General features: G+C 43.5%; 2 protein-coding genes and 1 long non-coding RNA gene across 6 annotated transcripts; 1 reads left to right on the plus strand and 2 right to left on the minus strand.

Moving 5' to 3' along the window:
- Window positions 1-19,371: 19,371 nt before the first annotated feature.
- On the minus strand, window positions 19,372-22,390 carry LOC115541367 (uncharacterized). 3 transcript variants are annotated; one of them, XM_030353051.1, is made up of 5 exons: window positions 21,880-22,390; window positions 21,719-21,772; window positions 21,517-21,591; window positions 21,021-21,368; window positions 19,372-20,921 (listed from the first exon to the last, which is right to left on the minus strand). In XM_030353051.1, the coding sequence occupies exons 1-5, from the start codon at window positions 21,890-21,892 to the stop codon at window positions 20,155-20,157; spliced, it is 1,257 nt and encodes a 418-aa protein (XP_030208911.1). In that variant the 5' UTR covers window positions 21,893-22,390; the 3' UTR covers window positions 19,372-20,154. The 3 variants fall into 3 exon arrangements, 2 of the variants coding, with proteins under 2 accessions (XP_030208911.1, XP_030208910.1); XM_030353050.1 differs by having other exon boundaries at window positions 21,517-21,594; XR_003976342.1 differs by lacking the exon at window positions 19,372-20,921 and having other exon boundaries at window positions 21,308-21,368; window positions 21,517-21,594; window positions 21,719-21,783; window positions 21,880-22,389.
- A 7,111-nt stretch (window positions 22,391-29,501) lies between these two features.
- LOC115541940 (activin receptor type-2A) lies at window positions 29,502-110,445 on the minus strand. 2 transcript variants are annotated; one of them, XM_030353891.1, is made up of 12 exons: window positions 109,197-110,445; window positions 91,852-92,059; window positions 89,743-89,882; window positions 88,516-88,670; window positions 75,699-75,722; window positions 72,494-72,637; window positions 71,844-71,987; window positions 70,025-70,170; window positions 69,470-69,584; window positions 67,831-67,969; window positions 32,409-32,539; window positions 29,502-31,867 (listed from the first exon to the last, which is right to left on the minus strand). In XM_030353891.1, the coding sequence occupies exons 1-12, from the start codon at window positions 109,249-109,251 to the stop codon at window positions 31,673-31,675; spliced, it is 1,596 nt and encodes a 531-aa protein (XP_030209751.1). In that variant the 5' UTR covers window positions 109,252-110,445; the 3' UTR covers window positions 29,502-31,672. The 2 variants fall into 2 exon arrangements, with proteins under 2 accessions (XP_030209751.1, XP_030209753.1); XM_030353893.1 differs by lacking the exon at window positions 75,699-75,722 and having other exon boundaries at window positions 109,197-110,444.
- On the plus strand, window positions 52,685-55,429 carry LOC115541941 (uncharacterized). Its single transcript, XR_003976436.1, has 4 exons — window positions 52,685-52,938; window positions 53,739-53,797; window positions 54,001-54,072; window positions 54,372-55,429. It is a non-coding gene; the product is annotated as an uncharacterized LOC115541941 (long non-coding RNA).
- Window positions 110,446-144,179: the final 33,734 nt, after the last annotated feature.

The following is a 144,179-nucleotide window of genomic DNA, read 5'->3' on the forward strand; positions in this document are numbered from 1 at the left end:
TTATTTTTCTCAAGTTGATTGAAGCACTGAGTAACTCTTATTTATATGAGTATTCTAAGGTTTATGTTACTCTATTAAGTCTGCTTTGTGTTACTCTATTGTATTTAAATAATTTTAATTTATGTGCTGGGAGCTCAGCGTTCATGTGAGAGGTCACCTATTCCGAAATAATTGCAACGGTCCTGTGTCCTGAATGTTCAAGGACAAAGTTTTGCACTACCCTCCTAAGTTTTTGCACTGTTGTTCACATAATTAAATGTGCCATTTGAAGTGAGTTGAGCAGTCTTTTTTTCATCTTTTTTTGTAATGTCTTTGAATAATATGGGGAACATGAATCGCAATATATCGCAGAATTGAATCGCAATACTTGCTGTATCGCAATATATTGAGAATCGCAATAATATTGAATCGTGGCCCAAATATCGCAATAATATCGAATCGTCAAATTTTTGCCAATTCCCACCCCTACCTCGTATGTCTCGTCGCCTGGTTGTTTACACACCAGACACAACTTCTCGGACGGCAGAGTTGTCCGCCCATTCAATATTTAACCGTTAACCTTCGTTCAAACGTTTAACTAATCTTCAACGCAATCTTCAAGCGGGTTGGTTTCTGACACACGTCAGACCTGTGTTGATGGTAAAACAATAAGTGTTTTTAATTTTTTAATATCATTACCAAGAACACACGTTTGACCCGCTTGAAGATTGCCTTAAAATAAGGGGATTTTTAGACGTGAATGGACCTCTGCCCCGGTTGGTTAGCACGCGGCAAGATGGCAGCGGCATTGCCGCATACGTGCCACTGAACAGCGCAGCTCAGGTGATATCTAGTCAGTGTATATATATAGCTATGGTCGCTAAACGTTTATTTCTTGTTACACTTGCGGCAAAATAATTAATCGAGTGGAAATATGATTGTTATATATAGCAGGCGTTTCTCTGTGGGGACCCCCGTTTATATGGCTTGGAGGCTAGGTGCTTGCTACATCCGGGTGTACTTGGTAGAAGCTAAATGCTGAAAGCAATGCTTGCCTGTCCAATAGTAAGGGGCGAGGGAGGGCCTTTAGACCTGTCATGTAGGCCCCATCCATTTTTTGGGTGAAAACAGATAAGGCTTGATGCGCGCGCGCAGGCTTGATGAGCGCGCGCAGTGTGTGTGTTAAAAGTTATTAATTCAATTAGGTCTTGTTCAGGTGTTTATTGTGCTCACCTGTAGTCTTTTACAGGTTGTTTTTTTATATTCATTGGCTGCTGTTCAGGGCTTCTGGGTGCTACTGTGTTTCATTTTTATGTAAAAATATTAAAATGTACAAATATTCATACTGTTTTGTGTAAATAGGAAAATATGAAATGGTTATTTAACTACCAATTTTTATTTTGTAAATTGCTATGTGGAAAATATAAAATGCTTATTGAAGTTGCATATCTGTCCTAATTCTCTTTTCTTTCTTTTTCCAGGTCTACATGCTTGAAATGGTAGAATGCAAACATAAATGAGTTGGCTTTGTAAGTATTGTACCTACTTCTCAGAAAATCGTAGAAGAATAATTGAACATTATCGAGCTGTCCATGGACATTTTTGGAAGAAACTGTCCATTGCCCTGTATCTACAGTGACTGTCATCTAGTTTTCCGATCACAGCAATCCCTGAAAAACCACTTAACACAACATGGAGTTTCACAGCATGAAACTACTGGACATTTAAACTTTAAAATTAACTGTCAGTTATACGATTTCAATGAATCAGTGAATATAAAACAGCATTTCTCTCATCTTGGGAAACATTTTAAAAGTAAAGAGACTGTTACTTGCCCCTTTAATCATTGTTCTTTCAAATCAAGTGTTTACTCTACCTTTACTTCACACAAAAGTCGATTTCATAACAATGTCACACTGCAAGAAATCTGAGCTTGTTCTTCAAACAAATGTAAATGAGGAGCACCTGGTTGATCAAGTGCAGTCAGATATCAGTGATGCTGAATTTTCTGGGGTTGAGATTGAGAATATAACCGAGCATGAAGTAAACACTGATACAGTTCATGCTAGACTTGCATCTTTACTTCTGCGATTGCAAACAGTTTTGCATGTCTCAAAGACAGCAGTTCAGCAAATAGTTACAGAATTTAGGGATATTGGTGTTTTAGTTGGTGAGCTAAACAAAAATACTCTTGATAAAGTATTGAGGCAGCATGGTTGTTCCATTGATGAAAGCACTTTAAATATAGTTAAAGATACTTTGTGCCAGACTAATCATTTTAGCTGTCTTTCAGAAGGTGGGTCTTTGGGAACTGACAAAAGAAGGTTATAATTTTTCAAAGAGAACTTCAGTGTTATTAACCCAGTTGAATTTGTTTTAGATTTGTCATCAAAACGAACATTGGTTTATGTGTCAATCTTGGGTGTTCTTCAAGTATTGTTGAATAGGGGTGATGTACTTGTCAGAGTTTTAGAAGAAAGACAAAAATTTTAATCTGGCCATTATGCATATTTTTCTGATGCATCATACTGCAAGGAAAATCCACTTATTTCTGGTGAAGATCTAAGTATTTCTCTGGGCTTGTACATTGATGATTTTGAAGTCTGTAATCCTTTCGGGACCTCAAGGAAAAACATAAATTGTGTGCCATCCATTGGGTAATTGCTAATTGACCTGTAAGAGACCGATCATCCTTATGTACTATATATCTGGCTGCCCTATGCAAAAGTCAAGATGTTAAAACATTTGGTTACAGTCCAATTCTTCAACCATTGCTGAGAGACCTAAAATTGCTTGAAAATCAAGGAATTTACATGAACAGATCAGGCACTAGTGTGAGAGGCACAGTAATATACATTTCATCAGATAATTTGGGGGCACATTCTTTTGCTGGCTTTGAAGAATCATTTAATGTGGACAAGTTTTGCAGATTTTGCCTTGCAGGTCGAAAAGATATTCAAACTGCTGTTGCTGCTATGACACCTGAATTTCCCCATGGGTATAAATAAAGGTTAATATTTTTTGATATATTTGTCCACTTTGTGTAGGTCACAGATGCAGAGGAGGACTGGACAAGGGGGATGGCAGTCGGTATCCTTATGGTGGAACAGAATGATCGGGTCGGTTTCGCAGTGGTCCTCGAGGAAGAAATCATCTTTCCAAGCATCAGTGATTTTCCAACTGCTGTGGCACTGCTAATGGGTCTGCTCTTTGCTCTCAACATAGACTACCCCAGAGGCCTTAGGTACACTTTTGAGGTAATTCAGAAGGTGCTTATGGACATTGGTGGAGGGCAATGCTCTGCATTGGTTCATGGGTTAAAAAACCGACTCTTGAGGAAGAAAAACTAAGCTTAAAAGCTGCTTTTTACATTGTTGTTAGTTTTGATGCATTTTTTCTAAATGCACATTGTTGCGTTTACGTTTTGTTACACTATTTGTAACTTTAGCTAGCATTCAACAATTTACAAGTTTTAAAATGTTACTGCTTTTTGAGAAGATTTCATAGAGAGAGAGAGGTAGCGAGAGATGTAGGTAGCTGGAGAGAGGTAGGTAGGTAGCTGGAGAGAGGTAGGTAGAGAGAGAGAGGTAGGTAGCTGGAGAGAGAGGTAGGAGGGGTGGTAGCTGGAGAGAGAGAGAGGTAGGTAGGTAGCTGGAGAGAGGTAGGTAGGTAGGTAAGGAGAGAGAGGTAGGTAGCTGGAGAGAGAGGTAGGTAGAGAGAGAGGCTGTGTCCCAATTCAGGGGACGCATCCTTCGAAGGCTGCATTCGAAGGATGCGTCGACGCCGATTGCGTCACAGCGACGCGCCAAGTGCTGTCCTAATTCCAAGGGTCCTTCAAATGCGGCCTACGAATGCAGCCTTCTTTTCCCGGATTTGAAGGATGCATCGGCTGTATCCTTCGCGGCCCAACGTATCCCAAGATCCTTCACGGCCCAACGTATCCCTCCCAAGATTCATTGCGCATTCAATCCAAAAAATAAAACAACAATGGCGGAGAATGTGGATTTGACTTTTTCATTTAAATGTAAGTATTTGGTTTCCAGTCACTCGAGTATTTAACGATACAAATGTTAAAATACTAATTTGTATCGTTAAAAACACAAATAAGTTATCCTTAAAACTTATTTCATTAAAGTAATAGGCAATATAAGTAAGGTAACGTTACAGTTAGTGAAGCTGTAACGGTAACTAAGAACACCCGTTAAGCCCTATAATTTTAAATTTAAGCGGTCAAAATGGTTTTATTTACCGAAATTGGGGCGATTATATAGATAATTTGCTATTCTGTAACGTTAGATAAATGGACCAACGCGAACACAGGTTGTGGACCCTGGTTTTCAGACCGTAACGTTACAGACGTTGGGATTGATTACACAGCTAACTTGGTTATTTTGCTATTTAAGCTGCTTTTGTTTGTTAGTGTAAAGTAAAACGAATTCTAACATTTGGTTTTGCTTTAGGGAGCAAGGAGCATACTGCTCAATTGATCAAACTCAGGGGGGAGAACGACGAGCTCTTCACCGGGGTGAAACATTCGGCGAGTGTGGCTTGGGGGTAAGGAAACAATCGTTTATTTATATCGTAAGTTAGTTTATAAAAATTATTATAGGCCATTTGTATATCTACATTTGACCATCTTGTAAAGGTTAGTTAAATTAGCCCTCATTGAAAAGCAGGACAGATACAACATCCACAGAAATCGTTAACTACGATGTCCTATTTTGGGTTATTAAAGAAAGACAAAAAAAAGTCACAGCTCGCATCAGTACTAGACAGCACTCGAAAAACACACAAAGAAAAAGGGTGTTTTGACTTCTACTGGTTGTCTTATTATTATGGGCTTCATATAGGATGAGGGCTAATTTAAATGTAACCTTTACAAGATGGTCAAATGTATATATTATAAATGGCCTATTGTTAACATGGGCTATTAACATGATTGATAAATGTGTCTCTTGTTTTCTCTGATTAATAATCTCTCTGTGTTTAGGACAATTCTGGAGAAAATAGGCCTGCAGGGGAATGTGACTCCCCTGCAGGCAAAGAAAAAATGGGATAATTTAAAAAAAATATATAAAGTATGTAGAGGTCATTTTAAATATACATTATTTGTTTTAACCATGCAAGTTAATAAACACTTTTGCTGAACTTTGTTTTGATACTGCTGTTGTTGTTAACTGCCATGATTGATTTCCTCTGCCTTAGGATTGCAAGTATCCAGGGTCAGGAGAGGGGGTAGGTGGGAAACCCACTGCTGCCACTTGGCCCTGGTTTGTCCTCATGGATGAGGTATTGGGACAGAGGCATTCCACCAACCCCCCTGTCCTAATTGCCTCCATCCCTGAGGACACACCAGGGCCAAGTACGGCAGTGGTGGATTTGGAGGTGGAGGAGAAGGATGAGGAGGAGAGCAGGTCCAGGAGGAAGTCCAGAAAGAGGGACAGAGAGGGCGAAATGTTCGAATTGATTAAAGAGGACATGAGGCTGAACAGGGAGGCAGAGGAGAGAAGAGCCCAGGAGAGCAACTCCTGGGCTCTAACTTTTTTATTAAATATTTATTATTAACTAATTTATTTGTATAAAACTTATAAAACATGTATAAAACAATAAAACTATTTACAACAAAACATTCATGTGACTATTTACAACAATTATTATAAAACTACTATATAAACTTATATATATATATACTATATACTTGGAAAACTACTATATACAAAAACATAATGATTCAGCAGAGCAGGGAGCCCCTGGTGGTGCTGCTGGACCCGGATGGGCTGCCACATTAAAGACTCTGGTGTCTCTCCTGTCAGTGGGACATCCAGGGGTGGTCTCCAGAGTGTGCTGGATATGCCTCTCTCCACTGTCCACCGCACCGAATGGGTTTGCAGGGCCGACTCAATCGACGGCTGCCATGTCACTAAAATATATTTGGAAAAGGGCAAGAATAAGAGTGCATACTAAATACTACACTAAACCTTATTTTGACAAAAGAAATCTTGCCACAAATTATTTGAACGGGTAAAACTATTCTACAAAACATTTTAAATAAATAGAAATAGCTTTTCAATTATATTACTTGCCTGTATATATTGGTGGTCAGGGGGGGCCTCCTCCAGGGCAGACACCTCTGCAGACAGCTGGTCCCGCCAGGGAGCACCACTGACTGCCTCCAAACCATCGCCCCCCTCATCCTCCTCTACATCGTCCTCAGGCTCATCCTCCTCCTCTGGGGCCATGATGTCATCGGCCCCAAGGCAGATGTTGTGGAGGATGGCACATGCTGTTATGACCTGAAATGGTAAAGAAAAGAAATGAAAAAATGATATATACCTCCTGAGAAAATAATAAATGTTTTTTTGATAGTATTCTAAAAAATCCTGTTGAGTGATTACTTACGTGAGGTACGAAGGTGTGGTGCACCTCCAGCGCTTGCAGGAAGATGGCCCTGAACCTGGTCTTCATCATTCCAAAAGCACGCTCTATAATGGAGCGTGCCCTGGAATGATGCCAGTTGAAGCGCTGGGCTCCCACACCTCGCACTGGCCTCTTGTAGGGAGTGATGAGGGGTAGTGGGTGTTGGAGGCAAGGGTACCCGCCGTCTGCAAGGATGAAGTGCCCTGGAGGAGGGTAGAGTGACCTATACAGTGGGCTGTGGCGGAGGACTCTGGAGTCATGGACTGACCCAGGCCAGCCCACGTACGTATCAAGGAAGCGGCCCTGATGGTCACAAACAGCCTGCAGAATTATGGAGGAAAACAGTTTCCTGTTCCTGTAGCAGTGACCATCAGGGCCGCTCGGTGGCTTGATACGGACATGGCAGCCGTCGATTGCTCCCGCTGCTTTCCCAAAAGCGCGGTGTCTTGCCAGCCCTGCAAACCCATTGGTCACTGCCACCAGGTCTTCAGGGGTCTTCGGGAGGTGGATGACCTTAAGATAGGATAGGATAAGATCAACTTTATTATCCCACACAGGACATTTACTTGTTACAGCAACTCAAGAGTCAAAGATAGAGGAAATTAGTGATAAAATAAATATAAATATACTTTGTGGCGAATGGCCACCACCTCCTCAATGACCCTGTGGACGATGCGGTGGACAGTGGAACGAGGCATCCCGAACACTCTGGAGACCACCCTGTATGATGTCCCACTAGCCAGCCAGAATAGAAACACCAGGGACTCAATGGTGGCACCCCATCCATGTCTCCGCTCCTGGCCGAGAAGGTCCAGCAGCACTGCCAGGGCCTCCCTGCCCAATCGGAAATCCGTTTTGGTGTCCTGGCCATTAAAATAATGGTCCAGGACAGGAACCGTCGGATTGATCCTGCAGTACATGGGTCTGGGCTGTTTAGTGAAAGAAACAGAAGTAAAACTGTTGAACAATAGCTGGATATTAAGTGTGGAGAGTTTAGATAGATAATGCTTAAATATATATCTATCTATCGTTATCTATCTATGCAATAGTTAGACTATTTTAAACATATTTAAAATAGTCTCAACCTTACATTAATATAAAAAAATGTTTCTGTCATTAATCAGCTAAATAAAGGTTGAGTAACTTAGATTGATATATAACTATTAACTATATTATATATATATATATATACATATATATATATATATATATATATATATTTATATATAATATAGTATATATAAATATATATATATATATATATATATATATTTATATATTTATATATAATATAGTTAATAGTTATATATCAATCTAAGTTACTCAACCTTTATTTAGCTGATTAATGACAGAAACATTTTTTTATATTAATGTAAGGTTGAGACTATTTTAAATATGTAGTTATATTGTCAAAGTTCAATGACATTTACATTTACGCTAGCCATATAACACGATAATGTTAACAATGCTGCTGGTTAAAAGTAAGGTAACACAGCTTTACCAATCTGTGGTCGTCTCTTGCTCGGAGCCGAAGATATATCCCCCGTCGGCTCCGGCGGTGAGTATTCCCCAACTCCTCCAATAAAAGATAAAAGTTTCTGGCTCCATTTTTGTTGGTTTCTTTGTAGGTTTATTGGGTTTCTTTGTGTTTTGTTTTTTCGCCCTGTCCGGTATAACTTCTGTTAACTAACAGGTCAGGTCAGCTGTCCGGAAATGCTCCGAAAGCTAGACCGTCCCATTTCTTCGGCCTTCGGAGTGTCCTTCGCGGTCTACGTAGACCGCATCCTTCGAAGGACGCGGTCTACGAAGGATGCGTCCTATGAATTGGGACACAGCCAGAGAGAGGTAGCTGGAGAGAGAGGTAGGTAGGTAGGTAGCTGGAGAGAGAGGTAGGTAGGTAGCTGGAGAGAGAGAGGTAGGCAGGTAGATAGAGAGAGAGAGAGGTAGCTGGAGAGAGAGGTAGGTAGGTAGGTAGGTAGCTGGAGAGAGGTAGGTAGGTAGCTGGAGAGAGAGAGAGAGAGAGGTAGGTAGAGAGAGAGAGGTAGCTGGAGAGAGAGGTAGGTAGGTAGCTGGAGAGAGAAGGGTAGGTAGGTAGGTAGCGGGAGGTAGGTAGGTAGGTAGCGAGAGGGAGGTAGGTAGAGAGAGGTAGCTCTTCTGGAAGAAAAAATAAGCTTAAAAAGCAGTTTACGCTGCTTTTTACATTGTTGATGTTAGTTTTGATGCGTTTACGTTTTGTCACACGATTTGTAACTTTAGCTAGCATTCAACAATTTACAAGTTTTAACATTTTACTGCTTTTTGAGAAGATTCCATAGAGAGAGAGAGGTAGCGAGAGATGTAGGTAGCTGGAGAGAGGTAGGTAGGTAGCTGGAGAGAGGTAGGTAGAGAGAGAGAGAGGTAGGTAGCTGGAGAGAGAGAGGTAGGAGGGGTGGTAGCTGGAGAGAGAGAGAGGTAGGTAGGTAGCTGGAGAGAGGTAGGTAGGTAGGTAAGGAGAGAGAGGTAGGTAGGTAGCTGGAGAGAGAGGTAGGTAGCTGGAGAGAGAGGTAGGTAGAGAGAGAGAGAGAGGTAGCTGGAGAGAGAGGTAGGTAGGTAGGTAGGTAGGTAGCTGAAGAGAGAGAGGTAGGCAGGTAGGTAGAGAGAGAGAGAGGTAGCTGGAGAGAGAGGTAGGTAGGTAGGTAGCTGGAGAGAGGTAGGTAGGTAGCTGGAGAGAGAGAGGTAGGTAGAGAGAGAGAGGTAGCTGGAGAGAGAGGTAGGTAGGTAGCTGGAGAGAGAGGTAGGTAGGTAGAGGGAGAGAGAGAGGTAGGTAGGTAGCTGGAGAGAAAAGGGTAGGTAGGTAGGTAGCGGGAGGTAGGTAGGTAGGTAGCGAGAGAGAGGTAGGTAGAGAGAGGTAGCTCTTGAGGAAGAAAAACTATGCTTAAAAAGCAGTTTACGCTGCTTTTTACATTGTTGATGTTAGTTTTGATGCATTTTTTGTAAATGCACATTGTTGCGTTTTGTTGCGTTTACGTTTTGTTACACTATTTGTAACTTTAGCTAGCATTCAACAATTTAGAAGTTTTAACATTTGACTGTTTTTTGAGAAGATTTTATAGAGAGGAGTAGTTAATACTTACCACCACTTGGGCATGTTTATGAAAATATAAACTTCCGGTTGGGGGGAGGGGGGGTGGTGGGGTGTTTATGACAGCACTTCCGGTTGGTGTTGTTATGTCATGTATAATGTCTGCGTTGCGCCTGTAGGGGTCGCAGGGTGCAGGGATCTGTAAGGTCATTGGGTGTGCGCTTAGGGGGCTTGTGAGCTTGTATTGTGGGTGTGTACCTCAAATAGTTTAAAAAGGGGTGAGACGCCTGCTGTAGGGTCATAGCATTCAACAGATTGTCGTCAGTGTTCTTTTCGTTCAAACATGGACTGCTCATCAGAAGATACCCAAGGATCAAACAGCGCTAACTGGATGTATAGGGACCCACGCACCCTGTCGCCCCTGTCTTCCACCGCCAAGGACTACTCTGCATCGAGCATTGTGGACGGTGAAAGCCAGTTGTCTGAGGGTATGTCCGGCTTTAGTACGCCTGTGTCTAACTATGTCAATAGGTGTGGAGATGAGGCACTGCTAAATGCTCCGCTCAAAAAGACGAGGCCTGTTCCAGGCTTGAGAGACCGGACTGCTGGGGATTCATTCACACACGTTGGCGTATATGGCCTGGAGTACGTAATATCACGGGTCGATGGATGGATCATTTTGAGAGTTAAAGATTGTGCTACAGAGTGGCGGTTGAACTTTTTCTTTGAGATTTTATGCCCCATGCTAGACGGTGTCAGGGGCACTTGGCATGTAGGAACCCATGTATTCCAATGGACTTTTCAGCATGAATCGAGGCTTCATCGCATGGATGCAAACCATCATACGATGAGACCCCAGGAGTTCATTTTTTTCAGACGCAGTGTTGATACAGACGAGCTACCACAGTGCTATGATATGCATTGCATCGGTAGCTCTCCTCTACGCAACAGTGGTTTAAAAACTGCTGATTATTTTGATAATGTCTTTTTCATACAGTGGGCTGATTTGTCATCGCTACGTGGAATTTTTGCAGAGATTGATTCATTGGTTAAGACGAATGAAGAGCCAGGGCGCACATCTGATGAATACAGAATGCGCCTGTCTGAGCCGACTGGTGATGATGAGGGGGTATATGGTGTGTTTGAGTATGTTTAGGGCTATGTTAGCATTAGAAAATGTCATAGAGGCATAAGAAAGTGGGCTACATGCTAGTATTACTAAGTGTGTTTTTGATTGTTGTGTATAATATGCTCGTTGTGTGTTTTGTTTTTGTTCATATTCTAATGGTATATTCTGATACACTATGCAGCACAGGACAATGATGAACATGTACAAAGTGGGGGCGTGGCTATGGAGACTGGTGATTTAAAGGCCGTACAACCCGTACAACACTGGCGTCAGGAGTATGCCGTCTATCTGGCCGGATTGAAGCTGTCCTTCCTACACATCGGAGAGGACAGTGAGCTGGAGGTGGACACTGCTATGAGAGATGACGGATGGCCTGTATCAACACAGATCCGTTTAAACCCTGCGGTGCGTGGTGTTCTGCGATTTACCACTGGTATCTGCGTGGTAGCCATCATCAGACATCAGAAGCAAGCAGACTGCTGGGGGTGCCAAAGTGAATGCCCAAGTCAACGACGCCATTACTGCCTGCATGGATCGACACATCATCACTACAAATCCCATTACGATACCATACGTGATGTATTGGATAGACCCCCATTCCTGCTACTTCTAGAAACTGTTTTAAAGAAGACTATAGGGTTGACTGTGTCCCCAGGAATAATCAATGGTGTGGTTGATTGTTTTCTATGTGATTTATTGGGCGACACCTATGATACCGAAAAACTGGACGAAATAACCAGCGAAGGTGTGTCCGATACACATCTGTATTTGATATATGAAGCCACACGAATGTGGCGTACAACATTGTCATTCGGTAATACAAGGCCTGGTGTCAAGCGTCGTTTATAATGGGGGTGTTGTTTTCTTATGCATATGATGCGGATAGCAAGTATGTATCAGATAGACTAGCCGTTTTGATGTATGCTGCCATAGAAAATGATACGTTTGTCCATCATAATGCTTATATCAAATGTATGTATAAGGGTTGGAAAGATTTGGTCATGAAATTCTTGTATGATAACCCTACTGATCAAATGTTAGCTGAAATATTTACCCATTTCCCCAATGGGGACTGTTTTACCGTCGGACATGTCATGTGTATATGTGCTTTTGTATCGGATGTCTTGAAGTTGAATAATCCCTCAAACGCAGAGGGTATTAGAACTGCTCGCATGATGTTGTGTAAAATGGTGCAGAAAAATAAAACTGCCTGTAAACTGTTCCGCAGCCTCTTTAGAATGGCTATTCCGTTATTTAGGCGAGGGGTTAGCATAGCAAAGCCTCATCTGAAGACTGCTGCTAAACATATTATAGGCGACGTTATGACCAACATAGCCCATGCTGCATCTACGCCCAAACAGCAGGGGACAGGCATGAGGGTATATGCCAGAAGAGCAACAAAGTATCCTCCTATAGGGGCTGGGCGTACCCGTGCACCGGCACGACGTCGTAAATAGAATAAAAGATCGGCACCTATCAAAAAGAGAGCCAAACCTAAAAGGATCAGGAAGGTGTCAAACCGTCGTTTTAGAGGGGCGGCTAACGATATATTCATCTAGTATAGCAGGGGGCTGAATAACAATGGCGTTGCTACATAACATGTCAGACGAATGCATTAAGAGCGAACTGGATCTCTTCTCCCTGCCGATGACGCAGACTTCGATAGAAAAAAGTACATATATTGAAATACCCCCGCTATCGGCGCTAACAGATGGTGGCCCCATAGAGTTCTTTGTATCGGCCAGTAGCGAAGACTATATAGACCTAAACAATACATATTTACACCTGAGGATCAAGATTACTAATCCTGATGGAACAGACTTGGCTCCGGCGGCACCCGTGGGACTGATTAACTATCCAGGATGCACGTTATTCTCCCAAGTAGACATTACTCTGGGTGATAGGCTTATCACCCAGTCGTCAAACACCTATCCGTACAGAGGCATTATAGAATGCTTGCTAAACAATGGAAACGGGACATTAGACACCCAATTTGGATGTGGTCTATTCCAGAAAGACACTCACGGTCATATGGACGATATTCTTCCTGGAGGCCTCAATCTAGGCTTAACGACTAGGAGCGAATATACGGGTCGAAGTCGTATCGTCGAACTGATATCCCCTATACACGTCGATATGTTTTTTCAGGAGAAACTGTTGATTAACGGACGCTACGCATGAGATTCATTAGAGCAAAAAATAATTTCTGTCTGATGTCTGATGGTGCTGTGGAATACCGTGTATCTATAGTGTCTGCAAATGTTTTCATTAAAAAGGTAGCGATAGCACCAGGCATCAAGCTGGCCCATGCCAGGGCGTTAAACCAAGCTAACGTCAAATACCCCGTTGATAGGGTGTGTCTAAAGAATGTATCCATCGCTGCTGGCAGCAGAATATGCACCCAGGATAATCTATTTCTAGGACAAATACCCAAGATGGTTATTATAGGTTTTGTGAATAACGAAGCATTCACAGGGAGTTATGCTAGGAATCCTTTCAGTTTCCAGCATTTCGGCATTGAGTTTTTATCCCTATACTGCGACGGTCAGGCCTATCCTGCTAAACCCTTTCAGCCTGACTTTAGAAATGGCCTCTATACCCGAGAATATTTTCAACTCATTCAGGCTACAGGTCGTCAGCTCAAAGATAGAGAAATAGCTATTAATCATAAGGAATTCGGAGATGGGTATGCATTATTTTGTTTCAACCTTGAGGCGGACGAGGGTTGTGGACAACATGTATCGCTAGTCCGAACAGGGAATGTGAGGCTAGAAGCACGATTCAGAGCAGCGCTGGCTACAACGGTCAATTTGATATGTTATGCAGTTTATGATTCTGTTATAGAGATATCAAATAGACGGCAGGTGTTGTTGGACTATTACTGAAAAGACGTTGCGATATGAATACTATAGAGCTGACAGCAGTGTGTCAGAAAATGGCACACAACGCTTATTTTCTTGGTGCGTTGCCGTGTAATCATCTACCCCGGGAAATTCGTCAGAGGCCTGCAATGCTGGTGATCAACACCGAACCTTCATACATGGCCGGGGCCCATTGGCTAGCTATATATATTACGGCTGAGAGCCAGGGATACTTTTTCGACTCCTACGGCAACCCTCCCTCATACTCTGAGTTTCCTGAGACCATACAGCGTTTTCTCGATCAGCACTGTATAGATGTAGTTCATTCTACACAACAGGTCCAAGATCCATCAAGTACCGCATGTGGGCAACATTGTGTTTTTTTCTTGTTTAATATGCAAAAAGGTGTATCCTATCAAAAGTTTTTGAAAATGTACGGAGATAATCTACCCCGTAATGATGAAAAGGTTTATGACTTTGTGGGCCGTGTACAACCTAGTGTCTGTAATGAACATGATATGTCATGTGTGCAGTCATGTATATGCGGATGTAACATGTAACATGTGTTGTGTTTGGTATGATAATAAAAAATAAAACAATGATTTGATTACATTTCCAGTCGTACTGTTTTTCTTTTATTTTTACGGCTATAACATATACATAAAGATACATAAGAAAATCAAAATGGTATCCACTCGGCCATAGGCATTCCAGGGGAGGTAATAGACGGCAATGTCTGATTACGTTTCCTCCTTTTACCAGATGAGACAGGCATAGCTGCCGCCGCATAGTCATCCTTAGTTGAGGGCGTATACTTATACATGTCTACAGTTTGTCTGAGCTGTTTATTAGGGATAGCCGATAGCGGTATATTATTACTGGCTAAAAATTTCAGAAATACATTCCATCCCTGTGGTCTGACAGATTCGACAACATGGTATGGGGCGGTAACATTCTTTAACAGATCAAACATATGGGACCCCTTAATAGTTTCGCCTTGTAAAACGAGCTCCCCCTTGTCCGTCCATGAGACATTTTTAGATTTCTTTAAAGAGTCCAGGATATGTCTGGTGTTGCTCTTGCTTCTGACGGGTATATGTTTCATTATATCCTTATAAATATGATCGCCGATGCCATCATCGTCATCAACACCATGCTGTGCCGCCACAGGTGTATGAACTGGGCCCCCATCCGCAAGTGACAGAGTTAATTCTCCATGCTCACGCTGTCCTTGTTTCACCATGGATAGATAACATTGCAGGACCGCTCCGTACCTGGCAGCTTTTTCATATAGGTCTGTATCGGGAGTGTTCAACACCATCGCAATGGCCTTATCCAGCTCATTTTCAGCAGTCTGTCTAACAGAATCCCTGGGTTGGGTATGCTTTAAGGCATCGAGTTGATGTTGAGGAACTAGATACATCTTGTGCGTATGATCCATTATAATCACCCTCCTCTTGAGAACAGGCTTGTAAACAACGGTACGGCCACAGACAGCAGGGGTAGAAGAAATCCACCAGTCTGATTAATTAGTCTTTTCTTTCTAGATATTAGCACATTTTTATTGGCGAGTATTCTGAGGTCCTTCTTTTGTCTACGCAATTTCGTATGCTGACGGGGGGTTAGTGGTATTTTGCCTTGTAAAATGTTCAAGGCTATTTCACACAGTGAGTTGATAAAGTCGGTGTTGGCTGTCCTGAGGATAGCTTTACGCTGTGCTGGAGGTGCTTTATATAGTTGCTTAAGACGTTCACGATTTCTGCTTATACGTGAGGACATGGTCTTTTGGGGCTAATCACTTTGCTCTCTGAGTGTATACAACATGCCGGTCCGACAATATATCTGTTCTAAGTCTCATGTTGTCTGGGGTCATGGCTTTAAAGTCTACAAGCAGATACCCATAAGGCATGTCGGTAGCATCGTTAAAGGCTTCTAGAAAATATTTTGTCTTACACGGAAACATCTGTTTGGCTATCAGCATAATCTGATATTTGTCACGTGGGTTCTTAAACAAAACCATGTAATTGGTATTTAGACTAATTGTACGGCTGGTACGGCTACCCTGCATGAATAAATTCTGGACCAGATACATACAACTGAGATTACGATGGTGTACATATTTGGTAAAAACGTACTGAACCTCTAAATTATTGCATGCGTCGTTCATCAAGTCGTCAATAATGAGCAGATTTCTAGTATGGACTGGTAAGACTGTATCATCGCATAGAGATTTGGGGATCCCTTCTATAAAGTGAATGTTCCTTATTTTAAGCAGATCATCGTATATGGGCTGCCAGCATGAATAAATATATACTATATTTTCAATCTTTTCTGAGAATAACCGATCCATATTTTCAATGACTGTTTTGACAAAGTAGGTTTTGCCGCTGTTTGACGGTCCCGATACTACCATGCTGAACGGGTGCTGGAGCCTAGGATCAAACGTAGCGTGTGCAACAGCCATCTCTGCGGTCTGTGTGCATCCCCTCTGACGGACGGCTGCCTTGTGACCATAGAACCGTGAAACATGTGACGGTTAACATTCTTTATTAACACTTGCATGATTATTAACACAGTTGTTCATCATTAATGCATGACGCATATAAAAGTATATACAGATACATTATGATACATATACATTTTAACATGTGAATCCTGTATATATACCCCCTAAAATACAGAATGATTCAAATAAAAAGATTAAAAGGAGAAGAACACATGGATCAATTTGAAAACAATAAATCAATACAAAATAGTTGATAACATGATTATAGTATAGTATGAATTGATTTTCTTAACACAATATGCATACCACATCAAAATACAAAATGAATAATAAAAAAGACATAAAAAAAAAAAATATGTGGAAGAAGAAGAAGAAAAACAGGGATCATTTGGCCACTATAAAACAAAATGGTTAATAGCCGTAAGGAAGCGTGGTGTAGTCGGGAAAAACCCTGCGTTTGTTGTAAACCACCCTAAGTCGTTTAACCACAGTAGCGTTTTTAAGCAGAAGCTTATTCTTATAAGCTTCTGTGACTACTGGCATGGGCCGTAGTCACAGCCCCCACAATCACGTTAACATCCCGAGCCCTTTCGAGACGGGCATCTTTGTGTTTCCATTGTACAAGGGCCACCTCATCAGAAACAAAACAAAAGTGGCTAATGTGATAGCTGTTGCTGAACATGAGCTGGGTGAACCTTTCAGGTGCAGCAATTAGCTCACAAGTGGGTAGGTCTGGGCGTAGCGAAAAGCGACCCCACAGGCTGTTGAGAATCAACTTGTTGCAATTACGCATGGCTTTGTTAACGCTCATGTTGTCGTGATCCAGCTGTATGCCTTCCTTAACCAGATAGTTTTGCACATACGCCTGCTGTTTCTCCACAGTATCCACTGTGCTGGGGTATCCTGAAGCCTCCTGTTTACGCTTGAGAAACGTTTTGACATACCCTTTAAACAGAGACTTTGACCACTTGGGGTAGTGCCATACTTCATGCATCTGTATTATCACGTACCCCTTTTCTACGGCCTTTTCTACCTCTAAAGTCACCCATGTACCTGTCAGAGCCCTTTCATCATCGCCGTGATGACATGCGTCTGTCTGATTGAGCTCAGTGGCGCATGTACCACAGAGGGGAAACATCAGCTTCCCATGACACCTGTAAGGGAGCACAGGATGGTAAAGACCTCTGGGGGGCAACACAGTGCATTTGACGATGCCGAAATACCCATCCAAAGGACCAAAATTCCTGAAAATGATCTTGGGGTGTCCTATAGGATATGGACAGCGGGCCTGTACTGTGGGGTAGAGAGAGGTAAAGTCATAGTAGCGTATTTTTTCACCGGGCTCGGCCTTGTGGTACATTTTGATGGCATTGGTGCGACCTCCATAGAGAGAGTCGCGAGGATCAATCCTGGGTTGTATCTTCAGAGTAGCCAAGAATGCCTGCACTGCAGCATCTGTCTTTTTCAGTCTGTGCCACTCACACTCCCACATGACTACAACTCTTAAACCATGATCTCTTTTGAGGGCCGTGACTTTGAGGTGAAACTGCAACCATAATTCACCATAGGTCTTTTTGACGACAGGATTCTTATGACCAGCGTTGTAGCACCGTTGCCCGTGTGTTAAATTTATGAGGAAAATGACCTTTCGCCATATCTTCAAAATCCAACGCCTCCGGTGCTTTAGCCAACCGCATGGGCAAAAAGCTAAATGAGTCGACCCATCTCTGGCTGTAGGCATCATCGCGCATCATAACGACTCTGCTACCCTTCATGACTATAAAGGGTATAATACCCTGCTTGGTCATGTATTCCAGAACGAGATAGCTGTCGAAGACCGATGCGTTGTGTGCAATGAATGTAAACAACCTATAAGCCCCTGTTCTGTAGCGTCTCACAAACTCTCCCACGCAATCTGTACCGCTAGCATACCATTCCTCGCCTTCAGAAGTCTTAGCAGCCACAAAGTTTGCTTCGTGTCGACCCTCATGCACGCGCGTTTCGAAATCATAAAATATGTAATCATCAGATAAACGGCTATTATCAGCATCATCATCATCTACAGGTGCAGCCGTCGTATAACGGTTCCCCCGACCTTTGCATCGACCCTTGCGCTTGCGTTTCTTAAGGCGGTCGTACGGCTGAATAAAACATTCATGCAGTGTCGCTGAGTATCGGTTCACCGCAGTGATGACACTTTGACACGCTGCATACATGCCCCTTATAGGCCTTCTCCTCCTCCTCCTCCTCCCCTCCTCCTCCCCCTCCTCCTCCTCCTCCTCCCCCCTCTTCTTTTTCTTCTGCGGTATGATATACTGTCTACAACACTGATTACAGTATTTGATCTTTTCACATGGTATCATTTTATGTACGGCAGAACGTTGCTTATGTATGGCGTAGCAGACCTGCGAGCGGCATATACGACTACAGTCTGTGCACTTTATAGTACGACCTGCCAGGCTATCGCACACTGTCAGACACACATTGCAATGGACCGGGCATTTGTGGAATAGAATGGCCTCGTGGGCTTTGTAGCAATATTCACACACATATCGCATACCAAAGAAAGCCGTGCGGTTCACTATACAATGATAATGGTTATCATGCAGGTACAACAATATTGTTTTAGGATGTTGGCCCATATGCGTCTGGAACATCTCCAACTTCTTGAATGCATCATTATGATGAAACATCAAGATTTTAACATCTAGATGTCTCTCAAATTTGAAAACATCCGAGAAACCCACAGAGTGATCTGGACCGTACACCAGCTCCCTATGTAATGTGCGAGCCGCCTCCAAATTAGTCTCGTCGGGCACTGTACTGCCTCCGGTTACCCCCTCCTGCAGAAAATGTATCATGCATAGTGAGAAACACAAATTGTTATGTGTGTTACTTGGTGTGTAGAGATTTAATTTCTTCTTGTTTATGATCTCATCATAGGGAATTGTTTTTAACTTCAAACGCCCACCACCCCGTTTGTTATGGACCCCTGTGACCACCAGCTCTAACACATCATCCGTCAGACCTGTGTCGTTACTCTGTATGACTTGGCTAATATGATCCATAAACAAATCCGCATTGTAATCATCACCTGCCACGAGCACAGCCTGCACATCAGCTGCCAATGAAGGCCCTCTCAAAACAACGTTTAAGACGCTACCGTCGGCTGTACTTTGTGAGCAGTTTGTTATAACCCCCGACAGTCTCTCCCTGATCAAATCAGGGACTTCTTGTAAATTTACTAGGGATATACTTCTCAGATCAATGGTCTGTCTAACCTCAAAACCGTTAAAGCGGGGAAATAATCTAGTATGCAACTCGTCATCATCATCACCCGTCGCCATAGGCGCAGGTGTACCATCAACGTCAACAACACCGCCACCACCACCACCACCACCACCGCCACCGTCCTGTATATTCGGCTCTATAGAGTCACCAGTCCTACCCCCTGCAGCCGCCAGGGGTTCCTGAAAACCCTCACCATCCCCTTCGTCACGTTGCGACACATGCAATACATCTATCGGTGATGTTATGTCTATCTGCTCGGCTATGTCGAGCCTCTCTTGTACACTAGCCAGCCACCCATCGACAGTGTTAAGTACATCTCTGGTGTACGCCGCCGCATACAACACATCCCGTGTGTCTAAATCCCCGGGGACATCTAACCCCACACACACCTCCCCTCCATCTGCACACGGATCGTTCGAAACATTTATCATAGCAGCCCTGTCTAGTGCAGCCGTCATTCTATTACCCCCTACATTAGCATCAATTAACACACGTCTAGTTCTAGCTATGTCAGCACGTATTTCCCGCATGTCTAAACCACCTTCAGCACACATGCCCCCACCCCCCACACGGCCTACAGACGTATCGCCGGTTGTATCATACCTCATAGCCATCTCTTCAAGATCTACATCCATAATGCTACCCCCGCTATCAGATCTACGCCGTCTCTTGGGATTACCGTCTACAGATTTGAATTTCCTTTTTCTGGGGCTAATAGCTTTATGCATTGTGTTCAGCTATAGTTTTTATGCCAATAGATAAAAAAAAAAAAAGTTAATTAGTCAGATATTAAAAGAAAAAAGTTTTATTACGTTCAGTTTAAAACAAAAAAACCCTCTCCACTGAATAAACGAAAAAGATAACAAACAAAAAAAAATAAAAAGAACACCCCAAAACCACAAATCAAATACTAACGATTCATCGTAAGCATATCCAGAGCATCATTCATGATAGTCATCCGGGCAGACATGGCCTTGTAGGCCCTGATGTTATCCTGCGCCGTAGTTTCAATTAGCCAAATTTTCCGCGCCATATTAGATATCAGAAGCCCCCTATCCAAAGCCAGAGTGTTAACACGCACTGCTGCCTCGACAACCAAAATCTGCTGCTGTATTGATTCTATAGCCAGACCGTAACGCACTAGCTCGTCCTTGATTTCCCCGATGGTCTCGAGTGACTGCTCCGTTTGCTCTTCGATAGTCTGAAATCTGCTGTCAATACGTTTCACAGACAATGCACCCAGTTTACACTGACGACCAATGGTTAAGGAGTTTACATCAACTGCTGTAGTTACCAAGGTTAATTTACCAACACAATCCTTACAACAGTTGGTACATGGACCACCCGCAATGTATTCAGCAGCAGCCGCTGAGCCGTCGGGTAGCAGCGTAGCCACTGCTCCGATGGCGGTGGGACGACTCACAGTGCCTGGTGGATTGTGGATAGAGGCCTGGATGAGGATGGGTCGTGATCCAGAGGCGGGGGCTGCAGGCTGATGGTTTACAGGCTCTGCCCTGGTGGTACCCACTACGGAAGTAGCTGGAGGGTCTATCCAATGAGCGGGAGTGAAGTCGAGCTGTTCCAACAGCGCTGAGGGCCACAACGGAACGTCGGTAAGACCCTCGAGATCCTCATCGGTCAGTTCTGGTAGTGGTGCATCCTGAGGGTCTCCAAGGACTGTTTGTAATAGAAAAAAGAAATCGACATAATCAATATCACACCCCATCATGTTCATCCCCCCATCTGTAGCATATACATTTTTCTTTAATTTCCTACCATGCTGAATGCCTCCATCCGGCTGTACAGTAACGGTCTCTGCAGCCGGCTCAGACACAGGTACAACCGATGTCTCAATCAACGGCTGTTTGGACTCAGACCATCCACCCCCGTGGTGGGCGATTTCAGGGTTTATGACAGCATGGAGAACCAAGTTAAAATTCTCTGGAGTTAAAACACTATGTGCGGTGTCCTTGCGTCCCTTTTTATACGGGATCTGCTGTTGCACCACTGCTAGCGGAGAGCTGGGTAGAGGTAGAGCCGGTCCTAGATTGGGTCTTTTGTTATTTTTCTTGGTTAGACGGTTTGATCCAGGGGTCCACTGTTTCACACCATCCACGATAGGTACTATACGTAAACCATTAAAAAACAGAAAATACAAAATTATACAGGGGTTAGGGTTGGCTGGTCTTTATTTTTTTTTTATTCATTATTAAATGCCCAATAAAATAGATGTAATACATGTATGATAATAGCGTGTGTACTAATAACTCACCATAACTACTGCTGGCCCCCACATTGGTCCGATCACCGAGTATCGATCTTTGATTATTCAACCGAATATCAGCACCTGCTACACGACAGAAACATACGATTTAGCGGTTATTCTATGTGCATATATTTATAGCCGATAATAATAATAATGATAGAGAGTGTGAGGGATCTATATATTATACGTTGCTATAAAATCATCTTACGTGCGCGTGGAACCTGATGCCTTTTCACGCTCTCATAGCCGACGTCAGAAATCACTACGGAAAAACTATGTATCAATCAGATATGGGCCGCGTATACACATGGTCATAGTCATGATATAATAATAATAATAATAACATATTACACTCATATGAATACTTACAGTCAGTAGGCATAGTTGTGCAGGTTGTAGTAGCTGTTTTTCTTTCTTCTCCTTTCTTCTGCAGCCGCTATGACGAGTCTACTAGCTTAGCCTAGCGCTCAGACGTTTGGAGGATCAGGGTGTTTGGAGGATCAGGGTGTTTGGAGGATCAGGGGTATCTTCATTCTGCACTGGTTCGATATATATCCCCTATAGGTGATCCACAGAATACCCGACACACCTACCCCCCAGTGTTATGACCTCCTGACCAATAGACACGCCGTTAGTGCGCATGCCTAGATACCATTGGCCTACGCCTACTCATTCACACAATAGACTATCTACTAATGATACGTAGGTTAATACATATATCTTATAATAAACGCAATTAATAGAACATCCTTTAATAGTATCATGATAACTCCTAATATGTTGTCTACGTGATCCACAAACGGACCCTCATATGGTGAACACCTCTTTTTAACCCTGATATGCTTTATTTATATGTATATATATATAGCATATTACTATACAGGAGATTATGGGGTTGTTTACCGTATTCCCATCCCTATAATACGACGACCACTATATATATATATATATATATATATATATATATATATATATATATATATATATATATATATATATATATATATGTGTATTAAGAGGTTACATATAATAATATTCAACGCTTTATTATATCAAAAAACACACCCACACCCACACACACACACACACACACACACACACACACACACACACACACACACACACAAATTCACTTAGGATGGCTTATGGTTGTCTACCAGATGTAAACATGTAACCCTCCGGCTATTGGCGACGCTAGCCAGAGGGGCATAGAACAACACCATACACATAAACATTGCCTGAAACACTAAACACTAACACTAACACTAACACACTAAAAGAGAGGAAGAGGCATGCCATTAAAACGCTTCACACTACACCTAGCAGGCTCGCACTCTAGCCGACCCATAAGGAGAGGAGAACGTAGACCCCTATATTAAAATACACAGCATAGCAATAAGTCATTGATATAACAACACCAACCGGAAGTGCTGTCATAAACACCCCACCACCCCCCCTCCCCCCAACCGGAAGTTGATATTTTCATAAACATGCCCAAGTGGTGGTAAGTATTAACTACTGAGAGGTAGCGAGAGATGTAGGTAGCTGGAGAGAGGTAGGTAGGTAGATGGAGAGAGGTAAGTAGAGAGACTGAGGTGGGTAGGTAGAGAGAGGGAGAGAGGTAGGTAGGTAGAGGGAGAGAGGTAGGTAGGTAGAGAGAGAGAGGTAGGTAGGTAGAGAGAGAGGTAGGTAGGTAGAGAGAGAGAGGTAGGTAGCTGGAGAAAGAGGTAGGTAGCTGGAGAGAGAGGTAGGTAGGTGGAGAGAGAGAGGTAGGTATGTAGAGGGAGAGAGGTAGGTAGGTAGCTAGAGAGAGGTAGGTAGGTAGAGAGAGGTAGGTAGGTAGAGAGAGGTAGGTAGCTAGAGAGGTAGGTAGCTAGAGAGGTAGGTAGCTAGAGAGGTAGGTAGAGAGAGAGGTAGGTAGAGAGAGGTAGGTAGCTAGAGAGGTAGGTAGCTAGAGAGGTAGGTAGCTAGAGAGGTAGGTAGCTAGAGAGGTAGGTAGAGAGAGGTAGGTAGAGAGGTAGGTAGCTAGAGAGGTAGGTAGCTAGAGAGGTAGGTAGAGAGAGAGGTAGGTAGAGAGAGGTAGGTAGGTAGAGAGAGGTAGGTAGCTAGAGAGGTAGGTAGCTAGAGAGGTAGGTAGCTAGAGAGGTAGGTAGAGAGAGAGGTAGGTAGAGAGAGAGGTAGGTAGAGAGCGGTAGGTAGAGAGAGAGGTAGGTAGAGAGAGGTAGGTAGAGAGAGAGGTAGGTAGGTAGAGAGAGGTAGGTAGAGAGCGGTAGGTAGAGAGAGAGGTAGGTAGAGAGGGGTAGGTAGAGAGAGAGGTAGGTAGGTAGAGAGAGGTAGGTAGCTAGAGAGAGGTAGGTAGGTAGAGGTAGGTAGGTAGAGAGAGAGAGAGAGAGAGAGAGAGAGAGAGAGAGGTAGGTAGCTGGAGAGAGAGGTAGGTAGGGAGAGAGAGGTAGGTAGGGAGAGAGGTAGGTAGGTAGCGAGAGAGAGAGAGAGAGAGAGAGAGAGAGAGAGAGAGAGAGAGGTAGGTAGAGAGAGGTAGGTAGGTAGAGAGAGGTAGGTAGGTAGGTAGAGAGAGGTAGGTAGGTAGCTAAAGAGAGAGGTAGCAGGAGAGAGAGAGAAGGATAGAGGTAGCAGGAGATGGAGATAGGAGAGCGAAAGAGAGAGATTTCTAAACTATTTGTATTCAGTGGGCGTCCATCAACCTTATCTTTGTTTACGGTACATTTTGAAAACGGCGCATGACATTTCTTTTGAGAGGTGAAGGCCCAATCTCATTCCTTTGCTACATAGAAAATCTCAACCCTAACCCTCGCTGTTGCGCGTTCACGCGCCGTGGAGCAACGTCCCAATACCACTTTAAGGTAGCTTGAGGGGTAAGGGGGAGGGCTAACATCCCCTCAAAATTGAGATTTTCCATGGGCACCCTCAAAGCGCTTCAGTTCTGACTTGCTCCCACAATACCTTGCGAGAAAACGGAAAATCAAGAAATATCCTAGACAAGATGGAGGGCGAAAAGATGCGACAGGACAAGTGTTTTCTCTGTAATTAACTAGTAATTATTTTATTAATTATACTCTGCAGCCCGGCCGCGGGCTTCGAAGCCCGGCCGTGGACTCTCGGAAGATCGCGAAAGTCCGCGGCCGACTTTCGCGGAAGATCGCGAGGCCGACTTTCGCGGGCCGCCCGACCCCGGTTCTCGGCCGGCCGTCGACCGGGCTCTGCAGCCCGGCCATCGACCGGGCTGCAGACCGGGCTGCATATCATGTCGTATGATATCCAGATCTTCCATGTTCTAGTGACTCCAGGTTAAAAATAAGATTTATACTAATATATTATATTATATTAAGTCCGCGGCCGACTTTCGCAGAAGATCGCGAGGCCGACTTCCGCGGGCCGCCCGACCCCGGTTCTCGGCCGGCAGCCCGGCCGTCGACCGGGCTCTGCAGCCCGGCCGTCGACCGGGCTCTGCAGACCGGGCTGCATATCATGTCGTATGATATCCAGATCTTCCATGTTCTAGTGACTCCAGGTTAAAAATAAGATTTATACTAATATATTATATTATATTAGTAATATTATATAAGTAATATTATATATACTAATATATTATATTAGTAATATTCTATAAGTATTATTATATATACTAATATATTATATTATCTTAGTAATATTACATGGTTAATCAATGTATTTTTTGGCAGTACTATATTGTGTACATAGCTATTATATATTGTACATAACATATGGCCATATCAACCAGTTCTGGCATATAATTCCTAATTCCTTCTTATTCGTTTTCTTTCAGGACTTCGTTGAGTCCACTGCCACCAGCCCCCCCCCCACCTCTCCCTCATGCTCCTCCACCCCAGGCACCTCTTCCACCACCCCAGACACCCCTTCCAAGAGGAGAGTGCCAGGGAGCAGGCGAGGCATGAGGAGAGCGAGGCAAAGTTGGCGGAATGGTTGAGAAGATGTGATTCTCCACCATTCTCTCAAAAGCTGAGAGAGAGAGTGTGTGTGTGTGTGTGTATTTTTAGGTGTGCGTGTGTGTGTATTTTTAGATGCGTGTGTGTGTATTTTTAGATGTGTGGTTCAGTGTTTCTTATTTAAATAAAGTGTTTCTTCTAAAGTGTTCTTGTTCATAACCGATTATTATCTAAGGGTGCACTACGCATTATCTAAGGGTGCGCTACGGTACATATGCTAATGAGCCGACACGCGGTCACGCACGGCTACGCAACCTGAGCTGGATGACGTATAGTCAATGCGACGACCACGGACATAATAAAGGCGACGAGCCTTCTTTCCCATTGAACGGTAAACATCGCGTCAAGCAGTTCAACTGTTGGTGTGTTCTCTGTGTTGTTGTCCATTGTTGTTAAAACTCTGGCGGCAGACTTTATTATGGTCCATGCAGCGGACGCTTGGTGATGACGTGTTACGACGTGATGACGTATGTACAAGAGCCTTCCGTGGCCAGGCCACAGCTGCGACAGCCAACGGCCACGGCCAGATGGCCTAGTGTGAGTGCAGGCCAGAGAACAATGGGGCCATTTGAGCACGGTTAGGTGTGAAAACGGCCAACGGCCACGGCCAGATGGCCTAGTGTGAGTGCACCCTAATACCACCTTTAACATGTAGCTAAGTGACATTCAAAATAAAGGTATATTACGAGGGACAAATAGCATTAATTATTTTTATTTTTTTTAATACTTTATTTAAACATGCCAATTACAAAATATAAATACCATTTCAGGTTAAACATCTTTACAATGGGTCTTGCTCGTTGCCCGAGACAATGGCAGACAGTCTGTCTCTGTCTCTGTAACATTACCAGGGGTCTGGTTATCTGCTAGGGGGCACGGGGAGGCCATGATCACGTCACAGGGTAGGGTTGTCCCATTTGGTAGGGGATCGGTTAGGGGTAGCAATGAGGGGTAGCAATGAGGGGTAGCAATGAGGGTTAGGGTTGAGACAGTGAGCAAAGAAACGGGATTGGGCCGAAGTATCCACTTCAGGTGTGAAGTTGAAACTTTGTTCGATTTTCACTTGATTCAGATGTGAAGTTCATACTTTGTCACATTTTCACTTGTTTTGAGGTGAAGTTGAGCTAATTACTGAGTGTGTTCCTTAAAGTGTCAGTTTGTGTGGGATAATCGCCCATAAATATCCCTCTTTGTTGCGTTTTGTTGCAAAAAAATAATACAATGAAACTTTTGGTCAGTGACTGCCAAAATCTCTGGTGTAAAGGATGGTCATTCTTTTGAGAAAAATCCTGAGCAAGGATTCATCATTCAAATCAACTTATACATTAAGTAATCTTGATTGGGCTTTATTTTCAATCGGTTAATAAATGTAAGTACAACTCACTAGTATATCAGTTAAATCAACTTGTACATATAAGTAATCTTGATTGGGCTTTATTTTCAATCAGTTAATAAATGTAAGTACAACTCACTAGTATATCAGTTAAATCAACTTGTACATATAAGTAATCTTGATTGGGCTTTATTTTCAATCAGTTAATAAATGTAAGTACAACTCAATAGTATATCAGTTAAATCAACTTATACATTTAAGTAATCTTGATTGCGGTTTACATTCAATCAGTTCATAAAAGTACAACTCACTAGTTTTGTAGTTACATCAACAAAAAAATGTATGTTACTTATAATGCTATTTAAGTTTAATCAACTATTGAATTGATGTAGTATGGACTCAAGGTTAAGTTATGTCACCTAACGGTTTCAAGGAATATGGACTGAAGATGGAGTTGAGTCAAATAGCAATATCTATTTATGTAAACTTATTGTCTTAGTTGTCTTGACATACAATTTCAAGGCAGTAAGTTGAACCAACAAGTTCGGGTTTACAGTGTGTATCACCTTCATTACGCCGTAAAAAACGCCGTCAAAAGTAGAAAAACTGTATGGCAAGCCATTCCCGCCAGAAAACGGCATCATTTAGTCGCGTATCACCTTCATTACGCCGTAAAATGTAGAAAAACAGCGTATTTTGCCGTCATGCGCAAAAAAACGCCGCTTTTTACGCCTGAATTAAGCCTTTCTAGAGCGCGCATAAAAAGCGCAGTTTTGAACATCAAACCGCGAAAAGAATATGCCGCGTTTGTGCACATCACAATGGCGTAAAATACGGCGGCTCTCTAGTATGCTAATAATCTCCGCCCATCTTTTCTCTCAGCCAATGCATTTGAAGTGTTTGCGCCCAATCGCTGAACAAGACAAGCAGACCAAATCAGTTCAGCACAGATCTCCTCTCATTTGGCATTCGTTGTAGCGTCATATAGATATATATATATGAGATGTCAAGCGATTAAAATATTTAATCGTGATTAATCGCATTAATGTCATAGTTAACTCTAATTAATCGCGATTAATCGCAAATTATTTTTCTATGCTAAATATCCCTTGATTTTTTTGTCCCATAATTCTTCTCATTTTAATTCTCTTATCAACATGGTGAAGTGCATGGGCTTGCCTTGTGCAAATGATTTTTTATTGATAACAACATTGGCATATACACTGATCAAAACAGGACGATACAAAAAAAGAGCCTATAGTGCAATTAAACGACTGCTTTGAACAAATGTCATTTGAACATAGCAGTCAGGCTACTGCTTCTTTGTTTTGAGCCAAAAAAAAAAGAAAAAAAAAAAGTTTTTATAAAATAATTGCGTTAATCGCGCGATAAAAAATTTAACGCCCTTAAATTTGGTTCGCGTTAACGCCGTTAATAACGCGTTTAACTGACAGCTCTAATATATATATTAGTAAATGCAGTTACAACGTTGTGATAACCGTGGTCTAATCGATAGAGACGCTTGCTCTGTAGGCAAGAGGTTGTCGGATCAAATCCATTTATTGTCAGATTTGTGCATTTGTCAAATGGTCACGCTTTTATGATCACGATGCTTTTTAGTCCGCAAGCCAGACCTCCTGTGTTATAAGTTCCAAATTCAGTGCCTTTTTAGTCAGCCAGCCAGATCAAGGGGCCTCATCCTTTACGAAAAGAAAGGAGATAATGCCGTCCCACAATTCCTCAAGGCAGCTAATGAGGGTTTGGGTTAGCACACTAGGGTTCTTTTACAATAACATTTAAAAATACTGACGTATATTATATTCCATTTCTGCAGTCTCTTCCTTTTTATTTAGCTGACACTTTAGTCCAAAACGACTGACGTATAATTGCTATCAACAATGAAGATGTGATTCAAAGAGTGCAAGAATCATTGGAGTACGGAAACCTTAAGTAAGGAAACCTTAAGTGCTACAATACAGAAACAGGGTTTCTTAATATTTTCATGTGCCAAGAGGCAGAGTGAACCAATGCGTTTTCGATCTCTGATGTCAGCGGGAAGCTCGTTCCACCGTTGTGGAGCCGGGACAGTAAACCATTGAGTTTTTGTTCAGCATAGTGGACGGGGTGGGGCATATGGTTTGACCTTGTCCTGGATGTAAGATTGAAGAGAGCCGCGGCACGATAGGCGAGTACCAGTGACTTGCCCCAGATCCAAGCGAACACCGGTACTCGTGCAGGGGGCGGAGGAGTGGTGTATTGTGGGAGATCTTTGGTAGGTTGAACAGCAACTGGATGAGCTGCTGAGGAAAAATACCTTATTGATGCAAACCAGCCAGAAGGGATCGGCAGTACTGGAGATGCGGGATGAGATGAGTCTGGACCAGATCCTGTGTCACCTTCTGGGTTAGGAACGGCCGTATCCTCCTGATGTCGTAAGCATGGATCTGCAAGAGTGGGGGTCACAGTGGTATCGAACACGCAGCCCTAACAAATAATACAATGTCACCTGCCACCACACATAATCTAATTCACAACCACAGTCAAACCGCAATACTAAATAGGACTTAAGTCGTTCAATAAGAACAAACGATAATATTAATATTATTCCATTAACTGCAACAAATGTGTTTTTTGTATTCTCATGTTACTTTCAGTGGAAAACATCTACGAACTGGCGTTCAATTTTTTATTAGCATGGTTTAATTTGTCTTTGATGGGCGACTGATTAAGTTCAATAAAAGCAGGGATTCCTCATTACAAGTGTAATGGACCGTGTTAATCCTCAAATGAGCAGTTCTCTGTAAAAAAAATAACCATTAAAAAAAGCTTCTTAATACCTCCTACTCAAACTAACAACTGCAAATTAAATACTGAGTCTCAGAGATCAGGGTCGAGAGGGGGTTGGAAGTTTGTTCCCACTTGTCAAAAGGCAAAGAGCGTAGACAAGATGCTGCGGTGGACAGTCAATCTGAGATTTGACACAACACAACACTGAACACAACACTGAATATGACCTTACAATGACACTGAAAGAAAACGCATAACCACAGCTTAAATGAATGGCGACTCTGTAAGTGGAACTCAATATCATTTCTGTTTACGATTTTGAGTAGAAAAGTGCATTTATTAGTTTTTTCGGCAAATTGGCACCTCTTTACAGCCTCAAATCAGAACACATAGAATATATTAATATCCATCTTAAATCACACCACCGCGTGTCACTGCTAAAGTGGTACTTTGGAAATATATCACCGTCTCACAACTTGTTAGTTGAATTGTCTAATAATACCTGGCAAGGGGGGGGGGGGGGGGGGAAAGGCAGGAAGTCCACTCAGATGACACAAACCAAAGAGCAAAGTGTGTCGAGTTGTCCTTTGTTCTTGATTCAGCAGCATCTAAAGGAAAAAAAAGTCGCTGTGTAAGTCTTGAAATCCCGAAAGGAGAGAAGAAAGTAATGTGTGTTGTTTTTTTACCAGAACAAACAATGGAAGAAAAAGGGAAGTCCAGCAAAACGTTGGTTAAAAATAAAACCGTTAGTTCTATGTGACGGATCCTTCCAGTCTTTTCTCCATGGAAGGGCGCGGCTAACAGGGAGAGGGCAGGGCCAGAGGGTATGCCAGTCCAGGATTGACCAATGAGAAACCAGAAACGGCGAGGGGGCGGTACCGGGTTCCGAACTAAGGCGTCGTCAGGCCTCGGAACACGCAGGCTTTCCCGAAATACAACGCAGACTTTGACCTTCAACAAGCGGGCGTCTCCGTTCCACGAGAGAAAGGCAATTCTTTTTTGACCATTCAGCTGGTGTTGTATTTGGTTCATACTGAAAGGAATAAAAGGAACCGATAAAGCCTTCGTACCCATGTGCCTTCGAGCACTGTCGAGCAGTTTAAAACTGGTTGCCACGGGAGCGTTTGTCTGTTTACCTTTTCCTTGAATGTGTCCGTTTGAACTGAGGTATACCTTGGTTGAAGGAGGTTTATGGTTTGAATGGTCTTTATGCTTGAAAACAATGGACCACTACCCCCCCGTTTTACCCACCCGCTCCCGAAACACAGACAGACACACATAACAACCCCCCACCTCGCTCACCCCCCCTTGAGATAAGCTTGATTACCATGACAACTGGGTCCATAATACATTATGTACAGCAGCATTAAACACTAGAAAACATTCAAGAGCCATCGTCTGTTGGCAGATCAGTAGCGGTGGTGTCTTCGGTTTCTCCAGAGTACATCCACCCCACCTCTCACGGAGGTCGCGCATGATTGTTTTTTTGTTGTTTTGTTCACTTATTGTCAAACATTATTGTTTTTCATTCATCCCTACCGCCAAAGTATGCAGGGGTCGTCACTAGGAATCTATCGCAGGACTCCCGGAAGACTTGGTTAAAGAACTCCCTGTGTGTGTGTGTGTGTGTGTGTGTGTGTGTGTGTGTGTGTGTGTGTGTGTGTGTGTGTGTGTTTGTGTGTGTGTGTGTGTGTATAAAAATGAACACTCGTTCGGTCAAACATAAGAGAATAGTGACGGTCGTCCAGGAAAAAAGAAACGCTGATAATCCAGACGTACGCCATCGAGGGAACGCTCCTCAATGGTCTAGCACCTCAATGGTCCAGCTCCTCGGGGCGCTCCGATCCAAACGGGACGGATCGGAAGACCGGCTATCGGGGTGTGAGGGAGGAGTCGGGGGTGGAGCCTTAAGGCCGGGTGCTGGGGACGGAGCCCCGGAGGTGTTACCTGAAACAAGGCGTTAGTGACCGGGACTAAAAGCAAAAGAGGGGGCTGTGCACCGCCGCACACCCAGCAGGGTCGGCCTCACAAGCAGCACCTCTGGGTCGTGTCTGAGTCAAATGCTGGACTCTTTGGGAACGGTGTCCAGGTTGGTCACCATGGCGACCACAGGCAGGATGTCCTCCAGGCCACCGGACGCGGCCACGCGCCGCATCTGGCCCACGCGCTCCTCCACGCAGCCTGCCGAGAGACGCGCCTCCGACTCGTGGTCCCAGCAGTCCTCGATAGTCTCACACAGCAAGGCCAGGCCCTGGAGAGACCAGCACACACTGGTTATGATACTGTAGAGAGACCAGCACACACTGGTTATAACACTGTAGAGACCAGCACACACTGGTTATGATACTGTAGAGAGACCAGCACACATTGGTTATAGTACTGTTGAGGAACCAGCACACACTGGTTATAATACTGTAGAGTAACCGGCATACACTGGTTATAATAACTGTAGAGAGACCAGCACACACTGGTCTCTCTACAGACCCCGGAGTATGGACCCCAGTGTGTCTCGCTGACCAGACCCTCAAACCCAGGTGTGTGGACCCCAGAGTGGGTACTGACCGGCCCCTCAGAGGCCCAAGTGTGTGGACCCCAGCGTGTGTACCCAAGCGTGTGGACCCCTCAGAAGCCCCAGTGTGTGGCCCCAGCGTGTGGACCCAAGCATGTGGATCCCTCAGAGGCCCCAGTGTGTGGACCCCGGTGTGTGGACCCCAGCGTGTGTCGCTGACCGGCCCCTCAGACCCAGTATGTGGACCCCAGCATGGGTCGCTGAGGTGCAGGGGGGGCCTCACCGGGTGCTTGTGCCAGCAGTCCAGCAGAAGGGGGCGGAGCTTCTTGTGCACCACCACCTCCTGGATGTCCTCCAGTGACGGCTGCTGGCCCACCTCCTCCTCAAAGGGCAGCATGTACTGGTCCACCGGACCTGCAGCGCCCACACACACACGCACACACACACACACACACTTAAAGGTAAACATGGGTGTAAGCCTATCGCACTGCTGCCTTCCTTAGACAATATTTACAAGTACCATCTATTCTAGACTCACCTCAAGCAACGTAATCAATTAAACATACAAACATGAATAAATGCCATCAGTACCCTCATCAGAAGTATTAGCTACCTGGCCTTATGTTATCCACCTGGATAACATGATCATCATTAACCTATAATGAGGGTAAGATGGCTGATTTGTTGTATTATTTGTGAGTAGCAGCTACGTTCTCAAGCTTTGTGTGTGTGTGTGTGTATGTGTGTGTGTGTGTGTGTGTGTGTGTGTGTGTGTGTGGGTTAATATGGTGTAGACGGACAATTGACCTGACTTCTCACCTGGGCTCCCCGGACCTAACGCCTGATTTCCACCGGGGGCGTACGCCCTGCGAAATGGCTGCGAACTGCCCTACGTCAATCCCCACCGGGCGCATAACAGCAGCGTAGCGCTGCCTTGCGAGCCAGCCGTATTCACGCGAGATCAAGAGAATACGCGATGATCCTAAACCTAATGTACTCGCCTTCCACTCCCAAAACTACTGCAAATAAATGCCAAATATTGCCCATGTAGCCTACGGTTAAACATGATTTTATAGCATTAAAACGTATTCACTAAAAAAGTTACACATTTTTTGTTGATAGTCGAAAAACGACTAAACAGCTTCTACTGAGTATTAGAATGTTTTTTAATGCTTCATTTAATTTTTTTTTTTAAATAATCCTAAAAACTGTTCTGCCCAAAACCTTTGATAAAGTGAGTTAATGTGTTTCATCATTTGTATGAATAAGTTTGAAGCAACATATGGATTGTAAGTGTTGCTGTATTGAACTTCCTTCTGAAATCGAAATAGTCAATGTCACCTTTTAATGTTGCTTGTGCAAAAGTTAATGCTTGAGTTCTTTATCAACGTGCAACATGGATGCTGTGTTTGTGTATAGTCAGCTGACTTTTTTATGGTTTATATGGACAGTGGTATGTAAGAACAATTTGTATCAGATGCTTTTGAAACCATAAGTCTGTATAATATTATGAGTGTGTGTGTGTGTGTGTCCAGCAGTGCACCCCACCCAGATGTGACTTGGGAGGACCAAAGAGTTTACAGGGTCCTGCATCCAGCTCAGTATATTATGAGTGTATGCGTGTTGAGCAGTGTAGCCCACCCAGATGTGACTTGGGAGGATCTTAGTGTTTACAGGGTCCTGCCGTTAGGTGGAGTGCAGAATGACCACACAATCAATACTTGGATCACCTTCACATTTGATCTGTACGTTAGTTTAATGTATATGGTACGTTTCTCAGTTACACATGAAAATGAGGACCAAGTCTCTACAAAGTGGATTACAAGACATGATCTCATTTAAAAGGAAGCACAGCAAATCTAAGAACTATAAAGACATGACATCACTTAGAGAAAAAGCCTTGAGGTGGAGTGTATATTCTAGCAGGTGGGTTGGCAGTAGATAAACAATGGGATAATCAATACCGAACTCATAAGTCAACCATAAGATAGAAGACTGTAGTTTTTGTCTACAGACTGTAGTCGTTTGACCTGTAAAGTGACTGTAGAGCAGTTCCAGAGGGGATTTGTTTCTCACAAAACATTCATGGAAACACAGCCATGATGCCTTTCACATGATGTTACAGAGGGAACATCCTGTCCTCAAGATGGTCGTTTTTCCTCTTTTATAGGGTCTTGATGAGGAAGTGCCTCAGAAGGGTTCTGAGACCACATATTCCTCATCCCTAAATGAAGATATTTTTTTTTTTTTTTTTTTTTTTTATACTTTATTGTAGGATCATGAGTTATTTTTACATTGACATCTTCCTACAAACATTTTTTTTTTTTTTTTTTTTATATATATATATTTATTTAAATGTAAACAATATAAATAAATAGATAAGTAACAAAATAAAATAAAAAAAATAGGTAAAAAAATAGAAAAAATAAATAAATAAACAAAACAAATCAATACTACATATAAAAAAAAGATAATAATAATAATAATAATAATAAGATAATAATAAAATAAAAACACATACAGTATATATATATACAAGTCAACTCTTCCAGCTCTTCACGACTATCTTCAGAATATTAATAATAATAGTTTAATTATAATCCATATATGTTAACCATTTATTACATCGTTTCAAAAACTCAATTTCTAGATTTCTAGTTATATAGGTTATTCTTTCCATTTCTAAAATATTATTTATATTTGACTTCCAGTTTTTAAAAGATGGTGGAGTAGGTTTTAGCCAGTTCCTTGTTATTTGTTTCATTGCTGCTATCCTAAGTATCCTAAATAAGTATTTGTCTCTTTCTGATATGAGTTCATCCGGTGTTACACCTAGAATGAAACATTTTGGTTCAGGTACCTGGTTAATTTGGAAAATATTCGAAATAGAATTTGTAATCAGTTTCCAGAAGGTATTTAGTGATGGGCAAAAGTAGAAAACATGTGAATGGTCTGCATTATTTTCCCCACAGTTTCTCCAACACTCTGATGAGTTTGATGTCTTAAACTTTGATTGTATTTTTGGTGTGATAAAGAATCTTGTGTATATTTTCCATGCATACTCCCTCCAAAACCTAGAGTTTGTTGTTTTATGTATTGTTCCATAAATGTTTTCCCAGTCCTCTTCTTTTAACTGTCCCTCTAATTCTAAGTTCCACTTCAATGCCACAGTGTCTTGTGTTTCATTGTTTTCTTGTAGTATTTTATATATTTTAGAAAGTGTATTCTTGATGTCAATATTATAGTTTTTAATCATAAATTGTACTAAGGGATGCTGCTCATGAGTGCCTGCTCTTTTTTGAAAGGTTTTTATATAGTTTCTAAGTTGTAAATATTTGTAGAAATTTGACTGGACTAGATCATATTTCTTTAAAATAACATCAAAGGGATTTACTTCATACTTAGTTATTATTTGTGAATATATTTGTAGTCCTTTTAAGGACCAGACTTTTAAGACATTGTCCATTTTGTTTGGTTTGAAATCTGGATCCCATGCCATTTCTCTAAGATAGAATAATTCCTTATTTATATCATGTTTTTTACAAATTTGTTTCCAAGTACATAAAGTATTGTTAATCCATCTATTGTATCCTTTCAGTTGCGTCATATCTTTTCTATCAATGAATGGTAATGTTTTTATTGAAAATGGAGTTTGTTCCTTTTCTATCGGAAGCCACTTTGCTTTAATATTATCATTAGTCCATTTCATTATGTTATTTATTTGTGTGGCATGAAAATAGGTTTGGAGGTCTGGAAGTGCTAGTCCACCATGTTCTTTCGATTTTATTAATGTTTTGAATTTGACCCTTTTCCTTTTGTTATTCCAGATAAAATTAGTTATTATGCCATTCCATCTTTTAAAACTTTGAGAAGGAATTAATGTTGGCAGGTTCTGAAAAAGGAAAAGGAATTGTGGAAGTACCATCATTTTAATTGTGTCTACTCTACTAAAAAGAGAGTTCGGTATAGTTTTCCACCTGTTCAGATCCTGTTTGATTTTGTTCTCTAGATTCTGATAATTAACTTCGTGAACTTTACTTAAATCTTTATGGATTATTATTCCTAAATATTTCAGTTTATCTTGGTTCCACTTAAATCTGAGGTTTCCTTTAGAGTAATCTGTCAATTGTTTACCAATGCATATAGACTCACATTTATTTTCATTAATTTTGTATCCTGAATGGTCACTGTATTCTTTTATTGTTTCCATTAGTTCTGGGAGTGAGTGTTCAGGGGAAGTAAGATATACAATAATGTCATCTGCATACAATGCTAATTGACATTAGCATTGTATTGCACTATAGGGCAAGACATTCTTGCCCTATAGTTAATCCCTTTATGTTGTCTGGTTGCCTGATTGCTTCAGCAAGAGGTTCCATACACATAGCAAATATCAGCGCTGACATTGGGTCCCCTTGTCTAGTTCCCTTATGAATTTGAAAGCGTCTTGATAGGGTGCCATTGACTCTCACTTGAGCAACTGGGTTTTTGTATATTAATTCTAACCATGAGATGAACTTGCTGTGAAATCCAAATGCTTTTGCTGTTTTGAAAATATATGGCCACAGTACTCTATCAAAAGCTTTTTCCGCATCTAGTGTTAATAGTAGTAAATCCTTATTATATTTTTGGGAAAAGTCAATTATGTCGAGAGTACGTCTTACATTGTCAGATAGGAATCTATTACAGATGAAACCAGTTTGGTCACTATCAATTAAGTCTGGCAGGATAAAATGAAGATATTGAAGAGGTAAGTCTTCATGAAAGAATGCTTTTCTTTAACATTTTGCAACATGACTTAATATCTTACCAAAGTATAAAGTGAGGTTCAAATCAACGTTTCCCCTTTGTCTTCGTCTACCATAGTTTATTTTTTTATTATTAAAGGGCCAAATATCCTCTAGTGGTACATTCCCAGTATCTTTGTATTTATTGTTTCTTAGGTTTAGCTGCTACAGATGGTGACTAAAAATAACCAGACCCTTGATTTTGTGAACGACGCGATTAAGGGAAGTCCAGTGCTTCCACTTCACAAGGTTGAAAAGGTATATTAGGTTGAAAAATGTATTGGACTTTGTGGTGAGGTTTTGACCACTTTCTAGTTTTAAAGAATATTTTTATTTAAGCTTAATTTAGGTAAACAGAATAATGGGGGTCCTTTTTGGCTAGTTCACTGGCTATTTGTGGCAAACATGTCTGCCACAAGAAGACTTGCTTTCTGAGTATTTTCTGTGGTTGGTCTGGCATTGACATTACCATATATGTATGGGATAAGCCATATATTTTTTTAAATACACACCACAATGGCAACTTATTCCATTTCAGGTCTTCTAACATTCCTGCTCTACATGCATAGGCTATTTATATTGAAGACGTTTCAATCATGTTTAGATCTTTTTGTATTTTTGTTATCTTGACCTGGTGGACAAAGCTTAGATATGCATGTGGTTTGTGTGTGTTAATTATTTTTATACAATTCATGATTGCAGCATTTTGCCAAATATCATACATACACAAGTACAGCATAGTATGTTTAATCCTGTCTTCTGTTTTTAGGACTTTTCTTATTAGTCAAATGACAACATTCATTCTTGGAAAGCTGACTTGACTTGCCAGATTTGTAACTTTCTGGTTTAAACAAAACCAACAAATAGATGCATAACACTGATAATTTTGAACCCGTTTGCTCTTATAATGTATTATAGATTACTACTGAGAATACCCAGAATCAGTTCAACCATCCAAGTGAAATGGATCCTTTTTACAGTGAAAAAGTCAATCGGATCTCATGTTGATATTGGATTTTATGGATTCCCTCTTCAGACTTAGTAGATACAAACATGTCAATGTGAAATATCTAGTTGCTCAATCTCTGGCACAAATCTAACCATAAAATATTTCCAACAGTGTCAAAAACATCACCTGGTGTGCACTACCATGTCATCCTTGGACAAGTGTGTTCAGTGTGTGGGACCCATTACCTCCTTCAATTGGATTGGTTATCAATGCACAGGTGAGATATTTAGTAAATTGGTTTCCAAGTAGTGGCAGTAGGTGGATATAGTAGACGCTGTGTTCTAATGTTTGATTAATAACTTTATGAAGAAAGCATGAAAAATGTAGCTCTATACACAGCATTGGCTATCATACCAACCATTTTCACCTTTTTACATAGAGCAAAAATGTGACATGATGATTAATTGGACACTGATGCCTCACTTTATCGGTGGGAGATTGATTGCCGAGTATGGCATATCGTTCAGATTACTTAAAGATATTTTATTTTGCCTCATTGACACGGACATCTGTGTTGGTGTCATGAGGTTGAGGATTATCTGAATCAATCTTTGTATTCCACTTTGATGTGAATGAACATTAATCAAGTATCTTTTAAATAGTAAAAAAAACAAGCTTTTTGTGTATCCTAGATCACTTCAGTGCTATGAATGGAGAACTACTTAAATAAACCTGCAATGTTAAAATGTATGATTCTTGTTTGTGTGTGTGTTAAGTTTGTTTAGGGGTCTGGCATAAATTCTTCCTCAGACAAAATACAAAAGACCCATCACAGGTGAGTATCCACTTAAGGTTTGTTGAACTCTTAAACTGTCTCTTAGTGTCCAGCACATAATATAATTAGCTTTCTCCCCATTTCAGGAGCATTTTTCTGGAGATGAACTGCTTTCAGATCAGGACAACGATCCAGAATCTGAAATTGGATATATTGGTAGGTAACTTCACCTCTGAGTCACCTCACTACTGGTTGTTTCTGTTGACAAGATCAACAGAAATGTTTTTTTCTTTTTTTATGTGTTTAGCAGAAGTAGTGCCATTATAGTCCTCCACAGTGAGTGAGCCTGCCCCTCTCTCTGAAGGTATGCCAAGTTTGAATACAAAGCACCATTAGTGCTTTAAAAGTGCCATGTCCACTGACACCTCGGCCAGTCAAGGCAGCATCCCAAAGCCTCCGGTCTCCAGGATGGAGGGAGATGTTGGGTTGCCGGGTCTAAAACATGATCCTCATTGAATTAATCCCTTTTCAAGCAGTGTTGATTATCAGCTTATGATGTTAGATTGTTCAGCAAGCAAGCAAACAGATCCGAAGGGTTAGGGTTGGCGGATGAAAAGATAAAGGACATAACAGATAGACTATACAGTGTGTTAAAAAGGAGAACATGGTGTACAAAACTAAATATATAGAAGAAAAAAGTTTGTACGTTCCTTTCATGCTCAGTTGCTATACTGTTTATCTAATGTGGATGTAAATGTAGCTACCGTATTTTTGGACTATAAACCACGCCTTTTTTCCCATTTTTAGATTCTGCGGCTTATATAACGGTGCGGCTTATCTATGCATTTTTACAGCTAACGGCCACTCGGAAGATTTGTATTCAAAGCTTAAATCAGTATTCGGAGCTTCGTTGTTTTCTTTCACGTACGTGACGTTACCAGAGCGAGGGATACAAACTATAAGCGTCAGCGACACCAAGCAGAGAAGCGAGAGAGGTGGAGGAAGAATAGATATCTTGTTTCCCTTTACTTTATAACACAACATTAGCGGGATCTCGGGAGGAAAAGTAATACTCGACGAAATGCTAACCTTAGCTTAGTTGTTTGTTTACGTTCGCTGCACAGCGCCGCGCCAATCAACTGTGACTGGCTTGCTGCAGAGCGTGAGCGTCTTGGGAATACCCAGACAATATAATGGATATAATATGGACACATAAGACAATCAATATTCGGTATTTGTTTTGGATTAATTGTACAAATTCCCTGAAAAGATGCACGTTCCAGGATGAATTGAAAAGCTCCCGTAAGGGCTGAGATGGCAGAGGACAGCTGATTTGGAACGGAACAACAGCTGTTCGCTTTCACAGGGAAAAACTAAGGAACTTCAACCTACTTGGGCCTACTAATTAACGTTCAAAAGCTATTCAATCTTCAACAAAATATGCAGATACTGTCAAAATCGGTTCCAAGGAGTATATAGGAATTATTAATGTTGTTTTTGATGGTGTTTTTTTCTGGAACGAGTATTCGAAGAACATTCGCTCGGAAAAACCAACGAGTATTCGAAGCCTGAAAAATGGCATTCGGGCCAGTCCTAATGGTAATTAAACATTAAAACACCTGTGGCTTATAGTCCAGTGCGGCTTATATATGTACACATCATTCAATTTAGCTGCTGCGGCTTATATTCCGGTGCGCCTTATAGTGCGGAAAATACGGTACATTTAAACTGACCGAACAGCAAAGAGGTTGTCAACCATTTTGTAAAAGTGTGTAATTCAAGTGAGCAATCAACCGAAAACCTTATATAAAATAATATATTATATATTATTTATATAATATTATGTTATAAATAATTGTCATCACAGAAACTGGTAAACAATTTCTTCTTGTCATTCTGTGGCAATGGTTGAAATCAAAACGAAAACTAAATATGTTGGCCAGTTTGTGTGATCTATTTTCTACTTTGCATATTTTCCAGGAAAAGATTCTGGCAGAGAACATGGGTCCAGAAGAGCTAAAAAGAAAGTGTGGTCCAAGGTTAAGGTGGCTGCAGTAATGCAGCCACCGATAAAGATCCGATACGTAAAGGAAAACCGGCTTCAAAAAATGAGTGCAGTCACTGTAAGCAGGTAGAAGGTCCTGCATTGACACACAGAACAGTCCAGAATATAAGGGACTTTGTGAGAACCGCGGAATAGCTGCAAAGAGGCAGGCTCCTAAACCAACAGAAAACGATCAGTGATCTTTTATTGATGTTTGATAAAAATGTTATTCTAGCAGGAAAGCTAAAAAAAAGTTGTGGCCCGTGTTATCTGACAAGATGTTTGGGGGTTAGAATCACTGTTTAATTGTATGTTTATTTATTTAAGATAAGAGGTAGCAGAGAGAGGGGTCATGTTTCCCGAAGCTCCGCCAGGCATTGGAAAAAACTACTTAATTCATCGTTCAGATCTACTTCATTTTATTTTATTTCATGATAATAATACTTAACAATATATAGTTTGTTTCCGTCGTCCTCCATCGCTCGATTCAACAATACATTTTGACACATTTTATGACTCCCGGATCAGACCGCAGAAAAAGCCATGGACTTTTCTATTGCCAACATGCCTCTGTACTCGGATATCTCAGGCACGGAGACTGGGAAATGCACAGACTGCACCAAACTGCGACAGGCAGTGGCTTTATTTGAAACGAGACAAGCAGCATTAGAAAAATGCAAAGCATTCCTCCAGGATACAGTACCGATGGGTGAGTTTGCTGAGCTAACTCAGACAAATACACAGCAAGATGATCAAAGCTACACTGTATCCTTCCCGAAGCTGGACAAGAGAGAGACAGTTCCAGCTGCGTCTCACTGGCACAGATTCGGAGCAAAGCCAAAATAACATACCAAAGTGAATCAACAAGTTCACTCAACGCCAAATGCTAAGCTACCCAAAGCTAAAGTTGCATGTATCAGCCGGATTAGCCCGTCACTGAAGTTAACCCTGCCGCTGAAGAACCGGTTCCTGCCACTTCAAGAGTCCACGAACGCGCCTGCCACCCATGCACCCTTGAGCCCCGAGATGTGTCCGGACAAACAGTGCGGACAGAGACCGACCATGAACCCGTCGCCAGAGAGGCGAGCTGTGCATACATCGGCCACCCGTGCACCCCTGAGCCCCGAAATGTGTCCGGACGGACGGTGCGGACAGAGACGGAACAAGAACCAGTCGCCATGGAGGCGAGCTGCGCATGCGTCGGCCACCCGTGCACCCCTGAGCCCCGAAATGTGTCCGGACGGACAGTGCGGACAGAGATGGAACAAGAACCAGTCGCCACGGAGGCGAGCTGCGCATGCGTCTGCCACCGCCACCTCAAGCCAACAAGGGCCCATCTCACAGAAAGCAGATGAACCAGACACACTGATAATAGGAGACTCAACCATCAAGGATATAACCGGTGAGAAGATCAAAACATGCTACTTCCCAGATGTGATGGTTAGTGATATCAACCGGAAACTAGCCTATATATTGGAAAACCCCACAATCTCACAGATTATTGTGCATGCAGGACTTAATGATATTCGAAGAGAACAGTCAGAACTTCTGAAGAGGGATTACGCTGATCTATTGGATACACTGGACAAAATACACATCAAGTCATTCATCAGTGGACCCATACCAGCAGTTGACAGGGGAATAAACAGATTCAGTCGTCTACTTGCACTGAATACATGGCTTTCCAGAGTCTGCAATGTAAGAGGAAGGGGCTTTATTGACAATTTCAACTTGTTCTGGGGGCGCAAATATGTTTTCAGAGCAGATGGCCTACACCCAAACAGGCTCAAAACTGTTAAGGGACAAACTTCTCTTCTCGCTCTCCCACAAATCTCCAAGGTCTGGCGCACAGGCCACAGTCAGAGCACAGGTTGAAAATAAGCTAGACTACAACCTTCCCGACACATCTACTCTGCCACTATCTGACACACAGATAGCAGACAGACCACAGACCTTGAAGAGAGACAACAGCCTGCCCGACACCATGGACACCGTGCCTTCCCCCATCGCTGATGCTGGCTTGGCGAGGAACGGCCACCCCCCTCCACTGCATTCCCCCATCGACGATGACCTCCAGCCTCCTCTCTCCCATAGCCACAACAACAACTCCAGCTCCACTGTCTCCTCCCTTTGAGATTTCCAGCTGAATTTAAGAAACTGGAATATTTTGGCATCAAACTTGCATCTGTGTCAATGATGGCATCGCCGCGTCATGGCCACAGGCTGATAACACCCAAGCGGAGGGAGCCCCAGCCCCCCCCCCCCCCGTACTGATAGTAGTCCTGAGTATTACTGAGACAAAAAAGGGTTCAGCCGTAGACACAGTATAAAGGAAGCTTTGCATAATCTGCTGAACCCAAGGTTGCCAACGTGAAACATGGCAACTTTTGCATTCCTGCTGTAACCACTAAGAGAGTAAATAAAGGGAAACTTATACACAATGCTAACCTCACAAATCTCATACCTATTGCCTCCAAACCAAAAACAACCTTAAAGGCCCACTATGCAACTTTTTTAGCCAAAATTACATTAAGTATGCAGGTTGAGAGTTATGCTGATGGTTCTGCATCCATTTCTGGGTCGATTGGTGGGTGTGTCATTTACCCATGTCGCCTCTCCAGTGAAAAAGCGCATATGCAACTTGATCTGTTCGGACCGACACAATCCGGATGTGACGCAGCGGAAGTATCCTCGAAAATGTAGTCAGATTGTAGTTTCGAAAATGCTTTACGGCACAGACACACACCCAAACATGGCACCGGCTAGATATAAACAGCCAGTTGCGAGGCAATTGTTGCATTCATCATGGATCAATCGACTAATGGTACAGCGCCTAACCTGACGCTTGATCATTGTGTGTCACAAAAATGGTTCAACGCGCCTGTGGCTGCGCTAGAGTCCGAGGTAGGAAACCCAAACGCCGCCGTGTTTGGGTGCATGATAGAGTTTAGATCGGGTTAGATTAAATAATCTCGGATATAAATAACGATCTCATCTCATCTCATCCGTTTATCCGGGGTCGGGTCGCGGGGGGAGCAGCTCAAGCAGGGGGCTCCAGACTTCCCTTTCCCGGGCCACATTGACCAGCTCTGACGGGGGGATCCCGGGGCGTTCCCAGGCCAGTGTTGAGATATAATCTCTCCACCTAGTCCTGGGTCTTCCCCGAGGTCTCCTCCCCAATGGACGTGCCTGAAACACCTCCAAAGGGAGGCGCCCAGTGGGCATCCTTGCCAGATGCCCGAACCACCTCAGCTGACTCCTTTCTAAGTAAAGGAGCAGCGGCTCTAATCCGAGTTCCTCACGGATGACTGAGCTTCTCACCCTATCCCGCGACGCCAGCCACCCTTCTGAGAAAACTCATCTCGGCCGCTTTTACCCGCGATCTCGTCCTTTCGGTCATCACCCAACCCTCATGACCATAGGTGAGGATAGGAACGAAGATCGACCGGTAGATCGAGAGCTTTGCCTTGCGGCTCAGCTCTTTTCGTAACAACGGTGCGGTAAAGCGAACGCAATACCGCCCCCGCTGCTCTGATTCTCCGGCCAATCTCACGCTCCATAGTACCCTCACTCGCGAACAAGACCCCGAGGTACTTGAACTCCTTCACTTCGGCTAAGGACTCATAAATAACGATAATCGGGTTAAATAACTTCACATGGTGTGTCTGGTGTGTTTCCAGCATTCGTAGTGTTGATCAGCAGAGAAATAGTCCGCCAAGACGTTGAGGTTGCTTAGCAGCCAGAGACTCTGTCCATGCAAGTGAACGGAGCGTTCACTCTTCGTCATAACTATCAAACCGAACATCCTTCACATTCACTGAGCGAACATTATGAAAGTAAAATGCACATTTCTCGCTAAAAATGTTTCCATAAACGCATTTAATGGCGTAACTATGTTACTATTTCCACCCAGAATAAAGAAAGATGTCGGCCGTATGCTTCTGTGCAAGGGTCACTACAGTAACGAATTGCTTTACGGCACGGACCCCCAAACACGGAACCGGCTCGATATAAACACAAGTAACTAAGGGATTGTTATATTCATCATAGATCAGCCGACTAAAAAGAGACAGAGAAACCCAATGTCGGAGGAACAGAAGAAGAGAAAAGGGAGACTGACCGACAGAGAGGCCAGACACGAGTAAACGTTGGGCAAGCTTTTCAGGAATAGCGTGAACTGAAAGAAAAAGAAGACTGCAAATCAGACGCCGACTCGGCCGTGTTGCTTTTGAAATCGAAAGTACCCTTGGGTGAACTTTGTCTTCGTGGTATTCTTGATTCTGATAGTCTCTGTACAAATGTGTTTGCTCAACCATTTAGTTGTGAGCCCTGTAAAAATTGTTTTCTCGACCGTTTTGTTGTGAGCCCTGTATGTTTCTAGCTTGCTTGCAACCATATAAACACCTTTGTTTCCATGGGTGTTTTGCTGTTCGTCTGTCCCCCAGATACAGACTGAATCCCCGAATCCAGGTTCTTGTTTATTTCGATTATTATGTTGGCCAAACCTCTTACACTGATTGTTCTGTTCAACCTAAGATAAAACAATTATAACCTAGGGTATAAATTCTCCCGGTGAACTATAAAAAAGGATGGATTTATGTTTATTGCAATGCAAATACACCCTTTTAAAAATGTATAACCTTGCCTACACTTTATGAACATCTACTTTGGACGCATTCGCCGGCTTCTTTGAAAACAAATGCACATGGCTCGCGTAGAAGTGCATGGGGAAGGGACGTCAACGAGTTGTTACGACAGTGTTGTGAAATATCTACTACGAAGCTGTAGGGGGCGCTGTGTAGAGAAATGTGCGTGCCAAAACCAAGAAAACAGCGAAGATATTCCCGAAGTTGCATAGTGGGCCTTTAAAGCCTATCAACAACACCATCAGGATGGGTCTACTTAATGTTAGGTCTCTTAATAACAAATCATTTTTAGTTAATGATTTTATTACCACCTCTAAACTGGATTTTGTGTTTTTAACTGAAACATGGATAGAACAAAATAACAGTGCAACCATTCTGATAGAGACAGCTCCTCCCAACTATAACTTTTTTGATGCATGTAGATCTGGAAAAAGAGGTGGAGGGGTTGCTGCTGTATTAAAAAAAATGTTTTTCAGGGGAAACAGATGTTATTTGGTTCAAATCATCATTCGAATAACTTTGTGCTGTATCGAAATGCTTGCCCAGAGTTCTCCTATTAATTATTTACAGGCCACCCACATACTCTGCAAATTTTTTAGACAACCTCACAGAATTATTGTCTAGCAACTCCACAGACTTTGACTGTCTAGTTATAACTGGTGACTTCAATTTTCATACTGATGATTTAAATGACAAGTGTGCAAAAAAACTTTTTACCATTTTGGACACATTTGAACTGTCTCAACATGTGAAAGAGCCTACTCATTGTAAGGGGCACCCTCTAGACCTGGTAAACCAAAGGGCCTCAATGTTTCTGATCTCTCTGTTACTGATCCTTCCTTGTCTGACCACTATTGTGTTTTCTTTAATATATCTTTCATTCCCGACATACAGACAAAATCAAATACTCTCAAAAAACTGTGTATCAATGAAGAATCAAATGTACTTTTAAAAAATGCCATCTCCTTGCTACCACCTCCCAACCCATGTTCTGCTGATGATCTTGTAGAGAACTTTATGCATCTTTGCGAGAGAAACATTTTTCTCCAATATCATTAAAACCAATACTAATAATGCAAAAACCCTATTTGCAACTGTGGACAGACTGACCAACCCTCCAACACAAATTCTACCTGATCTCCATTCCACGCAGAAATTTTTTTTTTGCAGATTTTTATACTGATAAAATTGAAGGCATCAGACGAGCCATCAATATCTCCCCTTCAAACAAAAATGTTGGACTACCACCCTGTTCAGGCAAAAGTGACGTGGCAGGGATGGCATGCTTTAATGTTATAGACTCTAAAAATCTTGTGGAAACTGTGACACAACTAAAGCCATCCACCTGTTGCCTTGATACTTTACCTACCAACCTCTTTAAGAATGTTTGACTGCCTAGCAATAGACATACAGCAGATAGTTAACAACTATCTCCAGTCAGTCAACTTCCCAAAAGCCTTGATAGCCAAGGTACCTCTATTATTAACAACTACAGACCAATATCAAATCTACCCTTCATAAGTAAAATCATTGAGAAAGTTGTCCTCCAGCAACTTAATCACTTCCTGGTATCAACTGGTTGCTATGACGCCTTCCAATCAGAATTTCGACCCCTGCACAGCACTGAGACCGCCATTATTAAAGTTGTAAACGACATCCGTCGTTAAATTGGTTCAGATCCTACCTACAAAATAGGAACTACTTTGTTTCCATTGGCGACTTTGTATCAGAATCAACCAGTGGTGTAGTCTACGTGATACGCAGATATACGCCGTATACCCACTAGGAACGCACCAGGATTTGCGTATACTAGGGATGGGCGTGAGGAATCGATTACTCGAGTACTCCTCATTACAAATGAACTCGGTTGGTGGACAGGCAAACTCGAGTTTGCATATGCACACACAAACAAAGTTTTCTGAAGCAAATGTATCAATTTTCTGTCGGCGCCACTAATGCATGCCGTGGGCACAAAGCAAATGAAATGTATCCATTTCTGTGTGGCGCGTTCCGTGCCGTGTGCAGGCACGCCAGAATTCAAAAAGTTAAGAGATGGCGGTTAAAGCAAAGCGCAGCGAAGAATTTAAATACTTTAAAGAAATAGGAGATCATAAGGTGAAATTTAAAATATGCCAAGCGAAATCGAGCTACCAGAAAGTGCTATGCGGCAACATATGCTCTTGAAACACAACGGTGAGTTCGGGAAAGCAGACCCGCAGCAACCAAGTGTGTTGGCTATTTTCACCGCCGCAAGACGCAGCTTTAATCCCGGCCGTGTAGAGAAGATCACAACGCTGAGTATTTCCATAGTCCATTTGCTGCCGTTTTATTTGCAGCTTTAAATTATTTGCAATGGTTAGGCTACTTGTTTTGTTTTTTCTGTAACAGTTTTTTTAACTGTTACAGGCCTTGGTTCGACGTGATTTAAATTGTGAGACGCATATTTATTTTTGTAAGGAAAAAGTGTTTTGGACGTTTGCAAAAATAAATAATGAATACTCTGATAACTCTGACTGTTTTGATGGAGAATAAGCATTACATGTTTGGTTGGTAATATTGCCGTTCATCATCAGGCCTATTCCTGCTGCAGATGCGTTCCATTCTAAAAATAGATTCGATTAAACGAGTACTCGATTGATCCTCGAGGAATTCCTTCGATCGCTCGAGTTTGGAATTTACTACTCGTGCCCATCCCTAGCGTATACCTACTTAAAAATGTGCACCGATACGTATCAATCGTCTTGTGACATATCTTTCACTTCTGTGTTTATTTTTCGCAAATACCGGTTGGGTATAACTGCAATAAAATACTTTTAGCAGGGGAAGTTATCTCCTATATTCACCATTCATAAAATCCCCCCTGCGCGCTCGCGCTCTGCCCTGCCTCTGTTACGAAGCGCAAAGCTGCCCCTGCATCTCTGCATGTTAGTTGGCGGGCCGAGCCCCTCCTTCTCGCGCTGTGATCAGCAAATCACACACAGTGTTTCCCCTAGAATTTTTTTTAGGCCCGGTGGTAAGAGCTGATAGTGTGATTTGTTATACATTTTTCACGGGATGCCAGAGTATTTGTTGGTTATTTCCATATAAAACACTTGCTTAGCCATCACAAGTTGGTTAAGTTATGGACATATAAAGAACGAGGCTAGTGTTTTGCGGGGGCGGTAAAAATGTCCATGGTAACGGCGGGCTGAACCAATCAGACGTCGCATTTACGCGATCGGTTCGTGGTATAGTTCTTCTTCCGGAGAATAAATGTACTCTCGTTTGGCACCGTGTTTAGGAAGAACCTTGAAATACCTTTTTGTCCTTCATCCCTTTTAATTTTTTTTGGTGGTGCCATGCTAATGATGATATAACTTAATGCTGCCGCATTTTTTTTTTTTTTTTTTTTTCATTTTTTTTTTTTTCTATTTTCATTTCTTTTCTTTTTTTTGGCCGGTTGTTGCCCTGGCGGGGGCGCTCGTTGGCCTGGCGGCCCGCCAGGCCTGAACAATGGTAGGGGAAACACTGACACAGATTGAAAGTTAAACGTGGGAACAATTGGCATAACAGTTAAAACAACTGGATGAAACGATAAAAACACAACACAAACACTTAAAGAGTCCCAGGCTACATGCTACAATAACATTCAACATTACAACATGAAAAGCAAACTACACACACTACAGCAGCTGATGCCACTACCAGAGCTACGGAGACTAGCAAAGACACAACAGAAAAGTGTGTGTGTGTGTGTGTGTGTGTGTGTGTGTGTGTGTGTGTGTGTGTGTGTGTGTGTGTGTGTGTGTGTGTGTGTGCGTGTGTGCGTGCGTGCGTGCGTGCGTGCGTGCGTGCGTGCGTGCGTGCGTGTCCAGTCCTCCCATATTAATGTGTAAACCACTTAACAAGTAGTCAACAGAAGACAATGTTTTAATCCCACTGTATATCTCCTTGTTACTTTTAGATGAAAACCCCTGGCCAGCCTTTCGGACTGGGTGTCAGGCTAGGGAATTTAAAAACAGCCATTCTTGGTTAGAGTGGAGGGAAAAAAAGTTAGGTAAATGTCAGCCAACATGCAGTTGGCATACACAATTGAAATTCATAATGTTAATCACTATACAAATGAGAGTATAGCTAATTCATGGTCATTTTTAAGGTGCAGTAATTTCACACTTTTACACAATTCAATTACTGTATGGTATGTTAGATAACAACAGTAAGAGCTAAAATTAGAGCAATTGAAAGAGTGAAACATTAGTCTCCTGTCATCTGCTTCTCATGCACTGGTTAGCCATGGTTGTAAACAGTTCAATAAATTATTTTGAGTAGATTTTTTCCTTGTTTAGCATGTGCTATCGCTACAACAGATATACAAAGGAAAATTTGTAATTTTTGTGTTCTATTTGTTCATACGGTTATTAAAACTGATAAACCTATTCAGCTTTCCATGATTGTTGATAATCGTTATACTCTTAAATCAGCGGGTTATAGAGTGTGGTGCGACAACTCATAAGCGCCACACACGTACACGTACCGGTGGGACAGGTTTGTACGAGGCTGGGAGGGAATAATCACAGTATACCCACTACAATAAAATAGACTACACCACTGGAGTCAACCAATGTGACATGTGGAGTCCAACAAGGTTCGATCTTAGGAACCTCTTTATTCAACATCTACATGCTCGCACTAGGGCAAATCATGTAAAATAACAATATTGACCATCATTGCTATGCTGATGACACGCAAATCTATGTATCGCTATCACCAAGTTACTATCGGCCCATAGATATGCTGTGCCAGTGCATTGAGCAAGTGAAAGACTGGATGTGCCGAAATTTCCTTCAACTAAATGAGGACAAAACAGAGATAATTGTATTTGGTGCTAAAACGGAAAGGCTTAAAGCAACCCAACACCTTCACTCTCTGTCCCTGAAAACCTCAATCAAAGCCAGGAATCTAGGGGTTATCATGGATTCAGATTTACATTTCGACAGTCACATCAAATCAGTTACAAAATCTGCATATTTTCACCTTAAAAATGTAGCAAGACTTAAGGCCCATTCACACCCTACGGTAAATACGGATACGGATGGTTTTGTCCGGTCCCGGAGGTGTTTCGTCCGTCAATGGGTCCGTCGCCTCTGAGCTTACGAATCCGGAATGCTCCGGGAGAAACGGAGCAATACCACCGGAAATCAAGGTGGCAGTATAGAGTCAAAAGTCAGACCATTCGCGAAAATAGATAAGAGTAGTATAATATCCGATATGTATATATATATTGTATTTAACGTTTTATATTTATATTATACTATATACCTGACCTTTTTATTTTATTGTTCCCCTGCTTTGGCAATGAGTGACTGGTCATTTAACAACATTTTGAGGAGATAATCTGCGGGTTGGTGAGGGGTGTCACATGCCACTCCCGCCTAGGGCTACACGTTTTGCACTTTTTTTGCCGATTACGGATGACACAAAGCAAAATCATCTCTACAGATGTCATGTTTGCGATTGTCGATGCCGTTAATTTGTGAAACGACAGTCACTGCCCTCTCGAGGATTTATTGCCTAACATCCATAACAACGCTGAAACCAGACGGAGGTATGAAGGGTAGTTCCGGAGGCAACGTTTGGGGCGACGGACGAATTTCGTCCAGATCCGGAGGTATGAATCGGCCTTTAGAGGGCTCATGTCCACCGAAGACTTACAAAAACTTGTACATGCCTTTATCACTAGTAAGCTTGATTACTGCAATGGTCTCCTTACAGGTCTCCCAAAATAAACTCTAAGGAAGCTTCAGCTTGTTCAGAATGCTGCTGCTAGAGTTATAACAAAGACCAAAAAATGTGAACATATTACAACAATGTTTAAATCGTTACTTTGGCTTCCTAGGTCAGATAAATGATTTTAAAATCATGTCGCTAACCTATAAACCCCTACATGGTTTAGGCCCAAAATATTTATATATAAATATATATATACTGATATGCTTCCACTACATAAGCCTTCTAGAACACTAAGATCTTCTGAGACCAATCTGTTAATTATCCCCAGAGTAAACACGAAACATGGGAAAGCAGGATTTAGTTACTATGCAACAAATAGCTGGAATAAACTCCCTGAGGATTTAAGACCTGCGCCAACTCTGAGCACCTTTAAAACAAGTCTGAAGACTTTTATGTTTGCTTTAGCTTTCTGCTAAATTTTAAATACATTGCACTTTCGAAAAAGCTTTTTTTTTTAACTTTGCCTTTATTTTCTATTTTATTGCTAAAATGCCTTTTTAACTTTCGTCGCCAGAGATTAAACATGTCAAATCGCAAGGTCCAGTTTTAGAACGCGGCAATTTAAGTTAACTATTCCTCTTCTGCCAATCACAGCACAGAACAACTTGTACGTCACGGCCTTACTCCGTCCCGGTACCGTACTGTCCACTCCAGCATAAAGAGATCCGAAGATGGCAGACTTCTGGTCCGAGGAGAGGGAGGAGAACTTAATTCGGTAATTAAATTTGGTTGAAATGCAGTCCCGGTAATTTGTGTTCGTTTTCTGAATTAAAGGCCTCACCAGATCCTCCAGATGATGGAATAGGACCGGGACAGGCGTGTAAAATTGGTGAAAGCAGACATATCCCCGATTTCCAGCTCTCTACACAGATTGGCGTAGGCACCCTGTATCTGCCGCTGAAGTACCCAACTGCGGCTCCATATTCTTGGCTTTATAACTCGCCGACTCTCCTTTTCATGATTAAAGCCACAGCAAAAACTGCGACCATTTCACTCTCACTAACATAATTAGGCCTGTTTATAATTAAGTTATCCATCTCCAAGTAGTAGTTGAGCCGATGGTGAACAAAGACAGATCAAACTGAAATTCAACTAACGGAAAATGCAATGTATCCAACAACGGGTAATCAAAACTAACTGTAAGCTCCAGCTATTTACTCCAATGCAGATGTAGTAGAGAATGACAAAACACAGTAACTCTAGCCTACTCTCAAGTAAAATAAAAATAAAAGTAATTGCAAACCTAACTAATCGCAAACCTAACTAATCTAACTTAACCTACGCAAATGATGATGTTGCGGCTCTCAGCTGTGCCAGAGCGTTCACAGTTGCTATGGAAACCACCTAGCGTCACAGCCTGTTGCAGCGCGTTGCAGCCAGTGTGAACGGACAAGTTTTAGAACGTTGCAGCCCGTCTCGTCGCAAGGAATCGCAAGGAGTTGCGAGTTGCAAGCCGTTGCAAGGTGAATCTTTGGTCTGAACTGGGCTTTAGGTCTGGTTGGAGTCCCGACGTGGGTACCAAATTCCTTTAGGTCGGGTTGGAGTCCCGACCAGTGGCGGAGCCAGGGGGTGGCCGGGGGTGGCCACGGCCACCCTCCGTAGAGTCTCGGCCACCCCATTGGCCACCCCAAGCACCGGATCACAGCGGTCAAAAGTTTTGACGGCTGTGGAAAAATGCGGAACCTTTCTCGCACCGCTAGTACACTGCCGGACCCTTTAGCCGCGCGCAGCGCGCACACGTCCTGTATTTGAATTTAACAGCTCAAGCATGCCCTGAATGCCTGTTACCACCTGACGCTTCGACCGGCACCTGCGGCTAAGTGAAGAAACCCAAAACAGAAAGGTATGATATCATAATGGATGTTGTTTTTGTCTTCTAATAACTGACTATCCCACCCATGACTATCTATTTTGCAAAGTTTAGAAGCAAGGTAGATCGGAGGAGAACATAGTAAACTGTTAAAATTGCTATATGCTATGCTGTATTTGATAACTACGTTGCGAGATTGTGTACAGTGTTTTAATATAATCTCTCTAGTCTCTACACGTATTTGTTTTTGCAACTTCGGATCGACTTTCGATCTAGTTATTTGCTGTTAACTGCTATTGTTGCCAGAACGTGTTATGATTGTGTCAGGTATATACAGTATTTATGCTGCATTTTGGATAAGTGTCATGAAAGAGGGAAAAATAATGAAGAGGAAGAAGGCAGACATAGCGTCCTTCTTCAGGGCAAGTGGAAAGAAGTCAGCTAAGGCAAAGAATGAGGGTGAGATGGAGAAAAAACAGGCAGAGAGCGAGGATGAGGCGCCCCCAGAGAGCAGCAACTTAAATGGACCTCCAGGTATACAGTATAGAGACTCACATATAGTACAGCTTGGTATGAGGTTATCTTATTTACAATTGGCTTAAAGTTTGTCTATTCATATACAGTCAGGTTGAAAGTGCATTGTAAAACGTATCAGTTCGTTTTTTCAGTACATTAAAGTATGGCATATTTGTATTTGCTACCCAGAGACACTTTCACTAATATTATACTTTAGCTTATAGTGTGTTTGTTAAACACTATATAGCATGCATTATAAAACCTTTAGGAAAATTACCTGTACACCTTATTGTAATTATTTTTGATGTTTCTGAAAGATTGATCGAGAGCAGGACAGAAGAGTCCTCCCTGAGGAGTGGCCCCAGTGGATCCCCAGGTAAATTGTCAATCTTACATTGTATGTTGTACTCTTCTGCTAACTTTTCATCGATATTGTCCACAAGTTTATATTGTATATGTTTAATGCTGTAGAAAATGAATTTTAATCTTTTGTATCTGTGAAATACTTGGATAGTGGATCATTAAACCTTGTGGAAAATACTTTAAACACCTATTAATGTTTTTAATATATATATTTAGATTCCCACAGAAGGTTCAGACAGCGAGAGAGAGGAGCCTCCAACAACGAGTGGCGGCCCAAGGTACCTCCAGGTATACTCACTCTTTCACACATACTGGACACTTTAATTCCACTTCAGTTTTGCCCAATCTGATACAGTGGCCTGATAATTCATAAACAGGTATGAGTCATACCACTCACCGTCCTCAACTGGAGTAGAGTTGGATGAATGGCCTCAAATCTATAACGTTTTAAGCAGATTATAGTGTTCAGATAATCCATTAGATGTAACATGGGATAGTACACTCCAATGTATGAGTTTATCTTGATTGTTATTAATCTCTGCTGTAATTTAATAATTGAATATGCCTTTTTTTCCATTTTCAAACAGACATTTCCAAATCAAGAACCGATAGATCTTTAAGGACAGTCTTTGAAGTGTTCAGTTTTAATGAGATGTCACTGTTTGGATTCTCTGATATGTGTAAATGTGGCTCAAACTTGAATCTAATCTTGCAGAGTCCGCCTAATACCCATTGTGAATATGATGTTTGTTATTATGTGTTTGATAGATGTTTATGAATCGAATTGAAGAAAAATTGACACTGCTTATTTAAACAGGCTGTTAATGCTTGTCATATTTACATTTGTTGGAATTCAGCAAATTGTATTCAGGATGTTATTTTATTTATTTTCATATTTCTATACATTAGCTCAGTATTTTATACTTTTTGTTATTTAAAGATAAATCCATATTGTGATCAGACTTGATCAAAAAAACATTGCACTTCTAATTTTGTATCCTTGTTTTGTATTCCTGATGATACACTGAGAGAATTGACTTGGCTTGTCGCCATAAACTGAGGACATCTCTACTATAAAATAGAATACCTTGCTGTCAATGCATATCTGTACAACCATTGTTCGACTCAGTCGTACAATACAAATAAAAACACAAATAGCAATCGGTAAATCAGCACAGTTTAAAAACAAGTATGAATACAGAATAAGTGTATATTCTTTTTTAAGTTTTAGCTTCTTTGTTACTTTGCCTTTAGGTATAAGAACAATTTAAATATATTGAATACTTTTCTATTGCACCTTCATCTGAATTCCGAATAATGTTGAGATGTTTGCTGTATGTGTCTTAAATAGCTCTGCATCTCCTGGTGAGACACATGCTTGCCACCCAAAAATTATCACTGGCCCCATCCTGGCCACCCCAATGGAAATTTCCTGGCTCCGCCACTGGTCCCGACGGGGGTTACCAGAGAGACTGTTGATCTGATCTTAAATACATTGCACTTTCTATTCTACTCATTTCTTTGCATATGTTTTCTTTTACTTATCTACTATTTTATTTTATTGCATGACAATGTCTATATGTGAAGCACTTTGAGTCTGACTTGTGTATGAAAAGTGCTATATAAATAAAGTTGCCTTGCCTTGCCTACCTGTTTTATTTGTTTTGTGGTTAATTATGCTGTTGTGGAATAACTTTTAATGCTTTAACCCGCAACCATATATTAATTTGTCTTTAAGTAAGATAATGAGACTTAATTTAAGTTATTCAAAGTCATGGTGCTTTATTTGTGACGGGTTGTTGGCTAGTGTCACTGCCTAAAAGAATGGTAACTGGGAGTGTGTCATCCACACCAAAATATTTTCATACTTGTAGTTTTTACTTTAGTATTTAAAGTACTTAAAGAGCACTTTCTGGAAATAAAGTGACTGTTCCAGTAATGCTGTGTGCTGTCATGTATGTGTATTCTATGTTAATAAGTAGTGACATCATTAGTGAGTGCACCCCAGTGTTAATTTTGTCAGCTATTTTAGATTTAGTCTTAGTCTTAGTCTTTTGATGAAAATGCTTATTATATTTAGTCACATTTTAGTCATTGTTTTCCTTTGTAGTTTTAGTCTAGTTTTAGTCGACGAAAAGTCCTTACATTTTAGTCAACTTTTAGTCATTACTTTTAGTCAAAATGTTTTCTCTTTTTAAACTAGTTCAATTAGGCTAACCCGATATAGGCTATATGGACACCTGCTAAGTTGTTCCACTCAAATAGAGTACTAAAGTGAAAACGTTACGTTGTCCTGGCAACCGGATTTTCAGTTCTAAACAACCGAACGAGAGATGGCCTTCTCCATTGCTTCCATGTGTTGTTTCTTTCAAAATTAAAATAAATCAATTTCAATAGGTGAAAATCACTACCAATCGAAAAATGTCGAGGCGTTCATGTATTCCCCTGGGGTATTAAAAGGAAAAGTTTGTTAACGTTAGTTTAGTTTCGTTTTTTTTTCAATATGAAGACAATCTATTCTTAATATTACTTACATCATTGGTAAAGCAAACTCACAAATCAATTCGCAAAAAGATTGTTCCTTTATAAAAGGTTCGTGTGGCATAGGATTTCCCCTTGTTAATTTGGTTTGTGTAGAACCGAAAATCTGTTGCTCTCGAAACGCAACCCAGTCGCCAAGAAAAAACGTTGACGGTGTACGTTTCCATGAACACTGGATACGTAGCATTTCAACGTAAAAAATAGCGTGTTATACCTACAGTATCCACGCGTGCCGCTGTGGAGGCGGGTTTCGGGGTTTGGGTTTCACGGCTTTCGCGGCAAATTGTGGACACGATTGTTTAGGGGGGGGGGGGGGGGGGGGGGGGAGGTAGACTGTTGTTGACCGGGGAGGGGGGGGGGGGAGACACGTTTGTTGAGGGGGGGGGGGGGGGGGGGGGGTGGGAGAGACACGTTTGTAGGGGGGGGGCACGCTCGACAACGAGAGTTGGTTTTTATTGAACGCTCGACAACGAGAGTTGGTTTTTATTGAACGAGACTTCAACACGGAACAGCTGCACGAAACGATGGTCACGTCACTCTCGGTGACGGTGTCGACAACAATGAACACACGAACAATGTTAATAGAACAACACACAACCACATAACATCCCGAACCCATTAACCCCACTTAATCCTAACAACAAAACAAGTTAACAAAAGCCCCATTTGTCAACTGACAACCCCAATTCCCAGAATCCCCCGCGGCTCCGGAACACGGCGTAGCCGATATTAATCTTTATTATCTGAATGGGAAATGCAATATTTTAGGACAGATACACCATTAAACGCGTTTCTAATTACATTTCTAGCGAGAAATGTACATTTTCCTTACATAATCTTCAGTCAGTGAATGTGTATGATCTTTATTAATCTTTATTATCTGAATGGGAAATGCAATATTTTAGGACCGATTCACCGTTAAACGTGTTTCTAATAACATTTCTAGCGAGAAATATACTTTTTACTTGCATAATCTTCAGTCAGTGATTGTGTCTGATATTTAGTTTTATAGTTATTAGGATTTGATCGGCTCGCTCGCATGTTTCAACGACGTCAGGTTGTTAGGAATAGGGACGCTGCTTTCGCTAAACTAGCTGCTCACGTGCTTCCTGCGTTTGTGTTATTAAACTGTTACTTTATGTAACTTTTAATGATATCATCTTGTTAGAAACACGTATATCTGAGAGCCAACCCAGTCGCCAAAAGCATACGTTGACAGTGTACGTTTCGTGAACACTGGATTACGTCGCATTTCAACATAAAATAGCGTGTTATACACACACACGCACGCACACACACACAAGCACGCACACGCACGCACAGACACACACGCACGCACAGACACACACACACACACACACACACACACACACACACACACACACACACACACACACACACACACACACACACGCACACGGTGCATTTCGCTGCTAAAACAACAACCAAATTCCCTAAAATATTATTACTAAAGAACCGTTTTCCAAAGAACGAAATGTAAACCAATGCATTCTGAATGGGAGTGTTTCTCCGATTTTTCCATGCTACACAGAACGAAATGTAAACCCATGCAAATAAAGACTTCATGGTCATAATAATTTAAATATCATTAATCTCCTGAGTGTGTTGGGTGGTATTCTATTTTTTTCAACGGGGCTGCATCCAGTCACTTGACCGTCATGGTTGCTATGGTGGTTGCTATCGACCTCCCCCTCTAATCCTTACATGGCTCTAAAAACCACGCGGCAAAGGAGCTGCCGTAAATTGTGTTGTTTTTGTCGTAAACTGGGGTCCGACGGTTAAAAAATAGACAGATATTCCGAGGTATCCTTAAAAGGCAGCTTGGATGTTTTTATTTTCTGCAGTTTAGACTTCTTCTATAACCTATTTTTGAAAGCAAAACACCAAGTTCATTGATTTAACGAGGCAGGGTTATTTGAAACAATTTATTCAATAAATATTTGTGAGAGGTCATTCCTTCTCCTGAGTTTGCTTCCTATTTATGTCTAGTGTACACCCCTACTGTCCAAAAGCATCACCCCCCCCCCCCCCCCCTCCCCATATGGATTTGGAGAGTTGTTGCCACGTCCCAGTGGTGGAAGTATCATATAATATGAAAGAGGGCATTCAATTATACTACAATGATCAATTAGGAGGCCGAAGCCCTAAAGGAAGTGATGCAATAGGTGACTGAGGCGAGAACATTTAAGTAAACTGTACCTTGGGGTCTCTTATATATCAAAGGGGGTTTCAAAGGACGCATATACGCTTCAACCTGTGGCTCCAGCCCTACAGGAAATGACTCAGCAAGTGCTCCATCTCGTTGCACCTGCACCCAGCGGCTCGCTTGCAAGATTTTGGCCTGAAGTTCTTCCCAGACCTATACCCTAACAGTCCAACATGCATATCTGAGAATCAGGCCTCTCTTCAATAATGACAAAATGTTATGAGAGAAATACAGATTCGTTTTTTGTTATCTCATAAGCGGCGTGGTGCCGGCTCCTTTTGACCTTTTGACCCCAGACTTCAAAGACGTGGCCACAGGCCAGCTGTGTCTACACACATTAAGCCACAAATGTACACCTCCATCCTGCAAAAAATGGGGCCTATAACTAACCTCTGTCTTATGTACAGTGACTGTACTGTTGGAGGTCACGCCCCTTTTCCGGCCTTTTCGAGATAGCTAGGGATGCTAAAATGTTTACACACATTTCCCGGGGCCTCGAGAACGACATATCCAAGATTTGTAGTTCTAGCCCATAGAGAAAAAAAGTTTTCCCAAATGGACTGTCATTTGGACAAAGCCCCTTCAGAAGTGTTGCCTGCGAGACCTAATGGTTCAGAATGTGGTGGAAAAACAGTTTTTGAGATAGGAAGGTCCTACCGCCCTGAAATTTGAATACCATATTCTAGGGCCTAACTGGGACCCCCGCACCGAAACTTGGCCCGGTCGGACCCCGAGTGCAGGAAGGGGGGGCCTGGACTTTCATAATCTTCGCTCGGTGAATGTAAAGGATGTTTGGTCGGATGTTATGACGAAGAATCATAATGTGAATGGGAATATTCTATTAATGTCTTGATATCATCTTTCGTCTCAACACTTCTGCTGCAGCCGCTTAAAGTCTCACTCCGAGAACCTTAAAATATGAATCAATCCATTAGAAGTATGAAAATATCTTCCCGGTCGTGCAACAGGGCAAACAAGGTGTCCTTTGACATCTACGTTTCGAGACGATTGCAACAGTGCCACACATGATCATATTTGAATATGTTTCGGGGTAGTAATTAGCTGTCGTTTTTGAAGGCCTTTATCAATAATGACCAGCTATAGATTTGCTTCCCGATGGAGATTTTTGACAAATTACATGTTAATTAGCATCTACACGTTAAGCTGAGTCCAATGAGATCAAGCTCGCCCTCTTGCTACACCGAGATCATGTCCTAGACCTAGGTGTACCATGTAAAATACATGTTACCATTAGCTAGAGTGTCATGCTTGGTGTCATTGGACTCAGCTCAATGTGTAGATGCTAAATAACATGTAATTTGTCACAAATTTTTATCGGGAAGCAAATCAATAGCTGCTCATTATTGATTAAGGCCTCCAATTTCGACAGCTAATTACTACCATTAAACATGTTCGAATATGCTCATGTGTGGCACCGTTGCAATCGCCTGGAAGCGTAGATGTTGAAGGACACCTTGTTCGTCCTCCTACGCCACCGGGAAGATATTTACATGCTTCTGATTGACTAATGAATTGATTCAGCTATTCCCCCAGAAGTCTGGGGTCAAAAGGTCAAAAGGAGACGGCACCAGCCCCGTTGAAAAAAATAGAATACCACCCAACACACTCAGGAGATTAATGATATTTAAATTATTATGACCATGAAGTCTTTATTTGCATGGGTTTACATTTCGTTCTGTGTAGCATGGAAAAATCGGAGGAACACTCCCATTCAGAATGCATTGGTTTACATTTCGTTCTTTGGAAAACGGTTCTTTAGTAATAATATTTTAGGGAATATTTTTTTGTTGTTGTTTTAGCAGCGAAATGCACCGTGTGCGTGTGTGTGTGTGTGTGTGTGTGTGTGTGTGTGTGCGTGTGCGTGTGTGTGTGTGCGTGCGTGTGTGTGTATAACACGCTATTTTATGTTGAAATGCGACGTAATCCAGTGTTCACGAAACGTACACTGTCAACGTATGCTTTTGGCGACTGGGTTGTCTCTCAGATATACGTGTTTCTAACAAGATGATATCATTAAAAGTTACACAAAGTAACAGTTTAATAACACAAACGCAGGAAGCACGTGAGCTGCTAGTTTAGCGAAAGCAGCGTCCCTATTCCTAACAACCTGACGTCGTTGAAACATGCGAGCGAGCCGATCAAATCCTAATAACTATAAAACTAAAGATCAGACACAATCACTGACTGAAGATTATGCAAGTAAAAAGTATATTTCTCGCTAGAAATGTTATTAGAAACACGTTTAACGGTGAATCGGTCCTAAAATATTGCATTTCCCATTCAGATAATAAAGATTAATAAAGATCATACACATTCACTGACTGAAGATTATGTAAGGAAAATGTACATTTCTCGCTAGAAATGTAATTAGAAACGCGTTTAATGGTGTATCTGTCCTAAAATATTGCATTTCCCATTCAGATAATAAAGATTAATATCGGCTACGCCGTGTTCCGGAGCCGCGGGGGATTCTGGGAATTGGGGTTGTCAGTTGACAAAAGGGGCTTTTGTTAACTTGTTTTGTTGTTAGGATTAAGTGGGGTTAATGGGTTCGGGATATTATGTGGTTGTGTGTTGTTCTATTAACATTGTTCGTGTGTTCATTGTTGTCGACACCGTCACCGAGAGTGACGTGACCATCGTTTCGTGCAGCTGTTCCGTGTTGAAGTCTCGTTCAATAAAAACCAACTCTCGTTGTCGAGCGTTCAATAAAAACCAACTCTCGTTGTCGAGCGTGCCCCCCCCCCCTCCCTACAAACGTGTCTCCCCCCCCCCCCCTCAACAAACGTGTCGCCCCCCCCCCCCGGTCAACAACAGTCTACTTCCTCCTCCCCCCCCCCCTAAACAATCGTGTCCACAATTTGCCGCGAAAGCCGTGAAACCCAAACCCCGAAACCCGCCTCCACAGCGGCACGCGTGGATACTGTAGGTATAACATGCTATTTTTTACGTTGAAATGCTACGTATCCAGTGTTCATGGAAACGTACACCGTCAACGTTTTTTCTTGGCGACTGGGTTGCGAAACGTGACGTCACACTTTAGTACTCTTGTCTGTTCAGCCTTCAAAACGATAGCTGGTAAATTGTGAAAAATGCATTAAACTGTAATCAGAAAACGCAGTTATATGCTATAAACCCTATAGTATCTTGGGTATAAAGGCTGGGACGAATTTCAAAGTCCACCTTATGTTGAAGTATAGACCGTGGCAATTCCCATTGAAACGAATGGCGCGGTGATTTTCTTCAAAACGAGAGCCGGTAAATTGTGAAAAATGAATTAAACTGTAATCAGACAACGCGGTTATATGCTATAGACCCTAGTATCTGTGGAATAAAAGCTGGGAAGAATTTCGAATCATGTACAATGCATAACGTTAGCTCATAGCTGAGTGGACCATATACGTCCTGTTGCCAAGTGGTAGCTAAGGTCCGTCCTATTTACTGGAGGAGTGAACAGTTGCATAAGAACCTTACGGGAGTGTACTGATTGGAAAATATCGTGCATTTTGAATGTCCAAATAGCACACCAATAACATTTTCGTCCTGTCTCGTCTCGTCAACGAAAACAAAATGACATTTCGTCATCGTTTTTATTATCACAGATCTATTTTTAGCTCGTCAACGTCTCGTCTTAGTCACGGAAAAAAGGTCGTTGACGAACATTTTTCGTCATATTTTTCGTTAACGAAATTAACACTGGTGCACCCTAAGGGTGCACTCACACTAGACCATCTGGCCGTGGCCGTTTTCACACCTAACCGTGAAATCTGCCAGTGTGAGTGTGGCCAGTCTGGCCAGGCCAGGCCAATTTGGCCACTTGGGAGAGGTGTGCTGCTACGGTACGGGCCGCTACGGTACAGATGCTAATGAGCCGACACGCGCACAAGCACGGCTACGCAACCTGAGCTGGATGACGTATAGTCCATGCGACGACCACGGACATAATAAAGGCGACGAGCCTTCTTTCCCATTAAACGGTAAACATATATCCAAATAAGCAACAGACTCAGCAAAGTGCGAACTGTGTTGTTGTCCATTGTTGTTAAAACTCTGACTGGCGGCAGACTTTATTATGGTCCATGCAGCGGACGCTTGGTGATGACGTGTTACTTACGACGTGATGACGCATGTACAAGAGCCTACCGTGGCCAGGCCACAGTTGCGACGGCCAACGGCCACGGCCAGATGGCCTAGTGTGAGTGCAGGCCAGAGAACAATGGGGCCATTTGAGCACGGTTAGGTGTAAAAACGGCCAACGGCCACGGCCAGATGGCCTAGTGTGAGTAAACCCTTAAAGACCCAATAGTGTTTTCTTGTACCTTTAAACCACATATTCGCCTTATTCCGCTCTAGACAATGGGCGCTGCCATGACACCGACTCCGGTTTCTTACTTCCGGTTTGAGGTGATTGACCGTGATTAAATATGAGTTCAGACACCACTTGTGCGGTTGTTGGTTGCTCAAATAATTCTAAGAAAATTAAAAACCTTTTAGAAACTGAGTGCTTTGATCACAAAATAAGAAGGAGAGAATGTCCTTGTCCGGTTCCCTATCGGCTACATTCAATGCCACAGAGCAGACGTTTAGACTGGCTAGCTGTGCTTAAACTGAAACATCCGCCGAAAAAAGTTTATGTCTGTTCGCACCATTTCGTTCACAAACGACCCACCGAAGACCATCCCAACCCGGAATTATTCCTTGGATACGACAGATCAGTAGTGAAGAAGAGACGAACAATTGTTCGTGTCGAAGCGACAGGTAAGCCACTTTCAATGTTGAATTATGTAAGCGATCGCATCACTTTACAGGTAAACTCCAGTTGTTTACATTTTTACGAGCTCCACCAGCCAGTGCTACAAAAATATTTGGGCAGTCTAACCTACATTTTTATGAATAATATGCCCATTATGTCACTGGATAGAGAAGATGTGTTGAAAACATGTCCATTATTGGTTTATTCCTGAATGCCACTGTAGTTAGTGCCAGTGGTATGAATTCCTCTGAGGGCTATCGTAGAGCTAGCTGCTATCGTTATGTTGGTCAGTCCTGAGCGAGGAAGAGCTTCCACCACCATTTTACATAGGCTTTTACTGTTATGTTGTCAGTGAGAGAAACGTTGACAGAAACTGTAGCGTTTAACATAGCCTATGTGCCCTGTTTTTACAGCAACAGCAGAAGTCACAGACCAGGAGGATGAGGGCATACCTGAGGTGCCACAACAACCATCACACAGCACTGTTTCCAGCCAGTGGGAAGATCCATTGCTCTGGGACCACAGCTATGGTGAACAGCAGGGTGTTGAGGAGACGGCCGAAGATGCCACAACACAAACTGAAGATTTCAGCTATTCCATGCTTCAGAGTGATGCAGATTCGTTCCTCTACACTGGAGTCTCACTGGAAACCTTCATCTCTCGTTTCCACCTTAGAAGGATTTGCTGAAAGGGCTTCTGTTTTGTCAGTGCGTGATCAGATACTAATGACACTGATCAAATTGAAATTGAATCGTGTGCTTGGTGACCTTGGTAGGCAGTTTCATGTGTCTCAGAGTGTAGCCAGTAAGGTCATCTCTTTCTGGATCGATAAAATGGAGGAGGTCTTACGCCCTCTTATTATCTGGCTTCCAAAAGAAACCATTAAGGCCACCATGCCAACTGCATTCAAGCGCTTTTTCCCCAACACCACCTGTGTCATCGACTGTAGCGAAAGTTTGTTACAGAAGGCGAAAAATCTTGACTCTAGAGGAGAGTCCTACAGCCATTACTACTCGCACAATACAATCAAGTACCTTGTTGTTGTTGCCCCATGTGGCTTAATCATGTTTATCTCAAGTGGATATGGAGGACGCGCCAGTGACAAGTTTATCACTATGAACTCTGGTATCTTGGACTATTTGAGGCCTGGAGATGAAGTCATGGCAGATCGTGGGTTTTTAATTCGTGATTTATTGTTTGAAAGAAGGGTCAAATTGGTTCTGCCCGCTTTCACTAGAGGGGGTTCTCAGCTAACTGAGGAACAAGTCACAGCAGCTCGCAGGATTGCAAATGTGCGGATTCATGTTGAGAGAGCAATTAGGCGACTTAAAGTATATAAGATCTTGTCTCATGTCATACCAATAAACATGACGCCCAAAATTGAAAAAATCCTCAGAATCTGTGCGGCCCTAGCCAACTTAAGGGGTGATCTCATCTGTGAGCGATAGGTGACAACGGTTGTGTTCTGATGCTGTTGGGGTAGGGCGCGCGTGCACACACACACACACACACACACACACACACACACACACACACACACACACACACACACACACACACACACACACACACACACCCTTTATACATCTACAGAAAGGTTTACAGAAAGACTGATTACAAAAAGACTGATTATACAATATGTGACCTGAAATTGATTTAATAACACTACTTTGTACATCTACATAAATTGCTCCTGTATATTTCATATTGACACTTGCTTCCTTTTGTAATTTTTACTGTTTATATTTACTCTTTGTATAAGATTTGTTGTTTACAGAAAGACTGATTACACAATATGTGACATTAAACTGATTTAATAACACTACTTTGTAATATTCACCTATCTACAACAATACTTAATCTCAGCATACATGGAATTGATTGCATAAAAAGTTTCAGTCGCTGACCAACAAATTCATCTACAAGCTGGGGCAACATTGTTGAGAAATAAAATCTCTTCAGATGTCCTACCCTCTCCAGAACATAGGGCTCATCAAATGGTACAGTGAACATAACAGTGTCGTTTGGGCTCCAGATAAACAGTTTGGCCATCTTCAGACCGGCACAGAACATACCTATTTGTATTAGGTGATATTACACCTGCATGTAATATCCTCGGCTACCTGTTTTCTGAAGTTGTGGTACTCCATCTACTAGCTTGATATCACTGCAGGTATGGTCAAGCGGATCCAAGAGGGTAGAATGGAGTTTACTTGGGACGGGACATTTTATTTCTAGTAGCACAGATGAGTCAATTACCCCATCTGGGCTTGCTGACAACCATGGCTCTGTAACATTAACAGTGATGCCCATTTGTGTAATGCTCATGCCTTGCTCTCTAAGTGCATTGCCAGCAACCACCTCATTCTCTTTACCATAATTTGTGGCGTAGTTGCCACGAAAGGAGGGGTGGAGGTGCTCTGCAATGAATTTGTCTGGATTGGTGGATGCTCTAGAAGGAACCTTTTTAGCTGCACTTGCAGTTATTCTTAGTTTTCGTGCGTTGTGCCACAAATCTGAAGAACTCTGCTCCCTTGTCTCAGATTCTAGAGTAAAAGCCTGTGCACTACTCCATTGAACATAACACTCATTAAAGCTTTTACATGTCTCACATGTGAGATCAGAACCAGCATGGGTTTGATGAGGTCTTAAAAATCTTGCATCTACTGCAGTATGTGCAAGGCTACAGGGTTGCACTACTGGTTTGGCTCTGTAACACTTGCCCAACAGACTGTTTTTTAGTCATTAGTCAAGAATTCGGCATGTGACATATATTGTGGGGTGTTTGGTAGTGGCTGAGCACCGGAACACCATTATACCAAATTCATCTCCTGCCCTGTGGTGGCTGAAGTTTATGTCCCTCAGTCCTTTTGGCTCAATGTTCCTGACTGTCCCTGCGTTCCACCTGCGCTGCTCATCTGTACATGCAAGCCCTGTCTTCCCGGTAGTTACTGCATTTTCAACCTGTAATGAGCACATTAACAGAACATTATACCCATTTGCCATTTGTTTCAAATGTTGTCATCCTCACCTAGCTAAACTGAATCGAAAAAAACACTCATAAAAAGTGATATGATCACGTTACTTTTATTAATTCACAGATAAACAAAGGATTTTTTTTCTTCTTCATACCTTCCAAAGGATTGCTGCGGCATGACTGCACGATCTCCCTAATCCAGCCATACATGAGCACCCGACAGTCTCTATCAACCCCGACGGCTGCAGCATAACCCAAGCTATAACCTTATGGTTAGCACTTTGGCTCCTGTCGACCTCTGCCTTCAAAAACACATAAGCTGTGTTCGAAATCGTTCCCTATACACTCGTTCCCTATTCCCTATATAGTGTATATGATTTAGTGCACTATATAGGGAATAGGGAACGAGAATTCGGACACTACGCTGAACATTTCTAAACGTCATTTGCGTCAGTAAATGCGCCGGGTATTTGTGTGACGCAGACAGATGCGCCCACATCATGTAAACATACCAGGCACTCACGAGGAAAGCTGGAGGTTGTATTGACGTTGAATGTTTAGTATTCTATGTTAAATCCCAAATAAATTGTTGACATTTCTAAGCGAAAGCCGGAGACTCCATCATTAAATGTATTAGTTTTCGCGGTTATTCAGCTTCTTCTTTTCCTCCGGAAAAACACGACCGCATTGCATTGTGGTATACGGGAGTATCATGTAGGGAACATCGTATGTACCCTATTTTAAGTCCAGTGCCCTATATAGTGGACCACTGAGATTTCGAACACCCTACAAAATGGCGTGCACCCTATTTAGTGCACTACATCCATGATAGGGAACGATTTCGAACACAGCTATAGTCTTCGTGCTTACATAAAAAAATGCGCCTGACTTTATATATTGAAGGCCTCAGTACTTTTATAATTACGCATCTCCTCACGATCTCCACCCTCAGAAAAGACAAAATAATTGATTATATCAATATGGCTAACTCCTGGCCATAGTTTCATCTCATCCACCCAACCTGTCAGTTTTGACGGATTTGGGACTCTGATATGATCTTTTAAGATTTCATCTGCAGTATGTAGCCACCGACTACTTCCCATCTTGAATGATCAGTTATGTAAAATAACTTCCTTAAGCCTTAAAATAACTAGCTTTAAGCGACGCTTGTAGGATCATGCAATGTAAACAAACACTTAACCGGAAATAGAAAACCGTTTAGTCAGTTGAACCCGCTATGAATCATGGGAAATAGAACGGTTGAAGAATAAGGTGAATATGTCAGAGAGATAAAGAACAAAAGTTTCAGGGTGGTGTGTAAGAGGTTGTAGGGAGTTGTGTAGGTTGTGTTTGAGATCTAAAGTGACCTAGATTTTTTGCAATGTTTCAATCCAACCCCCATAGCTCTAGGACCACAGGAAAGGGGAGTTCATCTAAACCAACACCAGGCTGGTCTGGGGAAAAGGTCCAACTATCACATATAAACCTGTGTGTGTGTGTGTGTGTGCGTGTGTGTGTGTGTCTCACCGTCGGCGGCGGTGCAGCGTGAGGCCAGCTCCCAGAGGACCAGGCCCAGGGCATACATGTCAATGCGCAGGAACGAGTCCCGCTGGAAGTTGATGGCCCCCTCCAGCACCTCGGGGGCCATGTACCTCCTGGTACCCACCTGGGAGGGACAGGGGACAGGGTCAAGTCTGTGTCTGTGTGTGTGTGTGTGTGTGTGTGTGTGTGTGTGTGTGTGTGTGTGTGTGTGTGTGTGTGTGTGTGTGTGTGTGTGTGTGCGCGTCTGTATCCGAGTCCGTGTGTGTGTCTAATGAATCCTAAAAAAACGATACATTGTGATACTGTTTAATATATCAACAGAAAATGCCTGACAACCTACATTTTATTCAATGAATGTACCCGTTTATAACTAACCATCAAACAGTAGTAGGCCTCTCCCTTAACATGGAAATAATAAATATCCAAAGGAATGTCAGTAGAATTTACATGATCTTGAACGGCAACATGTACCGGCATAGAAGAAACCTCTAAATCTACAATGTTAGTTAACATTAAACCAAACAACACAGGGGCTGTGTCCCAGTGGGGGATGAAGCCACATCCATTGGTTGTTCCCGGTCCCGCCCCCGGCTCCAGGAAGGAGTGTCACTCTTTAGTGAAGAGTGCTTTTACTGTTCGATTATCGTCTCTGAGCATTTACGAGATTCTTATTTATTATTCAGTGTAGGTTGGTTCATGAGCCCTGCTGGTTCAAGAATTTATCGTTTGTGTTTGAGTCGGGTAATCAAAACCCTTAAAAGGCTTTCGCCTCCGTCTCTCTCGCTCACTCTCTCCTCACATTTATTAGAATGTATATAACCATTATGCAATAGTACCTTCAACATTTGAATGATTGCCTGAGAATGTGATACGCAATAAAAATGTATTACAATAGTAAATACAGGTTTAGAAATAATCATAAACATAAGTAACTTCGAACGTAACAAAAAGATAAAGACCTGAGAGAATGTAAACAGAGCAATAATAGCGTTATTGGTCACAAATCAAAAAGAACAACATTGCTGTCGCTGAGTTTGCACATACTTGCTTATTGTATATTCTACATTTGCTGCAGGTTTTAGCTATTCGCCTAGTTCTTCCGGAAGACACACAGGAGCGATGTAAGCGCAGATGAGTGGTCATGTCTGTTGTATGACCAGAGCCTAAATACTGAACTTCTTGGCAGGTTACCGTTTTCTAGGCAAGGTTCCAAATTGCAACCCTTTTGGTGGCATATGCTCCCAAAATGTAATGTGCGACCTGAAATATGATTGCGAGCATTCATTTTTACCCTTACTAAAGTTACATTTACAAACACTGAATTAAATCCACTATTTTCCGCAATCTTTTGGTTTGGTTTAATATATCGTTTGTTATTTAAGAATATAGATATTATAATAATATATTATTATTATTATTATTATGATAATTAATGTGTACAGTTCTGCTGCTCACAGGATCGTCGAAATGTGTCTGCGTCTAAGTGCTTGCGTGCGCGTGGCGGCATTAACAGATGTCTGCGAGACAGCGTTTGGGTGCGTCAGTGTGATTGTGTAAGGTTGTCCGTGCGTGTGTGAGAGAGCACGTGCGTCAGTGCCTGTGTGCGTGCGCTGCCATCCCCAACCTGTCCGTGCGTGTCCCCCGCCGACTTCCCGGCCTCGAACTTGAGTGCGAGGCCGAAGTCTGCGATGCAGGCGGTCAGGTCCTTCTTCAGCAGCACATTCTTGCTCTTCATGTCCCTGGGGGGTCACACACACACACACACACACACACACACACACACACACACACACAGACACACACACACACACACACACACACACACACACACACATACACACACACACACACAGTTACCTCAGGCATGTCAGCTGTCCCACCCACGAGATCTTGAAGCATGAGTGCAGAGCTTGGGTAGAACCTGTGTGATGGAGGGCTTGGGGCCCCAGTACCTGTGTGATGGAGGGCTTGTGGCCCCGGTACCTGTGTGCGATGGAGGGCTTGGGGCCCCAGTACCTGTGTGATGGGGGGCTTGTGGCCCCGGTACCTGTGTGCGATGGAGGGCTTGTGGCCCCACCACCTGTGTGCGATGGAGGGCTTGTGGCCCCACCACCTGTGTGTGATGGAGGGCTTGTGGCCCCGGTACCTGTGTGCGATGGAGGGCTTGTGGCTCCGGTACCTGTGTGCGATGGAGGGCTTGTGGCCTTCGCGATGCCCGGGGATGTCCTCGTGGAGGTAGGCCAGGCCACGTGCCAGTGTCTGGGCCACCAGACACAGCTCGCCCCACGACAGCAGGTGGGCCTTCAGGTAGTCTGTCAGTGAGCCCTGGGGGGAGGGAGGAGGGGAGGAGAGCGAGGACGTTTTAGGTTGTGACAGGGTGCCTGTTTTATGCTGACATGGTGACTGTCTTAGGTTTTGACATGGTGTCTTATGTTGTGACTTATTGGCTGTTTTATGTTGTAACAGGGTGATTGATTTAAGTTGCGACTGTTTTAGGTTGTGACTGCGTGACTGTTTTAGGTTGTGACTGCGTGAATGTTTAAGGTTGTGACGTGGTGACTGTTTTAGGTTGTGACGTGGTGACTGTTTAAGGTTGTGACGTGGTAACTGTTTTAGGTTGTGACATGGTGACTGTTTCAAGTTGTGACAGGGTGACTTAGGTTGGGTTGTAGTGTACACTTGGTGTAATGACACCTTGTTGCGTAGGTTGTGGACATTTATGTTAAACTGTTGCCTGTGCACAAAGGATTTGGACAAATCACGCAGAAAGCACGTTGAAGTCCATAGTTGTCAACCCTCCTGATTTTCTTTGTAGAGTCCCGGTTTTCCCTGTCCTTTCCGGGTAAGTCAACCTGAAGCATCATTCTCCTTCAGTTCTCGCTAAAGACATAATTTTTTCATAAAGAATTGGAATCTGCCGCTCGTACCTACAAGGCTGGTTAACGTGGCTGCTAAAACTTATTTCTGTCTACGTCTGATAGTGTGATTAACAAGGATCCGCTAGAATGTAGGACATTTAGTTTGTGAAACAAATCTCTTTTCCTCGAGGAGGACAGTGATATCGGACCATCTCTTCGTTTCTCAGGGTTCAAGGGTGGCGAGCACGGGCCGATATCAGAGGCTTCAAAGACGTGAGGCACTCCAGAGGGCCACTCCAGGCAAACTGACTGAGATCTTGAGATGTGAAACGTTTGCAATGCCCCGGTTGTAAGAATGCTCAATAGCGACTTCAATAGAGAATAATAACTTGAGTGAAATTCTTTCTCAACCTCCTGGAGAACTTTGGTAATTATAATATTGACTGTGGACAATAAGGTTATGATGTTCTAATTTCACTATTCTAGTGGCAACATTCAGCCACTAGAGGGCCATCAAACACACTGATCCCTGTCCATGAAACCTTACGGTTATGTTTAAATGACAAATACTGTTTAGAATATCTTACAAAGTTAGATTATTCCACGGTACATCAGAGTCTAACATGATTAATCATAATTTTATTAGATAAAAAAAAAAAGGGTAACAGACACACTTATCAATCAATTTTTGTTTTATCAATATATCAAAAGGATACAAATGCTATGTGTTGTATAATTAATGAATCACAAATACTGCAGGCCGCATTCAGTCTTTGAATGTGATCGGATCCCCCAGTCCTCCTGCTGGGGATCCGATCACTGTGCCCTGATGTCTAATAGGGAAAACAGACAGTGTGGTGCGAAGGGCCCCGTCTTTCAAACAGAGGCACCCATGAACATGGAAACACTGCCCAGCCAACAGCCCTGAGAGAGCATCAAGTGCTTTGCTCAAGGACCCCACATCCTTTTGTTTGTGTTGCCAAAAAAAACGTGTAGGGAGAATCGACCCAACAACCACTCCAGGTGCTGGCTGTCTTAGGATCTTGAACTTGAACCACCGCTCTGGTTGGGAACTATAGTGTGTGTGTGTGTGTGTGTGTGTGTGTGTGTGTGTGTGTGTGTGTGTGTGTGTGTGTGTACCCTCTCGTGGTAGTCGGTGATGAGCCAAAGCTCCATCGCCAGGTTGTTGTTCCTCTTCTCCATGCCCATGAAGTGCAGGATGTTGTCGTGCTTCATGCCACTCACGCTGTAGATGTCATACTCGTTCTGCCATGACAGCTTGTCCTGGGAAAGGGAGGAGTGGGGGGGAGAGGTGATGAGGGTGACGCAGACAGACAGAAATAGAGAAAAAGATAGAAAGGGGGGAGAGTAATAAGGGAGGGGAGAGAAAGAAGGGGGAAAAGAGAGACAGGTTGAGGTTGTGAGACAGGGAGGAGACATAAAGGGGGGAGAGAGAGAGGAAAAAAGAGAGGAGGTGAGAGAGAAAGGGGGCAAGAGATGAGGAGAGAAAGAGATAGTGAGAGAGAGAATAAAACGTAAAAAAAAAAGTATATTTGCTTCTCTTAGATCATTGAAATGAATTCAAGAGTATTTGAATGAATATTTTTTTCTCTACCTTTTGTGATTATAGCCACCAAACATGCTTGATTTTGAAGCAGTTCTCAAAAAATGTCCTCTGTAATGTTAGCAAATTGATTATAATATTCTCCGCAACTTTCCTCTGCTATGGTGGAAAACATTTGGTTGTTATAGTGTTGTTAGCGTCATATTTGGGCGGGGCTGTCCGGTACCTGAATTGGAAAGATCTTGACGGCCACGTATTCGCTGAGGAGCCGCGCTTTCCAAACGCAGCCGAAACGGCCCCTGGCCTTCACCTCCACCAGCTGCAGGGGCCTCTGGGCCATGATGGGGGACGGTGGAGAGGGCCCGGGGTCCTTGGCAAGAGAGAGAGACAGAGAGAGATGGAAGGAGAGATACGGAAGCACATCGAGAGACAATGATGGAGGGAGAGAGAAAAAGAGAGACAGGGACAGAGAGAGAGTGAGAGAGAGATGCAAAGATGGAGAGAGACAGAGACAGAGACAGAGACAGAGAGAGAGAGAGAGAGAGAGAGAGAGAGAGAGAGGTTTGATGGTTAGCAGATTGTGTGTTCCCCAACATAGGCGTCCAGTGTGGGACAAAACAGGGCTGCAACATGGGGGGGGGGGGAAAGGTGAAAGTTATTCACAATCTTGTCCCCCTTGCATGGTGTGACTAGCAGGCCTTGCTTTTCCAAGCTATGGACCGCAGGTTTGATTCTCTGACTGTGTGCTTCAGCTTAGCCTCGTGAAACCATCCTGATGACCACCTTTGCTTCCCAGTGAATAGGAGTTTGGCCTTGATTGGGTATCAACTGTTTCCAAATATGGCCCCGGCCTAATCTTAAGGCTTGGTTCTAAAACCTCCAGCCAATCAGAGTGAGGCTTGGCTCTCTTTGCTCTCACCGAATCCAGTGATCAAAGAATTGCGTGCGTTCCGTTCCTGTTTCGACGTTGTTATTCAGTCTATTTCTGATAAAGAAAACTTTTTGGATTGCTACGTCGATTGGTCCACTCTCAAATTGTGCGCGCTTTCACCGTGATCAAGGCCGGACCAATCTGCTGAGGGAAACAGAGAGGAGCTCATAAGATCAGGATGTCTCGCAAGGCTGGCTTTAGTGCACAATGTTGAACAATATGAAAATGTCAAGTGAGTGGAGTCCGTGGTAGCACCTAGCAAAACACTGAAGAGCATTCAGAAGCTGGCGGAAGCAAAACCCTGATGCTTGGGTCGCAGATAGATTAAACACTGCTGTCTGCTGAACTTTGAAAACATAGAATAAAAGTTTGATTTTGTTTTTTTGATGCTTTCAAATCAAAACCTAGATTTTACACCTTATGACATCATTGTGATCATCATCATACGTTGCAACATCTAACATACGTATTTGACACATCCAAACATTTAATTGCCGTTGCGGGTCTATATCGAACAAATGTAAATTCAAGAATGGCATGACTGTTTCATTGACGCTGTCAACGTTGCCACCCATTAAAGTCCACCCTCCTGCCTCCATCCCGTAATCGCAAAAACCGAACACACTGGACCCCACAACACCCCCCCCCCCCCCCCGAGTGCACTGTTTCGTCACTTTTCCCTGATCAGATATAATTCAAATGGATCACATTCCCGTTCTTCCTCTCCTTGCGTTTCATTCCGGCATCCTGTCTTCCTTGGCGGCGAATAACGTCACGTTTGCGGAAACCCGACCCGCTCCGAATCGCTGCCCCAGAATGTCTTTATAGTCAGTACCCTGGGAGGGGGGGGGCGGGGGGAACGAATCCCTGTACATCCCGTCAGAAGTGATCGACTCCCTTGAACTCTCAAGCCTTGATCTGAAAACATACACTACCCGCATCCCCCTCCATCTTCCACTTCCTCCTCCTCCTCCTTCTCCTTCCGGACGGTGGGACATATGCGAGCGTCGTCTAGTATATGCGCCTCGGGGCCGGGTTTCAAACGCCCCCGAGCCCTTCTGGGCTTCTCCCCTGGGGGGCCACCGGATCCGGGGGTCCGGTTGCAGGTTCCACGCCGGGGTTGCATTGAGTCAGCAGACCACAGGAAACGGGGCATTGGGTAGGTGTGGAGGGTAGAGGGGGTGTGAGGTATGGGGGGTGGGGGGGGGTTTGGGTAGTCGAACTCTGTCATCCAAACCTCCCCACCTCCCCAACTCGCCCTCCTTTTCGCAGCGTCATCATCCTCATCGGGTTACTGCTGCATCGGCCGCATCAGAGCCTGGGCTCAACACACAGGCCAGACACACACCCCGCTTCCAGTGGTGTCTTTATGTTCAGACCCATGAGTTCACATCCCACCTGTTCTATTGTCATCGCCGGTGTTACTCTAACAAAGCGTTCCTGTGATAACAACAACATGATATGTCAATGTTTGCCGGTACGTGGCCTTCTCAAGGAAATGTTGCTCTTCGCTCACATCGTATGGCTGAGCTTAAAACACAAAACTGCTGTTGAGAAACTAACCAGAACTCCAAAGAGGAGATTCACTTCGACGCCTCACCTTTGGTTATTCCCGTAGAAGTGAACCAGGGCGGGTTGAGGAGTTTCCGTTTTGAACTTGACAAACGTGCTCCACATACGCCCCCACCCCTTTTCATCCCCCCCCCCCCCCGCTTCACCCTCTCACTTCTGTTTTGTACATAATATTATGCACAATTCATAATCCAGGGCCCCCAGTCCTCCGGACAGAGCTAGCGCCCCCCGTGAAGAGCTGGGCTGTCCGACCCGTATGTTTTAAAACTCCTCCAATGGGCAGCCTACCAAGCGCTGGATCTGGGGGGGGGGGGGGTGTGTGGGGAGGGAGGGGTGCGTATTTCATCATGCACACAATATGTTCGCCACACAAGAACGTCCATGCGATAAAGCCGGGGCAGACACACACTCAATCACACACACATACACACACCATCTGTTTGGGTGCGAGTGTGTGGTGTGACACTAGACTTATCCACACACATACGTCACACACACACACACACACACACACACACACACACACACACACACACACACACACACACACACACACACACACACACACACACACACACACACACACACCTGTTTGGGTGTAAGTTTGACACTCGACTTATCTAGACACACATACCAGAAATGTCAACACACACACACAGACACACACACGCACACTTGACATGTCTAGACACACACGGAGGGGGGGGGGAGAACAGGAAAGTATTTTTTTGACTCAAAAAGGAGACCAAATTAAGAGGAGCGGCTGGTGAGGAAGAGGAGGGGGCGAGGGGAGCACTTTCAGGATCTACAACAACGGAGTCTTCAACACAGATCTAAGCAAAACAGTGACTTATTATAAAACTGGTCCACTCAATAAAAAGGGGAAGGGAGGGGGAGAGGGGTGAGACTGGAATCAAGCTGCTCTTACCTCGACCATTATGTGAAAGGCGTGCTATTTGAAGAGGAGGAGGGGGGAAGAAGAAGAGGCAAACAGGGACATTATTGGGGTTTTCTGTACCGTTGTGTTTGGGAGACAATGAGACCTGGATTGAATGTGAGGTTGTGTGCTGGGGCAAAGGAACTTTTACTGTGTCAATCATTGGCAATGCAAACACGTTAATGATGTGGTATGAGGGTTTCATACCGCATCGCCACACGGCTAATATGAGGTACAATTATGTTCAATTCACATAAATAAACCACAATAAAAACGTCCAACAATATATTGATATCATTGAAACACATTCGTACACATCCTACCTAGTAGGGAACATATGTATTTATACTAATTCAAGTTTCTTCTAAAATAATTGCTCCCAGGTTTCTGAGTCCAAAAAGATTGAGCGTCACCATTAAAGTCACAACTATTTCCACAAGTAGGGCAGAATAATAAAAACCTGGTTTCAAGGGAGCGAGGTACTTATGCGATCTGGTGTCTTTCCCCTTCCGTTATCCTGCTTTGTGGAAGACGCTAAACAGAAACGACGCATGCGCATACTCGACGAGAGCTGAAGTACAAAATGGTTTCCCTCCCTCTCTTGTCTTAACAGCCACTCGGCCCGCACTCGTTCTTGCACGCAGAGCTCCGAGGCCCCTCCGTTTATCACCATTTGCCGCCATAAAGGCCTCATCAATAATGCAACGGCTGTAGTTATTCATCTTCCGTATTCTAGGATGGGACCAAAATGGCTGCCAGCGACACAAAGCCACCCTCTTCTCCTCTTGCTACTAGTTGGCTTTTCTATGGAAGTAAATCTGTGCCATTGGATTTTGAAAATAAAAAGCCATTGAATTCTAAGCACTGAATATTTATGCATTGAAATTAAGTATCTGGACTTTTTTGCCTCTGAATTTAACTCAATAAAGCATATTCAGCTTTATTTTTCAATGTTAAAAAATTCAAAATCAAATATTCAACGTTAAAAAATTCAACGCAAATATTTTCAACGTCTCCAAATTCAACATGCCAAATTCAGCTGCAAAATTCAACGTCAGAAAATTCAGTGTTAACATCCGAGGACCCATGGAAGAGCAATCGATCCTAGATGCTAGATCGCGGCCAAGCAAGGAGAGTGGGAATAAGAGCGTCCCTCGCTGGTTCTTTCTTTCTTGACCCAAACGTTAATTCTAAACAGCATTTTACACAGTAGCCTATAATAGGAAATGCTCAAAGGTTAATCAACGTCATTAAACACTGTCTGTAGCTTTTGATGGGAGAGAAGCCACCGTAGTGTGACCCTAGGGGGCGCTGTTGCCCATTTTCTGCAACATGCACGAGTTTGAAGCGTAGACAGGCATGAAGTCGTTCACGCGCCGAAACATCCCCAAGCTTAAAACTTAAAGGCCCACTATGCAACAATTTTAGCCAAAATAACCTTATTAATGCAGGTTGAGAGTCGTTCTGATCGTTCTACAACCATTTCTGGGTCGTTTAGCGGGTGTTTCATTGCCCCAAGTCGCTTCTCCAAGGAAAAAGCGAATGCAACTTGCTCTGTTCGGACCAACACAATCCGGATGTGACGCAGCGGAAGTATCCAATCGCGCCTCGAAGATGTAGTCAGATTTTAGTTTCGAAAATGCTTTACGGCACAGACACACCCCCAAACATGGCACCGGCTAAGAGTCATTGGTTAAGAGTCATTGCGATGGTTCTATTATACATTTTTGTTCGATTGGTCGTTGTTTTGACTCCCCCTAGCGCATCTTGGCGGAGAAAGGGAATATGCAAGTTTCTGCCGGCGACCAGCCACCCACTCTCGCGGGAGTCTCGCGTCTCGCAAAGTAGCGTATTGCTTTACGGCACAGACCCCCAAACACGGAACCGGCTCGATATAAACACAAGTAAGGGATTGTTACATTCATCATAGATCAGCCGACTAAAAAGAGACAGAGAAACCCAATGTCGGAGGAACAGAAGAAGAGAAAAGGGAGACTGACCGACAGAGAGGCCAGACACAAGTAAACGTTGGACGAGCTTTTCAGGAATAGCGTGAACTGAAAGAAATAGAAGACTGCAAATCAGACACCGACTTGGCAGTGTTGCTTTTGAAATTGAAAGTATCCTTGGGTTAACTTTGTCTTTGTGGTATTCTTGATGTTGATAGTCTCTGTAAAAATGTGTTTGCTCAACCATTTTGTTGTGAGCCCTGTAAAAATGTGTTTTCTCGACCGTTTTGTTGTGAGCCCTGTGTGTTTCTAGCTTGCAACCATGGAAACACCTTTGTTTCCATGGGTGTTTTGCGGTTCGTCTGTCTCGTCCCCCAGATACAGGCTGAATCCCCGAATCTAGGTTCTTGTTTATTTAGATTATTATGTTGGCCAACACTCTTACACTGATTGTTCTGTTCAACCAAAGATAAAACAATTATAATCTAGAATATAAATTCTCCCCGTCCACTATAAAAAAGGATGGATTTATGTTTATTGCAATACAAATACACCATTTAAAAAATGTATAACCTTGTCTACACTTTATGAACATCTACTTCGGACATGGCTCCACGCATTCGCCGGCTTCTTTGAAAACAAATGCACATGGCTAGCGTAGAAGTGCATGGGGAAGGGTCGTCAACGAGTTGTTACGACAGTGTTGTAAAACATCTACTACGAAGCTGTAGGGGGCGCTGTGTAGAGAAAGGTGCATGCGCAAACCAAGAAAACAGCGAAGAAATGTCCGATCCTGCATAGTGGGCCTTTAAAGTTTGGGTAAGGGATTTGCGAAACGCCAGCAGATTTTACACAACTCAAATGGTCCTACCCCCTCTCCTTCAACGCTGACCCTGACTCCACCCATTCCAAGTACATGGACGCACAATCATGCACGAGCGAACACAGATGCGAAAGCCAGCCATTAGCTAGTTAGCTCCAGTAGCTACCGCAGGACACCAAGCTTGCTCTGGGTCACGAGCTTTGAGTACGTGCACGAAGGGGTCACGCGCGGGGAGCGGGAGTGCAGTACGACCGTTTGATGACGTACTTACTGTCCAATGCCACTCGGTGGTTCTGGAAATCATTGGCTGGAGTTTTTCGAGCCCTGCCCGTTCCACAGATGATTGACTTGTTTAATTTTCATGTCAATACTTCTAACTCAGTGGCTGTAAGTGGGTTATGATAATGATTTCAAGTAATTTTGCAAAAATTGCCAAAAAAGAGAATTCCATACCCAACCTTTAACGTTTGTATCGTCGATCACTCGGATTGAGGGTATTCTTATTGTGAAACCGGATGTACGTTAAGTGGCTGTAGCAAAAAAACGTTGATAAGCCTCTGTGGTGGCATAACAAGAGCGCAACGAGCGCGCAGAGCCAACACTATTCCGCACCGAGTGACATGATAGGCTACAGAGGATGACAAATTAAAAGCAGGGTGCTGTCGGGCGCCTCTTCCCGAGGTACGCCGTGCTTCCACTGGAACTACAGGCTGCTGCCGCTTCAGTTGCGCAATACTGTCAGCTTTGCGCTCTCGTTCCACAGTGGGCAGCGGGGTTCAGAATCACATCACAGATCGCCCCAGCATCACACCAAACGTAGGCAAAGTGACCTCTGCGAATTGCCCCAAATTGGTGACTCACCCACTACAATTACACTTACGTTGTATGTAAATCCAGCCAAGTCACTGCAATCACACACACACACTTCACATACAGGAATTAGTTCATAGTTTACTTCATACTGCAGTAAAAAAAACTAAAAAACGGTGTGCATTATAATAAAAACATAAGATCCCCCCCACCTTGTTATTAAATGTGCTTAATAAATACATTTAATTTGATTTGATTTGCATTTTACAGACCGATAGAGCGTTAAAGGGACACTGTGTAATATTTTCGCTCATTTATTACCTCAAATCAACGTATTCATTCATAAATAAGTCCTCTTTGGTGTAAAATTATCTCTGCCAAAAATCTCACTTATCCTCCTGAGCGAAGAATAATTAATATGTAGTTACATAGGACGGGTAAGCTTCATGGAGGCTTCCATGTTCTTCCAGTCTATGAACTGCCGAGAGGGACAAAAAGCACTACGTGGTACAGGAAATGCAAACGCGTTTTCACTCTGAGCCAGCGTGAATGATGACTGAAATACTTCACTATCTTGCTCGAGGAATAATTACTCATACATCATTAGCTTACACCAGTGATTTTCAACCAGTGTGCCGCGAGAGATCGTCAGGTGTGCCGTGGGAAATTTTCTAACCATTGTCGGGTGTCAGTGCTGTAATAAAGTGTCGCAGATAATATACCGGAATTTTCAGGCTATAAGCCCTGCCTTATTTCCCATTTTTCGATTCTGCGGCTTATATAACAGTGCGGCTAATCTATGGATTTTTACAGCTAACGGCTGCTCGGAAAATTAGTATTCAAAGCTTAAATCAGTATTCTGAGCTTCGTTTTTTTCCACGTAGGCCTACGTGACGTTACAAGAGCGAGGGAGGCAAACTATAAGCGTCAGCGACACCAAGCAGAGAAGCGAGAGAGGTGGAGGAAGAATAGATATCTTGTTTCCCTTTACTTTATAACACAACATTAGCGGGATCTCGGGAGGAAAAAGTAATACTTGACGAAATGCTAACCTTAGTTGTTTGTTTACGTTCGCTGTACAGCGCCGCGCCAATCAACTGTGACTGGCTTGCTGCAGAGCGTGAGCATCTTGGGAATACCCGGTCAATGTAATGGATATAATATGGACACATAAGACAATCAATATTCGGTATTTGTTATGGATTTATTGTACAAATTCCCTGAAAAGATGCACGTTCCAGGATGAATTGAAAAACTCCTGTAAGGGCTGAGATGGCAGAGGACAGCTGATTTGGAACGGAACAACAGCTGTTCGCTTTCACGGGGAATAACTAAAGAACTTCAACCTACTTAGGCCTACTATTTAACGTTCAAAAGCTATTAAATATTCAACAAAATATGCAGATACTGTCAAAATCGGTTCCAGGGAGTATATAGGGATTATTAATGTTGTTTTTGATGGTGTTTTTTTCTGGAACGAGTATTCGAATATTCGCTCGGAAAAACCAACGACTATTCGAAGCCTGAAAAATGGCATTCGGGCCAGCCCTAATTGTAATTAAACATTAAAACAGAGAGAGACTGAGAGCTGTTGAGGAAGAACGTCGTGTGTCTTTCTACCATTCCTGCCAGGATATCCATTTTGTGTTCATCGAAACAGGCCCAGGTTTCACACTAAGTGAGTTTAAATAAATTTAGAAATTATATTATTAACTATATGTGTTGGAGCTATGCAGTTCTTAGATTTTATTGTAAAACATTTATTTAGTTTGTTTGCTTAAAGGGACTCTCACCTTTGTTGCATTTGAGAATTACAGCACATTCAAATCATCCCGCCTTCCTCCAATGCCCCACCCCCTAAGCGTTATTTTTTTAGAGTACAAAACTAAGCGTTATTTTTTAGAGTACTGTAACGACCTCGCCGGTGACATAATGATGTCGAGTCATTAGTAGTTGAAGGTAGTTTTAATGAACCAAAACCACTGAAACCCGTAACATTGTAACCAACGGCAGAAAACCGACACAAAACAAACCCCGGTTACCCCGGCAACCCCCAACACGGTCGCACTCGCGTGCAGGCCCCCACCCTCCTGTTCTTCCAAGGCCCTCCCCCAGCTGACCTAATGATTCGCCCCCACGCTGATTGACAAGAAGAACATTACAATACATGCACATAGAACAACTGGCATAGCGGACAACGAAATATAATGTAACACATAACACACAAACTATTTAACTGTCCCAGGGTCGCTACAGTACAAAAGTTCTAGACTCCCATGGGTTATGTTTAGAATCCCATGGGTTATGTTTAGACTCCCAGGGGTCATAATATCTACCAGGGGTCTAGTAAACAAGAAATTTAGCAGATGGCTCACTGTAATTTTATGGGCTTCGTGTGATACCGTTTTGAGGCCCCATGTTGAAGGACAGTGGTCCCACTGCAGTGTTTCCGCTAGAAGAAATTGGTGCCGGTCATATGACCGGGAAGGTTTCATTTTACCGGTCAAATTGGAAAAAAATCGGTCGGATATAATGTCTGTGTTTATTGCACTTAAAAAAATTGATAGGCAGGCTATATAAAGAATAAAATCATCAAGGCATGTCGATTTATAGCCTGGTGTTTTTAATTAAAAGGTTGGCAGGTGACAGAACAATTAAACATTGCATTTTAAAGTGCAGACGAACAAAAATTATTTAGGTCTATAATGCAAGGCAAGGCATAAATAATAATAGCCTAAAACAATACAAAGTAGGCTACCTACAGTAAAACAAACTGGCGCGTAACATTATAAAATGCAGACTGTAATGAAAATAATTACGCTACAGTGTAACAAGAGACGGGAGTATTTTAAAGTGGATAAGAAACAGTGAATTGCCGGCCGCGACTTGAACTAGGCAGCATAAAATAAATAAAAAATATATTTTACTTCTTTCGATATTTGGCAGCTGTGAAGCGTGCCGCTGCTGAATTAAAGTCAAATGTATCTAGTGTGTCTCTGCTGCTTGCAATGCGCATAAGCCTTGTGACTCTTCCTTCCCCAAGGCGGCTTCGCTGAGCAGTCTTTTTGCGGTTCTGCAGGGAGAAGCCTCTCTCCGCTGGCACACTGGAGACGGGGATAACACAGGCTACCTTTGCCAGTTTCACCCACTCTGGGAAGATTTCCGCGTAATCTCTTATGAGCATCTCGCAGGCCGATTAAAAATGCAAGCCCCCGTAACTGCGGAGGGCTGTCATCATTGGGATGGCATCTCGCTTCGCGCTTGCGGCATCGATGAATGTGGTGGCTGTGGCCGAATCGTCCTCGCTTGCAATTTCTTGGCCAAAATGACGTTCTGTCATCCCCACATACTGATGACCCGGGATGTCGTGTTTGGCCATGTGAAACACAACTTTCATTTGCGAGCACAACTTTTTTTTGGAGGAGTCGGTGGCTTTCTCACATTGGCCTTTCATGGCCATTTGTAGCTGTTTTAGGTTGGCAGCCGAAATGTGATCATTGCACTGACTGTGCTCTGTTAAACTTGAGAATCGCATATTTGCGGACCCCCGAGTGAAGCCATTCTTCCTCCCTGATTTTTTGCACTGAGCGCAAAACAGCCTCTCCTCATCCTCTACAATATCGCACCTCACCCAGGGGAACTTCTCTTTCCAGTCCGGCCTGAACGCCCGCGTTTTCCTCCTCTTTTCTGCTGGAGCCACGGGCACAGCAGCCGCCTCTTCTGACACAGGTGGAGGTGTGTGTGTGACATCAGACCCGCCTCTGCTGCTACTTGGTTTGAAGAAGTGGGTGATCATATTTTGATTCGCCATGTTTAATAGATACCGGTAGCCTACTCCGCAACAAAGCTTGCCAACGGCTTTCGCTAGATTGCCGCCGTTTAGTTCATAAACCTACGGTATTCTATAGCGATCAATTTGAGCGTGTGCACGAAATGTAACAACTTATTTATTTTATCACACAGGCTACGCTACAATCAAAACCCTCATTGTTTTACATGAATTGGCTAAACAAATGACCACTGTAGCATATTTAAACACAATTCAAATTAACACATTCAAAAGTATTTCGGCTCAATTTAAAAGGTTGAATCTCCTCGTGACTGAATGCGCTTTTTTCTGATGTTACGGCTCTCAGCTGTGCCAGAGCGTTCACAGTTGCTATGGAAACCACCTAGCGTCGCAGCGCGTTGCAGCCAGTGTGAACGGCCCAGTTTTAGAACGTCGCAGCCCGTCTCGTCGCAAGGAGTTGCAAGTTGCAAGCCGTTGCAAGGTGAATCTTTGGTCTGAACTGGGCTTTATTTCCAATCGGTCATTCTGACCGGAGACATTTGGAATTTTCGGTCCTCCTCATTTTTTTCCGGTCAAAGACCGGTAATTACCGGTCAACGGGAATATAAGAAAGGTGTATGAGCATTACAAACAGAGTAGCGGGACAACGTAGCGTCTGAGGCCGAAATGGGTCCCCTAATCGGACTGAATGGTGCGGTTGGGTGCCAACGGTCTGGAGGTCTTCCTGTAGCTCCAGAGTAGCGGGACAACGTCGCGTCTGAGTCCGAAATGGGTCCCGTAATCGGACTGAGTGGTGCGGTTGGGTGCCAACGGTCTGGAGGTCTTCCTGTAGCTCCAGAGTAGCGGGACAACGTCGCGTCTGAGTCCGAAATGGGTCCCGTAATCGGACTGAGTGGTACGGTTGGGTGCCAACGGTCTGGAGGTCTTCCCGGAGCTCCAGAGTAGCGGGACAACTTCGCGTCTGAGTCCGAAACGGATCCCCTAATCGGACTAAGTGGTGCGGTTGGTTGCCAACGGTCTGGAGGTCCTGAGAATCATCCAGGGGAGCGGGACCACTTGGCTTCTGAGGCCGAATCGGGTCCCCTTGTCGGACTGAATGGTGCAGTTGGTGGCCAACAGTCTGGGGGTCTTCCTGAGGCTCCAGAGGAGGGTAACTCTGTGAGTCTGAGTCCGAGATGAGTCCCCTAATCGGACTGAATGGTGCAGTTTCAGTACGCCGTGGACCACTTTGGTCTGCCATCGTCAGTCGCTACGGTCGCTACTCGCTACTGTCTGCCGTGGAATCCAAACAAACCCTCTAGTTGAGGACGCGCCTTGATGACGCGGGCCCGAATGCGCCACAAGAAGCAGGCGGAAAACCTTATATATCCATGCAGCAAACAGACAGGTCTGTCGGCCAATAAGGTCATTCGGTCCGAAGAATTTTATTGGTTGAAGTTTTCACTAAATATTATGAGAGTAAAATAATTGTTTGTTTTTACTCCTGGTGGGTCTGTCTTGCATATTAGAGTGTTATTACCTTATTAATACCAATTTAACCTTATCCAAAAAAAGTGTAAAAATGCAACAAAGGTAAGAGTCCCTTTAATATAAAATAACATGACTTTTATGTTTATTTTCTCGTTTGTATTATAAATTAGTTAATTTGAGTTTGTTTATGCTTTTGTTTTGAAGTTATTACTAGCCTATATATAGAGGTGGCGGGCGTAGGTAAGACAGGCACTGGGAAGGGTCATGTTTTTTTACCAGCTGTACGAGAGAGACAAAGGAGTGAGGCTGCTGGTTCACACTGTTGCACATTTGTTTTGTTTGCTTGGAAGATCGGAAAAAACACCTGCAGAAATCTAAATTCACGACTGGAAAGTTGACTCTTTCCCCTGCACTGCGTAAGATTCGTCCCCCCTGGTGCCTCAGTGGCTATTTTGATTACATTGCTTTGTTTGATTTCTTAATTTTCAAGTTATTGTTTTATTGAGGACAAATTGCCACTACATTATTATTATTATATGTACTGTGTTAGAGTATCATTTTGTGTCATTTTGGTTGGTGGTGTGCCCCAGGATTTTGAAAATGTAAAAAGTGTGCCACGGCTCAAAAAAGGTTGAAAATCAATGGCTTACACTAATGATTCAATGCAGTTTGAAATTTGTTTGAAATAACGAACCTCATCATCACTCGAAGGACTCGATGAGGTAGTATTGGATGTCATGACACAGCTTCTTGGCACATACTGCCCACCGTAGTTTTTGAACAAGCGAGCACTATTAGTTTGAATGCAATATACAATTATACCACTAGATGGGAGTAATTTTTACACAGTGTCCCTTTAAGTAAGGTCCACCACCGTTGCATCTCTCCCCATAAAAAGCTTGTCAGTGTTTAATGACGTTGATTTACCTTTGGGCATTTCCTATTATAGGCTACTGTGTAAAATGCTGTTTAGAATTAACGTTTATATCGAGAAAGAAGAATCGAGTGACGCTCTTATTCCCGCTCTCCTTGCTTGACCGCAATCTAGCATCTAGGATCGATTGCTCTTCCATGGGTCCCCGGATATTAACGCTGAATTTTCTGTCGTTGAATTTTGCAGCTGAATTTGGCATGTTGAATTTGGGGACGTTGAAAATATTTACGTAGAATTTTTGAACATTGAATATTTGATTTTAAATTTTTTAACATTGAAAAATAAAGATGAATATGATTATTGAGTTAAATTCAGAGCCAAAAAGTCCAGATACTTCATTTGAATGCATAAAAATTAATTCTTTTTATTTTCAAAATCCGATGGCACAGATTTACTTCCATACTTTTCCAACTGATGAGAGTTACGTTCTGCCAGAAGGTTGTTTTCTTTGTTCAACTGTTTCAATTCACACACACAGGAAAACCCGGCACGCCTTAATTATTTGCGGCGCTGGTTTGTTGTATTTGATTTTTCGCCTCCTTTTTCATATTTTCTTTCAGCCGCAAAGGACAAAATTATCCAGAGAAGGAGTCACCTTTCAGTCTTTAGGCTGCTATGGAGGATAGTGTTTAAAGGGGCCACTCACACTAGGGGCACGGCCCCGTGCCCGAGCTAATTTGCATACTAAAGACTAGAATGTTTGGCTAATGTGACCACGCCATCCGTATTCCAGCACGGAACAGCCTCTTGGCCACGGCACACATGGGAGAGGTGTGCCGTGGCCAAAGTACAGATTGCCCTTCTTTCTTTATAGGTCCATGCCCTTCTTCCCCAAAACAATCATTTTAAACAATGGCGGTGTCACGCCAAATTTGTACCGGCTGCCAAATTTGTACCGGGCACGTCATCCATACGTAATCCATTCCAAACCTGCCTGGCAACAGATGATCGTGTCGTCCGTTGCCAGGCAACGGACGACACGATCGCGTCGAATGACGTGAAAGGTTCACGAACATTCGCAAACCTTCAAGCTCGTTCATTCGCACTTGTCCGTTATCTGTATTGTGCTATTTCGTCCTTGACCTGCTTTAAACACTCAGTTTACTTGCTAAATTGGATTAAACAATTGAATACAACACAAATATAAAGTAAAAACAAGTGTTATCTAGCGATCCGTTTTCTGTATTATGTTACTTACTTCGTCTTTGGCAACATGAGCGTGAATGTTTTTTGAAACCCACTTTAAACACTCAGTTTACTAGCTAAATTTGATTAAACAATTAAATACAATACAAATATAAAGTAAAAACAAGTGTTATCTAGCGATCCTTTATCTGTATTATGTTATTTCGTCTTTGGCAATATGAGCGCGAATGTTTTTTGAAACCTGCCCGGCAACAGACAACTGATGACGTGCCCGGTACAAATTTGGCAGCCGGTACAAATTTGGCGTGACAGCGTCATTACGACGTAATGACGTATGTATGAAGGAGCAATCAGTGTGACCACGGGGGAGCGGGGGGAGTGGGGGGGGATCGTGCTGAATCTTCCTGCAGCACGGAACAGGCAAACGGCCCTAGTGTGAGGGGCCCCCTATACCAGCTGAGGACCTCAGCTTGTTGCTTGCTTGTCTTTGGTAAAAACAACCAACTGTCTTTTAAAACATGGGCCCTGTCCTTTTCAATAATCCCCATAATCATATTCAATATAACAAACCATAAACCATGACTAACAATGGCCGTCCAGCTAGAAGCACATGTCAGCACAGATGTGTGCTTAACTCGTTTGTACGTGCATTTTTAGAGCAATTCTGGCATTCAACAAAACCATTGCATTTAGAACTCTCTCTGAGGCACGCATCACATCGAGGAGTAGTCTAGCCTTAAACTAATCACGTACGGTAGGAAAAGCAAACAAACAATGTTATTTGGCCGAATGGCTTTGACTGATGAATAAGTTTTAAATTGTATTGGGTCTAATAGTGTTAATTAGAACAAATCTTTGGCCGTGTGTGTGCTCTTTGCTGATGGACTGAAACTTCAATGATACTATGTTGGAGATATTTGCATCAGGTTTATCTGAGCTATGTGTGCACACCTAGGTGTGTGTGTAAGGGCTGGGTTTTGGACACACACTCACACAAAAGACCCAATGTGTAATGAATCTCAGTGCTAAATGTCCACATCATCACCGCCTATCTACTGAACCTGAAAGTTAATGCATTCAAACTACCAACTACCACAGCGCATAAAGCGAAGCTGTATGCCCAAAACCGCTGTGCATTAAAGCGTACTCTTCAGAACAACGTCAATAATATTAAACATGCCATGATTAATATTTTTAGTTTGCAGTAGTAATATCAACAACAATAAGTATTTTGGCATCGATGTCAGCGCAGGCTTTAGCAGACATAGCATTAGCTGCCTTTGTTTCCCTCTCCTCCACCACAACAGGTACTCTGATGCCACTTTTGACAATGCTAAATATGATATGTATGTCAAGTTATGTGTTAGGGTTTATTTTGAGCGATTTCGGATGGAGGACTTGTTTTGGGCGTTGCTTATGCTCACATGAATGCACACACTCATATACCAAAAGGTGGAATCCCTCATGTGTACAAATCATATAGGACACTTTCCTACACTTTGAATCTGAAGCACACCTGTACAAGATCCAAGACGAAGATCTTGCATGAGACCCAATGTTGCGCAAAGGACATCCATTACACCCCTACGCTGAAGGGGCGCAGGGCTCCTACATCTACAGAGCTCTGAACCCACAGAAAGACGTGAGCATGTGTAAATGAATGGACCAGATGTTTGGTCACATCCCTCAGGTCACTGTAAAGGCAAACCCACAAAAAGAACCATACCTAAATAACAAACGCGTGTTAGTAACTCTCCTCATATTGTACTTCGTATTCGCGGAAGTTTTTTTCACGTTAGTAAGCGCGGCACTATATCTAGCAGGAGACACCGTGAGCAGGGGGTCCGCGGTCATGACCCCCCCACCCCTCACCGGGCAGGACTTACGTGTGTGGGGACGAGGGCGGCGGGGTATGCCAGCTTGTGCTGCCGCCACATCCAGAAGCAGAAGAGGACCACAGCTGTCAGCCCCGGGATGGGCACCAGCGTGTACAGCAGGGTGCTAAAGAGATGGGGCTTCTGGGAGAAGGTGTTGGAGGTCGCTGCAGCAGGGTGGGGGGGAAGAGAGAGAGAGAGAGAGAGAGAGAGAGAGAGAGAGAGAGAGAGAGACCGTTTTATTATCTCAACATTATGCAAATGGTATAGTTCAAGGACTCCAAGCACCACAATTGAAAAACAGAAATTGGAATGAAAGCAGCAAAAAAAACAAAAAACACACAAAGACAAATCTAGAAAGGTAGAAGAGCTAAAGTTTTAACAACGACAAAGAGGGAGAAATAACATCCAGCGGGGACGACCGATAATTGCAGCGGCAGCGAAGTGTGACCACATCTCTAAACACAGCTCAGCACACAGCTTAGCGCTGTGTCTCACTCCTCGCCGTCCTGGGAAAGGGGGGGGGGGGGGGGGCAAACTCATCTCTTGACACAACATAATCCGTCAAACTAGTGTAATGGCGCCGGGTGAACTATATTTAACCCCAATCTGGTGCTGGAGGAACTGATAGAGGGAGCGGTGCATGGGTGTGTGGTGGGCGGGTTGCAGGGAGGGCCGGGAGGAAAGCCGAGGCCTGGTAGACTCCGCGAGACCTTCCCTTTACGGAGGGCTTGCCTGGTTTGCTTTTGCCGGTTTCTATCTTTAACTATCCGTCTGTCCGTCACTCCGTTCGACGGTCAGTATGCACGTAGAAAAATATAGACCTTCCACGAAATACAATGAAAAAACGATTTATAAACTGACAGAAATATTAAACAAATGTAAAATAAATCTGCGATTACTTAACATTGTTACATTTAGGGCATATAGCAGACGCTTTTTTCCAAAGCGACTTACAATAGGTAAACTTGTCAGAAGAAAGAGAAAAAACAATATATCGGTGTCAGTACACCGAAAACACGAATACGAAGAATATCTGGAACCTGTGTGCGTGCGTGCGTGCGTGCGTTTTTGTTTGTGTGTGCGTGCATGCGTGGGTTTGTACGTGTACGTGTGTGCGTGCGTGTGTGTTTGTACGTGTCTGTACATGTGTGTGTGTGTGTGTGTGTGTGTGTGTGTGTGTGTGTGTGTGTGTGTGTGTGTGTGTGTGTGTGTGTGTGTGTGTGTTTCTGGACCTACTGTAGGCGGTGAACTGGCGGTGGGACTCGCTCTGGGGCTGCAGGTTGTCGGGGGTGTACAGGAACCGCTCGTTGCACATGTTGCCCTCGCAGCAGCAGAAGAAGACGTCGGGGGTCTCCTTCCTCTCCACACACTGGCTGCTACGGGCCGCACCGGGACGAGGAGCGAGTGTTAGGCTTTTTGGGTACGTTAAGCGTGAAAGTGCATCAACACACACGCCCAAGCACAATCTTATGGGCTTTTATGTCCCAGGAGGCTGTGTGTGTGTGTGTGTGTGTGTGTGTGTGTGTGTGTGTGTGTGTGTGTGCTCCCAACAGCTGTCTATAAGGCTAGGAGCAACGTCTCCGCTACATGACCAACCCCCTCTACAAACAAATTAACTTCACACAGGACTACTATGTGAGCGAACGGCCGTTGAAGTCAGCATCTGCATTCACCTGACAGAAAATGCGGGTTACTATTACGTTGCTACACTATAATATATGCTAATCTATAATAAATCCTAATTAATGTAAAAGGTCTATGAAATCAAACAGTGGCATTGGCCGGTCTCTGTGGAGAGGGAGAGCTCTGGAGAGACGAAACAAGAAAGAGAAAGGAGCGATTGACTGATTACAAATGTTAAATACATGTGAATGATGCGTTTCTGCAAATCACAACGGTGGCATAATTCAATTTAGCAGAACAGCGATAATGCACTACTGGATACCGACAGAGGTGCGAGTGCATGTGTGCGTAACCCCTGCCTGTTTTGATCTGTGTTATTTTTTGTGTTCACTAATGTCCGTAAAGCACACAAAGTCCACAATAAGTGCTTTGCAACTAATAGTGAGTGAAAGAACCTCTCGGATTACCCCACTTCAAAGCCATTGTTTCCTTGTTTCCGCTTTCAGTTCACACCACTGGACTCGCGCCGCAGACGCAGATCGTTCCATTCATTCCCCCGCTTCACATCACTTAATTACTGAGAGGGAATATGGAGGGATATTGGAGGGAGCATTTCCCACAAAAATCTGGTAGTTGTAAATCTTTTGTTCGATCCGATATATAATGTAACAATTATTATTGTTTTCTTGTACCCATGGATAATAGCTTATGTTAGGCCTTTTACAATCCCACATGGCAATTAGAATGTGCTGTAGGCAAGATCTGAAGCATGATCGAGGATCATGGGCTTTTATTTGAGTGTAATTTGTTAAATAGGGCATAGTCATCTCTCAGATATTTGTGGGTGAAATGTAAGAATATATGTTAATGTTATTACATGTCAATTAACTGAATGTGCTGTATGAGACCATTTTGCTTTGAGACTTAGTTTCAGGAATCCATCTTGCCTGTCAATCACATATAGATAAGATTAGTGTGTGAATGGCACATTTTGGCATGGAAACATTGGGGAGGGAGGGCTACTTTATTTTCAAAACCTTCCTTTTTCTCGGCACTCTTTCTGACTCTCAAATCTTGCCTACACTAGCCTCTATAACGTCTTTGATTTGATTATTATAATTCTCACGACTTTCTTCAATTTAAGTAGACTCAGAACGATGATTCGACTGCTCAAAGTTTAGGGTACAGCTCCACGCTATAGTTTGCCTCTTGCTGGCAGCATTTCCCCCTGCACTAAACTCTATCCAGCGCTGTGCCGTGCCTCCCTAGCCTTGTCCTTTCACGACACCGGGAGATATTGGTCAACGGTCCAAACACCTGCCTGATTTCGCTCTGGGAGTCGGCCATTCAAGCCAAGTTCACAGCTGCACTGGTAAAAACAATAGCTACATAAGCATCTAGCTGGGGTTGATGGGGAAACTTAATTACAGCCAATCTCGGAAGCAATGCGGGCCAAAAATTAAAGACCTCAAAGATCGATATAGGAAGGTAAAGTAAATACACTATGAATAATATAAGGAAACTAATAAACCAGGGTCCAGTGGGGATCGCTCATTAACTGCTATGTGTAAACAGGCTGGGAACACTGAAGATGTGAATGTAAGAAAAAACAAAAAAAAACGGCAAAATCAGAAGGCGGAAAAAAAGAAAAAAAGGATGCATTTTAATCCTTCACGGGCGCCGACACAACTAGCGTTTTCGTCCACTCCCTTTGGTCACTACCTGTCGTAGCAGTTGACGTCGTCCAGCCAGCAGCCCTTCTTCACCACCGTCACCACGCCCGACGTGTTCTTCCAGGTGGCGAAGCAGTGCAGCCGCTTGTCCTGGTCGCCGTAGCAGGGCTCCACGCCGCTGCGGTTGGTGCGCTCCTTCTCCCAGCCGGTGTTGTAGTAGGCGCACTGCTGAGTCTCCGAGCGGCCCAGGATGGCGCCTGGCGAGGGGGGGAGGGGGAGGACGGAACAGAGGAGGATTTTGGGAGGTAGGTTTTACAAATGTTCAGTATCATCCTTTTAATATCTCATGTATTTTACGCTTTTCAATGTTGTGATTCATTGCATATTCATATATTCAATTTCAATCATGAGAATGTTTGCATGACGTTTTATTTTATTTTTTATTTCATTCTCCCACATGCAATCATCAATCAATCAATCAATCATCTTCAGACATGGTTGCAGCAGTAATTGTAGCAGTTTCAGCTGACTTTATAGTTGCCACTAATTCACACCCCGGGCAAAGATATGATATTTCCCTTCAACCCTGAACAGCAGACGATTATCCTCGTTAAGATCCCCATTATCATCTGCAATATGCACATCACGTGTACGTTCTACTTGCAAGGTTAAGTGAGCACCAGTGCCCAAACAGTCTTAACAAAGATTGCAATGATTGTGAACAGCGCACAATGATGTCATGCGGCCATACTGTTATCGGGTGTAAGAGATGGATCGGGATGGTGGCTATAGATCACCAAACATGAATATAATCCCACAAGTTTCTGCATAGAATCACAGCCCGACAAACAACCTCCCCCTCCCTCTGACACACAGACACTTTAGGTGTACTATTGTGGGTAAGAGAGTAACTGTGTGCCTTTGCAGGTGTGCAAATAGAGACCAGCCACTGCAAGCAGAGCTGCCAAAGACACAAATCAATCACTGGCCCCCAGCAAGTGCAGGCTGCAGCCCGCACTCTGCTGCTGCACTTCTGTATGCCCAGGGATGGACCTCAGCTTTAGAAAGAGCCTTGCATAAACAGGACCACAGATGTTTCAAGGAGAGGTGACAAATATCAGACCGGCTTTCAGATTTCAACATAAAGGCGAGTTGTGTTATCGATTGAGAGTTAAGCCAGACACATTCCACTTCTTACTTATTAAATCAGATGCTTTTATCCACAGTTTACACAAAATTAAATTCAAGGGAATTAACATAGGTCATTAAAGGAGAATTCTGGTATGTTGGACATTGAGCCCCCTTTTTCTGGGTTGTCTAGTATGAAGTAGAGCAAATTTAGACTATTGGTCCTGTCTCGGGTATTTGGCTCATTTATAATTGCCCCTTCCTGCTTCAGAATGGCTGGCTACACGCATTCACAAACCTGTCCTTAAAACCACCCTAAACTTTAATTTTCAGAAATGTGCAACTCACCGAGTGGTTAGTGGTGTTCGTTGATGTTCCAAATCAAGTACCGTAGCGAAATAAAGTGTGTGTCATGTTTTATTTGGCATTTTGTAAATCCCATTGATTTCTGTTGGAAGACTCGCTGCTTGTTGACCGGAAACGGAAAGGGGGGCTGTACCTTTAAACGTACCTTTAAACGTATATGGAAGAACGACGAGACACAAGCCAAAGCGGTACATAACAAAAGAAAAATAGGTGTCACTCTGGATTATACAAGAAGAACATAACATTAAAAAAATGAGCCCTCCTACATTTAGTTTAGAGATTGAATTATATTCTTTATATTTGAAAGGACCAATCGGCATAGACAAGGCCTGAAAACACAAACAGATAAACGATTAGTCTATTCGCAAGCATTCAGTGATCTCCATATGAATCACGAGTGAATTCTTATCAGATAGTGATTAATACTCTATCGACACAATTTTGCCACACGAACATCAAGTCACGATTACTCGCACTGGACATGATTCACCGTGATCCACCGGCTAAAGACTGGAAACAATGCGCTGCCTTTCCCAGCGCAGACGGAGCCGTGCAACAAGGGCCGAGCTGTAGCTCCTAATGAAGTGGCCTTTTCCAGGGCTCGGAAAACACGGAGAGAGTAAACAGCTCGTTTGTCACAGCGCTGTGATCATTGTGTTTCCGCCAGAAGCACAGATTGGCGTGTGACAGCTTTTTTTAAGGATTGAATTATCATCTCCAATATCCGAAACCAGAGATCAAAAGGGTTGGTGGCAAAGTGTAATTTTCTTTGGCCGCCCCGTTTACATTTTTTGTGCGGGAATATCCACAAATATCGCGGAGAAACTCTTTTAAACTGATGATATTTGAACAGCACAGCACAAACAGGTCAAGCCTTAAGTGATGCAGTACTTTCCAGCCAAATGTGGTTTACACAAAACAGAACAACGCAACAGCCATTTATTTCAACAAAGTGCCCTCATAAGAAGGCAGCAGAAGCATGAGAGGAGAGGAGCACATTTTTCGAAGAACAAAGAGGGCAAACCCCTTTTGTTGTGGCCCACTGAGAGTGGCGTTAGCAGCCGTCAGTGCCAAGAGTACACTGACCCAGACGAGCTGATGAAATCCTCTGTTTTGATTAGTAATGCAACTTCGTACTAGGAAACCTCTAAACCACATCATCAAGCTGTGAGCTGTCAAATATGCCTCGCCTCGTCTGTACTCATGGGGTCCAAAGTAACTTTGAGAATGCTCTTATACCTGCCAACTGGTCAAATATATCCTCCGTTGCCCCGGGGGAGGCAGGTGTTTATTTTGGACCCTGTCTGTAGTACCACAGCAACAAGATCTTTGTACAGTGTCAACTTTTTGAGTTAAACATAAATCATACATTATATTTGAAGTCACGACACGTATTGGCCATAAATGGGAGTATACTAGATTATTTCCAGTTTTGGAATATCATCCATATATCAGTTGTTCATATTCATTGATGAACATGCAATCTATTCTGCATCTATTCCACCTCCAACTTCCTCTTTGTAAACTTTTGAATTCGAGTATAAGGCATCATTAACGGTAATGGATGTTATCACTAAATATCAATAAAACAAACTACATTATATTTCGTTACACAAAAAATACAAGTAAGGTCGAAAATACCTGTCCCTCTATCAATGGCCATGTCATTGAAAGAGTAAAATCAACTAGGTTTTTGGGTGTAGAACTCGATGAATTTATCAATTTTAAAAGACAAATTCATCAATTATTAAATAAACGTTCCAAATATGTTGGACTTTTTTTCCAAATAAGACATTTCCTCCCACCTTCAACACTCCTTACACTGTATAAGTCTCTGTTTGAACCCCACATCACCTACTGCAATATCATCTGGTGCAATACATATCCTAGTCATCTTTTAAAGTTACAGTCCCTTCAGAAAAAGATTATACGTGCAATATCCTGGTCAAAATTCAATGCTCCAACTGCCTCACTGTTCCACTCATATGGTCTCCTCAAGCTTCCTGAAATCAACACCTATCACAACGCATATACAATGTACCAGGTGGTAAATAATATGAACACCCGCCTATGTGAGCTTGTACCTATCTCTCGTCCACTGCACACACACTATACCAGGAAAAACCATTTGATAACAAAGTAAGAAAACTGAAGAGCACAAGCCTGAGTATTGTTTCCAGGGGACGACAGATATGGAATAAGCTTGAAGGCTTCATAAAAATGTCCCAGTCCTTCTTGGCTTTATAAAAAAAATCTATAACAGAAGCTGTTATCAACCTACATATGACGGTGGTGGAATGTATTGTTACAACAACCTAGTGTTGTCAGTGTGTCTGCGAGATGTATGTGTCGTGTTCTCTGTGGAAGTTTGTGCCTGGGATGAAGCTATGGATGTGAGTTTGTGTGTGTGTGTGTGTGTGTGTGTGTGTGTGTGTGTGTGTGTGTGTGTGTGTGTGTGTGTGTGTGTGTGTGTGTGTTGGGGTGAGGGGGGGGGTCACGGGTCCCCGCTACAAGCATTTCTTGCTTCTTAGGGATCGCCTTTTCATGCTGCCATCTATGTTGTTGTTAATGCGTGTTGGATGTATGTATTATGTTTGTGCTCTTGAATTGTCCGGCACCTTAGCATGAAGAAACTAAACTATGTGCTTCAAGGGCAAACCCAGCTAATATGTTCCATGTGCATTTTTATCAACAATTTGCCTAATTTGATAACGGCATATCCCGATTCCAAACCTCTCACCTCGAAACACACAAACACATGTGGACATATCTATTTAGAAGTGCAACCCAGTGTCTGCCTTGCGGGGTATCGTGGGGGCAATTACCTTTCAAGAAGCACCTTTAGCCCGCTTGCCAGTTAGCAGTCTGCTGGGAAGCCATTGCTAAAGGCATTGCCCGGAGACAAGGTTAGCATTCAACGAGACGGTAGCATGGATGGCGTGTGCCCAGGCTAACGTTAAGCTCATGGATAGCATGAAAACAACGTTTATCTTGGCGAATAATCTATATTTCCCAAAAGGATGGAAACATTACTGGTAAATGACCAATAGACTGCGACCTTTTTCTTTAACTGGAAATATAATTCCTTAACTTTACGTGTGCCGGGTTGAGCAATGTTCTCTTGGAGTCTGTGCCGCTTACTTTTACCTATTGGCCTTTCGGCTAAGTGGGATCGGTCATGGACCAAAAAAGACCCACCAGATTATCCCCTGGTCCATTCACACTCGTATTTCCGGCAACATTAGTTGTGAAAACGAGGAGATAGACACAGAACAGGATAGACAGCGTTATGGAATTAATATGCACCACGAGTAGATAGATAACAAGAGGGCAGGTACAATGAAATAGACGTCATGCAGGAATCAAGGTCAATAAGAATAATATAGTATTCAAAATAGACAACAGCACAGAGCACATGTGTGTCCTGTGTGGGAACAGACAAAAATATATTTGTATTTTATTTTTTTGGAAAAATACAGCCATGCTATATTCGCCCTCCGTATGCTTTGCCTCGTTAGAGCAGTTTGGGCTTCAAAAGCAATCACAATCAGAACTTTGCACGGGAGAATTTTTTTTGAAAACGATGCTCTCTGAAATCATATCGATGTCGGTAGGGAGTTGATGCAATTACTTTTCCGTGAAGAATTGAAGAAGGTTAGAGTAGGTAGGTAGTAGTAGTTAGGTAGGTAGATTAGGTTGAGGAGTATGAGCCAATTATTTATATGTCAAAGCAATAAACAACATTTGTCACGTTGTTATTTAGAAAATATTAGCCACCAACTCAAATTCTGTTGCATCATCAGTTCAGCTTTGACACCAGAAATACGTGTGGGTATCGCTTACGTTGAAAGTGCAGACACCTCATTTTGATTCTAAACCCCTAACATGCGGCTTTCTTTTCTCTGTGACGAGAGCAAATTGAGCTGGAGATGGATAAGCCTACTGATAAAGAGAGCGATGACGTGCAGGTTTCATAGACTGATTCATGCAGCTAGAGCTGGCCACAATATGCCCTGAAATGTATTGCTCATTCAAAAATGTTCCATCTTTAACTCAACTTTGTACATATACTCTACATTTTCAGCCTTAAAACACGTTGAAGTAAATACTGTGGGTTCACTGTGGTATACTGTACCCACAATATAGTACAATATATTCCCCAGAATCCCTCAGTGAAGTATATACACTACAGAATTGGATAGTCATGAACACTTCAGTGATACTTGGGATGTTGTAGCCTGAATCCCTCTCATACCTACCATACCTCAGCTCATCACCCTTAAATTAACATACGCCCTGATGCAACAAGCCTGTAATGAACTGTAAGAAATGTATGATTTTTTCCTTACTGTGCATATACCCCTAAACTCAAACCACAGAATCCAAATCCCTGTGAATCCTCGCTGGTATGCGCCGCAACAAATGGCTGTTTCTCTCCACCTCAATTAGAGCTGGCGTGAGCAGTTGCTGGCAGTGCTGCGGACATTGTAAGTTGTTTGGTCTCTGCTTGTACCGACCCCTGAAAAGTTTACACAGGCCGCATACCGGGGCCTGAGAGCTCTCACGGCTACAGGCCTGCGGTCCGTCGGGCACACACCGTTGCATTCTCCAGCGAGGAGGGGAAGGGGGAATTTAAATACCGACATAAATTCAATCCACTGGTTTGTTGTCCTACACCCCCCTCCTTGCCCCCCCTCCCCATCCATCCCTCAGGCCTGAAGTGCTGGGGATGGATTAAGGCGAGTTAGATGGAAGGCCTTGTTTATTACACTACGGTATTAAGCTGCAGGGCAAGGGGGGAAACCAGTGGATTGAATTGACGTCAAAAGTACTACTGTGTGGAGATTTTCTAGCCCAGTGAAATCAGCAAAGTGATGGACAGGAGTTTTCTTCCTCCTCCTTTACAGCTTTGCTCCAATTACCATTTATATAGGCAACATTGAATCACAAAGCTCAACAGCACAAAACTTCTGCAATACAGACCATACCTAAAAGGATTTAAGCATGGGCTGTATTGTAGAAGTTATGTGCTGATGATCTTCGGACCGGTGGCAGACTTTTTCTGACTTTTTAAATTGCCATAAAAAGTACAGTAAAGTCTGTACAGGTGCAAACCTTAATAGACTTGTTGATAGGCAACCGGTGAGTGTGGGGATAGTTGTGAGAGAAGGGGGGAGAGCGGGCTTGGAGGACAATCTAGATAATGTGAAACGAGAGCATGATGGATACACAGCAAATGGATTTTAATCAAGAGATCAAAGCAAAGGGGTATGCTCCCTCTCTAAGCAGCCAGGCAGTCTAGACTGCAACTGTCCCATGCACATAATGCAACATCTGCAGAAGGCATTAATTGCAGTAAAAGGCCTCTTCTGGTCAGCTCTGTGGAGTCCTACACTAAGAAATCTGGCTCTCAAGCAGTCAGTCAGGACACCCATGGGGGAATGGGAAGGCTCAAATTTTCTATGAATAGACATTCATACAATTCTGTTCATTCAGAGACAAGACGATATCAAATGTTGCCTCTCCCCTAAAATTAGGCATTTCAGAAACAGGGATCCCTTTATTTTTGGGAAAATATCTCTTCCTTCTGTATTACGCTTATGGCTCCAGGGCAAATGCGGAAGGCTTACAATATTCCTGTCCAATTGCGATTTGCATCCCCTTGAAAGTTGACCAGTCAATTACTTGTTTTGACCAATAAAAATTGTCTTTCTTTCTAAGAACTATTCAGTATATTGATATGTTATGTAACCACTTCCAGCATAGAGAAATATTTTTGCAACTTCTTTCTGACAGGACTCAAACATCTCAATAAAACCAGGAATTTTGACATGGTAATTTTAGTTTATTGTTCATGTTCATTTGCTATTAGTTAAACAAGTATATTTACTTCTGCTTCATAAGACACTAACTGGCTGTTCTCGCTACATGAAGACGAGCTAGAGCAATTTCCAAAATAAGCGGCATAAACGGCATAACTGAAGGGTTACATAAAACCTAGACAGCGCTGTCCACTCTAGCTGGACCCCTGGGCTGAAGCAGTGAGGGAAGCTGTGGACAGTGCACCCTTCATGGGCATGGATTTCACAAAGAGTCGTTCTAAATTCAAAGTTCTGGCATAGGCAGCCCTATAATAATAGGTTGAAAACAACACCCTCGTTGCAAGTTGCTGTCAAAGCTTCCTCTCCATACTTGTTATTTACATTGTTTTTTCTATCCGATCTATCAGTGCCTCTCTAAAGAAATACACAAAAATGAACCAGCTACATGACATAGACTCAGGACATTGGGGTAACATTAAAAGGCATAGAAGGAAGTCATGATTACAATCCTGGTAACACAGAGCCTCCCATGAAAGTTGAGTGAGTTGTATTACCATCAGCGTCACATCAACGCCAAAAAAACACATGTATAAAGAATGGCATCATCATTTATGTGTGAGAAAAGATTTGAGTGGAGACGTAACTTTACATAACATTGAAAATGTAGCCGTATAATTTTTATTTGGATAGATCCATCAGGTGCACATCTCCGGTGAAGCACCTCCCAATGGTTACTGTGGCACATTTTTCAAGCCAAATTATAAAGTTGACAAGAGAGCAAATTGGACACGACGCCGACGGCTACCGTGGAGCTGAGTGTGTCGTAAGAAATGAGAAGGGCTGTGATGCCCCCCTGTTCACCCCGACCAGTGTGACCCCGATCCTTCATAGAAACACCCTTTGGCGTCGAGCAAAATGCTGAGCAACTATTCCCCAACACAGGTTGTCAACTCATCAGCCTCAGGCCAACCTGAACACCATTAGCTGCCTTTGGAAAACAAGGCCAGTGACATTTACATTTACATTATGGGCATTTAGCAGACGCTTTTATCCAGAGCGACTTACATAAGAACATCTGTTAGAAAAAGGAGAAACAATGTATTGGGGACATTGTTTCCCAAAAATATAAAAATAATACTAATCTTGAAAATAGTCCCAGAAGTTGTCCAGCGTTTGTACAGTAAGGATGTTCGTAGAACTAAGTGCCAAGCACCAATAACCGCTAGCTTAACCCACTCTCTGTATACAACAAAGCTAGCCAGATGACCTGTGGAGGAATCTCTATCTGCTTTGAGGGTTGCATCCACACTTTTTGAAGGGGTATCACTGTGCCTGCCGTCTCGGTCATGAGAAGGAGCCATCAGCATTGACATGTTGGGTATTTCCAACGGCACCGCTGGGCTACATCTGGAATTAACATATGCACCTTTGCTTTTGAAGCCTGATGCATAATGCAGAGGAAACACATTGGAAGTTAAGAACCGGGACAGCGCAGAGAGCCATCCACTCCTTGGGGACTTGTGCAAATCACTGGCCCATCGCTGGCAGGCGGACTTAGCGGATATTAATTTCTTCCGTCTTGGCCCTTAAAAATAATCGATGATCCACAATTGAGCTACTTTGAAAGAAATAGGTGAAGTGGTTGATTTGTTGTGTGTAAAAGCATCTTGACCTTGAAATGGGACTTTATAGGCGCTCAAGGTGTGTTGAATAGACCATTGTAACACCATCAGTAGCTGTTTGAAAAGTCTTTCAGGTACAAGAGGACAAATCCAGATTTAATTGATGCAGAATTTTTGAAACAAGGATGAATTAAAAAGCATATAATAGTGTATGTTTGAACTGAAGCTACAGTGCCTCAAATATATATTTAGGGGTTATTAGCCAGTTACACTTCTGAGGTATGTTAATATCACTGTAGGTTCGGTTATTTCTACGTTTGTTAAAGGTCCCATGGCATGCTCATTTATGGATGCTTTAATATAGATATTAGTAGGCCCCAAACACAGTATTTGAAGACGTTCCCAAAATAGAGCCGTGGTGCAGAATTACAGCCACTACGAGCCTGTTGCACATTGAGCTTTCCCCAAATGCTCCGTTTCGGTGTCTGTAGCTTTAATGCAAATGAGGAGGAGAGAGGCGGGTCAAGGAGGAGGGTGGGGGTGTGGCCCTGGGCAGCTTGCAGCCACGGTACCATTCGCTTTGTTTACAGTGGATGTATCGCAATGGCGAGTCGCACACAGCCATTAGCTGTGTTCTGTAAATATTCTATAACACACGGGAGTCCTGGAGCTCTATATCTAAATAATATCATATTATACATAGATATCTATATCATATAATATATATTATCCCGGCCAAAAGCTTTGTGAGCCACCAGACGATATTATGAATCTCAAACGTCTCTGGTTCTTCCACGTCCACATCAATCTCAAGTAGACTGAACCACGACATGGGAGGAGAAAGGGATTGTTGCCCGCGATGTTGACCGCGGTTGTCCCCCGCCGGAGCCTCGCTGCCGAGGGACCACCGCCTTGGCAGCGGTCAGCGCTTAGGCACCACTGCCTACTGCATCGCCGAGGCGGTGGTCCCTCGGCAGCGGGAAGCGGGGCTCAAGCGGGAGACATTCGGGGCCAACCATCCCTTTCTCCTCCAGGTCGTGGTTAATGTACTTCAGGGAGTCAAAGCCAAAGTTCCTTTCCCCCAATGCATTCTCAACCATGACTGAGATAACCCCCACTACGAGTCTCGTTGTGGAAATGCCAGCGACGAGAGTCCGACGTGTTATGCGCCATAACACCAACAACAGAACAGTTATCCAAATAACAAAGAAGCGTACAACACTTGTGTTACAGTCCTGGAGCTCTATATCTAAATCATATCATACAATACATAGTAGGGCTGCACAATATATCAAATTTTTATCGCGATGACGATATTGGCGTCCCATGATGACACGTAGTGTTCCCGCGATATTTTCGCGATATTTTTTTTAATTAATTATTATTTTTTTTTAATTTAAATTTAAATTTTAAATTTTAAATAATACATCCGCAAAAAAAAGAAAACGAAAAAAGAAACGAGCCCCGCCCATGCAGTAAACGCTGTAACTCCGCTGCAAAGCAAACCAAGCGCTCCCTGTACACCTGTCTGCGACTGCGTGAGTCCGGCGCGAAGCGTGAAAAGAGGGGGGGGGGGGGGGGGGGGGGGGGGGGCGTGGCCTGGCGGCAATTTGCCGCTGAGCACAGTGTGTGGCTCCTACCACAAGGGGGTGGTAGAAATTCGAAAGATTTTTTTTACAATGAATAATCGTGGTAAATAATCGTGATATCAATATTGATCAAAATAATCGTGATAATCATTTTGGCAATAATCGTGCAGCCCTAATACATAGAGATATCTATATCACATAATACATATGATCACGGCCAAAAGCTGTGTGCGCCTCCAGACGATATTATGAATCACAAACGATTTCGTCGGGTTCTCCAACGTCTCTGGTTCTTCAACTTCCACATCAATCTGAAGTAGACTGAACCGCACGCTGCCTGCTGCCCGCTGCCCACTGCCAGCTGCCCGGTGCTGGTGCTTCGCGGCGGTGGTGCCTCGCGGAAACCCGCGTCAGAAAGCACATCGCAGTTCATGTACCTCAGGGAGTCAAAGCCAAAGTTCTTTTCCCCCACAATTCCTTCTCACCCATGGCTGAGACCCCAACTACAGTCTCGTTGTGGAAATTCAAGAGACGTCAAAGAACCAACGTGTTATGTGCCATAACACCAACAGCAAACACTTGCGTTACAGTGTATGTAATCACACACACACGTGGCACTCGCACGGTCGTGTCTCATTGGCAGGCCAAATTCTCTGGGCGGGCTAGGTAGAGAAAGCCGGGGAGGAGCTTAGATCCTTTATGACGACATAAGGGACCACATTCCAAATCAGTGCGCTTGAGCCTCCATTTTTTCCAAAGGCGAGCAGAACACCTAGTGCTCGTTTTACACCGTACGCAAGTTTTAGCCACTGGGGGACCATAGGCCGGCTAGGGGAACTCATATTTATGTAAGAAAACCTCATAAAGTGAGATTTTCATGCCATGGGACCTTTAATATTCATTACATTGCACTAGTGTACCATTTTACTAGATTTTGCATTACATCATCACTCATCGTCTAGAATGGTTTCATTTTCAGTTGGGCAGGCAGCAGCATGCGGGTGACTTTGAGCCTGTTCTTGTTCTAACACTTAGCCTTATACTCTCACAAGTGTGCTCTGTTCAGAAAGCGTTGTATATAAACTTTATTGAGTCTACTGTCAAAACAAGTTGAATTGTTGCGAGCTTTTGAACAAGCCAAGTCTTCCTTTACACTCAAATAAACTTCAACTACATAAAATGACATTCATTTTACAGTTGTATCAGGAGAATATGACTTAAAGAAATTGTATGGACAGAAGTAGCTGCTCCATCTCCATTTTAGTGACCCAGAGAGGAGGGTTTAGTAAACTAGGCCTACTAGGACTGAACTAGGCCTCATGCTACACCAAGCTATGATATACTTCCTGTTCTTTAAAAATTAAGTAGGCTGATGAAAATTGTACTGTATTGGGACAATTAAGTGCTACATTGATGCAAGGGTACATATTTCTATTTTGATTGGCAAATTGGCTCATTCATATATAGAAAGAATTCTTAACATCTTCTTGTGTTTGAAGAGCTACAGTTAATGTCGACCTGAGGCCAGTTCTCAAACCAGCGTTTTAGCAGCTCTCCTACATAAAACACATAAAGCAAAGTGATGATTACACTCATCAGCCCTTACCAGCCTCAAAATAATGACAGTTAATGAACCAGATGAGTGCTTTGTTTGATAATAGCTACATATAATTGAGTAGCACATTACTTGACGAAGCTATTCCACAGCAAAGTTAACCGGGACCAACCAATTGACCATTAGCCGTAACAGTGTTTGCATTGAGGCGGTAAGGCCGGAGATTAACAGATTTTACTTTACAGAAAGTTTAAAGTTTTTTTTGTGACAAATACGTCCACAAACAGCAGCTTTGTGCCCTGGATCAAGGCGTGTGCCTCATTCACTGCTACTGTGACTGCTCAATTGTCAAACCAAGAATTACCATCAAATTAAGTTGTAAAGGCAACAAAGTCCCATCAAACAAGAAGAGATATGGATAATGGTCATGGTTATGGTCAACTCCCATTAGCTGACAGTAGAAGAAGAAGGCGTCTATTTCAGCTAGCTCGCAGTAACACAGTGTGTGTGGTGTGTATTGGGGGCAAAGAACACGCAACTTCCAATGCATGAGGCAAAGTCCCAGCTGAGAAGACGCACAGCAGATGCATGTAGGCTTTAGGGATTTATGGAACTATGATGTTTCCACCAGAATACAATGTCTTTCCATGTCGTGGTTTTCCTTGCTTTACATTTGGTTAACTGTGCGTTCCATCGTTAATGGCGATGAGGAACAGTGTGAAACCTGGGATCCAACTAAGGCCACCTCTGTTGTACAAAGCACCCGTACTTTAATCCCTTTACATCACCTTTTATTTGGAAGATGCACTTAAACAAACCTTCAGAGGGCTAATTAATGATTTCCATAATGGATACAAGGCCTTTCTGTAAGATCCGCTGGTCATATGAGAACCCCCTATCAACAATGCATTCATATGGCAGAACCTGGGCCCTGTACCACGAAGCTCGCTTAGAGGGTTAGCGAAGTATGTTGAGCTCCAAGCCTGGGTTAGTTGTACCACGAAAGTCGATCTCTTTTAGCGTCGCTGTATCACCATGGTGACTTATGCTCGCAACCAAACCTGGTCGGGAGCAGTTTTCTAGCCGGAGATCGGCTACTTAAAGGCCCACTATGCAACTTTTTTAGCCAAAATTACATTAAGTATGCAGGTTGAGAGTTATGCTGATGGTTCTGCATCCATTTCTGGGTCGATTGGTGGGTGTGTCATTTACCCATGTCGCCTCACCGGTGAAAAAGCGCATATGCAACTTGCTCTGTTCGGACCGACACAATCCGGATGTGACGCAGCGGAAGTATCCTCGAAAATGTAGTCAGATTGTAGTTTCGAAAATGCTTTACGGCACAGACACACACCCAAACATGGCACCGGCTAGATGCAAACAGCCAGTTGCGAGGCAATTGTTGCATTCATCATGGATCAATCGACTGATAAGGGACCCAAGAGGCGACCGTCGGTGGAACAAAAGAAGAATGGACCAGAAAAGAGATCAGACACGAGTGAAAGGGGAACTATGCAACTTTTTTGGCTTGATTTACCTTAATATAACAGGCTAAGAGTCATTGCGATGGTTCTATTATACTTTTTTTTTTCGATTGTTCGTTGTTTCGACTCACCTTTTCGCATCTTGGCGGAGAAAAGGAATATGTTTCTGCCGGCGACCCGCCGCCCACTCTCGCGTGAGTCTCGGGTCTCGCGAAGTAACGAATTGCTTTACGGCACAGACCCCCAAACACGGAACCGGCTCGATATAAACACGAGTCACTAAGGGATTGTTATATTCATCATAGATCAGCCGACTAAAAATAGACTGAGAAACCCAATGTCGGAGGAACAGAAGAAGAGAAAAGGGAGACTGACCGGCAGAGAGGCCAGACACGAGCTGCAAATCAGACGCCGACCCGGCCGTGTTTGAAATTGAAAGTACCCTTGGGTGGCCTTTGTCTTCGTGGTATTCTTGATGTTGATAGTCTCGGTACAAATGTGTTTGCTCAACCATTTTGTTGTGAGCCCTGTAAAAATTGTTTTCTCGACGGTTTTGTTGTGAGCCCTGTATGTTTCTAGCTTGCTTGGTTGCAACCATATAAACACCTTTGTTTCCATGGGTGTTTTGCTGTTCGTCTGTCTCGTCCCCCAGATACAGACTGAATCCCCGAATCCAGGTTCTTGTTTATTTAGATTATTATGTTGGCCAAACCTCTTACACTGATTGTTCTGTTCAACCTAAGATAAAACAATTATAATCTAGGATATAAACTCTCCCCGTCAACTATAAAAAAGGATGGATTTATGTTTATTGCAATACAAATACACCCTTTTAAAAATGTATAACCTTGCCTACACTTTATGAACATCTACTTCGGACATGGCTCCACGCATTCGCCGGCTTCTTTGAAAACAAATGCACATGGCTCGCGTAGAAGTGCATGGGGAAGGGTCGTCAACGAGTTGTTACGACAGTGTTGTGAAATATCTACTACGAAGCTGTAGAGGCGCTGTGTAGAGAAATGTGCGTGCCAAAACCAAGAAAACAGCGAAGAAATGCCCGAAGTTGCATAGTGGGCCTTTAAATCGGCGTGCGCAGCTTCCTAGCCCCTCCTCTGACAATGGCGTCACCATTTCTGGGTGTTCCCGTGGACCTCTGCGCACTTCTCGTACAGGCGTCTATCCGGAGACAGAGTGTTTTACGGGACAGAACCGATCCCCTGGCATTGTCTGACGATATTCAGATTTCAGACTTTATTGTCATTGTGCAAACAACGAAATTGGGGTTCTTCATGAGAGATACAGATTCTCATAAGAGGGTGTTCGTTATTTGATCGTCCTTTTGGACCTTATGTAGACAATGCTTACTGTTGCGCATTCTGTCTCCGTGACAGAGTGCTAGAGTGGAGGTAGCGCGTCAGTCTTGAATATCTGCGCGGGGGGTTCGACTCCCAAGTGACGCAAATTTATGTGAAGCTTAAAAAGTCCCAATTATCATGCATATGGAATTCTTATTCACTAAAGCTTATGGAATTATATTTTTGTGCTTATTTCGAACTTGAACCCATATTTTAAAGGCCGTGCTGGCACCACATCTATGGGGGTAAAATGCATGATGATAGACCGGCGAATTAAAACCCCGGTCGCTGGCGTTCGGGTCTTACTAATCCACTACGCTACAGCCGCTACCTCTCGGCGGTTGAAAACATGCGATACATTTCTTACATAGGGTGTATTTAAAGTGAATTCCCTGGCCTAAATGATAGAATAAGGCAGGACGTTGCTTATGCATTTTTAAATCATCATCATTCTATTTGGATTAATTGCGAACAATTCTGCATTTGGCATAGTTATTATACAGACAATATGCAGAATATTTTCACTTATACGCATATAGACTGCTTGATCTATCGGAAAGGTGAGAAAAATGACGCAAAAAACGCCCCTTTCACGTGAACTAGGGCTGTCAAAATTGCTCAAAAATGACATTCGAATGTTCGTTTGGAAAAAAATCACGAATTCGAACTATTCGAATATCTGGTTGCCTATTTTACGCAGTTGCCGTCAATACGTCAATAATGCGACAAAACCATGGTTCAAATTAGCGGGATATATATATCCTATAAACAGCCCAGTAACGTGGAGGCCTAATCATGAAAAGCCACAACTTTGTATCGCTTGCATTTCACCACCACACCTGCAAGCGCGCAAACTATAGTAATCTGAAGAAGACGCCCGCTTCTGAATGTTACAAAGTATGCTAGTGGTAACGTTCCTTGCTTTGCTTACCAAGTTACCATTTATCGAGAAGGCCTATTAAAATCGATAAAGAAAGATATGCATGTCGCCTACGTCTTCCACCATGCCAGCGAAAGGGCACTTCGCACTACGCACCGTTCGGATTCATGAAAAAAAAGCTGTCTCGGACTTTGCCGAGAACATTGCGTTATAGCAGCTTTCACCAGCCAGACTACTAGCTCCCTGAGCTCTACTTCGGATGCTTATTGAATGGCATAGCCGAGCTGGAATACCTATATCCAAGTACGGAAACCCCGAGGGGATAAAATACATTCGCTCTTCACAATACTAGTCTGTTACACTTGTACCGCGGGAGTGTTTTTTCACATTCGAATATTATGAGGGACATCGCGAACAGACAGAGGCTCATTCACAAAGCAGATAGAGGCGCTTGTACCGCGGGAATGTTTTTTCACATTCGAATATTAATTTTCACGTTCGAATTCGCGTTTTTGGATACATTTCGAACGAATATTCGAACTTCGAATATTCGTTGACAGCCCTAACGTGAACGCGCACTGAACCTAAAGCGGAAAACCTGGTTCAACTAATTGAATCTAAAGTGAGCTTCGTGGTACCATTTAACTCTGATTGCGAGTTGCGGCTCTGTCGAACCAGGTTTTCCCAAGAAAGCCTGGGTATGTTCAGCGAGCTTCGTGGTATAGGAGCAGGGCCGACGGAAAAAAAAGAAAAAAAAAAAAAAATACTTATCGGCCACGTCTCCCCCCCCCCCCCCGTCAACAATCGCCCCATACCCCCCCCCCCCCCCCCCCCCCCCCGGTCAACAACTTAGCGCAGGGGGGCCCATTAGTACCTATAGTATAGGGGCCCAGGATTTGGTGCTACGGCCCTGTATAGGGCACTGCTCATTGACCACTAATATCAACAAGTATCAGCCAGCAAATACAGACTATCCTCCAACTAGGAGCAGCACTTTCAGATACACAGACTGAGCCACCTCCACGTGACGCCCCTCGCCGATGCTGCACAGGCGGGGCCGTCCGTTGACATCTTAACAACTGTCATCCAGACAGAGCACGAATCATAGACTCAAACAACTCCTTGTGCAAACACACTGGGAATTGAAGCGTTATCACTGCTGGCAAATGCCTCACGTTGGATGGTGCGTGATGCAAACAAATGTATACACTTCGTAAAGTACCTGGACGGACCCAGCCGCCTCTCTCTCTCTCTCTCTCTCTCTCTCTCTCTCTCTCTCTCTCTCTCTCTCTCTCTCTCTCTCTCTCTCTCTCTCTCTCTCTCTCTCTCTCTCTCTCTCTCTCTCTCTCTCTCTCTCTCTCTCTCTCTCTCTCTCTCTCACACACCACACACACACACACACACACACACACACACACACACACACACACACACACACACACACACACACACACGGGGGCGATGTGGTACCCACTACAGATACAGGGCATGTGTCGTGATTATTCAGAGATACCAACTCGTAAACAGTGAAGTTGTACACACATATATCCCACTGCAAAGCAAGCTTAACCAATAACAAACCACACCAACCTGAAGAGCACGAGATGAGGAAAACGGCAAACGCCAGCTTGGCTGCTTCTCCCATCTTCTATTCGAGGTGTACCATCTAATAAAGAAACAGGAGCGGTGTGGCACAAGACCTATTGGATCATAAACCCGTCTGGCACAATAAGCATTGTGATTGTCTTGGCATTTTCTTGCCCAATCAGTGATGGAGGGTGGCCTTTTTCTCAAAGTATCCCGTCAGTAGTCCCGTAGTCCATATTCAATTATTCCAGTGGGAGTCTTTAACCGGATAACAAACAAGCCTGTACACTCTAGTACAATGCATAATTACAATGCAATGTCAAACCCACCGCCGGCCTCTGCCAGGGTCTGTACCGACCCACACTGTCCCGTAACGCCGTTGTTATACACCTGTGTACGGCCAGAGGCTCCGTTATGTGGACCAGAGAGCATCCAACCCGCCTGTCAATCAATCAAGTCAATAACTTATGGGTCAGCTCAAGATTTCGGACCGGAAGATCGACGTGGATATAAAGCAAGAAGACTTCAGCCCAGAGGGTAGAGCGGGTAGACTTGTAACCGGAAGGTTGCTGGTTCGATCCCCAGCTCGTCCTAGCTGAGTCCCGAGGAGTCCCTGAGCAAGGCACCTCACCCTGACTGCTCTCGAAGAGCTGGCTGTCGCCCTGCGTGGTTGACTCCGCCGTCTGTGTGTTAAGTCTGAATGAATGGTTGTAAGTCGCTTTTGTTAAAAGCGTCAGCAAAAAGCACCTAAATGTAAAAATAAATCCGCCCAACGCATGTTCTGTTCCGCGAGGACTCTGTATTCTTCCAGGGGGATAGAGCTCGCCCCACTCGCGCGGTTGTTTACGGTCGGAGTGGCGTGTGTATACCCACCACTACGAGCCACAGAGCAGGGAAACAGCTGAGCGCGCGGCGGAGGAGGGCGGCTTTCACGTGGTCACGGCGTCGACGGTCCGATGGCTCTAGCCAGGTGGACGGCTTTCACGTGGTCACGGCGTCGACGGTCCTACGGATCGTGCTTTGGGGTTGGAATGTCCTGGAGCACGAGGAGCTGGATGCCCGCGAAGTTCGCGTCGCGAAAACAGCCGAGCGGTCGCCTGTATTTGTGTCGAGTTGTTGTGACTCGCTCCCCGCCATGCCTGGCGCAAAGCAGCTCGACTCTGACTCTGGGAGTGGGAGCTGGGAGCAGGTCGGGATATTTCAAGATGGCGTTACTGGCAGAGGGATTGTTTTTAAAGGGAGCTTCGGTTCGGGTTGCGGCGCTTTCCGCAAGTAAACACCAAGCAATTGAGCAGGATACAGGGAGACGTTATGGTTATTATGTTATGATAATGTAATCTTAACATATGTGCTAGTGCATTTAACATTGGTCACCAATAATCATAAGTTGATAGGCCTACTATGTTACTATAGTAGTTCTACTCAGCAATAATAGTTGTAATAGTAAAATGCAAATGATCTATTTGGTATTAAGTGCATATGATATTGTTTTATTATATGTATCTGCATTTGATTACCTAGCCTAATCACTCATATAATATGTGATGAGACTTTACATAAGTTATTTGGATAGGCTTCTGATCGTCTATATTGCATTTAGTTTAACTTTCCCCATAACCCCTTCACTGTGTTGGAGGGGAGACAGACCCACCTGTTTTTATGGGGGGGTTTCATGACCTCTGGCTAGAAGAGCATGCCTTTGAAATAGCCATGTCCATAGCATTTAAAGGCTATGAGGAAATGGTTGCCTCAAGTAATAAAGAAACATTCTAAGTGTCAGCTGTAATATCTGTGTAATGCTTTCACTTTAAGGTATTATATAGGTCTGATGAATCTGAAGCTGTTGCAAAAAAGGTAACCCCCCCCCCCTTATCCAAGGTACTTCTACAATACATCCATCCAGCGCTCTTAAACAAACTCTTTTAGTTGTCCTAAAATGTTCCAAATTACCCACATCTTCATTTTTGACTGAATCCAATCTTCAGATTGTGTTGCTCTTGTCAATGATGAAACGTATCAAACCCATAATAGTTTAACAGAGATTGAAACGTGGCCCAATTCCATGATCATCTAAGTAAATGCACTCTCTCCATTAGCACCGCAATCAGGGGGCCTCTTTGCCGCTGATGGACACTGGATGAGGAATGGTTAGAGCATTTCAGGGCCCATATGATAAGATTAATAGTTATTGTTCTCTCGCTTGTGCAGGGCCTCACCTTAGAGAACCTGAGAGAGATTGAGAGAGAGTGAATGAGGGGGAGAGAGAGAGAGAGGAGAGAGAGAAGGAGGGAGGGGGAGAAAATGAATCAACCAAATCCAAAGCCTGAAAATGTAACAGATCCTTAAGTCTCTCGTGCCATCGCTCTCTCTTGATTTTAAGTGCAGAAAATCAAAGCACACCGCAGCAGTAGCCAATAATTGCATTCTCATTATCACCAGCAGCCAGCCAGCCTATGAGTCACCTTCCCCTGCAAATGGAATTAGCGTGTAGGAGAAATGTGACTGTACTGTTTTATGTAAGCAGCTGAGGTCACAGAATGCATAGGCTACTTACGCTGCGGCTAACGGATTGGTTTGAGCCAGTGGTAATGATTTCTCTCACAGGGAAAACCAATTTAACAATGTGTTCATTCAGTGTATTCCATGTTAAAGAATAAGCTTGCTGTCGGATGAGAGTAGTTGGGTGTATCTGAACCAAGAGTGGGGGCGTTTGGGATGGAAGGGGCGGTCGGCGCACATAAACTGTCCTGTGGATGACACCATCCCCCCCACCACCGAACCCCCCTCCACCCATGATAATCCCATCAACCGATTCTAAGATGGCACTTATTTCCTGCTCTAATGGCATTAAAAGTGCTAGCCTTAGCATTAGCTCATCATCACATGAGGAGGCAGAATAAATATTAAGGTTGCTTATTGTGTATTAAAGTACAAATGTATTATCCCAGGTGTGCGCAGAATCCTCAATGCTCATTTAATAGACACAAGTGTCGTGATCTCGTCTCTGGCGTGACATGGTTAATTCATCGCAAACTGCTTTTTGCAGTCACTGGTAAGTAAAATGGGCCAACACATTCATGTGAATTGATCTCAGTTTATCAATGTTTCATTTTCTCTATGTTTGGACCATCTCTGTGTGTGTGCACTCAAACTATATGTGTTTTCTTCACTGCAAACCTGTAGGACTATGAGGTGAGGTGAGGGGGGGGGGGGGTATTAGTTGGAACTGTTTTATAAAATAATTACATACAAACACAAAGATAAGACCATAATCACCTCCACTGACGTTAAAGAAGCAGCTGCCTCCTCGGGTTGTTCTATACAAGTCGGTGGCGTCGGCCATCTCCTTAGATATGTTCTCAGGCAGGAAGTGATGAGGAAGCCATGAAGACGAGCCTATGTTATTATTGGTGTCATCTTTTTCTTTTTTTCTCCAACATGGGAAGGCATGGGGGTATATATAAGTGGCCGGGGGAAGGTGTGTGTATGTGTGTGTGTGTGTGTTTGTGGGGGGAGAGCGGTGGGGGAATAGACTGATTTCAAGGGCAATTGCATCATGAAACCCAAGTCAGGGGGGGAGTCATGCCCCTGGGCTCAGAGCTTGCTTTTTTTTCTTTTTTAATCCCCGTACCGTGCCCAGTGTAATCTGAGACTCCTAATGTTCTCGTTTTGAGACATGCAGGAAATCAGCCATAGAAAGCGAGACTATTTTCTGCCAAGAAGTGCATTGTGGTGGGGGGGGGGTGTTCTCTTTAAAGCAATGTGCCGGCTTATGCATGCTCACAAAGGACCATTGAACGTGAACCGGCCACACTTGCTGCTAATGAACGTGGGCCGCAGAAACTGGACAAAGGAAAAAACATGTTTAAATATGTATTGATATATATTTACCTTTATCCAGTTTTTGATCGAACCAAAACTGCTTTCAACAAATCAGTGACAACGATATAGAATGTAGGTTTGATTTTCACAGAGAAATTTAAACATGATGAACCATGTGAGCTATGGGATTGGTTAACATCCCTTGCTTACAGGACAATACCAGTCTGTGGTCATCATAATCTCTCCTGGCTTCACTAAAACATCCGTTATCAATATCATTTGTCAAAATTGCTTTGTTCTTCCGATTCTACTGCAGGGCATTTATAAAAATGGAAATATAGCATCTTTATCTTTTCGAACCAAGAAATGTTATCCCCATACAAATAATGGTATGTTGTGTCTGTAAAAATAAACTGAATTGCTGAAAATACTAAAGTGCTGCTGCTATAGTTTGCCTTCATGGAAGGCCCGTTCATGCAAAATGCTCTTAGGATCAGTAATGGCACAAAAAAGTGACTTTGACTAATTGTATTGGTAGCGGATGCTGAAGGAGAGGAGCCAGGAGAGACATTTACGATGGTATCTCCACAGATCGGTATTGTCCTTTAAGATGTGAAGTAAATCCTTCAATTGGATTTAGCTGGAAAAAACAACAATCAAAACAACATGAAAACCAAGCACTCATTGACATCGTCAGTTATTGACCATTAAAGGTGCTTGCACACCGCCACGCGGCAACCGCCCCTATAACCGCCTCGCTGCCGGAGGGTTCGGCCCAATCCCATTTCTATCCCTTACCCCTTCCCCTTACCCCTCCCCCTTGTTTTGAAGGGGTAAGGGGATGGGGTAAGGCAGGCCTATTCAACTAGCGGCCTAGTGGGCCAAATGCGGCCCCTCTTAATTTTTTTCTGGCCCGCAAGAGGTTGCATGCAAAAAATAAATAAAATAAAGGAGAAACATAGTTGCATGCAAATCAGGTTTCTGTGTGTAGCCGGTGATACTAGCCAGTATCAGTACCCCACGATCAGGAACTGGCATCACTTATTCTGACAATGTTTGGCTCAACCGATACGTGTGAGTCTAGCTTTTCTCATATGAATGCTATCAGAACAAAGGCACGTTGCTCCATGACCTATGAGAAGATGCATGAGTGTCTCAGGATGAGCCAAACTAGGCAAACAAGGCAGTGCAATCTTTCTCACTGACTCACTGGCTCAAAATGTCTCATATGTACAGAAGTTCTGTTTTGTGATGATTCAAACAACATTGTTGAATTCTAAATACGTGTCCAAAATATATGAGAACAAAATCTTTTATAATGATACGATTAAAAGTGAAGAAGGAAGGAATGCGTCTGACAAGTTTATTCCATGTAGCAGTACTATATATATTAAATTAACACTATAAGTCTGATTTATTTGCAGCGATTCCTTCACGTAGTTTTACTCTATGTGGCCAATGAACCCCCAGTGGTTTTCCTTTTCGGCCCACTTGTTAAGGAGGTTGAATAGCCCTGGGGTAAGGGGAAGGCGTAAGGGGTAGAAATGGGATGAAGGCCCAATCCCATTTCTACCCCTTACCCCTTCAAAACAAGGGGGAAGGGGAAGGGGTAGAAATGGGATTGGGCCTTCAGCGCAGCGGTGTGAAGGGCCAGGCGTTTTCAAAAGCGGCTGCTGCTGCCGCCGGGCGGCTACCGCCGAAGGTAAACACAGGGAAAGCTGAGCGGTAGGGCAAAATCTGTGCGCGTTCACGTGGGCAGCAACCGCTTTCTGGTTTACAGCCGCTTTTGTAACCGCATCCCCTCTGCCGCCCTTCCCTCATTGAAATTAATGGAGGCGGCGAGTTGCCGCGCGGCGGTGTGAAAGCAGTTCTAAAAAGAACTGTCTCTAGTATTGACATATTTTTTGCTTCCTTATTTACTTCTTCTAATCATTTATATTTTATAAAAAGTGTATTATACTCAATGCAACAACAATTAATCTCAACATAAACGCTTTGAATCATGCCTTTTTTCAAGGTGCACTAATCAGTCATAGCTGTGAGATGAGGTCAGCCAAAAAGTGGAGCACGTGGTTTGGCAGACACATGACGCAACGACCCGCTTGAGCATTTAATGAGAACCAATTAAATAGCCATTTATTTGCTGAACAAATATATAGCCAGTGTCGAATTACATCACTTATGTGACATCATTGTATGCCGCTGACAGCTTGAAATCCAGCCTCCCAGAGATGCCGTGACATGACGGGGGTAATTTGAAAATAACACCGAGCTGCCTGCAGACGAGTAGGCGTCCTGCGCCCGAATGATGACGTGATGGTTATGTAATCACGCATCGGGACCGACGAGGCTCAGGAATGCATGTCAGGCGAGGCGGCTGTACTGGCAGCCTGCATTCAGGTGCTCTGTTTATGGCAGCCTAGAGTACAAGCAATGGGAAATCGTTGGTATGGATTGGGAAAGAAAGGCTTGCAAATGCTTAAATTAATGGCGTACTATGCATTGTTGTATTAAGGATGGTTAAAAAAAAGGTTTTAAATATATAGGAAAGGAAACAAAGTAGAGTAGTTCTGCACCGATAAGTCGTTTAATGAAATTATTATATTTCTGATATAATTTAATGATAATCTATGAATGATCTATAGTCTATAAAAGGTTATAATCAATATAAAATCCCAATCAAAGGTCCAAATTGATGATTTCAATTTAAACAGCTTTTATCTGGCAAGCAGTCTATTTTAAATTGATCCATTAAACTGTCCCTCCAGGATTTCGCGGGCATTTTTTGAGATTGTTGTGGCCTAAAATGCCTGATGAAACTTGAGCTTTTTCCAAAGACTTGCGATGAAAGTTGCAATAAAAGTTGCGATTTTCCTGATGTGCCATTATTGCAATTTTCCCAGAGTAATTTGTTAAATATTAAGTTATTACTGAAAAAAACATTATTTAAAAGAACAAAAACACTGAGAAATGGTCCTATGAATAATTGATTCTTGATTCTTTCCGTGCTGGCAATAGACTTCGATGCAACAGCCTGTGTCATAGTGATCTGCCTCGTCACTGATGTCATGGCTGCAGTTCTGCAGTTATGTTTCGCGGTGGCAAAATGATTATCAATGGAAGATTTATGCTCATGTTCCACCACAATGTTGCATGCAGTGCAAAATAATCCCCCCCCGCTTTTATGTAGAATACCAGGATACTGCTTTCGCGATCTTTCGCAGTTATTTTGGTCGGCAAGTGTGAAACGTTGGACGAGCATTTGCTGCATGAATGCTTGGACGTAAACACGGAAGTAAGGCGGAAGGTAGCTTTTTGACGTCAGTTCAAGACAGCGCCGCTGATTGGTCAAATTTGCGGGAAAGTTGCGGTGATTGGTTAAAATTGCGACACCGCCCTGAATTCGCGGTGATTGGTTGATGTTGCGTTGAAGTTGCAAATCGCAACATCGCGAAATCCTGGAGGGTCTGACAAATTGTTATCAGAGAATTATGGCGACACATTAGTGCCATAATTCACTAATGTGATAAAAGATGCATTCGGGCGTATTATATTATTCCACACACGTAGATATTAACTGCGAGCGCGCAAATGGTTCCCTCCCCCATAGTGTCAAAACTAAATTCGCGCGCGAGAGCAGAACATCATTCGCGAGAGGCTGTATTGCGCGTGCAGAGGTAATTTGCGCGCGCGCAGAGATCATTTTCGCGCTCGCAGTTAATATCTACGCGTGTGGAATAATATAATACGCCCGAATGCATCTTTTATCACATTAGTGAATTATGGCACTAATGTGCCGCCATAGAGAATGTCTAATACGAGGAGAATGGGCACTCGCTAGTTAGTTCCGGTTCTCTGGACTGGTTGCAGTAATAATCTCTGTCCACGCGGGGCGCTCGCAGGCGAGTCCAGAATGAATGGGAGCCTATGGGGTTTTACCCTCAGAATCCACTTTTCTCACAATGTAATTTTTTGTCAAGTAATTTGAAAGTTGCGTTCAAAAGGTGGGGCTAAGATAATAAACTCAGCTGAATATCGCACTTTCTAAGGTCACGTATCTGTTCTAAAAAGGCGTTAAAAAATGCGATGACGTCACACATTGTCATACTGTCAGAGGTACTGCTTTACGGCAGTTTCTGAAGCACTTCGGCACTTGCACATCATTCCCTTTTCTCACGATAACACCAGTGCCGTGTTCCAATACCCGTACTATCCGTACTTACTAGCCACATTTTGAGTGCATAGTACGTTCCAATTCAGATCTGGCGAAAAGAAGTATACTTCAAGGACCCGGATGTCGTACTCAAAACGGGCTAATCGTGAAGTGTGGATCGAAGGACACTTTCCGTACTCAACGGCAGCCATCTTAGCTACGTAGCGGAAGAGGCGGAGCCAGGCTGAGCCAAAGTCGGCACATTTTCCACATAGCCTGGATTAATAGAGTCATTTTGTAGTTTTTATAGTTTTTATAGCTTTTTATAGCTGCTAGAAGTAAAGAGTTCACCGTTCAAAGCGGGATGTTTATTGCGGGGGAGGAGCCGCGGCGGCAGTCGTGATCCTAATTTGCGGTTGTTGCACCACGGAGTACTCGATTTGGAACAGCACTCACATCTGAAAAATGAACGTACTCAATGAGTAGTATAGTATACTTCCTTTAAGTATACTCATGGAAGTACGGGTATTGGAACACGGCACAGCTGTTGGAGGTAAGGCTTTTTTTTTGCTTAATACACGAGTTACAGAGAGTTTTAGTGAGCTGATGTAAAAAAAAGAAATGCGCGAATGTTTTACATATGTATGTTACTTACAGAGAGTGTTTTTTTTTAATCCTCACTAGTGCCGATGATAAAGCTTTTTTTTTTAGTAACGACATCACTATTGATTTCTATCTACTGCTAGCTGCTATCAGCTGGCTGGCTGTCGGCTGATTATCTATCTTTCTCCTGAAATAGAAACCTGGATTTGAATCATAATTGTAAGACTGCATAAGCTTAGTTTACATCAGTAATGCCCTGTTTACACCTACCCGATAGTGGGCCCCGATGGTGCCCGATGGCTAAATAAGCAGCTATCATTATAACATCGGCAAATAGCGTGGTTGCATCGGGAAACACCGTTACTCTTCCCGGGAACATCGCTAGACAATGGAAAGAAAAGCTCAATGATCGGGCAACATCGGCAAAGAACGAACATGTTTGTTAATTTTGGGTCTATCAGGGTAGAATCGGTTACCAGGTGTTGCTATGGGCTAATCGGCTATAATCGGGAATAGAACAGGAGTATAACGTAAGACATCGCAAGTGGTTCGGGAATTTTCCTGGGTTACATCGGCTACATTCGTTAATCTTCCGCTTTTTATCGTCTTTATATTGGCAACCTCAACACACGAAAGACCCCAAGGGACACCCGACGTCTCTAGGGAAGACATACGGAATAGCACGTTTATTACACGAATGCACACGAATTACACCCGATAGAGTCATGCTATTCATTTTTTACCCGAATTAGACCCGATGTAAACCAATGTAACCCGAAACATAGATTACTGGCCGAATTATACCGATAGTCTAACGACAAATAACGATTGTGACCAGATTGTGAATTGTAGACCCTCAATCTGTCACTTGAGTATAAATATATATATAGGGTATAAATATATATATATATATATATATATATATGGGGGAATAGCACCAACAGGGGGCGATACGTTCTCCTAGCATTTGGTGAAATTGTTACGTAGCCATATTAATCGTTATTATCTGAATGGGAAATGCAATATTTTAGGACAGATACACCATTAAACGTGTTTCTAATGACATTTCTAGCGAGAAATGTACATTTTCCTTGCATAATCTTCAGTCAGTGAATGTGTATGATCTTTATTAATCTTTATTATCTGAATGGGAAATGCAATATTTTAGGATCGATTCACCGTTAAACGTGTTTCTAATAACATTTCTAGTGAGAAATATACTTTTTACTTGCATAATCTTCAGTCAGTGATTGTGTCTGATCTTTAGTTTTATAGTTATTAGGAAGATTTAATCGGCTCGCTCGCATGTTTCAACGACGTCAGGTTGCTAGGGACACTGCTTTCGCTAAACTAGCAGCTCACGTGTTTCCTGCATTTGTGTTATTAAACCGTTTCTTTATGTAACTTTTAATGATATTGTAATAACCACAGGCGAGGTATTGAGCGAAGTAAGCTTGATAGCAGGTTTATTGGATTCCACAATCGGACAGGCAGGCACAGCTCCACCGGAAAACTACAACAATCAAAAAACTCCCGCCCGGAAGGAAACCCCCGGAACCCCCTCTCAGAAGGCCCGCCCCTTCCTCCCAAACCCTGTTACGCATTAGATCAAGGTGTAAATTCTGTCAGACTTTGTACAATGACAATGTAACATGAATAACATTGTAACCCTGTGACGCAACAATATCATCTTGTTTGATAAACACGTTTATCTGACAGCCAACCCAGTCGCCAAAAGCATACGTTGACAGTGTACGTTTTCGTGAACACTGGATTACGTCGCATTTCAACATAAAATAGCGTGCTAAGCACACATACACACACACACACACACACACACGCACGCACGCACGCACGCTAACACACACACACACACGCACACACACACACACACACACACACACGCATGCACGCTAACACACACACACGCACACCCACACACACACACACAATGCATTTCGTTGCTAAAACAACAACTTGGGCTGCTTCTAGGACATTTTGGGTGGATTTTGAAAGGTATGTGGGCAGGACGTTTTTTGTAGGTAGGACCTGGCAACCCTGCGCTGTTGCCCGAGGTGCAGAAATGCTCCGGAACAGATCTGGATCCACCATGGCCAAAATAATTGTCATGAATAGCATGAATAGATTCATGCATTATCATTCAACTTGAACATGTGTTTTTACAGTATAGAGTGGTGGAGGGATGACGTATGTTGGCCAACCGGAAGTGAGCGTCGACCTGGGTTTCCCTTGACAAAAAGCCAACGGGTTTTTCCATTGGATTTTGGATTATTGCAGAAAAATTAGCATCTTTGAAGCACCTCCACAAAAACTGAAAATAAATAAAAATAACTGTGCTCCAAAGAACGAAATGTAAACCAATGCATTCTGAATGGGAGTGTTTCTCCGATTTTTCCATGCTACACAGAACGAAATGTAAACCCATGCAAATAAAGACTTCATGGTCATATGAATTTAAATATCATTATTCTCCTCAGTGTGTAGGGTGGTATTCTATTTTTTTCAACGGGGTTGCATCCAGTTACCTGACCGTCATGGTTGCTATGGTGGTTGCTATCGACCAGCCCCTCTAATCCTTACATGGCTCTAAAAACCACGCGGCAAAGGAGCTGCCGTCCATTGTGTTGTTTTTGTCGTAAACTAGGGTCAGATGGTTAAAAAATAGACAGATATTCCAAGGTATCCTTAAAAGGCAGCTTGGATGTTTTTATTTTCTGCAGTTTAGACTTCTTCTATAACCTCTTTTTTAAAGCAAAACACCAAGCTCAATGATTTAACGAGGCAGGGTTATTTGAAACAATTTATTAAATATATATTTGTGAGAGGTCATTCCTTCTCCTGAGTTTGCTTCCTATTTAGGTCTAGTGTACAACCCTACTGTCCACAAGCATCACCCCCCCCTCCCCATATGGATTTGGAGAATTGTTGCCACGTCCCAGTGGTGGAGGTATCATATATATGAAAGAGGGCATTCAATTATACTACAATGATCAATTAGGAGGCAGAAGCCCTAAAGGAAGTGATGCAATAGGTGACTGCAGGTCGACAACATTTAAGTAAGCTGTACTTTGAATTCTCTTATATATCAAAGGGGGTCTCAAAGGACGCATACGCTTCAACCTGTGGCTCCAGCCCTACAGGAAATGACTCAGCAAGTGCTCCATCTCGTTGCACCTGCACCCAGCGGCTCGCTTGCAAGATTTTGGCCTGAAGTTCTTCCCAGACCTACACCCTAGCCATCCAACACGCATATCTGAGAATCAGGCTTCTCTTTAATAATGACAAAAAGTTACGACAGAAATACACATTAACTTTTTGTTATCTCATAAGCGGCGTGGTGCCGGCTCCTTTTGACCTTTTGACCCCAGACTTCAAAAACGTGGCCACAGGCCAGCTGTGTCTACACACCTTGAGCCACAAATGTACACCTCCATCCCACAAAAAATGGGGACTAGAAACTAACCTCTGTCTTATGTACATTTACTGTACTGTTGGAGGTCACGCCCCTTTTCCGGCCTTTTCAAGATAGCTAGGGAGGCTAAAATGTTTACACACATTTCCCGGGGCCCCGAGAACGACATATCCGAGATTTGGAGTTCTAGCCCTTAGAGAAAAAAAGTTTTCCCAAATGGGCTGTCATTTGGACAAAGCCCCTCAGAAGTGTTACCTGCAAGACCTAATGGTTCAGAATGTGGTGGAAAAACAGTTTTTGAGATAGGAACGTCCTACCGCCCTGAAATTTGAATACCTTATTCTAAGGCCTAACTGGGACCCCCGCACCAAAACTTGGCCCAGTCGGACCCCGAGTGCAGGAAGGGGGGGCCTGGACTTTCATAATCCTCGCTCGGTGACTGTAAAGGATGTTTGGTCGGATGTTATGACGAAGAATCATCATGTGAATGGGAATATTCTATAAATGTCTTGATATCATCTTTCGTCTCAACACTTCTGCTGCAGCCGCTTGAAGTCTCACTCCGAGAACCTTAAAATATGAATCAATCCATTAGAAGTATGAAAATATCTTCCCGGTGGCGTAACGGGGCAAACAAGGTGTCCTTTGACATCTACGTTTCGAGGCGATTGCAACAGTGCCACACCTGATCATATTTGAATATGTTTCGGGGTAGTAATTAGCTGTCGATTTTGGAGGCCTTTATCAATAATGACCAGCGATAGATTTGCTTCCCGATGGAGATTCTTGACAAATTACATGTTATTTAGCATCTACACGTTAAGCTGAGTCCAATGAGATCAAGCTCGCCCTCTTGCTACACTGAGATCATATCCTAGACCTAGGTGTACCATGTAAAATACATGTTACCATTTGCTAGAGTGTCATGCTGGGTGTCATTGGACTCAGCTCAACGTGTAGATGCTAAATAACATGTCATTTGTCACAAATTTCTATCGGGAAGCAAATCAATAGCTGCTCATTATTGATTAAGGCCTCCAATTTCGACAGCTAATTACTACCATTAAACATGTTTGAATATGCTCATGTGTGGCACCGTTGCAATCGCCTGGAAGCGTAGATGGTGACGGACACCTTGTTCTCCCTCTTACGCCACCGGGAAGATATTTACATGCTTCTGATTGACTAATGAATTGATTCAGCTATTCCCCCAGAAGTCTGGGGTCAAAAGGAGCCGGCACCACGCCGCTTATGAGACAAAAGTTAATGTGTATTTCTCTCATAACTTTTTGTCATTATTAAAGAGAGGCCTGATTCTCAGATATGCGTGTTGGATGGCTAGGGTGTAGGTCTGGGAAGAACTTCAGGCCAAAATCTTGCAAGCGAGCCACTGGGTGCAGGTGCAACGAGATGGAGCACTTGCTGAGTCATTTCCTGTAGGGCTGGAGCCACAGGTTGAAGCGTATGCGTCCTTTGAGACCCCCTTTGATATATAAGAGAACTCAATATGCAGAAAATAAAAACATCCAAGCTGCCTTTTAAGGATACCTTGGAATATCTGTCTATTTTTTAACCATCGGACCCTAGTTTACGACAAAAACAACACAATGGACGGCAGCTCCTTTGCCGCGTGGTTTTTAGAGCCATGTAAGGATTAGAGGGTCTGGTCGATAGCAACCACCATAGCAACCATGACGGTCAGGTGACTGGATGCAACCCCGTTGAAAAAAATAGAATACCACCCTACACACTGAGGAGAATAATGATATTTAAATTCATATGACCATGAAGTCTTTATTTGCATGGGTTTACATTTCGTTCTGTGTAGCATGGAAAAATCGGAGAAACACTCCCATTCAGAATGCATTGGTTTACATTTCGTTCTTTGGAGCACAGTTATTTTTATTTATTTTCAGTTTTTGTGGAGGTGCTTCAAAGATGCTAATTTTTCTGCAATAATCCAAAATCCAATGGAAAAACCCATTGGCTTTTTGTCAAGGGAAACCCAGGTCGACGCTCACTTCCGGGTTGGCCAACATACGTCATCCCTCCACCACTCTATACTGTAAAAACACATGTTCAAGTTGAATGATAATGCATGAATCTATTCATGCTATTCATGACAATTATTTTGGCCATGGTGGATCCAGATCTGTTCCGGAGCATTTCTGCACCTCGGGCAACAGCGCAGGGTTGCCAGGTCCTACCTGCAAAAAACGTCCTGCCCACATACCGTTCAAAATCCACCCAAAATGTCCTAGAAGCAGCCCAAGTTGTTGTTTTAGCAGCAAAATGCATTGTGTGTATGTGTGTGTGTGTGTGTGTGTGTGTGTGTTCGTGTGTGTGTGTGTATGTGTGCTTAGCATGCTATTTTATGTTGAAATGCGACGTAATCCAGTGTTCACGAAAACGTACACTGTCAACGTATGCTTTTGGCGACTGGGTTGGCTCTCAGATAAACGTGTTTATCAAACAAGATAATATTGTTGCGTCAAAGGGTTACAGGGTTACAATGTTATTCATGTTACATTGTCATTGTACAAAGTCTGACAGAATTTACACCTTGATCTAAAGCTTCACAGGGTTTGGGAGGAAGGGGCGGGCCTTCTGAGAGGGGGTTCCGGGGGTTTCCTTCCGGGCGGGAGTTTTGGTTGTTGTAGTTTTCCGGTGGAGCTGTGCCTGCCTGTCCGATTGTGGAATCCAATAAACCTGCTATCAAGCTTACTTCGCTCAATACCTCGCCTGTGGTTATTAAAATATCATTAAAAGTTACATAAAGTAACGGTTTAATAACACAAACGCAGGAAACACGTGAGCTGCTAGTTTAGCGAAAGCAGCGTCCCTAGCAACCTGACGTCGTTGAAACATGCGAGCGAGCCGATTAAATCTTCCTAATAACTATAAAACTAAAGATCAGACACAATCACTGACTGAAGATTATGCAAGTAAAAAGTATATTTCTCGCTAGAAATGTTATTAGAAACACGTTTAACGGTGAATCGATCCTAAAATATTGCATTTCCCATTCAGATAATAAAGATTAATAAAGATCATACACATTCACTGACTGAAGATTATGCAAGGAAAATGTACATTTCTCGCTAGAAATGTCATTAGAAACACGTTTAATGGTGTATCTGTCCTAAAATATTGCATTTCCCATTCAGATAATAACGATTAATATGGCTACGTAACAAAGTGTATGGGCGTTGTCCTTATACCGGGTTGTATCCTTATATCCTTATAGCCTACTCATCAAATTAATAGATTTAGCAAAAAATGTGAGATATTTTTTCCAACCGTTGATTTGAGTTTTGATCTTAAATCATTTACACCTGAATAAAATGGCTAAAACTCTAAATGCACAGAGCAAAAACATATATGTGGCATACATACCTCCCGCGACCTGTAGATGCGCTCGTTTTTGATACGCTCCAGTGGGTCGTAATCCGTTGCAGTACAACCGACATATACGGTCGTAAGATTTTGCGGACTTGTTGGTACTTTCACCATACATAACTATAAAAATTAAAAGTGCCTGCATGAAAATATAAATACAGTACGCAAAATTAACTTCGACGGAAAGTCCTCCGATTGTGCTTCAGCTTCAGATGCCATCAAGAGGGGTCTCTGGTCAAAATCAGTCGCAAGTCCGTCCCTGACCAATCAGCATTCATTAGCAGAATGCTAGCGTGTGCGGCCAACAACGGCCCGAACTGTATGAAATCGAAAGGACATGAGTGCTCATTCATTTGACTTTTAAACTATAATCTATATTGAACTTGCGGAATCTCCAATCAATCTGGACTTGCCCGCGATCACCCCCAGTGGATGTCTAATGAAACTACAACCAAGATCGGTACAATGGGGCGTATAGGAAGTGCCCAGGCTCTTCGTAGACGGGCTCTGTTGTTATGTCCTCGACACAGGCTGAAAAACAAAGATGTAGTTCTACATTAAATGAACTGCTCTGATATTTTATTGTAATCTAATCTCCAGATCAATAATCATTAATTTTAGTGCTGTCAAGCGATTAAAATATTTTATCGTGATTAATCGCATTAATGTCATAGTTAACTCCATGAATATTCCTACCGTACGTAGGCCTATACACATTACCAGGCTATCAAATATCACCTACACACACACACACACACACACACACACACACACACACACACACACACACACACACACACACACACACACACACACACACAGACACACACACACACACACACACACACACACATGGTGGCGGAGTGGTTCCCGGTGGGCCGTCAACGTTTCGGGGCTATCGGGCTGATTAATGGAGGATAACAATATTGTGTTTATAAAAGTTCCTTGCAGCGCCGTCCGGCAGCCTGAGCTGTTCGCCCGCAACCTCTTACTCACTCAACAGCCGCAACAAACTGTCAACGTCGCAACCAAGTCGATTTTGTCTAGAGGGGAGTAAATGAGCGGCCCCTCCCGAAGTCTTGAACTGTGATTGGTCAGAAAGACGTAACAGCTAATAACAGAGTGACACGCAAACACGCACACACTTTTAAGGAGTTTTTCACCCGCTCCGTATCCTTGCTTGTCCCAACAAGTTTGTGCGGCGTGCTTGTTGTTTTGTTTCCGGTGTAGCTAGATCCGGTATGGGGTTGTAGTTTTTCTAACGTGACTAATTGTTGCTATACAGCAGGTGAAAGAACTACAACGTTTGCCAAGCCAAAGGAGCGTTAATCGTGCGATAAAAAAATTAACGCTGTTAAAATTGGTTTGCGTTGACGCTGTTAATAACGTGTTCAACTGACAGCACTAATTAATTCACAATGCTTACATTTGCTTGCAAATGTAAGCATGTAGCCAACATGAACGACGCAATTATCTTAAATTCACAGATGAAAGTTTCACGAATATAAATATTTGGACATTTAGATTAAATTCAATCACTACATTCATATGATATCACCAAGGGCATAATGATTTGGATGAACTGAATAATCTCCATTTTCTTTCATTAGAGTACTTCCTTTTCGTCTTAAGTCATGACAATTACTAAGGGCATAGGTTATGCACGGTGACTTTAATTCATCACCAGTAGGTGATGCTGAAACTAAAGCAAGAATATAGTAAGAACAGATTCAACAACTATAACAGATGTATCCTGGTCTGGCGTGTTTAAACACCATTAACCAAACGGTCAGTTGAATAGTCACAATTTCTTCATTTTAGGAGCATGAGAGGGGCCTTTTCAGTGACGTTCAGTAACAATACTTTAGTCCCTTCTCCAATGGAGAACATAATCTCCACCTTGCATCCTTCACTATCTTTGCTGGGGAATTGGGTAACTTAAATTACAAGCCACAAAGACCATTCAAATATTCTACGATAGTCATTCTTGATGAGCATTTTCCAGGCTCTGGGTCTGGGGGCCAGGATTACCGCATCCTCCGTGGCTGGAGTAGAGAGCGGTACTGTTTCCTGGAGGTATCAGTCCCAGAAGGTCAGGGCTTGGTGGTTGAACTGGTGCTACTGGCAGTTATTGCAGTCCTTGGCTCAGTCACCAACTGAGACAGAAGAAAGGCTGTGTAGCAGATGTCAGTATGAGGAGATGGTCTGGATCCGTAGGCACTGGAGCGAGAGGTCTGTCATTGATAATTGCTGCCACCTCTGCCATTAGTGTGGTAGGTGCCTCGTGTCAGCTTTGAAGACCAACGCTGAAGGAACAGAGTCCAGAATCATTCTTGCCTAACCAATCTTCCTCTACAATGAGACACCCATGTGAGAGGCAAGGGGATCATGGACCCTATTGGTGCCCTGGTCTAAGAGGGGCTTCACTACAGAAGTGTTGTCAATGTTGGAAGTCAGTCACAGGTGAAATGGGTTCCCCAAACAAAACAAATTAGTTTAATTTGGCCCCTGATGGCGAGGAAATGCCTGACAGCATTAATATAACTTGATCTGTATCTCAATCTAATGTGAACAGCTCTCACACTCATACAAGTACTAACACAGTCCATAGTGTACTGTGAACAAGGCCACCAGTTGTGTCCAGCGTAAGGACACTTGATCAGACATCCAACCCAAGGTGACTGGAGTGATGAAGCCAAAAACGTCATAAATGCTGTTTACTCCAGCAACGACACCTCAATTTGCGAAAGGGGTTCCCTTCATAGGTTACCTTGGAAGTGAAAGTGTCAGACTTGAGGTCCTAGTTGAGACACAGGCTATGCTGAATTGGCAGCGTGTCAGGCTCAAGATTTATATCTTCAAAGTCTCCATGCCATCTCTTGTTTGTGTCGATTTATGTAGCCAAGTTTCAGTCTGAGAGGATGTTGTGTGTTCCTCAGGAGCTGAGCTACTGCAGCCTTGACTATTCGGCTGAACTTTAAACCATTGTCAGCATAGAAGTTGTGGTTATCAAAATACTCAACCCTTTACTGAATGCCTAAGGCATTAGATGGCCATTGCCTGGGAGTGACTTTTACCAAATACATGGACCTTTATATGGTACTCAATGCTGTGTTTGGATTGGTCATTGTCCTGAAAACCGCAGGAATCTTGTGAAGCTGCCGTCCTCATCCCTTACCAGGAAACAGTTGAACATCAGTTGGATGTCGGCTGTTAGTGCCAATGCTTCTTTGCGGAATCATATTCTTATTTAGGTCTAGTCTAGGTAACAGAACGTTGTTGAGTGACACTCCATTGCTTATGACACTGGAGTCGAACACCATGCCAATATTACCAGGTTACTTAGGGTGTTATACGCTGGAGGTAGGTAAGTACCATTGTTCTTCCTCTTCTTTGAGGGGAGGTTGTCAGGCAGGCGTCACCTTTATGTCTTCAACTGCAGGGGAGCTACCCGACTGATGCTGTCTCATTAGACCTTGTTCCATTATATATGGATGAGATGTCTTGGATGGATAGAGAGAGTTTGTAATCATCATCTGTCTGCTGAGACACTTCAGTCTAAGTGATCAGCTTTTTGGTTACTGGTGGTACGTGGCCTCTCTTTATTGTTGTCAGTCTATCATTTAGCGAACTTCTTCACAGGTAAGTTCTGCATTGTTTTTGTTTTGTATACATTTATTAGACTTGGATGATGATTTCATTGGCCAATGTGTTCCTCCCTAGGCAAAAGGACATTATCTTACCCCTCACCAATTCCTCATGATACAAATCTGAATTCACTGTAAGCCGTTTTTGATAAAAGCAACTGCAAGACCTTAGTAACTTAATAGTGTATAGGGGCTTCAGAGTGCCAATGCAGTCGGTGGCATTGCCGTTGTCCCTTTATTGTGTCAGTGTCTGCTTGTTCAACCTTCCCTGTAGTGTCCTTGAGTAACATAAAAGGGGCTTCCAAGGTGAGCAATAATTGTTGCTAAATTATTGCCACTGAGCAACAAGCAATAATTAGTATTTATTTTATCACATTACCGTATGCTAACTTCCATGTTGCCTAAGGCCAGGTTGTTCCCCTGTATCTTCATGCTGTATCTTGCTAGCCTTTCTAAGGGGCGAGATTTCTCACACCTTTTAATGGGAATGAATTCTTGGCTAGGTTTATTCATGTCTTATCTAAGCTCACTGTTGGAGCACGTTCAACACCGCACTATTTCTACCCCACTACGCTAGCAGTCTATTTGCTATAGTGTGGAGTCGGCGCGCTGGTGCACAGAGACAGAGAGAGTTCCTCTGGGGTTCTGTGGCGCCAGCTATCTCTGCAGGATCTCTCATTTCCCAGCTGCCCCGGCATTTCCTGGAACAGCCACAGCACTCATGGAGCTCGGCATCAGACGGCCGGAGCGCGCGGGGAACAGAGACATTATTTAACGGACGTTTTCAAATGTATTTTTTTCTTGTTTAAAATCCTTGTGTTCTCTTTTATTTAAATCAGAACATGAGTTGAATAACCAGAACACGCCATTGACAATCACTCAACATTGTGTGTGTCCATTTGTATATGTGTGATTGTTTATTTTAGGTTTGTATGCTTTCATTTTAAATAGTTTGTATATAATACTTTAGTTCTAAATGTTAATTCAAAACCTTGATTTTTTTTGTTGTAAATATCACCGAGTGCTTTTTTATAGTCTTATGCCTGCCTGTGAATTTGTCGGTCTGTCTGTCTATATTTTTTTCTCCCAACAGACAGCATTGTAATGACCTTTACACGTACACACAGTGATGAACTAGCCGGACACATACACACTCCTAAGTACACATTCAATCAAGCTCACACACACACACACACACACACACACACACACACACACACACACACACACACACACACACACACACACACACACACACACACACACACACACGGATGGATTAATTAATGCACATCACACACAGTCACACACAGAGCTAAAGCGCTTGCTAGATCCAGCATAGCATTAGTTAGCATCAGCATTAGCCATCGGTGCCCCCGTCGACAGAGCTAGATGTCAGTGCTAGCATTGGCTCACTCCTAGCGAGCCGGTCGCAAAAACACACACCATCTGCTCAGTCGCTCCATCGCATGGAGGAAGAGCGGCAACCCCTCCCTCCAGCCCGGGCGCCTGGTGTGGAGCTGAGAAAGCCCTGAGACGCGTGTCTGTGTGTGTAAGAGAGAGAGATATAGAGCTGTGTGTGTGTGTGTGTGTGTGTGTTTGAGAGAAAGAAAGAATGATGGTGTGTGTTTGAGAGAGAGAGCTAATGAGGGTTGTACTGCAGGTCTTTGTGTGTGTGTGTGTGTGTGTGTGTGTGTGTGTGTGTGTGTGTGTGTGTGTGTGTGTGTGTGTGTGTGCGTGTGTGTGTGTGTGCGCGTGTGAGAAAGACAGAGTAGTCTTTTGTCAGTGACTCACTATCGATCACTATCGATCATTGATTAAATGTGAGCACAAAAATATGAACGTATAACCACATTACTAGTTTCTCAAATTAGACAGATTTTAAAACATTATAATCATAAAGTTATAGAAACCGTGCTCTAAAAATAGGTATTTTGAGCTCTTTTTCCAGCAATGGTAATCTCTCTCTCTCTCTCTCTCTCTCTCTCTCTCTCTCTCTCTCTCTCTCTCTCTCTCTCTCTCTCTCTCTCTCTCTCTCTCTCTCGTTATTTCCCTTTGGCTCCCTTCTCCTTCTTCCCATCCGCTAATCACTAACATTTGCACATCCCTTGGACGTCCATGTGCTCATCATTGTGTCTACTGTTCCAAATGAGTGGTAGGATGTTAGGCGGCTCCGTGTGCACCTTCCACCACCTTTCGCTCCTTAATAGCTCGCACACAGGCGTGACCCACTTTCTAGTACAACGAAATTCCAGCACCGTCTAGACGAGACACAGATTCCACTGTGGGTGATGGAAGAGGCCGTGGTCGCGCAGCCGCGTCTCTTGTGTACGCGTGAACGGTTTAGTGTGCCTGCATGTACGCACATGGATGATTGGTTGAAGCAGTAGTCTGAGCTTTCACTAAGGTGAAAGTACAAACACCCTGACACACACAAATACTCGAGTACCACATTGACTTTTGTGTTGAAGCAATCATATGTAAGTACTTGGTGTTAAATGTACTTAAGAATTAAAAAATAAAGGTTATTGCCATGTTTAATGCCCTTATATCACAATGCTTTTAATACGGCATCAGGATCAGAATGGGGCTGAAAGCGGCCCGGACTTTGAAACAGCCAAACCACACAACAAACCATTACTGTTATCTGTGCTTGGCCTAATTTCAAATATTTAAAACTTCACCCTTACTTGACTACTGTTACATATGCATTGGTGTTCTGATTTGACATTTTGTAACATTAGCTTGGAGAGTTTGTCGTTTCTTTTTTCTTTAGAGAAGAAGTGAACACAATCTAGATGCAAGTAAATGTGAATGTGACTCGATTGCCTTCTGTTGGCCATGAATCTATGCACTGAGCGCTTGCTGTTTGACTCTGAATCACGTTGGAACCCGGGAGATGAGGACATACTGTGGCAATTTAATTAAATGGAAAGAGACAATTTCTCACTGTAACAGGTTCAGAAGAGTCAGGACACAGTTCTCCAGTGAAAATGGAATGAACTCGTTTATTTCCCCTTCTGAGCAAACACAATGTCACACAAAATGTTCGATCAGGACTAACACAAATCGATACCCCTGTGCGGAACGTTCTAATGGCCCGATAATGTCCATGCCCACGCGATCAGATGGGGCCTCCACCAGCTGGGACTCGGGGCAGGAGGCGCACCACCTACGCACTTCCGCCCGAATCCCCGGCCAATATAATCGAGCCATTATCCGGTTTAGTGTCTTCTTGTACCCCAAATGGCCCGCCATTGGGTTGTAATGCGCCGCCTGGAAAATCATTTCCCGGCGGCTCCTGGGTACCAGCAACTGGGTAACAATCTCCTCACTCTCGGTGTCACGACCCACCCGATAAAGCCTATCCCTAACGACCACAAAGTGTGGGTAAGTCAGCGCTGCGTCTGGCTGTACCCTTGAACCATCAATAGCAATCACTTGGTCGAAGGCTGAGCGTAAAGTAACGTCACGAGACTGCTCGAGGGGGAAATCGTCCACCGGTGGGAATCTCGGCGCTCGGACCTCGCGTTGAGAACCTCCCGCCTCCTCTCCCGATCCCTGACACCCTTGCATCGGCGCAGAACACAACGCATGACCTACATGTCCCTATCTGTCGTGTCCGCACCCCCGTAGTCTCGAGAACCGCCCCTGGAAACCCAGCCTAATCTAACCCTAGAATCAGGAGGTGCGTGAGGCTCGAACTAACCACCGCCTTGACTCCCCCAATATCGAATTTCGATAGGGACCAAGGGATACGTGTGAACATCCCCGTGTATACATCTCACCGAAACGCTCGATGCCTCTATCAATGCCTCGGATCGCACCAGATGGGATGGATCATGGTCTCCATACATCATGGTCTGCATACACCCCGAATCCAACAGCGACCTGGCCCACCTCCATCAACGGACAGTCCAGCCGAAGGTGGCCTGGCCGTCCGCACCGCCAACACGCCTCCCCTGCCGTCTGAGTGCCCGTCTGCGGGATGGGGTGGGAAGGTGCACTATGTGCCTGCTCCTGACTGGGACCCCCCCCCCCATCTCGCCCTCGGCCCCGGGGTGGGCCTGTCCCGCTGCAGGGCTGCTGCACCGGTCCGCAGGCTCGGGACCGGCGGTCGTCGGTCCGACAGAGTGGGAGCCAGGTGGCCCTCCGTGATGTTGACGGTCGCCGAGAGGCTCCCGGGCTGGTGGTACCGGACCCAGGTTGATGTTCTGAACCTCTCCAGGGCCACCTGCTCCACTATCTCCTCCGGTGTGTTTCTTTCCGGGCCCAGCCACCTCCTCGCCTTGTCCCGCAGCTGCTGGGTGTAGGTGAAGGGCCGGTCGCCGTTGGTGAAGGCCAGGGCCCGGTACCGGCGGCGATGTTCCTCCGGGTTTAGGCCCAACCGGTCCCGGATAGCCCTGGCGACGATGTCGAAGTTCTTCTGGGCCGCCGCTGGTAGGCTGTGGGCCGCGAGCTGGGCCTCTCCCGTCAGCAGAGGCAGAAGACGGTGGGCCCACTCGGAGACCTCGGCCACCCCCCGGAAGGTCTCCAGGAAGGCCTCTGGGTCATCAGCCTCCCCCATTTTGGGGACATATATTTGTCGCCCCGGTCGGGCTTCCCCGCCGCGTTCTCCGGAGCCGAGTAGCTCCCACATGGCCTCCCGGTCGGTGGCCAAGGAGCGGGCCAGCTCCACCAGGACCTCGTTCTGGACCTGCTGTAGCTGGGTCTGACGCTCCGCTGTTTGTGCCAGGTGTCCGAGGACACTGGCCAATGGCGATTGTTCCATACTTGACTCCGCCCCACATTAGGCTCCACTGTAACGGGTTCAGAAGAGTCAGGACACAGTTCTCCAGTGAAAATGGAGCGAACTCCTGTTTATTTCCCCTTCTTAGCCAACAAACACAATGTCACACGAACAAAATGTTCATTCCGTCCGTCTCGTGCTCTTACGACGCTCTCTCTGGCTCGCAGAGAGCGTCTTACTTCTCTCTCTCTCCAACCCTCACTGAAAGACAAGCAGGCAAATAAATACACACTTCCTGATTGGGTCAGATTGCAGACACCTGTCCGCAATCAAACCCTGTCACCCCAGCAGACCCGGTGCTCCATACTCCATACTTGTTTATTTCGTTAGGCCAAAAACAGGAAGTCAAAACGCGCTGTTAGTAAAATAAATCCTGCATGGGGCTCTACGTCATGAAACATTTCTAACATTTAAAGGGACAGCGATCCCTGAACAACCAAGACAGTAAACGATATGCCTACAACAGTGTATAGAACACTTAGCAACATAGTTGAATTATGATAGGTTACACTCACTACACACGTCCCCCAAGAATTCACCAACAGAAGAAAACAAAAACAAAACAGTCACCGCGGAGGCGGGCGTATTAACCGGCCACGACGGCTGTGTCGTACAAGAGGTCGAGGAACCACAACTGCGGCAGGTGTCCCGCCATGACACGGATGAGGGGCGTGGAGCATGGGAGTTCCGGGAGGGAGGGGAGCAGGGGCAGAGCTGGAGGTCGGCCGCTTTGTCGGGGCTGGGCCAAATCAATAGGCCTGGCCACGTCCAAGTGAGCTGGCTTGAGGCAGTCAATGGAGAGTCGCTCCGTTTTGCCGCCCATGTCCACAACAAAATGTTTTTCCCCCGTCTCCAAAACCCGGAACGAGCTCTCGTAGGGCGGGAGTAGCGGTCCCCTGTGGGCGTCGTGGCGAATGAAAATGTAGTCGGCCGCCCATAGCCCAGCAGGGATGTGCGACGGAGGGAGGCCGTGACGGGAAGTGGGGACAGATGCAAAAAGCCTCGCATTGTCCAGGAGCGTGAACCGCTGGAGAGTGGCCGACCAAGGAACGGTGGCGCCAGGGACGAAATCCCCTGGAACCCGCAGTGGCTGGCCATAGATCAAGCTCTGCGGAGGCCTTTGGTGCAGTCCTGATGCCAAGCAGTACCCAAGGATGCTTGTCGACCCAGTTGCTGTCTTTGAGGCTGGCACAAAGAGCCTTCATCGACCTATGAAATCGCTCACAGAGTCCGTTAGCCTGTGGGTGATAAGCCGTCGTTTGGTGGCGTTTCACTCCGAGGCTCTGTGCGACAGCGTTCCACACAACCTGGTCTCACAGGAATCCGTGAAATGACTACGGACGCTTAACTCGAAATCCGTGGCCACATCACGGAAACACGCCGATTTCCGTGATGTGGCCACGGAATTCGCTCCAATGCAAGTTAATGACACTGATGTTCCGTGGCTCACACACGGATCCCCGTTTCAACGAGCGAGTCGACCATGGGGGCTTAACTTAAAACCTGTGGTGGTCTCACTGAAACACTTAAATTGTCCTTGATGTGTCCACGGAAGTTGCTCCAATGCAAGCAAATGACACTGATATTCCGTGGCACACACACAGATTCCCGTTTCAATTTGTGTGTGTGCCACAGTTGACCACGGCGGGGGCTTAACTCAAAATCTGTGGTGGTCTGACGGAATCACTTAAATTGTCTGTGATGTGGACACGGAATTTGCTCCAATGCAAGTAAATGACACTGATATTCCGTGGCTCACACACGGATCCCCGTTTCAACGAGCGAGTCGACCACGGGCGCTTAATTCACAGTACGCGGTGGTCTCACGGAATCACTTAAATTGTCCGTGATGTGGCCACGGAATTTGGTCCAATGCAAGTAAATGACACTGTTATTCCATGGCTCACACACGGATCCCCGTTTCAACGAGCAAGTCGACCACGGGCGCTTAACTCACAGTCCTTGGTGGTCTCACAGAATCACTTAAATTATGTGGCCACGGAATTTGGTCCAATGCAAGTAAATGACACTGTTATTCCGTGGCTCACACACGGATGCCCGTTTCAACGAGCGAGTCGACCACGGGCGCTTAACTCACAGTCCTTGGTGGTCTCACAGAATCACTTAAATTATGTGGCCACGGAATTTGCTCCAATGCAAGTAAATGACACTGTTATTCCGTGGCTCACACACGGATCCCCGTTTCAACGAGCGAGTCGACCACGGGCGCTTAATTCACAGTCCGCGGTGGTCTCACGGAATCACTTAAATTGTCCGTGATGTGGCCACGGAATTTGCTCCAATGCAAGTAAATGACAGTTATTCCGTGGCTCACACACGGATCCCCGTTTCAACGAGCGAGTCGACCACGGGCGCTTAACTCACAGTCCGTGGTGGTCTCACGGAATCATTTAAATTGTCTGTGATGTGGCCACGGAATTTGCGCCAATGCAAGTAAATGACAATGTTATTCCGTGGCTCACACACGGATCCCCATTTCAACGAGCGAGTCAACCACGGGTGCTTAACTCACAGTCCGTGGTGGTCTCACGGAATCACTTAAATTGTCTGTGATGTGGCAACGGAATTTGCTCCAATGCAAGTAAATGACACTGTTATTCCCTGGCTCACACACGGATCCCCATTTCAACGAGCGAGTCGACCACTGGCGCTAAACTCAAAGTCCGTGGTGGTCTCACGGAATCACTTAAATTGTCCGTGATGTGGCCACGGAATTTTCTCCAATGCAAGTTAATGAAACTGATATTCCGTGGCACACACACAGGAGAGAGAGAGAGAGAGAGAGAGAGAGAGAGAGAGAGAGAGAGAGAGAGAGAGAGAGAGAGAGAATAACGAAAATAATCTATTGAACTGTGTCCAAGAGCACGGTTGTCTGACTGACAGAACACAAACCATAGCCTTTCAATTGGGATATGTATTCGACTACAGAATGGGTTTGCGCTGGTACAGGGTACCCTCTTATGTAAGTGTCAAAACAACATATGCATCAAAGGGTAAATGTAGTATTAGGGATACTCTGATATCCCCGTTTTTTTCATCAGACCTCCTCAAATACATTTCGTGCTCATGCTCACGAAGATTAATCGATTGAATCGTGTCCCAGAGCATGATTGTCCGACTTTATTCGTACTGCAGAACGAAATGTAAACCCATGCCTTTTGGATGGGAGCGTTTCTCAGAATATAAACAGGTATATATATATATATATATATATAGGCCTATATCTATATACATACATCCATACATATGTCCTATATATATTTATTTATTATATACAGACCACCAGACCTCCTCGAAGCAACGAAAATGGTTAATGATTAATAAGTTACTTTGGCAATCAACATGACTCTTTTTATTTTTTTAATCGCTGTCTGGTGGCAAATTACGTCACTCTGAGAGATGCGCACGGACATACGTGGTAGGCAAGAAAAGGCAAGGGAACTTTATTTATCAAGCACTTTTCATACACAAGGCAGACTCAAAGTGCTTCACATATAAACATTGTCATACAATAAAATAAAATAATAGATAAGTGAAAGAAAATATGCAAAGTTACAAAAGCTTGGTAGTGCAACCCGGTATCACGCCAAGGCGTGAAATAGATACGTTGGTCCACATCGCAAGGGGTTGTTCTGAACACGCTTTCTTCTCCATTCGAAATGAATGGAGGAATAGCACCAACAGGGGGCGAGACGTTCTCCTAGCATTTGGGGAAATTGTTCCGTAGCCTACATTAATATTTATTATCTGAATGGGAAATGCAATATTTTAGGACAGATACACCATTAAACGTGTTTCTAATAACATTTCTAGCGAGAAATGTACTTTTCCCTTGAATAATCTTCAGTCAGTGAATGTGTATGATCTTTATTAATCTTTATTATCTTAATGGGAAATGCAACATTTTTGGACCGATTCACCGTTAAACGTGTTTCTAATAACATTTCTAGCGAAAAATATACGTTTTACTTGCATAATATTAAGTCAGTGATTGTGTCTGATCTTTATTTTTATAGTTATTAGGAAGATTTTATCGGCTCGCTCCCATGTTTCAACGACGTCAGGTTGCAAGGGACGCTGCTTTCGCTAAACTAGCAGCTCACGTGTTTCCTGCGTTTGTGTTATTAAACCGTTACTTTATGTAACTTTTAATGATATCATCTTGTTAGAAAGACGTTTATCTGAGAGCCAACCCATTCGCCAAAAGCATACGTTGACAGTGTACGTTTTCGTAAACACTGAATTACGTCGCATTTCAACATAAAATAGCGTGTTACACACACACACACACACACACACACACACACACACACACACACACACACACACACACACACACACAGAATGCATTTCGCTGTTAAAACAACAACAGGTGGTGAAATGCTCCGAAACAGATCTGGATCCACCATGGCCAAAAGACTTGTATGCCCCCCCCCCCTTAAATAAATACTATGGCAGAATAAAGAATAAATTAGTGCATTATCATTCAACTTCAACATGTGTTATTACAGTATAGTCGTGGAGGGATGACGTTGATGATGTTGGCCAACCCGGAAGTGAGCTTCGCCCTGGGTTCCCTTGACAAAAAGCCAACGTGTTTTTCCATTTGGATTTTGGATTATTGCAGAAAAATTAGCATCTTTGAACCACCTCCTCAAAAACTGAAAATAAATTAATTAATAAAAATAACCGTGCTCCAAAGAACGAAATGTAAATCAATGCATTCTGAATGGGAGTGTTTCTCAGATTTTTCCATGCTACACAGAACGAAATGTAAACCCATGCAAATAAAGGAAAAAATTTAAATATAATAATCTGCTGAGCGTTTAGGGTGGTATTCTATTTTTTTCAACGGGGCTGCGTCCACGTCACTTGACTGTCATGGTTGCTATGGTGGTTGCTATCGACCTCCCCCTCTAATCCTTACATGGCTCTAAAAACCACGCGGCAAAGGAGCTGCCGTCAATTGTGTTTTGTTTTTGTCGTAAACTAGGGTCCGATGGTTAAAAAATAGACAGATATTCCAAGGTATCCTTAAAAGGCACCTTGGATGTTTTTATTTTCTGCAGTTTAGACTTTTTCTATAATCTATTTTTGAAAGCAAAACACCAAGCTCATTGATTTATCGAGGCAGGATTATTTGAAACAATTTATTGAATAAATATTTGTGAGAGATCATTCCATCTCCTGAGTTTGCTTCCTATTTATGCCTAGTGTACACCCCTACTGCCTAACATTTTCAAGTAAGCTATACCTTAGGGTCTCTTATATATCAAAGGGGGTCACAAAGCATACGCATCAACCTGTGGCTCCAGCCCAGCAGGAAATGACTCAGCAAGTGCTCCATCTCGTTGCACCTCACCCAGCGGCTCGCTTGCAAGATTTTGGCCTGAAGTTCTTCCCAGACCTACACCGTAGCCATCCAACATGCATATCTGAGAATCATGCGTCTCTCTAATAATGACAAAAAGTTATGAGAGAAATACACATTAACTTTGGTTATCTCATAAGCGGCGTGGTGCCGGCTCCTTTTGACCTTTTGACCCCAGACTTCTTGGAGAATAGCTGAATCAATTCATTAGTCAATCAGAAGTATGTAAATATCTTCCCGGTGGCGTAAGAGGGTGAACATGGTATCCTTCAACATCTACGCTTCCAGGCAATTGCAACAGTGCCACACATGAGCATATTCGAAAATGTTTAATGGTAGTAACGTATTGGTCCGAATATAAGACAACCCTGATTATAAGACGACCCCCGTTTTTCAACACAAACATTTAGAAAAAAAGATTTGCAGACCACATTTGCAGAACAAAGAACAAACTTTTTTTTTTTCTTAATAACAATATTAAAAACACAGTGAATTAAACACTTGTTATATTAATGACAATAATAATAATGCCAGTAAAGGCCACAGCACTTTCAAGGCAAAATATGTACAGTATGATTCAAAATGAATATCAAGCAATAATCAAGCAACACTGTGAATATTTTTAAATAACAGAGAAAATACAGGCCACATATTTAACTACGCTTAGAGATACTTCACCGGTGGGAATATGAAGGTTTTATGAATTAAATAATTCAATGTATTATAAATGTGATTTTTTTTTTTTAATCGGTTCATCCTTGCCTGAAAAAAGGCAGAAAGAGTGTTTTCATGGTCTCTCTGGCTCACAGTAAGTAAACCTCCAACTACCACAGTGCATTGCTCTCGCTACCCCGCCCACCTGTCGGTCTCCCGTCCCCCTCATTCCCCCTCAGTATGCGAGCTATCGCCCCCTCTCATTCCTTATTGGTGGAAAAATTTGCCACCAAAAGTGTGTTGTAGTCCTCGGCCCTTCTAGCGGGACAAGAGGTTTCTCCCGAAATGACGTCAAACGCGTCATTTGACGTCATTTCGGGAGAAAATTAGATGAGAAAAAATGGGCCAAGGGGAGACTGGTTTAGCCTGACATTTATTTATATATTTATTTATATTACAATAGCGATTTTATAATGATAGAACGCCGGTTCTAAATGGGTGAAGTATCCCTTTAACTAAAATTAAATTAATTAAATTAATTAAAACTCTCTATCCCTTCACACGCTTCCTCTGCCCCGCTGTGTTCGCTCTCGCTGTCATCGCTCCCCAGCTGCTCCGCTTCCAGCGGCTCCTCCCAAAGCGCGTTTTCTCTGACGTATTCAAAAACTCTCCGGTCAACCTCACTGAAACGACCACTTTGAGGACCACGGTAGGATTTGCGCTGACTGTTGGCATCTTTGAGACGTTGTTTTGGTGCTCGCCACCAGGGGCGGCCCCAGCACATTTGGCGCTCTAGGTGAGATTGTTGACGGGGGGGGGGGGGGGGTGGTACTTCTTGGCAGTGTTGTAAATTCCCTATTAGTTTGTAATATCGTATCGTATATATATATATATATATATATATATAATGTATAGAGCGTTATTTCTATTCAGGTACTTTGGGGCGGCCCAGGTAGCGCCGTAGGGTCCTAGAGTTACGAATTGTACGGGGCTGCGCCAGAGCTCGTTGCGGGCGACTGCTTAACACACCATGACAGAGAATGCGTTCGTGAAGAGTGAGTAATATTGAACCACGTGTATCTACGTAATATAAATGTTATATACATTCTGTAACTCGGTTCCTTATGGTGGCCGTGATTTGTGTGGTTCTGCTACTGTGTTAATTGTTTCACTCACGAATTGGGTAGCTAGTGTATTAGCCTGCACCTCGTGTAGCATGTGTGCGTCACTCTGCCGCACCATGTCGGCCGTTATATTGCACTATTGCATTATTGTGTTAACGTGTGTATGTGGCAGCTATTTATGCCAGTTATGTTTATATAGCATTTATTGGATGTTGCTAGCCCGGTGTTTTAGTAGGTAAATCTAGTAATAACTATTTGTCTATTTCTTATTCTGTCCTACAGAAAAAACATTCTTACATCATTCATACATCTGTTCATCCATTCCGTCATTCATTTGGTTACTTATTGAAGCCATCATTGATTTCATTCGTCTGCAAGAGATATAAACACCCTGAACTGTTCCCTGTGTATGCGTCTACTCTCTGACCGGAGTTACCGTCCTGGATAAAGTGGTCCCAGCAAACAAACACATACATTCTACAATAGGCAGCTTGGCAGTTGTTACTTGACTCTGCCTTATTGACGAACATTATTTAAAAATTGGCATCATAGCTCCTCCGCTGTTGTTGATTGACCTGACCCTCTTTTGAGCCACTTGTCTCTAAATGCCTGTCTTTAAACACCGGTAACGGTCTGGTTGTTAAGGACGCTGGACTACTACTTCCCGGAACCAATTCCTGGCGCCACCTGCGGCCGTGAATGTGTATTGACATTTAAATGGAGAGGCGAAGAAGAGAAACTGCGCTCTGATTACTAGACCCCGAATATAAGACGACCCGACTTTTTCGGACCTATTCCGAGGGGAAAAAAGGCCGTCGTATGTTCGGACCAATACGGTAATTAGCTGTCGAAATTGGAGGCCTTAATCAATAATGAGCAGCTATTGATTTGCTTGCCGATATAAATTTGTGACAAATAACATGTTATTTAGCATCTACACGTTGAGCTGAGTCCAATGACCCCAAGCATGACACTCTAGCAAATGGTAACATGTATTTTACATGGTACACCTATGGTCTAGGAAATGCTCTCGGTGTGGCAAGAGGGCGATCTTGATCTCATTGGACTCAGCTCAACGTGTAGATGCTAAATAACATGTAATTTGTCAAAAATCTCCATCGGGAAACAAATCTATAGCTGTTCATTATCGATAAAGGCCTCCAAAATCGACAGCTAATTACTACCCCGAAACATATTAAATTACGATCATGTGTGGCACTGTTGCAATCACCTCAAAACGTAGATGTCAAAGGACACCTTGTTTGCCCAATTACGCCACTGGGAAGATATTTTCATACTTCTAATGGATTGATTCATATTTTAAGGTTCTCGGAGTGAGACTTTAAGCGACTGCAGCCCAAGTGTTGAGACGAAAGATGATATCAAGACATTTATAGAATTTTCCCGTTCACATTATGATTCTTCGTCATAACCATCCAACCCAACATCCTTCACATTAACAGAGCGAAGATTATGAAAGTCCTGCCCTCAGTCGGACCCCGAGGGCAGGCCCCCACTTCCTGCACTCGGGGTCCGACCGGGCCAAGTTTCGGTGCGGGGGTCCCAGTTAGGCCATAGAATTCCTGCCCTCGGGTTCCGACCGGCCCAAGTTTCGGTGCGGGTCTCCCAGTTAGGCCATAGAATTCCTGCCCTCGGGGTCCGACCGGGCCAAGTTTCGGTGCCGGAGTCCCAGTTAGGCCATAGAATTCCTGTCCTCGGGGTCCGACCGGGCCAACTTTCGGTGTGGGGGTCCCAGGTAGGCCCTAGAATAAGGTATTCAAATTTCAGGGGGATAGGACCTTCTTATCTCAAAAACTGTTTTTCCACCACATTCTGAACTACTAGGAATCGGAGAAACACTCCCATTCAGAATGCATTGGTTTACATTTCGTCCTTTGGAGCACGTTTTTTTTAAATTTATTTATTTATTTTCAGTTTTTGAGAAAGTGCTTAAAAAATGCAACATTTTCTGCAATAATCCAATAATCCAATGGAAAAACACGTTGGCTTTTTGTTAAGGGAACCCAGGGCGACGCTCACTTCCGGGTTGGCCAACATACGTCATCCCTCCGCCATATATACTGTAAAAACACAGGTTCAAGTTGAATGATAATGCATGAATTAATTCTTTATTCTGCCGTAGTATTTAATGAAAAGGGGGGGGGGGGGGGCATACAAGTCTTTGGGCCATGGATCCAGATCTGTTCCGGAGCATTTCAGCTCCTCGGGCAACAGCGCAGAGTTGCCAGGTCCTGCCAAAAACGTCCTGCCCACATACCGTTCAAAATCGACCCAAAATGTCCTAGAAGCAGCCCAAATTAAAATGGGAATCTTTTTTGTTGTTGTTTTAGCAGCGAAAAGCATTGTGTGTGCGTGTTCGTGTGTGTGTCTGTGTGTATGTGTGTATGTGTGTCCACTGCACAACCCCGCCCATACTCTGGTGTTTAATAGTTCTGACTTCATTTCATAAAGATTAAACAATAGGCCTACATATTACACCCCAACTGTTTCTGCGGTGGGTTTTGAAAGTAGTCAAGAAAACCGTGACCCGTGCCTTTGAGGTTTACACCCGCGACCCCGTTTTTAATACAACCCGTGAAGCTTGCAACCCTGCATCACCGTCACCTTCCCCGTACTGGCATCGATGGGAAGTTTCCAAATAATTATAATTTATGTACTGTTTATAACCAGGAATTTATGCAGGCTATTTTATAAAAAATAACCTTGTTGTTTGTGCCTTCTTCAGGCGCCTCCACAGAGCTACGCGCGGATCCTGTAGATATAACACGCTATTTTATGTCTTTTTTTTTATCACGTCAAACAAATCTATAGTTGCATAACGTGATGGCATCACCGTTGATGGACAATGATATCCATTCGTCTATGTCCGACGGTGAGGGATTAACATGAATGTCTATCTGATTGTCCCCCGCGTTGAAAAACGACGAAAAAGGTACCCATCTTTCGTCGAAAATTCTCGCTGGTGACGTCGGTATGATAAAGGGATGCGTGGCATGTGGACGCATTTGCCCTCCACAGAAGTTAATGCTGGGTTTTGAGTATCCTATGTACTGCACGCATTTTGAAAGTGTCAAACCGTGCAATCTGTACGCATATTGGTAAGACTGGGTTGGTTGTTTTGACACATACAGAAGAGGGTACCCTGTACCAGCGCACACCCCTTCTGTAGTCGAATAAAATATCCCAATTGAAAGGCTATGGTTTGTGTTCTGTGTAGCACAAAATAAGTCAGACAACCGTGCTCCGAGACACAGTTCAATAGATTATTTTCGTGAGCATGAGCACGATAGCCTACATAATAGGGTGTGTACCACACTATCTGCTGCCAAAATTGTAGTATCCATATTCCATAATACAAAGCATTGACCCTTTGTTGCATTTGTGGTTTTGACACATAGCCTAAATAGGGTGCACTGTACTATCTGCGCACACCCCTTCTGAAGCGCTCTCTCTCTCTCTCTCTCTCTCTGGCTCTTTCTCTCTCTCTCTCTCTCTGTCTCTCTCTCTCTCTCTCTCTCTGGCTCTCTCTCTCTCTCTCTCTCTCCTGTGTGCGTGCCACAGAATATCAGTGTCATTAACTTGCATTGGAGCAAATTCCGTGGCCACAACACGGACAATTTAAGTGACTCCGTCAGACCACCACGGATTTTGAGTTAAGCCACCGCCGTGGTCAACTGTGGCACACGCACAGATTGAAACGGGAATCTGTGTGTGTGCCACGGAATATCAGTGTCATTGACTTGCATTGGAGCAAATTCCGTGGCCACATCACGGACAATTTAAGTGATTCCGTGAGACCACCACGGACTGTGAGTTTAGCGCCCGTGGTCGACTCGCTCGTTGTAACGGGGATCCGTGGGTGAGCCACGGAATAACAGTGTCATTTACTTGCATTGGAGCAAATTCCGTGGCCACATCGGAATTTGTGAAGTGGGAACGAGGTAGAGCT

This window comes from Gadus morhua, chromosome 4 (genome assembly GCF_902167405.1).
Source record: "Gadus morhua chromosome 4, gadMor3.0, whole genome shotgun sequence".
Lineage (NCBI taxonomy): Eukaryota > Metazoa > Chordata > Actinopteri > Gadiformes > Gadidae > Gadus > Gadus morhua.

Excerpts from the sequence above, each read along its gene's own strand:
- LOC115541367 (XM_030353050.1), bottom strand. Across the intron at positions 21,595-21,718 it reads GCATCAGGTTCCACGCGCAC|CAGGTGCTGATATTCGGTTG; the intron begins GTAAGATGATTT and ends TCTGTCGTGTAG. Across the intron at positions 21,369-21,516 it reads GGGGGCCAGCAGTAGTTATG|TACCTATCGTGGATGGTGTG; the intron begins GTGAGTTATTAG and ends GTTTACGTATAG.
- LOC115541940 (XM_030353891.1), bottom strand. The coding sequence starts at position 109,251 with ATGGGAGAAGCAGCCAAGCTGGCGTTTGCCGTTTTCCTCATCTCGTGC. Across the intron at positions 89,883-91,851 it reads GACGTCAACTGCTACGACAG|CAGCCAGTGTGTGGAGAGGA; the intron begins GTAGTGACCAAA and ends TGCGGCCCGTAG. Across the intron at positions 69,585-70,024 it reads AAGCCCTCCATCGCACACAG|GGACATGAAGAGCAAGAATG; the intron begins GTACCGGAGCCA and ends GTGACCCCCCAG.